The sequence below is a fragment of the Microcebus murinus genome, chromosome 22 (assembly GCF_040939455.1).
Source record: "Microcebus murinus isolate Inina chromosome 22, M.murinus_Inina_mat1.0, whole genome shotgun sequence".
In the NCBI taxonomy this organism is placed as follows: domain Eukaryota; kingdom Metazoa; phylum Chordata; class Mammalia; order Primates; family Cheirogaleidae; genus Microcebus; species Microcebus murinus.
The window spans coordinates 34,935,802-35,057,697 of record NC_134125.1 but is presented as its reverse complement, the minus strand read 5'-3'; the positions used below and the strand labels follow the sequence as shown (position 1 = coordinate 35,057,697).

General features: G+C 63.1%; 31 pseudogenes; all 31 read left to right on the top strand.

The window, feature by feature from the left end:
• Positions 1–362: 362 nt before the first annotated feature.
• LOC142863734 (uncharacterized) lies at positions 363–484 on the top strand (annotated as a pseudogene).
• A 3,408-nt stretch (positions 485–3,892) lies between these two features.
• Positions 3,893–4,010, top strand: LOC142863677 (uncharacterized; annotated as a pseudogene).
• Positions 4,011–7,539: 3,529 nt separating this feature from the next.
• LOC142863733 (uncharacterized) lies at positions 7,540–7,661 on the top strand (annotated as a pseudogene).
• A 3,408-nt stretch (positions 7,662–11,069) lies between these two features.
• Positions 11,070–11,187, top strand: LOC142863676 (uncharacterized; annotated as a pseudogene).
• A 3,527-nt stretch (positions 11,188–14,714) lies between these two features.
• Positions 14,715–14,836, top strand: LOC142863732 (uncharacterized; annotated as a pseudogene).
• Positions 14,837–18,239: 3,403 nt separating this feature from the next.
• Positions 18,240–18,357, top strand: LOC142863675 (uncharacterized; annotated as a pseudogene).
• Positions 18,358–21,893: 3,536 nt separating this feature from the next.
• Positions 21,894–22,015, top strand: LOC142863731 (uncharacterized; annotated as a pseudogene).
• Positions 22,016–25,421: 3,406 nt separating this feature from the next.
• On the top strand, positions 25,422–25,539 carry LOC142863673 (uncharacterized; annotated as a pseudogene).
• A 3,529-nt stretch (positions 25,540–29,068) lies between these two features.
• On the top strand, positions 29,069–29,190 carry LOC142863730 (uncharacterized; annotated as a pseudogene).
• A 3,404-nt stretch (positions 29,191–32,594) lies between these two features.
• LOC142863672 (uncharacterized) lies at positions 32,595–32,712 on the top strand (annotated as a pseudogene).
• A 3,518-nt stretch (positions 32,713–36,230) lies between these two features.
• On the top strand, positions 36,231–36,352 carry LOC142863728 (uncharacterized; annotated as a pseudogene).
• Positions 36,353–39,759: 3,407 nt separating this feature from the next.
• LOC142863671 (uncharacterized) lies at positions 39,760–39,877 on the top strand (annotated as a pseudogene).
• Positions 39,878–43,394: 3,517 nt separating this feature from the next.
• LOC142863727 (uncharacterized) lies at positions 43,395–43,516 on the top strand (annotated as a pseudogene).
• A 3,407-nt stretch (positions 43,517–46,923) lies between these two features.
• Positions 46,924–47,041, top strand: LOC142863670 (uncharacterized; annotated as a pseudogene).
• A 3,528-nt stretch (positions 47,042–50,569) lies between these two features.
• On the top strand, positions 50,570–50,691 carry LOC142863726 (uncharacterized; annotated as a pseudogene).
• A 3,405-nt stretch (positions 50,692–54,096) lies between these two features.
• Positions 54,097–54,214, top strand: LOC142863669 (uncharacterized; annotated as a pseudogene).
• A 3,530-nt stretch (positions 54,215–57,744) lies between these two features.
• LOC142863725 (uncharacterized) lies at positions 57,745–57,866 on the top strand (annotated as a pseudogene).
• Positions 57,867–61,272: 3,406 nt separating this feature from the next.
• On the top strand, positions 61,273–61,390 carry LOC142863712 (uncharacterized; annotated as a pseudogene).
• A 3,530-nt stretch (positions 61,391–64,920) lies between these two features.
• On the top strand, positions 64,921–65,042 carry LOC142863724 (uncharacterized; annotated as a pseudogene).
• Positions 65,043–68,449: 3,407 nt separating this feature from the next.
• On the top strand, positions 68,450–68,567 carry LOC142863668 (uncharacterized; annotated as a pseudogene).
• Positions 68,568–72,093: 3,526 nt separating this feature from the next.
• On the top strand, positions 72,094–72,215 carry LOC142863723 (uncharacterized; annotated as a pseudogene).
• A 3,404-nt stretch (positions 72,216–75,619) lies between these two features.
• LOC142863667 (uncharacterized) lies at positions 75,620–75,737 on the top strand (annotated as a pseudogene).
• A 3,528-nt stretch (positions 75,738–79,265) lies between these two features.
• On the top strand, positions 79,266–79,387 carry LOC142863722 (uncharacterized; annotated as a pseudogene).
• Positions 79,388–82,794: 3,407 nt separating this feature from the next.
• LOC142863666 (uncharacterized) lies at positions 82,795–82,912 on the top strand (annotated as a pseudogene).
• Positions 82,913–86,437: 3,525 nt separating this feature from the next.
• Positions 86,438–86,559, top strand: LOC142863721 (uncharacterized; annotated as a pseudogene).
• A 3,416-nt stretch (positions 86,560–89,975) lies between these two features.
• Positions 89,976–90,093, top strand: LOC142863665 (uncharacterized; annotated as a pseudogene).
• A 3,525-nt stretch (positions 90,094–93,618) lies between these two features.
• LOC142863720 (uncharacterized) lies at positions 93,619–93,740 on the top strand (annotated as a pseudogene).
• Positions 93,741–97,147: 3,407 nt separating this feature from the next.
• LOC142863664 (uncharacterized) lies at positions 97,148–97,265 on the top strand (annotated as a pseudogene).
• Positions 97,266–100,784: 3,519 nt separating this feature from the next.
• On the top strand, positions 100,785–100,906 carry LOC142863719 (uncharacterized; annotated as a pseudogene).
• A 3,406-nt stretch (positions 100,907–104,312) lies between these two features.
• On the top strand, positions 104,313–104,430 carry LOC142863715 (uncharacterized; annotated as a pseudogene).
• Positions 104,431–107,967: 3,537 nt separating this feature from the next.
• Positions 107,968–108,089, top strand: LOC142863717 (uncharacterized; annotated as a pseudogene).
• The last annotated feature ends 13,807 nt before the right edge of the window (positions 108,090–121,896 follow it).

Genomic DNA, 121,896 nt, shown 5'->3' with positions numbered 1-121,896 from the left:
GAGAGCCCCGCGCGTGCGCAGTCAGCAGTGGCGGCGGCGGGGACGCGCTGGGGGTTGGGCAGCTGGTAGGTGAAGTAGGCCAGGCGAGGAGAGGAGGGGGGCTGGAAGGTCTCCACCTTGGCGAGTCCAGCCGTGGAATCGCATCTTGTTGAGTGAGTGTGAGTGTGTGTGGGTGTGTATAGAGAGACAGCTCCCCACCCCGGCCCGCCCCGCCCCGCCCGTCACCCCTGTCCCTCGGAGCCCGCCGGACCCGGCCGGCGAACTCAACAGTCCCGGCCCGGCGCGGGGCCTGGGGCGGGAGGAGGCGGCGGGGAAGCGCAGAGAGGCTCGGCTTCTTGAGCGTGGCAGGGGCGCCTTCCACCGTCTAGGGCCACACCACCCTGAACGCGCCCGCCGGATCTCGTCTGTTCTCGGAAGCTAAGCAGGGTCGGGCCTGGTTAGTACTTGGATGGAGACCGCCTGGGAATACCGGGTGCGGTAGGCTGCTGCTGCTTTTTTTTTTTTGCCTCTTGTTCTGTCCCCTTTCTGGGAGCGCGGCGGCGGACCGGGGTGGGGGTCACCCCCACCCTCAGCGCCCGCCGCGGTGCCTGGCACCCCAGCCCGCACCGTGGGGCCTCCTCTTGTCCCAAGCCGCGACACCGCCGCCACGCGACAGCATGCGTGGCATCTGGACTGTCAGGTCTCAGACCAAAGGTCTGGTCTGTGGGAACCGACACGCTGGAGGAAACCTTGAGAGTCTGAGAGGGGAGGGAGTTCCAGAAGAAGGCCAGGATGTCATTTTGAGGGAGTACGTGACCAGAACTCGTCCCGTTGCTTTTGGGGTTCTATGGGCTCCACGTAGGAATCTTTGGTGGTGGCACCTGATGTTGGGGGATCCGGAGTCACACCCAGACCTGCTCCACAGGCCTCCTTTTACTTTTCTCTTCGGATTCATTATTTTTAAAACGTGTCTCTTACCTCTATTATTGCATTTTCTTTTCTCTCTCTTTTCAAGCAGTTGATGGGAGTCCAAGTATCCAGGTGACATGTGTTGCCCGTGCCCCCCTCCCCCCTGTGTTCTTATTCATTTACCTCTCATGTTGTTCCAGCGTATTGTGGGGGTACCAATGTTAAGGTCGGGTACGTTGTCCTCTCCCAGCCTCCCCCCTCCGGTCATTAGCTTCAAGTGCGCCCATCCCCCAGTCGGTGCGCACCCACCCCATTCCTAATGGATGTGTATGCCCATCCCCTCCCCCCGCCCGCCCGACGCCCACCCGATGAAGGTGATTCCTCTGTGTCCACTTAGGTGTCCATCCGTTCGTACCGATTTGGTGGTGAGCGCGCTCACGTGGCGCTCGTGTGTCCATTCTTGGGATACTTGGCTTACTGGAACGGGTTCCAGCTCTGGCCGGGAGAACACGAGAGGTGCCCTCTCACCGCTGCTCCTCAGGGCCGAATGGCACTCCGTGGTGTCCACGCGCCAGATTTTATTAATGCACTCCTGGATGGATGGGCACTCGGGTCGCTTCCACATCTTTGCGATTGTGAATTGTGCCCTAACTGTAACCCTAACCCTTACCCCGCCCGTCTCCTGTGCCCCTGCCTGACGCACTCCTCCCCGGCCAGGCCCGTCACCGTCCTCGGCCCCTGCCTGAACGGCTCCTTCCTACCCGGCCCGTCACCGTCACCGTCTTCGGCCCCTGCCTGACATGCTCCTCCTTGCCCGTCACCATCCTCGGCCCCTGCATGACCGGCTCCCCCGTCGCCTGGGCCTTCCAAGGGCTTGGTGTGGACGCTGCTTCCAGGAAGCCCTCCAGAAACCCGGCAGCAGGGTGGACGCAGCAGTCTCGAGCAGCCATCCCTAAGTCGCGTGTGGGGGACGTGCCCCCGCTGTGCCGTGGGGGCCCAGCCTGGTGTCTTCCCTGAGGCCCTGCGGCTGCCGCTCCCCGCGAGGGGAGAGCGGCGGAGGTGGGGACGGCCTCCTGATGGGGACGTACACGCAGCTCTCCACACGCAGCTCTCCACGTCGGATTCCGGGGCTCTCTGTCCTGCCAGAAGGCCCAGCTGGCCTGCGGGTCCTTAGAGTGGCAAAAACATCCAAAAACTGAGATTGAGGGTCCGGTGGGTGTCTGCACTTTTGTGCTGGGTACCCCAGGGAGGCCCGGGGGCTGGCTGGACAACGTGGTCTGCTGGGCGGGGGGTTTGGAGGAGCAACTGATGCCCTTTGCACTTTGGGTAGCAAGAGTCTGAGGTGTCTCTGAGCCCTGCGCCATGTCGGGCGGGGGCGCGGGGGGGGGGGGAGGAGGAGGAGGTGGGAAGGGCCGGGGCCTGCAGTGGTGTTCCCGGGGTGGCACGGCAAGTGGCTTCTTCCACAGGCTGCTTGGCCTGGGCTCCCTGCACCTGGGCCTTTGGAGGACTGGCCCTGTGCTTGCCAACACTTCCTGCAGGGACCCAGAGCTGGGAGGTTGCATCTCTCAGCCCTGGGTCGGGCAGAGCCCCAGCAGGCCATGCCCACAACCTCTCTCAGCACGGGTCCCCCAGAAGGCTCCTTTGGGACCAGGATTCTCTTGCGGTGACTCTTTAAGGTCTGGCCCCTGGATGGAGGGGCACCAGGAGTAGAGGAGCAGGAAGGGGAAGGGGGTGGCCAGGCGAGGGGACACGTTGAGGCCAAGTCCCAGCTTCAGCCTGATCCTCCTGGGAACCCCGGGGTGGACATCACACCTCCTGGTTGTCCCGCTCTGAGACAAGGAGCCGGGCTTCGCATTCCCACAGCAGCCGGTCGTGGGCTGAGGACACCTGGGGCGTTGGGAACTCCCTGGCTTCTCCTTGGTTTAACATCTGGAGCTGCTTGTGAATTGTGCCGCCACACACACCCGAGTGCAGGTGTCTTCCGCACAGACTGCGGGCCTCGCTCTTCTGAATGCCGCTAGCTCGCCAACCACCCACGGGTGAACCTGGTCAGGGTACTTTCTCTCAGGGACAGACTCTGATCCGGGCGGGCTACCGGTGTCTCTGTTTGCTCGTTTCTTTCTTCCATTTCGGGAAAGTCTTCCTTGCTGGGTGTGGAAATCTCCTATGCCTTCCCTCGCCTATTCTGTCAGCTTTAAAATTCTCTTTCAGTTGCCACCCTCACAGATGGTTTAGGAAACTCTTTCCGGTGCACTCATTAGTGAAATGACCTCCATGAAGCTGGAATCCAATATCTAATCGCCGATTTTTAGCGAGTCCACACGCCAGGGTGGTCGGGGTCCAATGCAGCCCCGGCCAGGCCCAGGCCCCTTGGACTGGGCCACAGGAGGACACAGAGGAGGGTCCCGGCCCCCACGGTAGCGGTGCGGGCAGTTCTCCAAGGGCTTGGGGGTTTTCCAGAGGGAGGAGATGGAGGGGATTGATTTCTTCAGAGCCCCCCAAAGCACCCCACCCCACCCCACCACACCCATGGGACACATCCCGAGAGACGCCCCTACACTCGCTCCCCTCCCCCATGCGCTGTGCCCCAGCCCTGGCCCTGGGGAATAGGCGGCAGCCCACGCACAGGGCGGGGGGCACAGCTGAAAGGGTTTGTGGGGGAGGGCGGCCCCTGGCTGGGGGCAAAGGTCGAGCGCCCCGTGCGTGTGCTCAGTCAGCAGGGGCGGCGCGCTGGGGGTGGGGGGCAGGTAGGTGAAGGAGGCGAGGAGAGGAGGGGGGCTGGAAGGTCTCCACCTTGGCGGGTCCAGCCGTGGAGGCCCATCTCGCGTGTGTGTGTGTGTGTGTGTGTGTGTGTGTGTGTGTGTCTGGACAGCCCCCCACGCCGCCCCGCCCCTCTCCCCAGTCCCGCGGAGCCCGCCGGACCCGGCCGGCGAACGCAACAGGCCCGGAGAGGGGAAGCGCAGAGAGGCTCGGCTTCTTGAGCGGGGCAGGGGCGCCCTCCGCCGTCTCCGGCCATGCCGGCCTGAACGCGCCCGGTCTCGTCTGGTCTCGGAAGCTAAGCAGGGTCGGGCCTGGTCAGTACTTGGATGGGAGACCGCCTGGGAATACTGGTGCCGTAGGCTTTTTTTTTTTTTTTTTTTTTTTTGCCTCTTGTTCTGTCCCCTTTCTGGGAGCGCGGCGGCGGTCAGGGGGATCACCCCCACCCTCAGCGCCCGTCGCGGTGCCTGGCGCCCCAGCCCGCACCGTGGGGCCTCCTCTTGTCCCGAGCTGTGACACCGCCGCCACGCGGCAGCACGCGTGGCATCTGGACTGTCAGGTGTCAGACCAAAGGTCTGGTCTGTGGGAACCGACACGCTGGAGGAAACCTTGAGAGGCTGAGAGGGGAGGGAGTTCCAGGAGAATTCCAGGACGTCATTTTGAGCGAGTATGTGACCAGAACTCATCCCGTTGCTTTTGGGGTTCTACGGGCTACACGTAGGAATCTTTGGTGGTGGCACTGGATGTTGGGGGATCCGGAGTCACACGCAGACCTGCTCCACAGGCCTCATTTTACTTTTCTTTTCGGATTCATTTTCTGAAAAGGTGTGTCTTATCTCTATGATTACATTTCCTTTTCTCTCTCTTTCTGAGCAGATCATGGGAGTCCACGTATTGAGGTGACATGTATTGCCCGTGCCCCCCTCCCCCCCGTTTTCTGATTCATTTATTTCTCATTTTCTCCCAGCGTATGGTGGGGGTACCAATGTTAAGGTCAGCTGCATCGCCCTGTCCCCGCCTCCCCCCTCGGGTCAGAGCTTCAAGTGCGCCCATGCCCCGGTTGGTGCGCACCCACCCCATTCCTAATGGATGTGCATGCCCATCCCCTGCCCACGCCCGCCCGACACCCACCCGATGAAGGCGATTCCTCTGTGTCCACTTAGGTGTCCATCGGTTCCTACCAATCTGCTGGCGAGCGCGCGCACGTGGCGCTCTTGTGTCCGTTCTTGGGACACTTGGCTTACTGGAACGGGTTCCAGCTCTGGCCAGGAGAACACGAGAGGTGCCCTCTCACCGCTGTTCCTCATAGCTGAACGGCACTCCGTGGTGTCCACGCGCCACATTTTATTAATGCACCCGTGGATCGATGGGCACTCGGGGCGCTTCCACATCTTTGCGATTGTGAATGGCGCCCTAACTGTAACCCTGACCCCTACCCAGCCCGTCTCCTCTGCCCCTGCCTGAGGCGCTCCTCCCCCGCCAGGCCCGTCACTGTCCTCGTCCCCTGCCTGACCGGCTCCTCCCCGCCCGGCCTGTCACCGTCCTCTGCCCCTGCGTGACACGCTCCTCCCCGCCCGGCCCATCACCTTGGCCCCTGCCTGACTCGCTCCTCCCCACCTCGGCCCCTGCCTGACGGGCTCCTCCGTCGCCTGGGCCTTCCGAGGGCTTGGTGTGGACGCTGCTTCCAGGAAGCCCTCCAGGAACCCGGCAGCCGGGCGGCCGCAGCAGTCTCGCGCAGCCCTCGCTAAGTCGCGGGCGGGGCACGTGCCCCCACTGTGCCGCGGGGGCCCAGCCCGGTGTCTTCTCTGAGGCCCTGCGGCTGCCGCTCCCCGCGAGGGGAGAGCCGTGGAGGTGGGGACCGCCTCCTGGTGGGGACGTACACCCAGCTCTCCGCGTCGGATTCCGGGGCTCTCTGTCCTGCCCGGAGGCCCAGCTGGCCTGCGGGTCCTTAGAGTGGCAGAAACGTCCTCAAGCTGATATTGCCAGTCAGGTGGGTGTCTGCACTTTTGTGCCGGGCACCCCAGGGAGGCCCAGGGGCTGGCTGGACAACGCGGCCTGCTGGGGGTCGGGGGTGCGCTTTGGAGGAGCAACTGATGCCCTTTGGACTTTGCTAGCAGCGTCTGAGGTGTCTCTGAGCCCTGCTCCATGTCGGGGAGAGGAGGAGGAGGAGGAGGTGGCAGGGGCCGTGACCTACAGTCGTGTTCCCGGGGTGGCACGGCATGTGGCTTCTTCCACAGGCTGCTCGGCCTGGGCTCCCTGCACCTGGGCCTTTGGAGGACTGGCCCTGTTCTTGCCGACACTTCCTGCAGGGACCCAGAGCTGGGAGGTTGCATCTCCCAGCCCTGGGTCGGGCAGAGCCCCAGCGGGCCATGCCCACAACCTCTCTCAGCACGGGTCCCCCAGAAGGCTTCTTTGGGACCAGGATTCTCTTGCGGGTGACTGTTTAAGGTCTGGCCCCTGGGTGGAGGGGCACCAGGAGTAGAGGAGCAGGAAGGGGAAGGGGGTGGCCAGGTGAGGGGACACTTTGAGGCCAAGTCCAAGCTTCAGCCTGATCCTCCTGGGAACCCCGGGCTGGACATCACACCTCCTGGTTGTCCTGCTCTGAGACCCGGACCCGGGCTTCGCATTTTCACAGCAGCCGGTCGTGGGCTGAGGACACCTGGGGCGTTGGGAACTCCCTGGCTTCTCCTTGGTTTAACATCTGAGCTGCTTGTGAATTGTGCCGCCACACACACCCGAGTGCAGGTGTCTTCCGCACAGACTGCGGGCCTCGCTCTTCTGAATGCCGCTAGCTCGCCACCCACCCACGGGTGAACCTGGTCAGGGTACTTTCTCTCAGGGGCAGACTCTGATCCGGGCGGGCTACCGGTGTCTCTGTTTGCTCGTTTCTTTCTTCCATTTCGGGAAAGGCTTCCTTACTGGGTGTGGAAATCTCCTATGCCTTTCCTCACCTATTCTGTCAGCTTTAAAATTCTCTTTCAGTTACCACCCTCACAGATGGAGTAGGAAACTCTTTCCGGTGCACTCATTAGTGAAATGACCTCAATGAAGCTGGAATCCAATATCTAATCGCCGATTTCTAGCGAGTCCACACGCCAGGGTGGTCGGGGTCCAATGCAGCCCCGGCCAGGCCCAGGCCCCTTGGACTGGGCCACAGGAGGACACAGAGGAGGGTCCCGGCCCCCACGGTAGCGGTGCGGGCAGTTCTCCAAGGGCTTGGGCGTTTTCCAGTGGTAGGAGATGGAGGGGACTGATTTCTTCAGCGCCACACAAACCACGCCACCCCACCCCACCCATGGGACACATCCCGAGAGAGAGAGAGAGAGAGAGAGAGAGAGAGAGAGAGAGAGAGAGAGAGAGAGTGAGAGAGAGTGAGAGAGAGAGAGACGCCCCATACACTCGCTCCCCTCCCTTTTGCGCTGTGCCCCGGCCCTGGTCTGGGGGAATAGGGGGCAGCCCACCCACAGGGCTGGGGGGGGCGCAGCTGAAAGAGGTTGTCGGGGAGGGCGGCCCCTGGCTGGGGTCAAAGGGCGAGAGCCCCGCGCGTGCGCAGTCAGCAGTGGCGGCGGCGGGGACGCGCTGGGGGTTGGGCAGCTGGTAGGTGAAGTAGGCCAGGCGAGGAGAGGAGGGGGGCTGGAAGGTCTCCACCTTGGCGAGTCCAGCCGTGGAATCGCATCTTGTTGAGTGAGTGTGAGTGTGTGTGGGTGTGTATAGAGAGACAGCTCCCCACCCCGGCCCGCCCCGCCCCGCCCGTCACCCCTGTCCCTCGGAGCCCGCCGGACCCGGCCGGCGAACTCAACAGTCCCGGCCCGGCGCGGGGCCTGGGGCGGGAGGAGGCGGCGGGGAAGCGCAGAGAGGCTCGGCTTCTTGAGCGTGGCAGGGGCGCCTTCCACCGTCTAGGGCCACACCACCCTGAACGCGCCCGCCGGATCTCGTCTGTTCTCGGAAGCTAAGCAGGGTCGGGCCTGGTTAGTACTTGGATGGAGACCGCCTGGGAATACCGGGTGCGGTAGGCTGCTGCTGCTTTTTTTTTTTTGCCTCTTGTTCTGTCCCCTTTCTGGGAGCGCGGCGGCGGACCGGGGTGGGGGTCACCCCCACCCTCAGCGCCCGCCGCGGTGCCTGGCACCCCAGCCCGCACCGTGGGGCCTCCTCTTGTCCCAAGCCGCGACACCGCCGCCACGCGACAGCATGCGTGGCATCTGGACTGTCAGGTCTCAGACCAAAGGTCTGGTCTGTGGGAACCGACACGCTGGAGGAAACCTTGAGAGTCTGAGAGGGGAGGGAGTTCCAGAAGAAGGCCAGGATGTCATTTTGAGGGAGTACGTGACCAGAACTCGTCCCGTTGCTTTTGGGGTTCTATGGGCTCCACGTAGGAATCTTTGGTGGTGGCACCTGATGTTGGGGGATCCGGAGTCACACCCAGACCTGCTCCACAGGCCTCCTTTTACTTTTCTCTTCGGATTCATTATTTTTAAAACGTGTCTCTTACCTCTATTATTGCATTTTCTTTTCTCTCTCTTTTCAAGCAGTTGATGGGAGTCCAAGTATCCAGGTGACATGTGTTGCCCGTGCCCCCCTCCCCCCTGTGTTCTTATTCATTTACCTCTCATGTTGTTCCAGCGTATTGTGGGGGTACCAATGTTAAGGTCGGGTACGTTGTCCTCTCCCAGCCTCCCCCCTCCGGTCATTAGCTTCAAGTGCGCCCATCCCCCAGTCGGTGCGCACCCACCCCATTCCTAATGGATGTGTATGCCCATCCCCTCCCCCCGCCCGCCCGACGCCCACCCGATGAAGGTGATTCCTCTGTGTCCACTTAGGTGTCCATCCGTTCGTACCGATTTGGTGGTGAGCGCGCTCACGTGGCGCTCGTGTGTCCATTCTTGGGATACTTGGCTTACTGGAACGGGTTCCAGCTCTGGCCGGGAGAACACGAGAGGTGCCCTCTCACCGCTGCTCCTCAGGGCCGAATGGCACTCCGTGGTGTCCACGCGCCAGATTTTATTAATGCACTCCTGGATGGATGGGCACTCGGGTCGCTTCCACATCTTTGCGATTGTGAATTGTGCCCTAACTGTAACCCTAACCCTTACCCCGCCCGTCTCCTGTGCCCCTGCCTGACGCACTCCTCCCCGGCCAGGCCCGTCACCGTCCTCGGCCCCTGCCTGAACGGCTCCTTCCTACCCGGCCCGTCACCGTCACCGTCTTCGGCCCCTGCCTGACATGCTCCTCCTTGCCCGTCACCATCCTCGGCCCCTGCATGACCGGCTCCCCCGTCGCCTGGGCCTTCCAAGGGCTTGGTGTGGACGCTGCTTCCAGGAAGCCCTCCAGAAACCCGGCAGCAGGGTGGACGCAGCAGTCTCGAGCAGCCATCCCTAAGTCGCGTGTGGGGGACGTGCCCCCGCTGTGCCGTGGGGGCCCAGCCTGGTGTCTTCCCTGAGGCCCTGCGGCTGCCGCTCCCCGCGAGGGGAGAGCGGCGGAGGTGGGGACGGCCTCCTGATGGGGACGTACACGCAGCTCTCCACACGCAGCTCTCCACGTCGGATTCCGGGGCTCTCTGTCCTGCCAGAAGGCCCAGCTGGCCTGCGGGTCCTTAGAGTGGCAAAAACATCCAAAAACTGAGATTGAGGGTCCGGTGGGTGTCTGCACTTTTGTGCTGGGTACCCCAGGGAGGCCCGGGGGCTGGCTGGACAACGTGGTCTGCTGGGCGGGGGGTTTGGAGGAGCAACTGATGCCCTTTGCACTTTGGGTAGCAAGAGTCTGAGGTGTCTCTGAGCCCTGCGCCATGTCGGGCGGGGGCGCGGGGGGGGGGGGAGGAGGAGGAGGTGGGAAGGGCCGGGGCCTGCAGTGGTGTTCCCGGGGTGGCACGGCAAGTGGCTTCTTCCACAGGCTGCTTGGCCTGGGCTCCCTGCACCTGGGCCTTTGGAGGACTGGCCCTGTGCTTGCCAACACTTCCTGCAGGGACCCAGAGCTGGGAGGTTGCATCTCTCAGCCCTGGGTCGGGCAGAGCCCCAGCAGGCCATGCCCACAACCTCTCTCAGCACGGGTCCCCCAGAAGGCTCCTTTGGGACCAGGATTCTCTTGCGGTGACTCTTTAAGGTCTGGCCCCTGGATGGAGGGGCACCAGGAGTAGAGGAGCAGGAAGGGGAAGGGGGTGGCCAGGCGAGGGGACACGTTGAGGCCAAGTCCCAGCTTCAGCCTGATCCTCCTGGGAACCCCGGGGTGGACATCACACCTCCTGGTTGTCCCGCTCTGAGACAAGGAGCCGGGCTTCGCATTCCCACAGCAGCCGGTCGTGGGCTGAGGACACCTGGGGCGTTGGGAACTCCCTGGCTTCTCCTTGGTTTAACATCTGGAGCTGCTTGTGAATTGTGCCGCCACACACACCCGAGTGCAGGTGTCTTCCGCACAGACTGCGGGCCTCGCTCTTCTGAATGCCGCTAGCTCGCCAACCACCCACGGGTGAACCTGGTCAGGGTACTTTCTCTCAGGGACAGACTCTGATCCGGGCGGGCTACCGGTGTCTCTGTTTGCTCGTTTCTTTCTTCCATTTCGGGAAAGTCTTCCTTGCTGGGTGTGGAAATCTCCTATGCCTTCCCTCGCCTATTCTGTCAGCTTTAAAATTCTCTTTCAGTTGCCACCCTCACAGATGGTTTAGGAAACTCTTTCCGGTGCACTCATTAGTGAAATGACCTCCATGAAGCTGGAATCCAATATCTAATCGCCGATTTTTAGCGAGTCCACACGCCAGGGTGGTCGGGGTCCAATGCAGCCCCGGCCAGGCCCAGGCCCCTTGGACTGGGCCACAGGAGGACACAGAGGAGGGTCCCGGCCCCCACGGTAGCGGTGCGGGCAGTTCTCCAAGGGCTTGGGGGTTTTCCAGAGGGAGGAGATGGAGGGGATTGATTTCTTCAGAGCCCCCCAAAGCACCCCACCCCACCCCACCACACCCATGGGACACATCCCGAGAGACGCCCCTACACTCGCTCCCCTCCCCCATGCGCTGTGCCCCAGCCCTGGCCCTGGGGAATAGGCGGCAGCCCACGCACAGGGCGGGGGGCACAGCTGAAAGGGTTTGTGGGGGAGGGCGGCCCCTGGCTGGGGGCAAAGGTCGAGCGCCCCGTGCGTGTGCTCAGTCAGCAGGGGCGGCGCGCTGGGGGTGGGGGGCAGGTAGGTGAAGGAGGCGAGGAGAGGAGGGGGGCTGGAAGGTCTCCACCTTGGCGGGTCCAGCCGTGGAGGCCCATCTCGCGCGTGTGTGTGTGTGTGTGTGTGTGTGTGTGTGTGTGTCTGGACAGCCCCCCACGCCGCCCCGCCCCTCTCCCCAGTCCCGCGGAGCCCGCCGGACCCGGCCGGCGAACGCAACAGGCCCGGAGAGGGGAAGCGCAGAGAGGCTCGGCTTCTTGAGCGGGGCAGGGGCGCCCTCCGCCGTCTCCGGCCATGCCGGCCTGAACGCGCCCGGTCTCGTCTGGTCTCGGAAGCTAAGCAGGGTCGGGCCTGGTCAGTACTTGGATGGGAGACCGCCTGGGAATACTGGTGCCGTAGGCTTTTTTTTTTTTTTTTTTTTTTTTGCCTCTTGTTCTGTCCCCTTTCTGGGAGCGCGGCGGCGGTCAGGGGGATCACCCCCACCCTCAGCGCCCGTCGCGGTGCCTGGCGCCCCAGCCCGCACCGTGGGGCCTCCTCTTGTCCCGAGCTGTGACACCGCCGCCACGCGGCAGCACGCGTGGCATCTGGACTGTCAGGTGTCAGACCAAAGGTCTGGTCTGTGGGAACCGACACGCTGGAGGAAACCTTGAGAGGCTGAGAGGGGAGGGAGTTCCAGGAGAATTCCAGGACGTCATTTTGAGCGAGTATGTGACCAGAACTCATCCCGTTGCTTTTGGGGTTCTACGGGCTACACGTAGGAATCTTTGGTGGTGGCACTGGATGTTGGGGGATCCGGAGTCACACGCAGACCTGCTCCACAGGCCTCATTTTACTTTTCTTTTCGGATTCATTTTCTGAAAAGGTGTGTCTTATCTCTATGATTACATTTCCTTTTCTCTCTCTTTCCGAGCAGATCATGGGAGTCCACGTATTGAGGTGACATGTATTGCCCGTGCCCCCCTCCCCCCCGTTTTCTGATTCATTTATTTCTCATTTTCTCCCAGCGTATGGTGGGGGTACCAATGTTAAGGTCAGCTGCATCGCCCTGTCCCCGCCTCCCCCCTCGGGTCAGAGCTTCAAGTGCGCCCATGCCCCGGTTGGTGCGCACCCACCCCATTCCTAATGGATGTGCATGCCCATCCCCTGCCCACGCCCGCCCGACACCCACCCGATGAAGGCGATTCCTCTGTGTCCACTTAGGTGTCCATCGGTTCCTACCAATCTGCTGGCGAGCGCGCGCACGTGGCGCTCTTGTGTCCGTTCTTGGGACACTTGGCTTACTGGAACGGGTTCCAGCTCTGGCCGGGAGAACACGAGAGGTGCCCTCTCACCGCTGTTCCTCATAGCTGAACGGCACTCCGTGGTGTCCACGCGCCACATTTTATTAATGCACCCGTGGATCGATGGGCACTCGGGGCGCTTCCACATCTTTGCGATTGTGAATGGCGCCCTAACTGTAACCCTGACCCCTACCCAGCCCGTCTCCTCTGCCCCTGCCTGAGGCGCTCCTCCCCCGCCAGGCCCGTCACTGTCCTCGTCCCCTGCCTGACCGGCTCCTCCCCGCCCGGCCTGTCACCATCCTCTGCCCCTGCGTGACACGCTCCTCCCCGCCCGGCCCATCACCTTGGCCCCTGCCTGACTCGCTCCTCCCCACCTCGGCCCCTGCCTGACGGGCTCCTCCGTCGCCTGGGCCTTCCGAGGGCTTGGTGTGGACGCTGCTTCCAGGAAGCCCTCCAGGAACCCGGCAGCCGGGCGGCCGCAGCAGTCTCGCGCAGCCCTCGCTAAGTCGCGGGCGGGGCACGTGCCCCCACTGTGCCGCGGGGGCCCAGCCCGGTGTCTTCTCTGAGGCCCTGCGGCTGCCGCTCCCCGCGAGGGGAGAGCCGTGGAGGTGGGGACCGCCTCCTGGTGGGGACGTACACCCAGCTCTCCGCGTCGGATTCCGGGGCTCTCTGTCCTGCCCGGAGGCCCAGCTGGCCTGCGGGTCCTTAGAGTGGCAGAAACGTCCTCAAGCTGATATTGCCAGTCAGGTGGGTGTCTGCACTTTTGTGCCGGGCACCCCAGGGAGGCCCAGGGGCTGGCTGGACAACGCGGCCTGCTGGGGGTCGGGGGTGCGCTTTGGAGGAGCAACTGATGCCCTTTGGACTTTGCTAGCAGCGTCTGAGGTGTCTCTGAGCCCTGCTCCATGTCGGGGAGAGGAGGAGGAGGAGGAGGTGGCAGGGGCCGTGACCTACAGTCGTGTTCCCGGGGTGGCACGGCATGTGGCTTCTTCCACAGGCTGCTCGGCCTGGGCTCCCTGCACCTGGGCCTTTGGAGGACTGGCCCTGTTCTTGCCGACACTTCCTGCAGGGACCCAGAGCTGGGAGGTTGCATCTCCCAGCCCTGGGTCGGGCAGAGCCCCAGCGGGCCATGCCCACAACCTCTCTCAGCACGGGTCCCCCAGAAGGCTTCTTTGGGACCAGGATTCTCTTGCGGGTGACTGTTTAAGGTCTGGCCCCTGGGTGGAGGGGCACCAGGAGTAGAGGAGCAGGAAGGGGAAGGGGGTGGCCAGGTGAGGGGACACTTTGAGGCCAAGTCCAAGCTTCAGCCTGATCCTCCTGGGAACCCCGGGGTGGACATCACACCTCCTGGTTGTCCTGCTCTGAGACCCGGACCCGGGCTTCGCATTTTCACAGCAGCCGGTCGTGGGCTGAGGACACCTGGGGCGTTGGGAACTCCCTGGCTTCTCCTTGGTTTAACATCTGAGCTGCTTGTGAATTGTGCCGCCACACACACCCGAGTGCAGGTGTCTTCCGCACAGACTGCGGGCCTCGCTCTTCTGAATGCCGCTAGCTCGCCACCCACCCACGGGTGAACCTGGTCAGGGTACTTTCTCTCAGGGGCAGACTCTGATCCGGGCGGGCTACCGGTGTCTCTGTTTGCTCGTTTCTTTCTTCCATTTCGGGAAAGGCTTCCTTACTGGGTGTGGAAATCTCCTATGCCTTTCCTCACCTATTCTGTCAGCTTTAAAATTCTCTTTCAGTTACCACCCTCACAGATGGAGTAGGAAACTCTTTCCGGTGCACTCATTAGTGAAATGACCTCAATGAAGCTGGAATCCAATATCTAATCGCCGATTTCTAGCGAGTCCACACGCCAGGGTGGTCGGGGTCCAATGCAGCCCCGGCCAGGCCCAGGCCCCTTGGACTGGGCCACAGGAGGACACAGAGGAGGGTCCCGGCCCCCACGGTAGCGGTGCGGGCAGTTCTCCAAGGGCTTGGGCGTTTTCCAGTGGTAGGAGATGGAGGGGACTGATTTCTTCAGCGCCACACAAACCACGCCACCCCACCCCACCCATGGGACACATCCCGAGAGAGAGAGAGAGAGAGAGAGAGAGAGAGAGAGAGAGAGAGAGAGAGAGTGAGAGAGAGTGAGAGAGAGAGAGACGCCCCATACACTCGCTCCCCTCCCTTTTGCGCTGTGCCCCGGCCCTGGTCTGGGGGAATAGGGGGCAGCCCACCCACAGGGCTGGGGGGGGCGCAGCTGAAAGAGGTTGTCGGGGAGGGCGGCCCCTGGCTGGGGTCAAAGGGCGAGAGCCCCGCGCGTGCGCAGTCAGCAGTGGCGGCGGCGGGGACGCGCTGGGGGTTGGGCAGCTGGTAGGTGAAGTAGGCCAGGCGAGGAGAGGAGGTGGGCTGGAAGGTCTCCACCTTGGCGAGTCCAGCCGTGGAATCGCATCTTGTTGAGTGAGTGTGAGTGTGTGTGGGTGTGTATAGAGAGACAGCTCCCCACCCCGGCCCGCCCCGCCCCGCCCGTCACCCCTGTCCCTCGGAGCCCGCCGGACCCGGCCGGCGAACTCAACAGTCCCGGCCCGGCGCGGGGCCTGGGGCGGGAGGAGGCGGCGGGGAAGCGCAGAGAGGCTCGGCTTCTTGAGCGTGGCAGGGGCGCCTTCCACCGTCTAGGGCCACACCACCCTGAACGCGCCCGCCGGATCTCGTCTGTTCTCGGAAGCTAAGCAGGGTCGGGCCTGGTTAGTACTTGGATGGAGACCGCCTGGGAATACCGGGTGCGGTAGGCTGCTGCTGCTTTTTTTTTTTTGCCTCTTGTTCTGTCCCCTTTCTGGGAGCGCGGCGGCGGACCGGGGTGGGGGTCACCCCCACCCTCAGCGCCCGCCGCGGTGCCTGGCACCCCAGCCCGCACCGTGGGGCCTCCTCTTGTCCCAAGCCGCGACACCGCCGCCACGCGACAGCATGCGTGGCATCTGGACTGTCAGGTCTCAGACCAAAGGTCTGGTCTGTGGGAACCGACACGCTGGAGGAAACCTTGAGAGTCTGAGAGGGGAGGGAGTTCCAGAAGAAGGCCAGGATGTCATTTTGAGGGAGTACGTGACCAGAACTCGTCCCGTTGCTTTTGGGGTTCTATGGGCTCCACGTAGGAATCTTTGGTGGTGGCACCTGATGTTGGGGGATCCGGAGTCACACCCAGACCTGCTCCACAGGCCTCCTTTTACTTTTCTCTTCGGATTCATTATTTTTAAAACGTGTCTCTTACCTCTATTATTGCATTTTCTTTTCTCTCTCTTTTCAAGCAGTTGATGGGAGTCCAAGTATCCAGGTGACATGTGTTGCCCGTGCCCCCCTCCCCCCTGTGTTCTTATTCATTTACCTCTCATGTTGTTCCAGCGTATTGTGGGGGTACCAATGTTAAGGTCGGGTACGTTGTCCTCTCCCAGCCTCCCCCCTCCGGTCATTAGCTTCAAGTGCGCCCATCCCCCAGTCGGTGCGCACCCACCCCATTCCTAATGGATGTGTATGCCCATCCCCTCCTCCCGCCCGCCCGACGCCCACCCGATGAAGGTGATTCCTCTGTGTCCACTTAGGTGTCCATCCGTTCGTACCGATTTGGTGGTGAGCGCGCTCACGTGGCGCTCGTGTGTCCATTCTTGGGATACTTGGCTTACTGGAACGGGTTCCAGCTCTGGCCGGGAGAACACGAGAGGTGCCCTCTCACCGCTGCTCCTCAGGGCCGAATGGCACTCCGTGGTGTCCACGCGCCAGATTTTATTAATGCACTCCTGGATGGATGGGCACTCGGGTCGCTTCCACATCTTTGCGATTGTGAATTGTGCCCTAACTGTAACCCTAACCCTTACCCCGCCCGTCTCCTGTGCCCCTGCCTGACGCACTCCTCCCCGGCCAGGCCCGTCACCGTCCTCGGCCCCTGCCTGAACGGCTCCTTCCTACCCGGCCCGTCACCGTCACCGTCTTCGGCCCCTGCCTGACATGCTCCTCCTTGCCCGTCACCATCCTCGGCCCCTGCATGACCGGCTCCCCCGTCGCCTGGGCCTTCCAAGGGCTTGGTGTGGACGCTGCTTCCAGGAAGCCCTCCAGAAACCCGGCAGCAGGGTGGACGCAGCAGTCTCGAGCAGCCATCCCTAAGTCGCGTGTGGGGGACGTGCCCCCGCTGTGCCGTGGGGGCCCAGCCTGGTGTCTTCCCTGAGGCCCTGCGGCTGCCGCTCCCCGCGAGGGGAGAGCGGCGGAGGTGGGGACGGCCTCCTGATGGGGACGTACACGCAGCTCTCCACACGCAGCTCTCCACGTCGGATTCCGGGGCTCTCTGTCCTGCCAGAAGGCCCAGCTGGCCTGCGGGTCCTTAGAGTGGCAAAAACATCCAAAAACTGAGATTGAGGGTCCGGTGGGTGTCTGCACTTTTGTGCTGGGTACCCCAGGGAGGCCCGGGGGCTGGCTGGACAACGTGGTCTGCTGGGCGGGGGGTTTGGAGGAGCAACTGATGCCCTTTGCACTTTGGGTAGCAAGAGTCTGAGGTGTCTCTGAGCCCTGCGCCATGTCGGGCGGGGGCGCGGGGGGGGGGGAGGAGGAGGAGGTGGGAAGGGCCGGGGCCTGCAGTGGTGTTCCCGGGGTGGCACGGCAAGTGGCTTCTTCCACAGGCTGCTTGGCCTGGGCTCCCTGCACCTGGGCCTTTGGAGGACTGGCCCTGTGCTTGCCAACACTTCCTGCAGGGACCCAGAGCTGGGAGGTTGCATCTCTCAGCCCTGGGTCGGGCAGAGCCCCAGCAGGCCATGCCCACAACCTCTCTCAGCACGGGTCCCCCAGAAGGCTCCTTTGGGACCAGGATTCTCTTGCGGTGACTCTTTAAGGTCTGGCCCCTGGATGGAGTGGCACCAGGAGTAGAGGAGCAGGAAGGGGAAGGGGGTGGCCAGGCGAGGGGACACGTTGAGGCCAAGTCCCAGCTTCAGCCTGATCCTCCTGGGAACCCCGGGGTGGACATCACACCTCCTGGTTGTCCCGCTCTGAGACAAGGAGCCGGGCTTCGCATTCCCACAGCAGCCGGTCGTGGGCTGAGGACACCTGGGGCGTTGGGAACTCCCTGGCTTCTCCTTGGTTTAACATCTGGAGCTGCTTGTGAATTGTGCCGCCACACACACCCGAGTGCAGGTGTCTTCCGCACAGACTGCGGGCCTCGCTCTTCTGAATGCCGCTAGCTCGCCAACCACCCACGGGTGAACCTGGTCAGGGTACTTTCTCTCAGGGACAGACTCTGATCCGGGCGGGCTACCGGTGTCTCTGTTTGCTCGTTTCTTTCTTCCATTTCGGGAAAGTCTTCCTTGCTGGGTGTGGAAATCTCCTATGCCTTCCCTCGCCTATTCTGTCAGCTTTAAAATTCTCTTTCAGTTGCCACCCTCACAGATGGTTTAGGAAACTCTTTCCGGTGCACTCATTAGTGAAATGACCTCCATGAAGCTGGAATCCAATATCTAATCGCCGATTTTTAGCGAGTCCACACGCCAGGGTGGTCGGGGTCCAATGCAGCCCCGGCCAGGCCCAGGCCCCTTGGACTGGGCCACAGGAGGACACAGAGGAGGGTCCCGGCCCCCACGGTAGCGGTGCGGGCAGTTCTCCAAGGGCTTGGGGGTTTTCCAGAGGGAGGAGATGGAGGGGATTGATTTCTTCAGAGCCCCCCAAAGCACCCCACCCCACCCCACCACACCCATGGGACACATCCCGAGAGACGCCCCTACACTCGCTCCCCTCCCCCATGCGCTGTGCCCCAGCCCTGGCCCTGGGGAATAGGCGGCAGCCCACGCACAGGGCGGGGGGCACAGCTGAAAGGGTTTGTGGGGGAGGGCGGCCCCTGGCTGGGGGCAAAGGTCGAGCGCCCCGTGCGTGTGCTCAGTCAGCAGGGGCGGCGCGCTGGGGGTGGGGGGCAGGTAGGTGAAGGAGGCGAGGAGAGGAGGGGGGCTGGAAGGTCTCCACCTTGGCGGGTCCAGCCGTGGAGGCCCATCTCGCGTGTGTGTGTGTGTGTGTGTGTGTGTGTGTGTGTCTGGACAGCCCCCCACGCCGCCCCGCCCCTCTCCCCAGTCCCGCGGAGCCCGCCGGACCCGGCCGGCGAACGCAACAGGCCCGGAGAGGGGAAGCGCAGAGAGGCTCGGCTTCTTGAGCGGGGCAGGGGCGCCCTCCGCCGTCTCCGGCCATGCCGGCCTGAACGCGCCCGGTCTCGTCTGGTCTCGGAAGCTAAGCAGGGTCGGGCCTGGTCAGTACTTGGATGGGAGACCGCCTGGGAATACTGGTGCCGTAGGCTTTTTTTTTTTTTTTTTTTTTTTTTTTGCCTCTTGTTCTGTCCCCTTTCTGGGAGCGCGGCGGCGGTCAGGGGGATCACCCCCACCCTCAGCGCCCGTCGCGGTGCCTGGCGCCCCAGCCCGCACCGTGAGGCCTCCTCTTGTCCCGAGCTGTGACACCGCCGCCACGCGGCAGCACGCGTGGCATCTGGACTGTCAGGTGTCAGACCAAAGGTCTGGTCTGTGGGAACCGACACGCTGGAGGAAACCTTGAGAGGCTGAGAGGGGAGGGAGTTCCAGGAGAATTCCAGGACGTCATTTTGAGCGAGTATGTGACCAGAACTCATCCCGTTGCTTTTGGGGTTCTACGGGCTACACGTAGGAATCTTTGGTGGTGGCACTGGATGTTGGGGGATCCGGAGTCACACGCAGACCTGCTCCACAGGCCTCATTTTACTTTTCTTTTCGGATTCATTTTCTGAAAAGGTGTGTCTTATCTCTATGATTACATTTCCTTTTCTCTCTCTTTCCGAGCAGATCATGGGAGTCCACGTATTGAGGTGACATGTATTGCCCGTGCCCCCCTCCCCCCCGTTTTCTGATTCATTTATTTCTCATTTTCTCCCAGCGTATGGTGGGGGTACCAATGTTAAGGTCAGCTGCATCGCCCTGTCCCCGCCTCCCCCCTCGGGTCAGAGCTTCAAGTGCGCCCATGCCCCGGTTGGTGCGCACCCACCCCATTCCTAATGGATGTGCACGCCCATCCCCTGCCCACGCCCGCCCGACACCCACCCGATGAAGGCGATTCCTCTGTGTCCACTTAGGTGTCCATCGGTTCCTACCAATCTGCTGGCGAGCGCGCGCACGTGGCGCTCTTGTGTCCGTTCTTGGGACACTTGGCTTACTGGAACGGGTTCCAGCTCTGGCCGGGAGAACACGAGAGGTGCCCTCTCACCGCTGTTCCTCATAGCTGAACGGCACTCCGTGGTGTCCACGCGCCACATTTTATTAATGCACCCGTGGATCGATGGGCACTCGGGGCGCTTCCACATCTTTGCGATTGTGAATGGCGCCCTAACTGTAACCCTGACCCCTACCCAGCCCGTCTCCTCTGCCCCTGCCTGAGGCGCTCCTCCCCCGCCAGGCCCGTCACTGTCCTCGTCCCCTGCCTGACCGGCTCCTCCCCGCCCGGCCTGTCACCGTCCTCTGCCCCTGCGTGACACGCTCCTCCCCGCCCGGCCCATCACCTTGGCCCCTGCCTGACTCGCTCCTCCCCACCTCGGCCCCTGCCTGACGGTCTCCTCCGTCGCCTGGGCCTTCCGAGGGCTTGGTGTGGACGCTGCTTCCAGGAAGCCCTCCAGGAACCCGGCAGCCGGGCGGCCGCAGCAGTCTCGCGCAGCCCTCGCTAAGTCGCGGGCGGGGCACGTGCCCCCACTGTGCCGCGGGGGCCCAGCCCGGTGTCTTCTCTGAGGCCCTGCGGCTGCCGCTCCCCGCGAGGGGAGAGCCGTGGAGGTGGGGACCGCCTCCTGGTGGGGACGTACACCCAGCTCTCCGCGTCGGATTCCGGGGCTCTCTGTCCTGCCCGGAGGCCCAGCTGGCCTGCGGGTCCTTAGAGTGGCAGAAACGTCCTCAAGCTGATATTGCCAGTCAGGTGGGTGTCTGCACTTTTGTGCCGGGCACCCCAGGGAGGCCCAGGGGCTGGCTGGACAACGCGGCCTGCTGGGGGTCGGGGGTGCGCTTTGGAGGAGCAACTGATGCCCTTTGGACTTTGCTAGCAGCGTCTGAGGTGTCTCTGAGCCCTGCTCCATGTCGGGGAGAGGAGGAGGAGGAGGAGGTGGCAGGGGCCGTGACCTACAGTCGTGTTCCCGGGGTGGCACGGCATGTGGCTTCTTCCACAGGCTGCTCGGCCTGGGCTCCCTGCACCTGGGCCTTTGGAGGACTGGCCCTGTTCTTGCCGACACTTCCTGCAGGGACCCAGAGCTGGGAGGTTGCATCTCCCAGCCCTGGGTCGGGCAGAGCCCCAGCGGGCCATGCCCACAACCTCTCTCAGCACGGGTCCCCCAGAAGGCTTCTTTGGGACCAGGATTCTCTTGCGGGTGACTGTTTAAGGTCTGGCCCCTGGGTGGAGGGGCACCAGGAGTAGAGGAGCAGGAAGGGGAAGGGGGTGGCCAGGTGAGGGGACACTTTGAGGCCAAGTCCAAGCTTCAGCCTGATCCTCCTGGGAACCCCGGGGTGGACATCACACCTCCTGGTTGTCCTGCTCTGAGACCCGGACCCGGGCTTCGCATTTTCACAGCAGCCGGTCGTGGGCTGAGGACACCTGGGGCGTTGGGAACTCCCTGGCTTCTCCTTGGTTTAACATCTGAGCTGCTTGTGAATTGTGCCGCCACACACACCCGAGTGCAGGTGTCTTCCGCACAGACTGCGGGCCTCGCTCTTCTGAATGCCGCTAGCTCGCCACCCACCCACGGGTGAACCTGGTCAGGGTACTTTCTCTCAGGGGCAGACTCTGATCCGGGCGGGCTACCGGTGTCTCTGTTTGCTCGTTTCTTTCTTCCATTTCGGGAAAGGCTTCCTTACTGGGTGTGGAAATCTCCTATGCCTTTCCTCACCTATTCTGTCAGCTTTAAAATTCTCTTTCAGTTACCACCCTCACAGATGGAGTAGGAAACTCTTTCCGGTGCACTCATTAGTGAAATGACCTCAATGAAGCTGGAATCCAATATCTAATCGCCGATTTCTAGCGAGTCCACACGCCAGGGTGGTCGGGGTCCAATGCAGCCCCGGCCAGGCCCAGGCCCCTTGGACTGGGCCACAGGAGGACACAGAGGAGGGTCCCGGCCCCCACGGTAGCGGTGCGGGCAGTTCTCCAAGGGCTTGGGCGTTTTCCAGTGGTAGGAGATGGAGGGGACTGATTTCTTCAGCGCCACACAAACCACGCCACCCCACCCCACCCATGGGACACATCCCGAGAGAGAGAGAGAGAGAGAGAGAGAGAGAGAGAGAGAGAGAGAGAGAGAGAGAGAGTGAGAGAGAGTGAGAGAGAGAGAGACGCCCCATACACTCGCTCCCCTCCCTTTTGCGCTGTGCCCCGGCCCTGGTCTGGGGGAATAGGGGGCAGCCCACCCACAGGGCTGGGGGGGGCGCAGCTGAAAGAGGTTGTCGGGGAGGGCGGCCCCTGGCTGGGGTCAAAGGGCGAGAGCCCCGCGCGTGCGCAGTCAGCAGTGGCGGCGGCGGGGACGCGCTGGGGGTTGGGCAGCTGGTAGGTGAAGTAGGCCAGGCGAGGAGAGGAGGGGGGCTGGAAGGTCTCCACCTTGGCGAGTCCAGCCGTGGAATCGCATCTTGTTGAGTGAGTGTGAGTGTGTGTGGGTGTGTATAGAGAGACAGCTCCCCACCCCGGCCCGCCCCGCCCCGCCCGTCACCCCTGTCCCTCGGAGCCCGCCGGACCCGGCCGGCGAACTCAACAGTCCCGGCCCGGCGCGGGGCCTGGGGCGGGAGGAGGCGGCGGGGAAGCACAGAGAGGCTCGGCTTCTTGAGCGTGGCAGGGGCGCCTTCCACCGTCTAGGGCCACACCACCCTGAACGCGCCCGCCGGATCTCGTCTGTTCTCGGAAGCTAAGCAGGGTCGGGCCTGGTTAGTACTTGGATGGAGACCGCCTGGGAATACCGGGTGCGGTAGGCTGCTGCTGCTTTTTTTTTTTTGCCTCTTGTTCTGTCCCCTTTCTGGGAGCGCGGCGGCGGACCGGGGTGGGGGTCACCCCCACCCTCAGCGCCCGCCGCGGTGCCTGGCACCCCAGCCCGCACCGTGGGGCCTCCTCTTGTCCCAAGCCGCGACACCGCCGCCACGCGACAGCATGCGTGGCATCTGGACTGTCAGGTCTCAGACCAAAGGTCTGGTCTGTGGGAACCGACACGCTGGAGGAAACCTTGAGAGTCTGAGAGGGGAGGGAGTTCCAGAAGAAGGCCAGGATGTCATTTTGAGGGAGTACGTGACCAGAACTCGTCCCGTTGCTTTTGGGGTTCTATGGGCTCCACGTAGGAATCTTTGGTGGTGGCACCTGATGTTGGGGGATCCGGAGTCACACCCAGACCTGCTCCACAGGCCTCCTTTTACTTTTCTCTTCGGATTCATTATTTTTAAAACGTGTCTCTTACCTCTATTATTGCATTTTCTTTTCTCTCTCTTTTCAAGCAGTTGATGGGAGTCCAAGTATCCAGGTGACATGTGTTGCCCGTGCCCCCCTCCCCCCTGTGTTCTTATTCATTTACCTCTCATGTTGTTCCAGCGTATTGTGGGGGTACCAATGTTAAGGTCGGGTACGTTGTCCTCTCCCAGCCTCCCCCCTCCGGTCATTAGCTTCAAGTGCGCCCATCCCCCAGTCGGTGCGCACCCACCCCATTCCTAATGGATGTGTATGCCCATCCCCTCCCCCCGCCCGCCCGACGCCCACCCGATGAAGGTGATTCCTCTGTGTCCACTTAGGTGTCCATCCGTTCGTACCGATTTGGTGGTGAGCGCGCTCACGTGGCGCTCGTGTGTCCATTCTTGGGATACTTGGCTTACTGGAACGGGTTCCAGCTCTGGCCGGGAGAACACGAGAGGTGCCCTCTCACCGCTGCTCCTCAGGGCCGAATGGCACTCCGTGGTGTCCACGCGCCAGATTTTATTAATGCACTCCTGGATGGATGGGCACTCGGGTCGCTTCCACATCTTTGCGATTGTGAATTGTGCCCTAACTGTAACCCTAACCCTTACCCCGCCCGTCTCCTGTGCCCCTGCCTGACGCACTCCTCCCCGGCCAGGCCCGTCACCGTCCTCGGCCCCTGCCTGAACGGCTCCTTCCTACCCGGCCCGTCACCGTCACCGTCTTCGGCCCCTGCCTGACATGCTCCTCCTTGCCCGTCACCATCCTCGGCCCCTGCATGACCGGCTCCCCCGTCGCCTGGGCCTTCCAAGGGCTTGGTGTGGACGCTGCTTCCAGGAAGCCCTCCAGAAACCCGGCAGCAGGGTGGACGCAGCAGTCTCGAGCAGCCATCCCTAAGTTGCGTGTGGGGGACGTGCCCCCGCTGTGCCGTGGGGGCCCAGCCTGGTGTCTTCCCTGAGGCCCTGCGGCTGCCGCTCCCCGCGAGGGGAGAGCGGCGGAGGTGGGGACGGCCTCCTGATGGGGACGTACACGCAGCTCTCCACACGCAGCTCTCCACGTCGGATTCCGGGGCTCTCTGTCCTGCCAGAAGGCCCAGCTGGCCTGCGGGTCCTTAGAGTGGCAAAAACATCCAAAAACTGAGATTGAGGGTCCGGTGGGTGTCTGCACTTTTGTGCTGGGTACCCCAGGGAGGCCCGGGGGCTGGCTGGACAACGTGGTCTGCTGGGCGGGGGGTTTGGAGGAGCAACTGATGCCCTTTGCACTTTGGGTAGCAAGAGTCTGAGGTGTCTCTGAGCCCTGCGCCATGTCGGGCGGGGGCGCGGGGGGGGGGGGAGGAGGAGGAGGTGGGAAGGGCCGGGGCCTGCAGTGGTGTTCCCGGGGTGGCACGGCAAGTGGCTTCTTCCACAGGCTGCTTGGCCTGGGCTCCCTGCACCTGGGCCTTTGGAGGACTGGCCCTGTGCTTGCCAACACTTCCTGCAGGGACCCAGAGCTGGGAGGTTGCATCTCTCAGCCCTGGGTCGGGCAGAGCCCCAGCAGGCCATGCCCACAACCTCTCTCAGCACGGGTCCCCCAGAAGGCTCCTTTGGGACCAGGATTCTCTTGCGGTGACTCTTTAAGGTCTGGCCCCTGGATGGAGGGGCACCAGGAGTAGAGGAGCAGGAAGGGGAAGGGGGTGGCCAGGCGAGGGGACACGTTGAGGCCAAGTCCCAGCTTCAGCCTGATCCTCCTGGGAACCCCGGGGTGGACATCACACCTCCTGGTTGTCCCGCTCTGAGACAAGGAGCCGGGCTTCGCATTCCCACAGCAGCCGGTCGTGGGCTGAGGACACCTGGGGCGTTGGGAACTCCCTGGCTTCTCCTTGGTTTAACATCTGGAGCTGCTTGTGAATTGTGCCGCCACACACACCCGAGTGCAGGTGTCTTCCGCACAGACTGCGGGCCTCGCTCTTCTGAATGCCGCTAGCTCGCCAACCACCCACGGGTGAACCTGGTCAGGGTACTTTCTCTCAGGGACAGACTCTGATCCGGGCGGGCTACCGGTGTCTCTGTTTGCTCGTTTCTTTCTTCCATTTCGGGAAAGTCTTCCTTGCTGGGTGTGGAAATCTCCTATGCCTTCCCTCGCCTATTCTGTCAGCTTTAAAATTCTCTTTCAGTTGCCACCCTCACAGATGGTTTAGGAAACTCTTTCCGGTGCACTCATTAGTGAAATGACCTCCATGAAGCTGGAATCCAATATCTAATCGCCGATTTTTAGCGAGTCCACACGCCAGGGTGGTCGGGGTCCAATGCAGCCCCGGCCAGGCCCAGGCCCCTTGGACTGGGCCACAGGAGGACACAGAGGAGGGTCCCGGCCCCCACGGTAGCGGTGCGGGCAGTTCTCCAAGGGCTTGGGGGTTTTCCAGAGGGAGGAGATGGAGGGGATTGATTTCTTCAGAGCCCCCCAAAGCACCCCACCCCACCCCACCACACCCATGGGACACATCCCGAGAGACGCCCCTACACTCGCTCCCCTCCCCCATGCGCTGTGCCCCAGCCCTGGCCCTGGGGAATAGGCGGCAGCCCACGCACAGGGCGGGGGGCACAGCTGAAAGGGTTTGTGGGGGAGGGCGGCCCCTGGCTGGGGGCAAAGGTCGAGCGCCCCGTGCGTGTGCTCAGTCAGCAGGGGCGGCGCGCTGGGGGTGGGGGGCAGGTAGGTGAAGGAGGCGAGGAGAGGAGGGGGGCTGGAAGGTCTCCACCTTGGCGGGTCCAGCCGTGGAGGCCCATCTCGCGTGTGTGTGTGTGTGTGTGTGTGTGTGTGTGTGTGTCTGGACAGCCCCCCACGCCGCCCCGCCCCTCTCCCCAGTCCCGCGGAGCCCGCCGGACCCGGCCGGCGAACGCAACAGGCCCGGAGAGGGGAAGCGCAGAGAGGCTCGGCTTCTTGAGCGGGGCAGGGGCGCCCTCCGCCGTCTCCGGCCATGCCGGCCTGAACGCGCCCGGTCTCGTCTGGTCTCGGAAGCTAAGCAGGGTCGGGCCTGGTCAGTACTTGGATGGGAGACCGCCTGGGAATACTGGTGCCGTAGGCTTTTTTTTTTTTTTTTTTTTTTTTTGCCTCTTGTTCTGTCCCCTTTCTGGGAGCGCGGCGGCGGTCAGGGGGATCACCCCCACCCTCAGCGCCCGTCGCGGTGCCTGGCGCCCCAGCCCGCACCGTGGGGCCTCCTCTTGTCCCGAGCTGTGACACCGCCGCCACGCGGCAGCACGCGTGGCATCTGGACTGTCAGGTGTCAGACCAAAGGTCTGGTCTGTGGGAACCGACACGCTGGAGGAAACCTTGAGAGGCTGAGAGGGGAGGGAGTTCCAGGAGAATTCCAGGACGTCATTTTGAGCGAGTATGTGACCAGAACTCATCCCGTTGCTTTTGGGGTTCTACGGGCTACACGTAGGAATCTTTGGTGGTGGCACTGGATGTTGGGGGATCCGGAGTCACACGCAGACCTGCTCCACAGGCCTCATTTTACTTTTCTTTTCGGATTCATTTTCTGAAAAGGTGTGTCTTATCTCTATGATTACATTTCCTTTTCTCTCTCTTTCCGAGCAGATCATGGGAGTCCACGTATTGAGGTGACATGTATTGCCCGTGCCCCCCTCCCCCCCGTTTTCTGATTCATTTATTTCTCATTTTCTCCCAGCGTATGGTGGGGGTACCAATGTTAAGGTCAGCTGCATCGCCCTGTCCCCGCCTCCCCCCTCGGGTCAGAGCTTCAAGTGCGCCCATGCCCCGGTTGGTGCGCACCCACCCCATTCCTAATGGATGTGCATGCCCATCCCCTGCCCACGCCCGCCCGACACCCACCCGATGAAGGCGATTCCTCTGTGTCCACTTAGGTGTCCATCGGTTCCTACCAATCTGCTGGCGAGCGCGCGCACGTGGCGCTCTTGTGTCCGTTCTTGGGACACTTGGCTTACTGGAACGGGTTCCAGCTCTGGCCAGGAGAACACGAGAGGTGCCCTCTCACCGCTGTTCCTCATAGCTGAACGGCACTCCGTGGTGTCCACGCGCCACATTTTATTAATGCACCCGTGGATCGATGGGCACTCGGGGCGCTTCCACATCTTTGCGATTGTGAATGGCGCCCTAACTGTAACCCTGACCCCTACCCAGCCCGTCTCCTCTGCCCCTGCCTGAGGCGCTCCTCCCCCGCCAGGCCCGTCACTGTCCTCGTCCCCTGCCTGACCGGCTCCTCCCCGCCCGGCCTGTCACCGTCCTCTGCCCCTGCGTGACACGCTCCTCCCCGCCCGGCCCATCACCTTGGCCCCTGCCTGACTCGCTCCTCCCCACCTCGGCCCCTGCCTGACGGGCTCCTCCGTCGCCTGGGCCTTCCGAGGGCTTGGTGTGGACGCTGCTTCCAGGAAGCCCTCCAGGAACCCGGCAGCCGGGCGGCCGCAGCAGTCTCGCGCAGCCCTCGCTAAGTCGCGGGCGGGGCACGTGCCCCCACTGTGCCGCGGGGGCCCAGCCCGGTGTCTTCTCTGAGGCCCTGCGGCTGCCGCTCCCCGCGAGGGGAGAGCCGTGGAGGTGGGGACCGCCTCCTGGTGGGGACGTACACCCAGCTCTCCGCGTCGGATTCCGGGGCTCTCTGTCCTGCCCGGAGGCCCAGCTGGCCTGCGGGTCCTTAGAGTGGCAGAAACGTCCTCAAGCTGATATTGCCAGTCAGGTGGGTGTCTGCACTTTTGTGCCGGGCACCCCAGGGAGGCCCAGGGGCTGGCTGGACAACGCGGCCTGCTGGGGGTCGGGGGTGCGCTTTGGAGGAGCAACTGATGCCCTTTGGACTTTGCTAGCAGCGTCTGAGGTGTCTCTGAGCCCTGCTCCATGTCGGGGAGAGGAGGAGGAGGAGGAGGTGGCAGGGGCCGTGACCTACAGTCGTGTTCCCGGGGTGGCACGGCATGTGGCTTCTTCCACAGGCTGCTCGGCCTGGGCTCCCTGCACCTGGGCCTTTGGAGGACTGGCCCTGTTCTTGCCGACACTTCCTGCAGGGACCCAGAGCTGGGAGGTTGCATCTCCCAGCCCTGGGTCGGGCAGAGCCCCAGCGGGCCATGCCCACAACCTCTCTCAGCACGGGTCCCCCAGAAGGCTTCTTTGGGACCAGGATTCTCTTGCGGGTGACTGTTTAAGGTCTGGCCCCTGGGTGGAGGGGCACCAGGAGTAGAGGAGCAGGAAGGGGAAGGGGGTGGCCAGGTGAGGGGACACTTTGAGGCCAAGTCCAAGCTTCAGCCTGATCCTCCTGGGAACCCCGGGCTGGACATCACACCTCCTGGTTGTCCTGCTCTGAGACCCGGACCCGGGCTTCGCATTTTCACAGCAGCCGGTCGTGGGCTGAGGACACCTGGGGCGTTGGGAACTCCCTGGCTTCTCCTTGGTTTAACATCTGAGCTGCTTGTGAATTGTGCCGCCACACACACCCGAGTGCAGGTGTCTTCCGCACAGACTGCGGGCCTCGCTCTTCTGAATGCCGCTAGCTCGCCACCCACCCACGGGTGAACCTGGTCAGGGTACTTTCTCTCAGGGGCAGACTCTGATCCGGGCGGGCTACCGGTGTCTCTGTTTGCTCGTTTCTTTCTTCCATTTCGGGAAAGGCTTCCTTACTGGGTGTGGAAATCTCCTATGCCTTTCCTCACCTATTCTGTCAGCTTTAAAATTCTCTTTCAGTTACCACCCTCACAGATGGAGTAGGAAACTCTTTCCGGTGCACTCATTAGTGAAATGACCTCAATGAAGCTGGAATCCAATATCTAATCGCCGATTTCTAGCGAGTCCACACGCCAGGGTGGTCGGGGTCCAATGCAGCCCCGGCCAGGCCCAGGCCCCTTGGACTGGGCCACAGGAGGACACAGAGGAGGGTCCCGGCCCCCACGGTAGCGGTGCGGGCAGTTCTCCAAGGGCTTGGGCGTTTTCCAGTGGTAGGAGATGGAGGGGACTGATTTCTTCAGCGCCACACAAACCACGCCACCCCACCCCACCCATGGGACACATCCCGAGAGAGAGAGAGAGAGAGAGAGAGAGAGAGAGAGAGAGAGAGAGAGAGAGTGAGAGAGAGTGAGAGAGAGAGAGACGCCCCATACACTCGCTCCCCTCCCTTTTGCGCTGTGCCCCGGCCCTGGTCTGGGGGAATAGGGGGCAGCCCACCCACAGGGCTGGGGGGGGGCGCAGCTGAAAGAGGTTGTCGGGGAGGGCGGCCCCTGGCTGGGGTCAAAGGGCGAGAGCCCCGCGCGTGCGCAGTCAGCAGTGGCGGCGGCGGGGACGCGCTGGGGGTTGGGCAGCTGGTAGGTGAAGTAGGCCAGGCGAGGAGAGGAGGTGGGCTGGAAGGTCTCCACCTTGGCGAGTCCAGCCGTGGAATCGCATCTTGTTGAGTGAGTGTGAGTGTGTGTGGGTGTGTATAGAGAGACAGCTCCCCACCCCGGCCCGCCCCGCCCCGCCCGTCACCCCTGTCCCTCGGAGCCCGCCGGACCCGGCCGGCGAACTCAACAGTCCCGGCCCGGCGCGGGGCCTGGGGCGGGAGGAGGCGGCGGGGAAGCGCAGAGAGGCTCGGCTTCTTGAGCGTGGCAGGGGCGCCTTCCACCGTCTAGGGCCACACCACCCTGAACGCGCCCGCCGGATCTCGTCTGTTCTCGGAAGCTAAGCAGGGTCGGGCCTGGTTAGTACTTGGATGGAGACCGCCTGGGAATACCGGGTGCGGTAGGCTGCTGCTGCTTTTTTTTTTTTGCCTCTTGTTCTGTCCCCTTTCTGGGAGCGCGGCGGCGGACCGGGGTGGGGGTCACCCCCACCCTCAGCGCCCGCCGCGGTGCCTGGCACCCCAGCCCGCACCGTGGGGCCTCCTCTTGTCCCAAGCCGCGACACCGCCGCCACGCGACAGCATGCGTGGCATCTGGACTGTCAGGTCTCAGACCAAAGGTCTGGTCTGTGGGAACCGACACGCTGGAGGAAACCTTGAGAGTCTGAGAGGGGAGGGAGTTCCAGAAGAAGGCCAGGATGTCATTTTGAGGGAGTACGTGACCAGAACTCGTCCCGTTGCTTTTGGGGTTCTATGGGCTCCACGTAGGAATCTTTGGTGGTGGCACCTGATGTTGGGGGATCCGGAGTCACACCCAGACCTGCTCCACAGGCCTCCTTTTACTTTTCTCTTCGGATTCATTATTTTTAAAACGTGTCTCTTACCTCTATTATTGCATTTTCTTTTCTCTCTCTTTTCAAGCAGTTGATGGGAGTCCAAGTATCCAGGTGACATGTGTTGCCCGTGCCCCCCTCCCCCCTGTGTTCTTATTCATTTACCTCTCATGTTGTTCCAGCGTATTGTGGGGGTACCAATGTTAAGGTCGGGTACGTTGTCCTCTCCCAGCCTCCCCCCTCCGGTCATTAGCTTCAAGTGCGCCCATCCCCCAGTCGGTGCGCACCCACCCCATTCCTAATGGATGTGTATGCCCATCCCCTCCCCCCGCCCGCCCGACGCCCACCCGATGAAGGTGATTCCTCTGTGTCCACTTAGGTGTCCATCCGTTCGTACCGATTTGGTGGTGAGCGCGCTCACGTGGCGCTCGTGTGTCCATTCTTGGGATACTTGGCTTACTGGAACGGGTTCCAGCTCTGGCCGGGAGAACACGAGAGGTGCCCTCTCACCGCTGCTCCTCAGGGCCGAATGGCACTCCGTGGTGTCCACGCGCCAGATTTTATTAATGCACTCCTGGATGGATGGGCACTCGGGTCGCTTCCACATCTTTGCGATTGTGAATTGTGCCCTAACTGTAACCCTAACCCTTACCCCGCCCGTCTCCTGTGCCCCTGCCTGACGCACTCCTCCCCGGCCAGGCCCGTCACCGTCCTCGGCCCCTGCCTGAACGGCTCCTTCCTACCCGGCCCGTCACCGTCACCGTCTTCGGCCCCTGCCTGACATGCTCCTCCTTGCCCGTCACCATCCTCGGCCCCTGCATGACCGGCTCCCCCGTCGCCTGGGCCTTCCAAGGGCTTGGTGTGGACGCTGCTTCCAGGAAGCCCTCCAGAAACCCGGCAGCAGGGTGGACGCAGCAGTCTCGAGCAGCCATCCCTAAGTCGCGTGTGGGGGACGTGCCCCCGCTGTGCCGTGGGGGCCCAGCCTGGTGTCTTCCCTGAGGCCCTGCGGCTGCCGCTCCCCGCGAGGGGAGAGCGGCGGAGGTGGGGACGGCCTCCTGATGGGGACGTACACGCAGCTCTCCACACGCAGCTCTCCACGTCGGATTCCGGGGCTCTCTGTCCTGCCAGAAGGCCCAGCTGGCCTGCGGGTCCTTAGAGTGGCAAAAACATCCAAAAACTGAGATTGAGGGTCCGGTGGGTGTCTGCACTTTTGTGCTGGGTACCCCAGGGAGGCCCGGGGGCTGGCTGGACAACGTGGTCTGCTGGGCGGGGGGTTTGGAGGAGCAACTGATGCCCTTTGCACTTTGGGTAGCAAGAGTCTGAGGTGTCTCTGAGCCCTGCGCCATGTCGGGCGGGGGCGCGGGGGGGGGGGAGGAGGAGGTGGGAAGGGCCGGGGCCTGCAGTGGTGTTCCCGGGGTGGCACGGCAAGTGGCTTCTTCCACAGGCTGCTTGGCCTGGGCTCCCTGCACCTGGGCCTTTGGAGGACTGGCCCTGTGCTTGCCAACACTTCCTGCAGGGACCCAGAGCTGGGAGGTTGCATCTCTCAGCCCTGGGTCGGGCAGAGCCCCAGCAGGCCATGCCCACAACCTCTCTCAGCACGGGTCCCCCAGAAGGCTCCTTTGGGACCAGGATTCTCTTGCGGTGACTCTTTAAGGTCTGGCCCCTGGATGGAGGGGCACCAGGAGTAGAGGAGCAGGAAGGGGAAGGGGGTGGCCAGGCGAGGGGACACGTTGAGGCCAAGTCCCAGCTTCAGCCTGATCCTCCTGGGAACCCCGGGGTGGACATCACACCTCCTGGTTGTCCCGCTCTGAGACAAGGAGCCGGGCTTCGCATTCCCACAGCAGCCGGTCGTGGGCTGAGGACACCTGGGGCGTTGGGAACTCCCTGGCTTCTCCTTGGTTTAACATCTGGAGCTGCTTGTGAATTGTGCCGCCACACACACCCGAGTGCAGGTGTCTTCCGCACAGACTGCGGGCCTCGCTCTTCTGAATGCCGCTAGCTCGCCAACCACCCACGGGTGAACCTGGTCAGGGTACTTTCTCTCAGGGACAGACTCTGATCCGGGCGGGCTACCGGTGTCTCTGTTTGCTCGTTTCTTTCTTCCATTTCGGGAAAGTCTTCCTTGCTGGGTGTGGAAATCTCCTATGCCTTCCCTCGCCTATTCTGTCAGCTTTAAAATTCTCTTTCAGTTGCCACCCTCACAGATGGTTTAGGAAACTCTTTCCGGTGCACTCATTAGTGAAATGACCTCCATGAAGCTGGAATCCAATATCTAATCGCCGATTTTTAGCGAGTCCACACGCCAGGGTGGTCGGGGTCCAATGCAGCCCCGGCCAGGCCCAGGCCCCTTGGACTGGGCCACAGGAGGACACAGAGGAGGGTCCCGGCCCCCACGGTAGCGGTGCGGGCAGTTCTCCAAGGGCTTGGGGGTTTTCCAGAGGGAGGAGATGGAGGGGATTGATTTCTTCAGAGCCCCCCAAAGCACCCCACCCCACCCCACCACACCCATGGGACACATCCCGAGAGACGCCCCTACACTCGCTCCCCTCCCCCATGCGCTGTGCCCCAGCCCTGGCCCTGGGGAATAGGCGGCAGCCCACGCACAGGGCGGGGGGCACAGCTGAAAGGGTTTGTGGGGGAGGGCGGCCCCTGGCTGGGGGCAAAGGTCGAGCGCCCCGTGCGTGTGCTCAGTCAGCAGGGGCGGCGCGCTGGGGGTGGGGGGCAGGTAGGTGAAGGAGGCGAGGAGAGGAGGGGGGCTGGAAGGTCTCCACCTTGGCGGGTCCAGCCGTGGAGGCCCATCTCGCGTGTGTGTGTGTGTGTGTGTGTGTGTGTGTGTGTGTGTCTGGACAGCCCCCCACGCCGCCCCGCCCCTCTCCCCAGTCCCGCGGAGCCCGCCGGACCCGGCCGGCGAACGCAACAGGCCCGGAGAGGGGAAGCGCAGAGAGGCTCGGCTTCTTGAGCGGGGCAGGGGCGCCCTCCGCCGTCTCCGGCCATGCCGGCCTGAACGCGCCCGGTCTCGTCTGGTCTCGGAAGCTAAGCAGGGTCGGGCCTGGTCAGTACTTGGATGGGAGACCGCCTGGGAATACTGGTGCCGTAGGCTTTTTTTTTTTTTTTTTTTTTTTGCCTCTTGTTCTGTCCCCTTTCTGGGAGCGCGGCGGCGGTCAGGGGGATCACCCCCACCCTCAGCGCCCGTCGCGGTGCCTGGCGCCCCAGCCCGCACCGTGGGGCCTCCTCTTGTCCCGAGCTGTGACACCGCCGCCACGCGGCAGCACGCGTGGCATCTGGACTGTCAGGTGTCAGACCAAAGGTCTGGTCTGTGGGAACCGACACGCTGGAGGAAACCTTGAGAGGCTGAGAGGGGAGGGAGTTCCAGGAGAATTCCAGGACGTCATTTTGAGCGAGTATGTGACCAGAACTCATCCCGTTGCTTTTGGGGTTCTACGGGCTACACGTAGGAATCTTTGGTGGTGGCACTGGATGTTGGGGGATCCGGAGTCACACGCAGACCTGCTCCACAGGCCTCATTTTACTTTTCTTTTCGGATTCATTTTCTGAAAAGGTGTGTCTTATCTCTATGATTACATTTCCTTTTCTCTCTCTTTCCGAGCAGATCATGGGAGTCCACGTATTGAGGTGACATGTATTGCCCGTGCCCCCCTCCCCCCCGTTTTCTGATTCATTTATTTCTCATTTTCTCCCAGCGTATGGTGGGGGTACCAATGTTAAGGTCAGCTGCATCGCCCTGTCCCCGCCTCCCCCCTCGGGTCAGAGCTTCAAGTGCGCCCATGCCCCGGTTGGTGCGCACCCACCCCATTCCTAATGGATGTGCATGCCCATCCCCTGCCCACGCCCGCCCGACACCCACCCGATGAAGGCGATTCCTCTGTGTCCACTTAGGTGTCCATCGGTTCCTACCAATCTGCTGGCGAGCGCGCGCACGTGGCGCTCTTGTGTCCGTTCTTGGGACACTTGGCTTACTGGAACGGGTTCCAGCTCTGGCCGGGAGAACACGAGAGGTGCCCTCTCACCGCTGTTCCTCATAGCTGAACGGCACTCCGTGGTGTCCACGCGCCACATTTTATTAATGCACCCGTGGATCGATGGGCACTCGGGGCGCTTCCACATCTTTGCGATTGTGAATGGCGCCCTAACTGTAACCCTGACCCCTACCCAGCCCGTCTCCTCTGCCCCTGCCTGAGGCGCTCCTCCCCCGCCAGGCCCGTCACTGTCCTCGTCCCCTGCCTGACCGGCTCCTCCCCGCCCGGCCTGTCACCATCCTCTGCCCCTGCGTGACACGCTCCTCCCCGCCCGGCCCATCACCTTGGCCCCTGCCTGACTCGCTCCTCCCCACCTCGGCCCCTGCCTGACGGGCTCCTCCGTCGCCTGGGCCTTCCGAGGGCTTGGTGTGGACGCTGCTTCCAGGAAGCCCTCCAGGAACCCGGCAGCCGGGCGGCCGCAGCAGTCTCGCGCAGCCCTCGCTAAGTCGCGGGCGGGGCACGTGCCCCCACTGTGCCGCGGGGGCCCAGCCCGGTGTCTTCTCTGAGGCCCTGCGGCTGCCGCTCCCCGCGAGGGGAGAGCCGTGGAGGTGGGGACCGCCTCCTGGTGGGGACGTACACCCAGCTCTCCGCGTCGGATTCCGGGGCTCTCTGTCCTGCCCGGAGGCCCAGCTGGCCTGCGGGTCCTTAGAGTGGCAGAAACGTCCTCAAGCTGATATTGCCAGTCAGGTGGGTGTCTGCACTTTTGTGCCGGGCACCCCAGGGAGGCCCAGGGGCTGGCTGGACAACGCGGCCTGCTGGGGGTCGGGGGTGCGCTTTGGAGGAGCAACTGATGCCCTTTGGACTTTGCTAGCAGCGTCTGAGGTGTCTCTGAGCCCTGCTCCATGTCGGGGAGAGGAGGAGGAGGAGGAGGTGGCAGGGGCCGTGACCTACAGTCGTGTTCCCGGGGTGGCACGGCATGTGGCTTCTTCCACAGGCTGCTCGGCCTGGGCTCCCTGCACCTGGGCCTTTGGAGGACTGGCCCTGTTCTTGCCGACACTTCCTGCAGGGACCCAGAGCTGGGAGGTTGCATCTCCCAGCCCTGGGTCGGGCAGAGCCCCAGCGGGCCATGCCCACAACCTCTCTCAGCACGGGTCCCCCAGAAGGCTTCTTTGGGACCAGGATTCTCTTGCGGGTGACTGTTTAAGGTCTGGCCCCTGGGTGGAGGGGCACCAGGAGTAGAGGAGCAGGAAGGGGAAGGGGGTGGCCAGGTGAGGGGACACTTTGAGGCCAAGTCCAAGCTTCAGCCTGATCCTCCTGGGAACCCCGGGGTGGACATCACACCTCCTGGTTGTCCTGCTCTGAGACCCGGACCCGGGCTTCGCATTTTCACAGCAGCCGGTCGTGGGCTGAGGACACCTGGGGCGTTGGGAACTCCCTGGCTTCTCCTTGGTTTAACATCTGAGCTGCTTGTGAATTGTGCCGCCACACACACCCGAGTGCAGGTGTCTTCCGCACAGACTGCGGGCCTCGCTCTTCTGAATGCCGCTAGCTCGCCACCCACCCACGGGTGAACCTGGTCAGGGTACTTTCTCTCAGGGGCAGACTCTGATCCGGGCGGGCTACCGGTGTCTCTGTTTGCTCGTTTCTTTCTTCCATTTCGGGAAAGGCTTCCTTACTGGGTGTGGAAATCTCCTATGCCTTTCCTCACCTATTCTGTCAGCTTTAAAATTCTCTTTCAGTTACCACCCTCACAGATGGAGTAGGAAACTCTTTCCGGTGCACTCATTAGTGAAATGACCTCAATGAAGCTGGAATCCAATATCTAATCGCCGATTTCTAGCGAGTCCACACGCCAGGGTGGTCGGGGTCCAATGCAGCCCCGGCCAGGCCCAGGCCCCTTGGACTGGGCCACAGGAGGACACAGAGGAGGGTCCCGGCCCCCACGGTAGCGGTGCGGGCAGTTCTCCAAGGGCTTGGGCGTTTTCCAGTGGTAGGAGATGGAGGGGACTGATTTCTTCAGCGCCACACAAACCACGCCACCCCACCCCACCCATGGGACACATCCCGAGAGAGAGAGAGAGAGAGAGAGAGAGAGAGAGAGAGAGAGAGTGAGAGAGAGTGAGAGAGAGAGAGACGCCCCATACACTCGCTCCCCTCCCTTTTGCGCTGTGCCCCGGCCCTGGTCTGGGGGAATAGGGGGCAGCCCACCCACAGGGCTGGGGGGGGCGCAGCTGAAAGAGGTTGTCGGGGAGGGCGGCCCCTGGCTGGGGTCAAAGGGCGAGAGCCCCGCGCGTGCGCAGTCAGCAGTGGCGGCGGCGGGGACGCGCTGGGGGTTGGGCAGCTGGTAGGTGAAGTAGGCCAGGCGAGGAGAGGAGGTGGGCTGGAAGGTCTCCACCTTGGCGAGTCCAGCCGTGGAATCGCATCTTGTTGAGTGAGTGTGAGTGTGTGTGGGTGTGTATAGAGAGACAGCTCCCCACCCCGGCCCGCCCCGCCCCGCCCGTCACCCCTGTCCCTCGGAGCCCGCCGGACCCGGCCGGCGAACTCAACAGTCCCGGCCCGGCGCGGGGCCTGGGGCGGGAGGAGGCGGCGGGGAAGCGCAGAGAGGCTCGGCTTCTTGAGCGTGGCAGGGGCGCCTTCCACCGTCTAGGGCCACACCACCCTGAACGCGCCCGCCGGATCTCGTCTGTTCTCGGAAGCTAAGCAGGGTCGGGCCTGGTTAGTACTTGGATGGAGACCGCCTGGGAATACCGGGTGCGGTAGGCTGCTGCTGCTTTTTTTTTTTTGCCTCTTGTTCTGTCCCCTTTCTGGGAGCGCGGCGGCGGACCGGGGTGGGGGTCACCCCCACCCTCAGCGCCCGCCGCGGTGCCTGGCACCCCAGCCCGCACCGTGGGGCCTCCTCTTGTCCCAAGCCGCGACACCGCCGCCACGCGACAGCATGCGTGGCATCTGGACTGTCAGGTCTCAGACCAAAGGTCTGGTCTGTGGGAACCGACACGCTGGAGGAAACCTTGAGAGTCTGAGAGGGGAGGGAGTTCCAGAAGAAGGCCAGGATGTCATTTTGAGGGAGTACGTGACCAGAACTCGTCCCGTTGCTTTTGGGGTTCTATGGGCTCCACGTAGGAATCTTTGGTGGTGGCACCTGATGTTGGGGGATCCGGAGTCACACCCAGACCTGCTCCACAGGCCTCCTTTTACTTTTCTCTTCGGATTCATTATTTTTAAAACGTGTCTCTTACCTCTATTATTGCATTTTCTTTTCTCTCTCTTTTCAAGCAGTTGATGGGAGTCCAAGTATCCAGGTGACATGTGTTGCCCGTGCCCCCCTCCCCCCTGTGTTCTTATTCATTTACCTCTCATGTTGTTCCAGCGTATTGTGGGGGTACCAATGTTAAGGTCGGGTACGTTGTCCTCTCCCAGCCTCCCCCCTCCGGTCATTAGCTTCAAGTGCGCCCATCCCCCAGTCGGTGCGCACCCACCCCATTCCTAATGGATGTGTATGCCCATCCCCTCCTCCCGCCCGCCCGACGCCCACCCGATGAAGGTGATTCCTCTGTGTCCACTTAGGTGTCCATCCGTTCGTACCGATTTGGTGGTGAGCGCGCTCACGTGGCGCTCGTGTGTCCATTCTTGGGATACTTGGCTTACTGGAACGGGTTCCAGCTCTGGCCGGGAGAACACGAGAGGTGCCCTCTCACCGCTGCTCCTCAGGGCCGAATGGCACTCCGTGGTGTCCACGCGCCAGATTTTATTAATGCACTCCTGGATGGATGGGCACTCGGGTCGCTTCCACATCTTTGCGATTGTGAATTGTGCCCTAACTGTAACCCTAACCCTTACCCCGCCCGTCTCCTGTGCCCCTGCCTGACGCACTCCTCCCCGGCCAGGCCCGTCACCGTCCTCGGCCCCTGCCTGAACGGCTCCTTCCTACCCGGCCCGTCACCGTCACCGTCTTCGGCCCCTGCCTGACATGCTCCTCCTTGCCCGTCACCATCCTCGGCCCCTGCATGACCGGCTCCCCCGTCGCCTGGGCCTTCCAAGGGCTTGGTGTGGACGCTGCTTCCAGGAAGCCCTCCAGAAACCCGGCAGCAGGGTGGACGCAGCAGTCTCGAGCAGCCATCCCTAAGTCGCGTGTGGGGGACGTGCCCCCGCTGTGCCGTGGGGGCCCAGCCTGGTGTCTTCCCTGAGGCCCTGCGGCTGCCGCTCCCCGCGAGGGGAGAGCGGCGGAGGTGGGGACGGCCTCCTGATGGGGACGTACACGCAGCTCTCCACACGCAGCTCTCCACGTCGGATTCCGGGGCTCTCTGTCCTGCCAGAAGGCCCAGCTGGCCTGCGGGTCCTTAGAGTGGCAAAAACATCCAAAAACTGAGATTGAGGGTCCGGTGGGTGTCTGCACTTTTGTGCTGGGTACCCCAGGGAGGCCCGGGGGCTGGCTGGACAACGTGGTCTGCTGGGCGGGGGGTTTGGAGGAGCAACTGATGCCCTTTGCACTTTGGGTAGCAAGAGTCTGAGGTGTCTCTGAGCCCTGCGCCATGTCGGGCGGGGGCGCGGGGGGGGGGGAGGAGGAGGAGGTGGGAAGGGCCGGGGCCTGCAGTGGTGTTCCCGGGGTGGCACGGCAAGTGGCTTCTTCCACAGGCTGCTTGGCCTGGGCTCCCTGCACCTGGGCCTTTGGAGGACTGGCCCTGTGCTTGCCAACACTTCCTGCAGGGACCCAGAGCTGGGAGGTTGCATCTCTCAGCCCTGGGTCGGGCAGAGCCCCAGCAGGCCATGCCCACAACCTCTCTCAGCACGGGTCCCCCAGAAGGCTCCTTTGGGACCAGGATTCTCTTGCGGTGACTCTTTAAGGTCTGGCCCCTGGATGGAGGGGCACCAGGAGTAGAGGAGCAGGAAGGGGAAGGGGGTGGCCAGGCGAGGGGACACGTTGAGGCCAAGTCCCAGCTTCAGCCTGATCCTCCTGGGAACCCCGGGGTGGACATCACACCTCCTGGTTGTCCCGCTCTGAGACAAGGAGCCGGGCTTCGCATTCCCACAGCAGCCGGTCGTGGGCTGAGGACACCTGGGGCGTTGGGAACTCCCTGGCTTCTCCTTGGTTTAACATCTGGAGCTGCTTGTGAATTGTGCCGCCACACACACCCGAGTGCAGGTGTCTTCCGCACAGACTGCGGGCCTCGCTCTTCTGAATGCCGCTAGCTCGCCAACCACCCACGGGTGAACCTGGTCAGGGTACTTTCTCTCAGGGACAGACTCTGATCCGGGCGGGCTACCGGTGTCTCTGTTTGCTCGTTTCTTTCTTCCATTTCGGGAAAGTCTTCCTTGCTGGGTGTGGAAATCTCCTATGCCTTCCCTCGCCTATTCTGTCAGCTTTAAAATTCTCTTTCAGTTGCCACCCTCACAGATGGTTTAGGAAACTCTTTCCGGTGCACTCATTAGTGAAATGACCTCCATGAAGCTGGAATCCAATATCTAATCGCCGATTTTTAGCGAGTCCACACGCCAGGGTGGTCGGGGTCCAATGCAGCCCCGGCCAGGCCCAGGCCCCTTGGACTGGGCCACAGGAGGACACAGAGGAGGGTCCCGGCCCCCACGGTAGCGGTGCGGGCAGTTCTCCAAGGGCTTGGGGGTTTTCCAGAGGGAGGAGATGGAGGGGATTGATTTCTTCAGAGCCCCCCAAAGCACCCCACCCCACCCCACCACACCCATGGGACACATCCCGAGAGACGCCCCTACACTCGCTCCCCTCCCCCATGCGCTGTGCCCCAGCCCTGGCCCTGGGGAATAGGCGGCAGCCCACGCACAGGGCGGGGGGCACAGCTGAAAGGGTTTGTGGGGGAGGGCGGCCCCTGGCTGGGGGCAAAGGTCGAGCGCCCCGTGCGTGTGCTCAGTCAGCAGGGGCGGCGCGCTGGGGGTGGGGGGCAGGTAGGTGAAGGAGGCGAGGAGAGGAGGGGGGCTGGAAGGTCTCCACCTTGGCGGGTCCAGCCGTGGAGGCCCATCTCGCGTGTGTGTGTGTGTGTGTGTGTGTGTGTGTGTGTGTGTCTGGACAGCCCCCCACGCCGCCCCGCCCCTCTCCCCAGTCCCGCGGAGCCCGCCGGACCCGGCCGGCGAACGCAACAGGCCCGGAGAGGGGAAGCGCAGAGAGGCTCGGCTTCTTGAGCGGGGCAGGGGCGCCCTCCGCCGTCTCCGGCCATGCCGGCCTGAACGCGCCCGGTCTCGTCTGGTCTCGGAAGCTAAGCAGGGTCGGGCCTGGTCAGTACTTGGATGGGAGACCGCCTGGGAATACTGGTGCCGTAGGCTTTTTTTTTTTTTTGCCTCTTGTTCTGTCCCCTTTCTGGGAGCGCGGCGGCGGTCAGGGGGATCACCCCCACCCTCAGCGCCCGTCGCGGTGCCTGGCGCCCCAGCCCGCACCGTGGGGCCTCCTCTTGTCCCGAGCTGTGACACCGCCGCCACGCGGCAGCACGCGTGGCATCTGGACTGTCAGGTGTCAGACCAAAGGTCTGGTCTGTGGGAACCGACACGCTGGAGGAAACCTTGAGAGGCTGAGAGGGGAGGGAGTTCCAGGAGAATTCCAGGACGTCATTTTGAGCGAGTATGTGACCAGAACTCATCCCGTTGCTTTTGGGGTTCTACGGGCTACACGTAGGAATCTTTGGTGGTGGCACTGGATGTTGGGGGATCCGGAGTCACACGCAGACCTGCTCCACAGGCCTCATTTTACTTTTCTTTTCGGATTCATTTTCTGAAAAGGTGTGTCTTATCTCTATGATTACATTTCCTTTTCTCTCTCTTTCCGAGCAGATCATGGGAGTCCACGTATTGAGGTGACATGTATTGCCCGTGCCCCCCTCCCCCCCGTTTTCTGATTCATTTATTTCTCATTTTCTCCCAGCGTATGGTGGGGGTACCAATGTTAAGGTCAGCTGCATCGCCCTGTCCCCGCCTCCCCCCTCGGGTCAGAGCTTCAAGTGCGCCCATGCCCCGGTTGGTGCGCACCCACCCCATTCCTAATGGATGTGCATGCCCATCCCCTGCCCACGCCCGCCCGACACCCACCCGATGAAGGCGATTCCTCTGTGTCCACTTAGGTGTCCATCGGTTCCTACCAATCTGCTGGCGAGCGCGCGCACGTGGCGCTCTTGTGTCCGTTCTTGGGACACTTGGCTTACTGGAACGGGTTCCAGCTCTGGCCGGGAGAACACGAGAGGTGCCCTCTCACCGCTGTTCCTCATAGCTGAACGGCACTCCGTGGTGTCCACGCGCCACATTTTATTAATGCACCCGTGGATCGATGGGCACTCGGGGCGCTTCCACATCTTTGCGATTGTGAATGGCGCCCTAACTGTAACCCTGACCCCTACCCAGCCCGTCTCCTCTGCCCCTGCCTGAGGCGCTCCTCCCCCGCCAGGCCCGTCACTGTCCTCGTCCCCTGCCTGACCGGCTCCTCCCCGCCCGGCCTGTCACCATCCTCTGCCCCTGCGTGACACGCTCCTCCCCGCCCGGCCCATCACCTTGGCCCCTGCCTGACTCGCTCCTCCCCACCTCGGCCCCTGCCTGACGGTCTCCTCCGTCGCCTGGGCCTTCCGAGGGCTTGGTGTGGACGCTGCTTCCAGGAAGCCCTCCAGGAACCCGGCAGCCGGGCGGCCGCAGCAGTCTCGCGCAGCCCTCGCTAAGTCGCGGGCGGGGCACGTGCCCCCACTGTGCCGCGGGGGCCCAGCCCGGTGTCTTCTCTGAGGCCCTGCGGCTGCCGCTCCCCGCGAGGGGAGAGCCGTGGAGGTGGGGACCGCCTCCTGGTGGGGACGTACACCCAGCTCTCCGCGTCGGATTCCGGGGCTCTCTGTCCTGCCCGGAGGCCCAGCTGGCCTGCGGGTCCTTAGAGTGGCAGAAACGTCCTCAAGCTGATATTGCCAGTCAGGTGGGTGTCTGCACTTTTGTGCCGGGCACCCCAGGGAGGCCCAGGGGCTGGCTGGACAACGCGGCCTGCTGGGGGTCGGGGGTGCGCTTTGGAGGAGCAACTGATGCCCTTTGGACTTTGCTAGCAGCGTCTGAGGTGTCTCTGAGCCCTGCTCCATGTCGGGGAGAGGAGGAGGAGGAGGAGGTGGCAGGGGCCGTGACCTACAGTCGTGTTCCCGGGGTGGCACGGCATGTGGCTTCTTCCACAGGCTGCTCGGCCTGGGCTCCCTGCACCTGGGCCTTTGGAGGACTGGCCCTGTTCTTGCCGACACTTCCTGCAGGGACCCAGAGCTGGGAGGTTGCATCTCCCAGCCCTGGGTCGGGCAGAGCCCCAGCGGGCCATGCCCACAACCTCTCTCAGCACGGGTCCCCCAGAAGGCTTCTTTGGGACCAGGATTCTCTTGCGGGTGACTGTTTAAGGTCTGGCCCCTGGGTGGAGGGGCACCAGGAGTAGAGGAGCAGGAAGGGGAAGGGGGTGGCCAGGTGAGGGGACACTTTGAGGCCAAGTCCAAGCTTCAGCCTGATCCTCCTGGGAACCCCGGGGTGGACATCACACCTCCTGGTTGTCCTGCTCTGAGACCCGGACCCGGGCTTCGCATTTTCACAGCAGCCGGTCGTGGGCTGAGGACACCTGGGGCGTTGGGAACTCCCTGGCTTCTCCTTGGTTTAACATCTGAGCTGCTTGTGAATTGTGCCGCCACACACACCCGAGTGCAGGTGTCTTCCGCACAGACTGCGGGCCTCGCTCTTCTGAATGCCGCTAGCTCGCCACCCACCCACGGGTGAACCTGGTCAGGGTACTTTCTCTCAGGGGCAGACTCTGATCCGGGCGGGCTACCGGTGTCTCTGTTTGCTCGTTTCTTTCTTCCATTTCGGGAAAGGCTTCCTTACTGGGTGTGGAAATCTCCTATGCCTTTCCTCACCTATTCTGTCAGCTTTAAAATTCTCTTTCAGTTACCACCCTCACAGATGGAGTAGGAAACTCTTTCCGGTGCACTCATTAGTGAAATGACCTCAATGAAGCTGGAATCCAATATCTAATCGCCGATTTCTAGCGAGTCCACACGCCAGGGTGGTCGGGGTCCAATGCAGCCCCGGCCAGGCCCAGGCCCCTTGGACTGGGCCACAGGAGGACACAGAGGAGGGTCCCGGCCCCCACGGTAGCGGTGCGGGCAGTTCTCCAAGGGCTTGGGCGTTTTCCAGTGGTAGGAGATGGAGGGGACTGATTTCTTCAGCGCCACACAAACCACGCCACCCCACCCCACCCATGGGACACATCCCGAGAGAGAGAGAGAGAGAGAGAGAGAGAGAGAGAGAGAGAGAGAGAGAGAGTGAGAGAGAGTGAGAGAGAGAGAGACGCCCCATACACTCGCTCCCCTCCCTTTTGCGCTGTGCCCCGGCCCTGGTCTGGGGGAATAGGGGGCAGCCCACCCACAGGGCTGGGGGGGGCGCAGCTGAAAGAGGTTGTCGGGGAGGGCGGCCCCTGGCTGGGGTCAAAGGGCGAGAGCCCTGCGCGTGCGCAGTCAGCAGTGGCGGCGGCGGGGACGCGCTGGGGGTTGGGCAGCTGGTAGGTGAAGTAGGCCAGGCGAGGAGAGGAGGTGGGCTGGAAGGTCTCCACCTTGGCGAGTCCAGCCGTGGAATCGCATCTTGTTGAGTGAGTGTGAGTGTGTGTGGGTGTGTATAGAGAGACAGCTCCCCACCCCGGCCCGCCCCGCCCCGCCCGTCACCCCTGTCCCTCGGAGCCCGCCGGACCCGGCCGGCGAACTCAACAGTCCCGGCCCGGCGCGGGGCCTGGGGCGGGAGGAGGCGGCGGGGAAGCGCAGAGAGGCTCGGCTTCTTGAGCGTGGCAGGGGCGCCTTCCACCGTCTAGGGCCACACCACCCTGAACGCGCCCGCCGGATCTCGTCTGTTCTCGGAAGCTAAGCAGGGTCGGGCCTGGTTAGTACTTGGATGGAGACCGCCTGGGAATACCGGGTGCGGTAGGCTGCTGCTGCTTTTTTTTTTTTGCCTCTTGTTCTGTCCCCTTTCTGGGAGCGCGGCGGCGGACCGGGGTGGGGGTCACCCCCACCCTCAGCGCCCGCCGCGGTGCCTGGCACCCCAGCCCGCACCGTGGGGCCTCCTCTTGTCCCAAGCCGCGACACCGCCGCCACGCGACAGCATGCGTGGCATCTGGACTGTCAGGTCTCAGACCAAAGGTCTGGTCTGTGGGAACCGACACGCTGGAGGAAACCTTGAGAGTCTGAGAGGGGAGGGAGTTCCAGAAGAAGGCCAGGATGTCATTTTGAGGGAGTACGTGACCAGAACTCGTCCCGTTGCTTTTGGGGTTCTATGGGCTCCACGTAGGAATCTTTGGTGGTGGCACCTGATGTTGGGGGATCCGGAGTCACACCCAGACCTGCTCCACAGGCCTCCTTTTACTTTTCTCTTCGGATTCATTATTTTTAAAACGTGTCTCTTACCTCTATTATTGCATTTTCTTTTCTCTCTCTTTTCAAGCAGTTGATGGGAGTCCAAGTATCCAGGTGACATGTGTTGCCCGTGCCCCCCTCCCCCCTGTGTTCTTATTCATTTACCTCTCATGTTGTTCCAGCGTATTGTGGGGGTACCAATGTTAAGGTCGGGTACGTTGTCCTCTCCCAGCCTCCCCCCTCCGGTCATTAGCTTCAAGTGCGCCCATCCCCCAGTCGGTGCGCACCCACCCCATTCCTAATGGATGTGTATGCCCATCCCCTCCTCCCGCCCGCCCGACGCCCACCCGATGAAGGTGATTCCTCTGTGTCCACTTAGGTGTCCATCCGTTCGTACCGATTTGGTGGTGAGCGCGCTCACGTGGCGCTCGTGTGTCCATTCTTGGGATACTTGGCTTACTGGAACGGGTTCCAGCTCTGGCCGGGAGAACACGAGAGGTGCCCTCTCACCGCTGCTCCTCAGGGCCGAATGGCACTCCGTGGTGTCCACGCGCCAGATTTTATTAATGCACTCCTGGATGGATGGGCACTCGGGTCGCTTCCACATCTTTGCGATTGTGAATTGTGCCCTAACTGTAACCCTAACCCTTACCCCGCCCGTCTCCTGTGCCCCTGCCTGACGCACTCCTCCCCGGCCAGGCCCGTCACCGTCCTCGGCCCCTGCCTGAACGGCTCCTTCCTACCCGGCCCGTCACCGTCACCGTCTTCGGCCCCTGCCTGACATGCTCCTCCTTGCCCGTCACCATCCTCGGCCCCTGCATGACCGGCTCCCCCGTCGCCTGGGCCTTCCAAGGGCTTGGTGTGGACGCTGCTTCCAGGAAGCCCTCCAGAAACCCGGCAGCAGGGTGGACGCAGCAGTCTCGAGCAGCCATCCCTAAGTCGCGTGTGGGGGACGTGCCCCCGCTGTGCCGTGGGGGCCCAGCCTGGTGTCTTCCCTGAGGCCCTGCGGCTGCCGCTCCCCGCGAGGGGAGAGCGGCGGAGGTGGGGACGGCCTCCTGATGGGGACGTACACGCAGCTCTCCACACGCAGCTCTCCACGTCGGATTCCGGGGCTCTCTGTCCTGCCAGAAGGCCCAGCTGGCCTGCGGGTCCTTAGAGTGGCAAAAACATCCAAAAACTGAGATTGAGGGTCCGGTGGGTGTCTGCACTTTTGTGCTGGGTACCCCAGGGAGGCCCGGGGGCTGGCTGGACAACGTGGTCTGCTGGGCGGGGGGTTTGGAGGAGCAACTGATGCCCTTTGCACTTTGGGTAGCAAGAGTCTGAGGTGTCTCTGAGCCCTGCGCCATGTCGGGCGGGGGCGCGGGGGGGGGGGAGGAGGAGGAGGTGGGAAGGGCCGGGGCCTGCAGTGGTGTTCCCGGGGTGGCACGGCAAGTGGCTTCTTCCACAGGCTGCTTGGCCTGGGCTCCCTGCACCTGGGCCTTTGGAGGACTGGCCCTGTGCTTGCCAACACTTCCTGCAGGGACCCAGAGCTGGGAGGTTGCATCTCTCAGCCCTGGGTCGGGCAGAGCCCCAGCAGGCCATGCCCACAACCTCTCTCAGCACGGGTCCCCCAGAAGGCTCCTTTGGGACCAGGATTCTCTTGCGGTGACTCTTTAAGGTCTGGCCCCTGGATGGAGGGGCACCAGGAGTAGAGGAGCAGGAAGGGGAAGGGGGTGGCCAGGCGAGGGGACACGTTGAGGCCAAGTCCCAGCTTCAGCCTGATCCTCCTGGGAACCCCGGGGTGGACATCACACCTCCTGGTTGTCCCGCTCTGAGACAAGGAGCCGGGCTTCGCATTCCCACAGCAGCCGGTCGTGGGCTGAGGACACCTGGGGCGTTGGGAACTCCCTGGCTTCTCCTTGGTTTAACATCTGGAGCTGCTTGTGAATTGTGCCGCCACACACACCCGAGTGCAGGTGTCTTCCGCACAGACTGCGGGCCTCGCTCTTCTGAATGCCGCTAGCTCGCCAACCACCCACGGGTGAACCTGGTCAGGGTACTTTCTCTCAGGGACAGACTCTGATCCGGGCGGGCTACCGGTGTCTCTGTTTGCTCGTTTCTTTCTTCCATTTCGGGAAAGTCTTCCTTGCTGGGTGTGGAAATCTCCTATGCCTTCCCTCGCCTATTCTGTCAGCTTTAAAATTCTCTTTCAGTTGCCACCCTCACAGATGGTTTAGGAAACTCTTTCCGGTGCACTCATTAGTGAAATGACCTCCATGAAGCTGGAATCCAATATCTAATCGCCGATTTTTAGCGAGTCCACACGCCAGGGTGGTCGGGGTCCAATGCAGCCCCGGCCAGGCCCAGGCCCCTTGGACTGGGCCACAGGAGGACACAGAGGAGGGTCCCGGCCCCCACGGTAGCGGTGCGGGCAGTTCTCCAAGGGCTTGGGGGTTTTCCAGAGGGAGGAGATGGAGGGGATTGATTTCTTCAGAGCCCCCCAAAGCACCCCACCCCACCCCACCACACCCATGGGACACATCCCGAGAGACGCCCCTACACTCGCTCCCCTCCCCCATGCGCTGTGCCCCAGCCCTGGCCCTGGGGAATAGGCGGCAGCCCACGCACAGGGCGGGGGGCACAGCTGAAAGGGTTTGTGGGGGAGGGCGGCCCCTGGCTGGGGGCAAAGGTCGAGCGCCCCGTGCGTGTGCTCAGTCAGCAGGGGCGGCGCGCTGGGGGTGGGGGGCAGGTAGGTGAAGGAGGCGAGGAGAGGAGGGGGGCTGGAAGGTCTCCACCTTGGCGGGTCCAGCCGTGGAGGCCCATCTCGCGTGTGTGTGTGTGTGTGTGTGTGTGTGTGTGTGTGTGTCTGGACAGCCCCCCACGCCGCCCCGCCCCTCTCCCCAGTCCCGCGGAGCCCGCCGGACCCGGCCGGCGAACGCAACAGGCCCGGAGAGGGGAAGCGCAGAGAGGCTCGGCTTCTTGAGCGGGGCAGGGGCGCCCTCCGCCGTCTCCGGCCATGCCGGCCTGAACGCGCCCGGTCTCGTCTGGTCTCGGAAGCTAAGCAGGGTCGGGCCTGGTCAGTACTTGGATGGGAGACCGCCTGGGAATACTGGTGCCGTAGGCTTTTTTTTTTTTTTTTTTTTTTTGCCTCTTGTTCTGTCCCCTTTCTGGGAGCGCGGCGGCGGTCAGGGGGATCACCCCCACCCTCAGCGCCCGTCGCGGTGCCTGGCGCCCCAGCCCGCACCGTGGGGCCTCCTCTTGTCCCGAGCTGTGACACCGCCGCCACGCGGCAGCACGCGTGGCATCTGGACTGTCAGGTGTCAGACCAAAGGTCTGGTCTGTGGGAACCGACACGCTGGAGGAAACCTTGAGAGGCTGAGAGGGGAGGGAGTTCCAGGAGAATTCCAGGACGTCATTTTGAGCGAGTATGTGACCAGAACTCATCCCGTTGCTTTTGGGGTTCTACGGGCTACACGTAGGAATCTTTGGTGGTGGCACTGGATGTTGGGGGATCCGGAGTCACACGCAGACCTGCTCCACAGGCCTCATTTTACTTTTCTTTTCGGATTCATTTTCTGAAAAGGTGTGTCTTATCTCTATGATTACATTTCCTTTTCTCTCTCTTTCCGAGCAGATCATGGGAGTCCACGTATTGAGGTGACATGTATTGCCCGTGCCCCCCTCCCCCCCGTTTTCTGATTCATTTATTTCTCATTTTCTCCCAGCGTATGGTGGGGGTACCAATGTTAAGGTCAGCTGCATCGCCCTGTCCCCGCCTCCCCCCTCGGGTCAGAGCTTCAAGTGCGCCCATGCCCCGGTTGGTGCGCACCCACCCCATTCCTAATGGATGTGCATGCCCATCCCCTGCCCACGCCCGCCCGACACCCACCCGATGAAGGCGATTCCTCTGTGTCCACTTAGGTGTCCATCGGTTCCTACCAATCTGCTGGCGAGCGCGCGCACGTGGCGCTCTTGTGTCCGTTCTTGGGACACTTGGCTTACTGGAACGGGTTCCAGCTCTGGCCGGGAGAACACGAGAGGTGCCCTCTCACCGCTGTTCCTCATAGCTGAACGGCACTCCGTGGTGTCCACGCGCCACATTTTATTAATGCACCCGTGGATCGATGGGCACTCGGGGCGCTTCCACATCTTTGCGATTGTGAATGGCGCCCTAACTGTAACCCTGACCCCTACCCAGCCCGTCTCCTCTGCCCCTGCCTGAGGCGCTCCTCCCCCGCCAGGCCCGTCACTGTCCTCGTCCCCTGCCTGACCGGCTCCTCCCCGCCCGGCCTGTCACCATCCTCTGCCCCTGCGTGACACGCTCCTCCCCGCCCGGCCCATCACCTTGGCCCCTGCCTGACTCGCTCCTCCCCACCTCGGCCCCTGCCTGACGGGCTCCTCCGTCGCCTGGGCCTTCCGAGGGCTTGGTGTGGACGCTGCTTCCAGGAAGCCCTCCAGGAACCCGGCAGCCGGGCGGCCGCAGCAGTCTCGCGCAGCCCTCGCTAAGTCGCGGGCGGGGCACGTGCCCCCACTGTGCCGCGGGGGCCCAGCCCGGTGTCTTCTCTGAGGCCCTGCGGCTGCCGCTCCCCGCGAGGGGAGAGCCGTGGAGGTGGGGACCGCCTCCTGGTGGGGACGTACACCCAGCTCTCCGCGTCGGATTCCGGGGCTCTCTGTCCTGCCCGGAGGCCCAGCTGGCCTGCGGGTCCTTAGAGTGGCAGAAACGTCCTCAAGCTGATATTGCCAGTCAGGTGGGTGTCTGCACTTTTGTGCCGGGCACCCCAGGGAGGCCCAGGGGCTGGCTGGACAACGCGGCCTGCTGGGGGTCGGGGGTGCGCTTTGGAGGAGCAACTGATGCCCTTTGGACTTTGCTAGCAGCGTCTGAGGTGTCTCTGAGCCCTGCTCCATGTCGGGGAGAGGAGGAGGAGGAGGAGGTGGCAGGGGCCGTGACCTACAGTCGTGTTCCCGGGGTGGCACGGCATGTGGCTTCTTCCACAGGCTGCTCGGCCTGGGCTCCCTGCACCTGGGCCTTTGGAGGACTGGCCCTGTTCTTGCCGACACTTCCTGCAGGGACCCAGAGCTGGGAGGTTGCATCTCCCAGCCCTGGGTCGGGCAGAGCCCCAGCGGGCCATGCCCACAACCTCTCTCAGCACGGGTCCCCCAGAAGGCTTCTTTGGGACCAGGATTCTCTTGCGGGTGACTGTTTAAGGTCTGGCCCCTGGGTGGAGGGGCACCAGGAGTAGAGGAGCAGGAAGGGGAAGGGGGTGGCCAGGTGAGGGGACACTTTGAGGCCAAGTCCAAGCTTCAGCCTGATCCTCCTGGGAACCCCGGGGTGGACATCACACCTCCTGGTTGTCCTGCTCTGAGACCCGGACCCGGGCTTCGCATTTTCACAGCAGCCGGTCGTGGGCTGAGGACACCTGGGGCGTTGGGAACTCCCTGGCTTCTCCTTGGTTTAACATCTGAGCTGCTTGTGAATTGTGCCGCCACACACACCCGAGTGCAGGTGTCTTCCGCACAGACTGCGGGCCTCGCTCTTCTGAATGCCGCTAGCTCGCCACCCACCCACGGGTGAACCTGGTCAGGGTACTTTCTCTCAGGGGCAGACTCTGATCCGGGCGGGCTACCGGTGTCTCTGTTTGCTCGTTTCTTTCTTCCATTTCGGGAAAGGCTTCCTTACTGGGTGTGGAAATCTCCTATGCCTTTCCTCACCTATTCTGTCAGCTTTAAAATTCTCTTTCAGTTACCACCCTCACAGATGGAGTAGGAAACTCTTTCCGGTGCACTCATTAGTGAAATGACCTCAATGAAGCTGGAATCCAATATCTAATCGCCGATTTCTAGCGAGTCCACACGCCAGGGTGGTCGGGGTCCAATGCAGCCCCGGCCAGGCCCAGGCCCCTTGGACTGGGCCACAGGAGGACACAGAGGAGGGTCCCGGCCCCCACGGTAGCGGTGCGGGCAGTTCTCCAAGGGCTTGGGCGTTTTCCAGTGGTAGGAGATGGAGGGGACTGATTTCTTCAGCGCCACACAAACCACGCCACCCCACCCCACCCATGGGACACATCCCGAGAGAGAGAGAGAGAGAGAGAGAGAGAGAGAGAGAGAGAGAGAGAGAGAGAGTGAGAGAGAGTGAGAGAGAGAGAGACGCCCCATACACTCGCTCCCCTCCCTTTTGCGCTGTGCCCCGGCCCTGGTCTGGGGGAATAGGGGGCAGCCCACCCACAGGGCTGGGGGGGGCGCAGCTGAAAGAGGTTGTCGGGGAGGGCGGCCCCTGGCTGGGGTCAAAGGGCGAGAGCCCCGCGCGTGCGCAGTCAGCAGTGGCGGCGGCGGGGACGCGCTGGGGGTTGGGCAGCTGGTAGGTGAAGTAGGCCAGGCGAGGAGAGGAGGGGGGCTGGAAGGTCTCCACCTTGGCGAGTCCAGCCGTGGAATCGCATCTTGTTGAGTGAGTGTGAGTGTGTGTGGGTGTGTATAGAGAGACAGCTCCCCACCCCGGCCCGCCCCGCCCCGCCCGTCACCCCTGTCCCTCGGAGCCCGCCGGACCCGGCCGGCGAACTCAACAGTCCCGGCCCGGCGCGGGGCCTGGGGCGGGAGGAGGCGGCGGGGAAGCGCAGAGAGGCTCGGCTTCTTGAGCGTGGCAGGGGCGCCTTCCACCGTCTAGGGCCACACCACCCTGAACGCGCCCGCCGGATCTCGTCTGTTCTCGGAAGCTAAGCAGGGTCGGGCCTGGTTAGTACTTGGATGGAGACCGCCTGGGAATACCGGGTGCGGTAGGCTGCTGCTGCTTTTTTTTTTTTGCCTCTTGTTCTGTCCCCTTTCTGGGAGCGCGGCGGCGGACCGGGGTGGGGGTCACCCCCACCCTCAGCGCCCGCCGCGGTGCCTGGCACCCCAGCCCGCACCGTGGGGCCTCCTCTTGTCCCAAGCCGCGACACCGCCGCCACGCGACAGCATGCGTGGCATCTGGACTGTCAGGTCTCAGACCAAAGGTCTGGTCTGTGGGAACCGACACGCTGGAGGAAACCTTGAGAGTCTGAGAGGGGAGGGAGTTCCAGAAGAAGGCCAGGATGTCATTTTGAGGGAGTACGTGACCAGAACTCGTCCCGTTGCTTTTGGGGTTCTATGGGCTCCACGTAGGAATCTTTGGTGGTGGCACCTGATGTTGGGGGATCCGGAGTCACACCCAGACCTGCTCCACAGGCCTCCTTTTACTTTTCTCTTCGGATTCATTATTTTTAAAACGTGTCTCTTACCTCTATTATTGCATTTTCTTTTCTCTCTCTTTTCAAGCAGTTGATGGGAGTCCAAGTATCCAGGTGACATGTGTTGCCCGTGCCCCCCTCCCCCCTGTGTTCTTATTCATTTACCTCTCATGTTGTTCCAGCGTATTGTGGGGGTACCAATGTTAAGGTCGGGTACGTTGTCCTCTCCCAGCCTCCCCCCTCCGGTCATTAGCTTCAAGTGCGCCCATCCCCCAGTCGGTGCGCACCCACCCCATTCCTAATGGATGTGTATGCCCATCCCCTCCTCCCGCCCGCCCGACGCCCACCCGATGAAGGTGATTCCTCTGTGTCCACTTAGGTGTCCATCCGTTCGTACCGATTTGGTGGTGAGCGCGCTCACGTGGCGCTCGTGTGTCCATTCTTGGGATACTTGGCTTACTGGAACGGGTTCCAGCTCTGGCCGGGAGAACACGAGAGGTGCCCTCTCACCGCTGCTCCTCAGGGCCGAATGGCACTCCGTGGTGTCCACGCGCCAGATTTTATTAATGCACTCCTGGATGGATGGGCACTCGGGTCGCTTCCACATCTTTGCGATTGTGAATTGTGCCCTAACTGTAACCCTAACCCTTACCCCGCCCGTCTCCTGTGCCCCTGCCTGACGCACTCCTCCCCGGCCAGGCCCGTCACCGTCCTCGGCCCCTGCCTGAACGGCTCCTTCCTACCCGGCCCGTCACCGTCACCGTCTTCGGCCCCTGCCTGACATGCTCCTCCTTGCCCGTCACCATCCTCGGCCCCTGCATGACCGGCTCCCCCGTCGCCTGGGCCTTCCAAGGGCTTGGTGTGGACGCTGCTTCCAGGAAGCCCTCCAGAAACCCGGCAGCAGGGTGGACGCAGCAGTCTCGAGCAGCCATCCCTAAGTCGCGTGTGGGGGACGTGCCCCCGCTGTGCCGTGGGGGCCCAGCCTGGTGTCTTCCCTGAGGCCCTGCGGCTGCCGCTCCCCGCGAGGGGAGAGCGGCGGAGGTGGGGACGGCCTCCTGATGGGGACGTACACGCAGCTCTCCACACGCAGCTCTCCACGTCGGATTCCGGGGCTCTCTGTCCTGCCAGAAGGCCCAGCTGGCCTGCGGGTCCTTAGAGTGGCAAAAACATCCAAAAACTGAGATTGAGGGTCCGGTGGGTGTCTGCACTTTTGTGCTGGGTACCCCAGGGAGGCCCGGGGGCTGGCTGGACAACGTGGTCTGCTGGGCGGGGGGTTTGGAGGAGCAACTGATGCCCTTTGCACTTTGGGTAGCAAGAGTCTGAGGTGTCTCTGAGCCCTGCGCCATGTCGGGCGGGGGCGCGGGGGGGGGGGAGGAGGAGGAGGTGGGAAGGGCCGGGGCCTGCAGTGGTGTTCCCGGGGTGGCACGGCAAGTGGCTTCTTCCACAGGCTGCTTGGCCTGGGCTCCCTGCACCTGGGCCTTTGGAGGACTGGCCCTGTGCTTGCCAACACTTCCTGCAGGGACCCAGAGCTGGGAGGTTGCATCTCTCAGCCCTGGGTCGGGCAGAGCCCCAGTAGGCCATGCCCACAACCTCTCTCAGCACGGGTCCCCCAGAAGGCTCCTTTGGGACCAGGATTCTCTTGCGGTGACTCTTTAAGGTCTGGCCCCTGGATGGAGGGGCACCAGGAGTAGAGGAGCAGGAAGGGGAAGGGGGTGGCCAGGCGAGGGGACACGTTGAGGCCAAGTCCCAGCTTCAGCCTGATCCTCCTGGGAACCCCGGGGTGGACATCACACCTCCTGGTTGTCCCGCTCTGAGACAAGGAGCCGGGCTTCGCATTCCCACAGCAGCCGGTCGTGGGCTGAGGACACCTGGGGCGTTGGGAACTCCCTGGCTTCTCCTTGGTTTAACATCTGGAGCTGCTTGTGAATTGTGCCGCCACACACACCCGAGTGCAGGTGTCTTCCGCACAGACTGCGGGCCTCGCTCTTCTGAATGCCGCTAGCTCGCCAACCACCCACGGGTGAACCTGGTCAGGGTACTTTCTCTCAGGGACAGACTCTGATCCGGGCGGGCTACCGGTGTCTCTGTTTGCTCGTTTCTTTCTTCCATTTCGGGAAAGTCTTCCTTGCTGGGTGTGGAAATCTCCTATGCCTTCCCTCGCCTATTCTGTCAGCTTTAAAATTCTCTTTCAGTTGCCACCCTCACAGATGGTTTAGGAAACTCTTTCCGGTGCACTCATTAGTGAAATGACCTCCATGAAGCTGGAATCCAATATCTAATCGCCGATTTTTAGCGAGTCCACACGCCAGGGTGGTCGGGGTCCAATGCAGCCCCGGCCAGGCCCAGGCCCCTTGGACTGGGCCACAGGAGGACACAGAGGAGGGTCCCGGCCCCCACGGTAGCGGTGCGGGCAGTTCTCCAAGGGCTTGGGGGTTTTCCAGAGGGAGGAGATGGAGGGGATTGATTTCTTCAGAGCCCCCCAAAGCACCCCACCCCACCCCACCACACCCATGGGACACATCCCGAGAGACGCCCCTACACTCGCTCCCCTCCCCCATGCGCTGTGCCCCAGCCCTGGCCCTGGGGAATAGGCGGCAGCCCACGCACAGGGCGGGGGGCACAGCTGAAAGGGTTTGTGGGGGAGGGCGGCCCCTGGCTGGGGGCAAAGGTCGAGCGCCCCGTGCGTGTGCTCAGTCAGCAGGGGCGGCGCGCTGGGGGTGGGGGGCAGGTAGGTGAAGGAGGCGAGGAGAGGAGGGGGGCTGGAAGGTCTCCACCTTGGCGGGTCCAGCCGTGGAGGCCCATCTCGCGTGTGTGTGTGTGTGTGTGTGTGTGTGTGTGTGTGTCTGGACAGCCCCCCACGCCGCCCCGCCCCTCTCCCCAGTCCCGCGGAGCCCGCCGGACCCGGCCGGCGAACGCAACAGGCCCGGAGAGGGGAAGCGCAGAGAGGCTCGGCTTCTTGAGCGGGGCAGGGGCGCCCTCCGCCGTCTCCGGCCATGCCGGCCTGAACGCGCCCGGTCTCGTCTGGTCTCGGAAGCTAAGCAGGGTCGGGCCTGGTCAGTACTTGGATGGGAGACCGCCTGGGAATACTGGTGCCGTAGGCTTTTTTTTTTTTTTTTTTTTTTTTGCCTCTTGTTCTGTCCCCTTTCTGGGAGCGCGGCGGCGGTCAGGGGGATCACCCCCACCCTCAGCGCCCGTCGCGGTGCCTGGCGCCCCAGCCCGCACCGTGGGGCCTCCTCTTGTCCCGAGCTGTGACACCGCCGCCACGCGGCAGCACGCGTGGCATCTGGACTGTCAGGTGTCAGACCAAAGGTCTGGTCTGTGGGAACCGACACGCTGGAGGAAACCTTGAGAGGCTGAGAGGGGAGGGAGTTCCAGGAGAATTCCAGGACGTCATTTTGAGCGAGTATGTGACCAGAACTCATCCCGTTGCTTTTGGGGTTCTACGGGCTACACGTAGGAATCTTTGGTGGTGGCACTGGATGTTGGGGGATCCGGAGTCACACGCAGACCTGCTCCACAGGCCTCATTTTACTTTTCTTTTCGGATTCATTTTCTGAAAAGGTGTGTCTTATCTCTATGATTACATTTCCTTTTCTCTCTCTTTCCGAGCAGATCATGGGAGTCCACGTATTGAGGTGACATGTATTGCCCGTGCCCCCCTCCCCCCCGTTTTCTGATTCATTTATTTCTCATTTTCTCCCAGCGTATGGTGGGGGTACCAATGTTAAGGTCAGCTGCATCGCCCTGTCCCCGCCTCCCCCCTCGGGTCAGAGCTTCAAGTGCGCCCATGCCCCGGTTGGTGCGCACCCACCCCATTCCTAATGGATGTGCATGCCCATCCCCTGCCCACGCCCGCCCGACACCCACCCGATGAAGGCGATTCCTCTGTGTCCACTTAGGTGTCCATCGGTTCCTACCAATCTGCTGGCGAGCGCGCGCACGTGGCGCTCTTGTGTCCGTTCTTGGGACACTTGGCTTACTGGAACGGGTTCCAGCTCTGGCCGGGAGAACACGAGAGGTGCCCTCTCACCGCTGTTCCTCATAGCTGAACGGCACTCCGTGGTGTCCACGCGCCACATTTTATTAATGCACCCGTGGATCGATGGGCACTCGGGGCGCTTCCACATCTTTGCGATTGTGAATGGCGCCCTAACTGTAACCCTGACCCCTACCCAGCCCGTCTCCTCTGCCCCTGCCTGAGGCGCTCCTCCCCCGCCAGGCCCGTCACTGTCCTCGTCCCCTGCCTGACCGGCTCCTCCCCGCCCGGCCTGTCACCATCCTCTGCCCCTGCGTGACACGCTCCTCCCCGCCCGGCCCATCACCTTGGCCCCTGCCTGACTCGCTCCTCCCCACCTCGGCCCCTGCCTGACGGGCTCCTCCGTCGCCTGGGCCTTCCGAGGGCTTGGTGTGGACGCTGCTTCCAGGAAGCCCTCCAGGAACCCGGCAGCCGGGCGGCCGCAGCAGTCTCGTGCAGCCCTCGCTAAGTCGCGGGCGGGGCACGTGCCCCCACTGTGCCGCGGGGGCCCAGCCCGGTGTCTTCTCTGAGGCCCTGCGGCTGCCGCTCCCCGCGAGGGGAGAGCCGTGGAGGTGGGGACCGCCTCCTGGTGGGGACGTACACCCAGCTCTCCGCGTCGGATTCCGGGGCTCTCTGTCCTGCCCGGAGGCCCAGCTGGCCTGCGGGTCCTTAGAGTGGCAGAAACGTCCTCAAGCTGATATTGCCAGTCAGGTGGGTGTCTGCACTTTTGTGCCGGGCACCCCAGGGAGGCCCAGGGGCTGGCTGGACAACGCGGCCTGCTGGGGGTCGGGGGTGCGCTTTGGAGGAGCAACTGATGCCCTTTGGACTTTGCTAGCAGCGTCTGAGGTGTCTCTGAGCCCTGCTCCATGTCGGGGAGAGGAGGAGGAGGAGGAGGTGGCAGGGGCCGTGACCTACAGTCGTGTTCCCGGGGTGGCACGGCATGTGGCTTCTTCCACAGGCTGCTCGGCCTGGGCTCCCTGCACCTGGGCCTTTGGAGGACTGGCCCTGTTCTTGCCGACACTTCCTGCAGGGACCCAGAGCTGGGAGGTTGCATCTCCCAGCCCTGGGTCGGGCAGAGCCCCAGCGGGCCATGCCCACAACCTCTCTCAGCACGGGTCCCCCAGAAGGCTTCTTTGGGACCAGGATTCTCTTGCGGGTGACTGTTTAAGGTCTGGCCCCTGGGTGGAGGGGCACCAGGAGTAGAGGAGCAGGAAGGGGAAGGGGGTGGCCAGGTGAGGGGACACTTTGAGGCCAAGTCCAAGCTTCAGCCTGATCCTCCTGGGAACCCCGGGGTGGACATCACACCTCCTGGTTGTCCTGCTCTGAGACCCGGACCCGGGCTTCGCATTTTCACAGCAGCCGGTCGTGGGCTGAGGACACCTGGGGCGTTGGGAACTCCCTGGCTTCTCCTTGGTTTAACATCTGAGCTGCTTGTGAATTGTGCCGCCACACACACCCGAGTGCAGGTGTCTTCCGCACAGACTGCGGGCCTCGCTCTTCTGAATGCCGCTAGCTCGCCACCCACCCACGGGTGAACCTGGTCAGGGTACTTTCTCTCAGGGGCAGACTCTGATCCGGGCGGGCTACCGGTGTCTCTGTTTGCTCGTTTCTTTCTTCCATTTCGGGAAAGGCTTCCTTACTGGGTGTGGAAATCTCCTATGCCTTTCCTCACCTATTCTGTCAGCTTTAAAATTCTCTTTCAGTTACCACCCTCACAGATGGAGTAGGAAACTCTTTCCGGTGCACTCATTAGTGAAATGACCTCAATGAAGCTGGAATCCAATATCTAATCGCCGATTTCTAGCGAGTCCACACGCCAGGGTGGTCGGGGTCCAATGCAGCCCCGGCCAGGCCCAGGCCCCTTGGACTGGGCCACAGGAGGACACAGAGGAGGGTCCCGGCCCCCACGGTAGCGGTGCGGGCAGTTCTCCAAGGGCTTGGGCGTTTTCCAGTGGTAGGAGATGGAGGGGACTGATTTCTTCAGCGCCACACAAACCACGCCACCCCACCCCACCCATGGGACACATCCCGAGAGAGAGAGAGAGAGAGAGAGAGAGAGAGAGAGAGAGAGAGAGAGAGAGAGTGAGAGAGAGTGAGAGAGAGAGAGACGCCCCATACACTCGCTCCCCTCCCTTTTGCGCTGTGCCCCGGCCCTGGTCTGGGGGAATAGGGGGCAGCCCACCCACAGGGCTGGGGGGGGGCGCAGCTGAAAGAGGTTGTCGGGGAGGGCGGCCCCTGGCTGGGGTCAAAGGGCGAGAGCCCCGCGCGTGCGCAGTCAGCAGTGGCGGCGGCGGGGACGCGCTGGGGGTTGGGCAGCTGGTAGGTGAAGTAGGCCAGGCGAGGAGAGGAGGGGGGCTGGAAGGTCTCCACCTTGGCGAGTCCAGCCGTGGAATCGCATCTTGTTGAGTGAGTGTGAGTGTGTGTGGGTGTGTATAGAGAGACAGCTCCCCACCCCGGCCCGCCCCGCCCCGCCCGTCACCCCTGTCCCTCGGAGCCCGCCGGACCCGGCCGGCGAACTCAACAGTCCCGGCCCGGCGCGGGGCCTGGGGCGGGAGGAGGCGGCGGGGAAGCGCAGAGAGGCTCGGCTTCTTGAGCGTGGCAGGGGCGCCTTCCACCGTCTAGGGCCACACCACCCTGAACGCGCCCGCCGGATCTCGTCTGTTCTCGGAAGCTAAGCAGGGTCGGGCCTGGTTAGTACTTGGATGGAGACCGCCTGGGAATACCGGGTGCGGTAGGCTGCTGCTGCTTTTTTTTTTTTGCCTCTTGTTCTGTCCCCTTTCTGGGAGCGCGGCGGCGGACCGGGGTGGGGGTCACCCCCACCCTCAGCGCCCGCCGCGGTGCCTGGCACCCCAGCCCGCACCGTGGGGCCTCCTCTTGTCCCAAGCCGCGACACCGCCGCCACGCGACAGCATGCGTGGCATCTGGACTGTCAGGTCTCAGACCAAAGGTCTGGTCTGTGGGAACCGACACGCTGGAGGAAACCTTGAGAGTCTGAGAGGGGAGGGAGTTCCAGAAGAAGGCCAGGATGTCATTTTGAGGGAGTACGTGACCAGAACTCGTCCCGTTGCTTTTGGGGTTCTATGGGCTCCACGTAGGAATCTTTGGTGGTGGCACCTGATGTTGGGGGATCCGGAGTCACACCCAGACCTGCTCCACAGGCCTCCTTTTACTTTTCTCTTCGGATTCATTATTTTTAAAACGTGTCTCTTACCTCTATTATTGCATTTTCTTTTCTCTCTCTTTTCAAGCAGTTGATGGGAGTCCAAGTATCCAGGTGACATGTGTTGCCCGTGCCCCCCTCCCCCCTGTGTTCTTATTCATTTACCTCTCATGTTGTTCCAGCGTATTGTGGGGGTACCAATGTTAAGGTCGGGTACGTTGTCCTCTCCCAGCCTCCCCCCTCCGGTCATTAGCTTCAAGTGCGCCCATCCCCCAGTCGGTGCGCACCCACCCCATTCCTAATGGATGTGTATGCCCATCCCCTCCTCCCGCCCGCCCGACGCCCACCCGATGAAGGTGATTCCTCTGTGTCCACTTAGGTGTCCATCCGTTCGTACCGATTTGGTGGTGAGCGCGCTCACGTGGCGCTCGTGTGTCCATTCTTGGGATACTTGGCTTACTGGAACGGGTTCCAGCTCTGGCCGGGAGAACACGAGAGGTGCCCTCTCACCGCTGCTCCTCAGGGCCGAATGGCACTCCGTGGTGTCCACGCGCCAGATTTTATTAATGCACTCCTGGATGGATGGGCACTCGGGTCGCTTCCACATCTTTGCGATTGTGAATTGTGCCCTAACTGTAACCCTAACCCTTACCCCGCCCGTCTCCTGTGCCCCTGCCTGACGCACTCCTCCCCGGCCAGGCCCGTCACCGTCCTCGGCCCCTGCCTGAACGGCTCCTTCCTACCCGGCCCGTCACCGTCACCGTCTTCGGCCCCTGCCTGACATGCTCCTCCTTGCCCGTCACCATCCTCGGCCCCTGCATGACCGGCTCCCCCGTCGCCTGGGCCTTCCAAGGGCTTGGTGTGGACGCTGCTTCCAGGAAGCCCTCCAGAAACCCGGCAGCAGGGTGGACGCAGCAGTCTCGAGCAGCCATCCCTAAGTCGCGTGTGGGGGACGTGCCCCCGCTGTGCCGTGGGGGCCCAGCCTGGTGTCTTCCCTGAGGCCCTGCGGCTGCCGCTCCCCGCGAGGGGAGAGCGGCGGAGGTGGGGACGGCCTCCTGATGGGGACGTACACGCAGCTCTCCACACGCAGCTCTCCACGTCGGATTCCGGGGCTCTCTGTCCTGCCAGAAGGCCCAGCTGGCCTGCGGGTCCTTAGAGTGGCAAAAACATCCAAAAACTGAGATTGAGGGTCCGGTGGGTGTCTGCACTTTTGTGCTGGGTACCCCAGGGAGGCCCGGGGGCTGGCTGGACAACGTGGTCTGCTGGGCGGGGGGTTTGGAGGAGCAACTGATGCCCTTTGCACTTTGGGTAGCAAGAGTCTGAGGTGTCTCTGAGCCCTGCGCCATGTCGGGCGGGGGCGCGGGGGGGGGGGGAGGAGGAGGAGGTGGGAAGGGCCGGGGCCTGCAGTGGTGTTCCCGGGGTGGCACGGCAAGTGGCTTCTTCCACAGGCTGCTTGGCCTGGGCTCCCTGCACCTGGGCCTTTGGAGGACTGGCCCTGTGCTTGCCAACACTTCCTGCAGGGACCCAGAGCTGGGAGGTTGCATCTCTCAGCCCTGGGTCGGGCAGAGCCCCAGCAGGCCATGCCCACAACCTCTCTCAGCACGGGTCCCCCAGAAGGCTCCTTTGGGACCAGGATTCTCTTGCGGTGACTCTTTAAGGTCTGGCCCCTGGATGGAGTGGCACCAGGAGTAGAGGAGCAGGAAGGGGAAGGGGGTGGCCAGGCGAGGGGACACGTTGAGGCCAAGTCCCAGCTTCAGCCTGATCCTCCTGGGAACCCCGGGGTGGACATCACACCTCCTGGTTGTCCCGCTCTGAGACAAGGAGCCGGGCTTCGCATTCCCACAGCAGCCGGTCGTGGGCTGAGGACACCTGGGGCGTTGGGAACTCCCTGGCTTCTCCTTGGTTTAACATCTGGAGCTGCTTGTGAATTGTGCCGCCACACACACCCGAGTGCAGGTGTCTTCCGCACAGACTGCGGGCCTCGCTCTTCTGAATGCCGCTAGCTCGCCAACCACCCACGGGTGAACCTGGTCAGGGTACTTTCTCTCAGGGACAGACTCTGATCCGGGCGGGCTACCGGTGTCTCTGTTTGCTCGTTTCTTTCTTCCATTTCGGGAAAGTCTTCCTTGCTGGGTGTGGAAATCTCCTATGCCTTCCCTCGCCTATTCTGTCAGCTTTAAAATTCTCTTTCAGTTGCCACCCTCACAGATGGTTTAGGAAACTCTTTCCGGTGCACTCATTAGTGAAATGACCTCCATGAAGCTGGAATCCAATATCTAATCGCCGATTTTTAGGGAGTCCACACGCCAGGGTGGTCGGGGTCCAATGCAGCCCCGGCCAGGCCCAGGCCCCTTGGACTGGGCCACAGGAGGACACAGAGGAGGGTCCCGGCCCCCACGGTAGCGGTGCGGGCAGTTCTCCAAGGGCTTGGGGGTTTTCCAGAGGGAGGAGATGGAGGGGATTGATTTCTTCAGAGCCCCCCAAAGCACCCCACCCCACCCCACCACACCCATGGGACACATCCCGAGAGACGCCCCTACACTCGCTCCCCTCCCCCATGCGCTGTGCCCCAGCCCTGGCCCTGGGGAATAGGCGGCAGCCCACGCACAGGGCGGGGGGCACAGCTGAAAGGGTTTGTGGGGGAGGGCGGCCCCTGGCTGGGGGCAAAGGTCGAGCGCCCCGTGCGTGTGCTCAGTCAGCAGGGGCGGCGCGCTGGGGGTGGGGGGCAGGTAGGTGAAGGAGGCGAGGAGAGGAGGGGGGCTGGAAGGTCTCCACCTTGGCGGGTCCAGCCGTGGAGGCCCATCTCGCGTGTGTGTGTGTGTGTGTGTGTGTGTGTGTGTGTGTCTGGACAGCCCCCCACGCCGCCCCGCCCCTCTCCCCAGTCCCGCGGAGCCCGCCGGACCCGGCCGGCGAACGCAACAGGCCCGGAGAGGGGAAGCGCAGAGAGGCTCGGCTTCTTGAGCGGGGCAGGGGCGCCCTCCGCCGTCTCCGGCCATGCCGGCCTGAACGCGCCCGGTCTCGTCTGGTCTCGGAAGCTAAGCAGGGTCGGGCCTGGTCAGTACTTGGATGGGAGACCGCCTGGGAATACTGGTGCCCTAGGCTTTTTTTTTTTTTTTTTTTTTTTTTGCCTCTTGTTCTGTCCCCTTTCTGGGAGCGCGGCGGCGGTCAGGGGGATCACCCCCACCCTCAGCGCCCGTCGCGGTGCCTGGCGCCCCAGCCCGCACCGTGGGGCCTCCTCTTGTCCCGAGCTGTGACACCGCCGCCACGCGGCAGCACGCGTGGCATCTGGACTGTCAGGTGTCAGACCAAAGGTCTGGTCTGTGGGAACCGACACGCTGGAGGAAACCTTGAGAGGCTGAGAGGGGAGGGAGTTCCAGGAGAATTCCAGGACGTCATTTTGAGCGAGTATGTGACCAGAACTCATCCCGTTGCTTTTGGGGTTCTACGGGCTACACGTAGGAATCTTTGGTGGTGGCACTGGATGTTGGGGGATCCGGAGTCACACGCAGACCTGCTCCACAGGCCTCATTTTACTTTTCTTTTCGGATTCATTTTCTGAAAAGGTGTGTCTTATCTCTATGATTACATTTCCTTTTCTCTCTCTTTCCGAGCAGATCATGGGAGTCCACGTATTGAGGTGACATGTATTGCCCGTGCCCCCCTCCCCCCCGTTTTCTGATTCATTTATTTCTCATTTTCTCCCAGCGTATGGTGGGGGTACCAATGTTAAGGTCAGCTGCATCGCCCTGTCCCCGCCTCCCCCCTCGGGTCAGAGCTTCAAGTGCGCCCATGCCCCGGTTGGTGCGCACCCACCCCATTCCTAATGGATGTGCACGCCCATCCCCTGCCCACGCCCGCCCGACACCCACCCGATGAAGGCGATTCCTCTGTGTCCACTTAGGTGTCCATCGGTTCCTACCAATCTGCTGGCGAGCGCGCGCACGTGGCGCTCTTGTGTCCGTTCTTGGGACACTTGGCTTACTGGAACGGGTTCCAGCTCTGGCCGGGAGAACACGAGAGGTGCCCTCTCACCGCTGTTCCTCATAGCTGAACGGCACTCCGTGGTGTCCACGCGCCACATTTTATTAATGCACCCGTGGATCGATGGGCACTCGGGGCGCTTCCACATCTTTGCGATTGTGAATGGCGCCCTAACTGTAACCCTGACCCCTACCCAGCCCGTCTCCTCTGCCCCTGCCTGAGGCGCTCCTCCCCCGCCAGGCCCGTCACTGTCCTCGTCCCCTGCCTGACCGGCTCCTCCCCGCCCGGCCTGTCACCGTCCTCTGCCCCTGCGTGACACGCTCCTCCCCGCCCGGCCCATCACCTTGGCCCCTGCCTGACTCGCTCCTCCCCACCTCGGCCCCTGCCTGACGGTCTCCTCCGTCGCCTGGGCCTTCCGAGGGCTTGGTGTGGACGCTGCTTCCAGGAAGCCCTCCAGGAACCCGGCAGCCGGGCGGCCGCAGCAGTCTCGCGCAGCCCTCGCTAAGTCGCGGGCGGGGCACGTGCCCCCACTGTGCCGCGGGGGCCCAGCCCGGTGTCTTCTCTGAGGCCCTGCGGCTGCCGCTCCCCGCGAGGGGAGAGCCGTGGAGGTGGGGACCGCCTCCTGGTGGGGACGTACACCCAGCTCTCCGCGTCGGATTCCGGGGCTCTCTGTCCTGCCCGGAGGCCCAGCTGGCCTGCGGGTCCTTAGAGTGGCAGAAACGTCCTCAAGCTGATATTGCCAGTCAGGTGGGTGTCTGCACTTTTGTGCCGGGCACCCCAGGGAGGCCCAGGGGCTGGCTGGACAACGCGGCCTGCTGGGGGTCGGGGGTGCGCTTTGGAGGAGCAACTGATGCCCTTTGGACTTTGCTAGCAGCGTCTGAGGTGTCTCTGAGCCCTGCTCCATGTCGGGGAGAGGAGGAGGAGGAGGAGGTGGCAGGGGCCGTGACCTACAGTCGTGTTCCCGGGGTGGCACGGCATGTGGCTTCTTCCACAGGCTGCTCGGCCTGGGCTCCCTGCACCTGGGCCTTTGGAGGACTGGCCCTGTTCTTGCCGACACTTCCTGCAGGGACCCAGAGCTGGGAGGTTGCATCTCCCAGCCCTGGGTCGGGCAGAGCCCCAGCGGGCCATGCCCACAACCTCTCTCAGCACGGGTCCCCCAGAAGGCTTCTTTGGGACCAGGATTCTCTTGCGGGTGACTGTTTAAGGTCTGGCCCCTGGGTGGAGGGGCACCAGGAGTAGAGGAGCAGGAAGGGGAAGGGGGTGGCCAGGTGAGGGGACACTTTGAGGCCAAGTCCAAGCTTCAGCCTGATCCTCCTGGGAACCCCGGGGTGGACATCACACCTCCTGGTTGTCCTGCTCTGAGACCCGGACCCGGGCTTCGCATTTTCACAGCAGCCGGTCGTGGGCTGAGGACACCTGGGGCGTTGGGAACTCCCTGGCTTCTCCTTGGTTTAACATCTGAGCTGCTTGTGAATTGTGCCGCCACACACACCCGAGTGCAGGTGTCTTCCGCACAGACTGCGGGCCTCGCTCTTCTGAATGCCGCTAGCTCGCCACCCACCCACGGGTGAACCTGGTCAGGGTACTTTCTCTCAGGGGCAGACTCTGATCCGGGCGGGCTACCGGTGTCTCTGTTTGCTCGTTTCTTTCTTCCATTTCGGGAAAGGCTTCCTTACTGGGTGTGGAAATCTCCTATGCCTTTCCTCACCTATTCTGTCAGCTTTAAAATTCTCTTTCAGTTACCACCCTCACAGATGGAGTAGGAAACTCTTTCCGGTGCACTCATTAGTGAAATGACCTCAATGAAGCTGGAATCCAATATCTAATCGCCGATTTCTAGCGAGTCCACACGCCAGGGTGGTCGGGGTCCAATGCAGCCCCGGCCAGGCCCAGGCCCCTTGGACTGGGCCACAGGAGGACACAGAGGAGGGTCCCGGCCCCCACGGTAGCGGTGCGGGCAGTTCTCCAAGGGCTTGGGCGTTTTCCAGTGGTAGGAGATGGAGGGGACTGATTTCTTCAGCGCCACACAAACCACGCCACCCCACCCCACCCATGGGACACATCCCGAGAGAGAGAGAGAGAGAGAGAGAGAGAGAGAGAGAGAGAGAGAGAGAGAGAGTGAGAGAGAGTGAGAGAGAGAGAGACGCCCCATACACTCGCTCCCCTCCCTTTTGCGCTGTGCCCCGGCCCTGGTCTGGGGGAATAGGGGGCAGCCCACCCACAGGGCTGGGGGGGGCGCAGCTGAAAGAGGTTGTCGGGGAGGGCGGCCCCTGGCTGGGGTCAAAGGGCGAGAGCCCCGCGCGTGCGCAGTCAGCAGTGGCGGCGGCGGGGACGCGCTGGGGGTTGGGCAGCTGGTAGGTGAAGTAGGCCAGGCGAGGAGAGGAGGGGGGCTGGAAGGTCTCCACCTTGGCGAGTCCAGCCGTGGAATCGCATCTTGTTGAGTGAGTGTGAGTGTGTGTGGGTGTGTATAGAGAGACAGCTCCCCACCCCGGCCCGCCCCGCCCCGCCCGTCACCCCTGTCCCTCGGAGCCCGCCGGACCCGGCCGGCGAACTCAACAGTCCCGGCCCGGCGCGGGGCCTGGGGCGGGAGGAGGCGGCGGGGAAGCGCAGAGAGGCTCGGCTTCTTGAGCGTGGCAGGGGCGCCTTCCACCGTCTAGGGCCACACCACCCTGAACGCGCCCGCCGGATCTCGTCTGTTCTCGGAAGCTAAGCAGGGTCGGGCCTGGTTAGTACTTGGATGGAGACCGCCTGGGAATACCGGGTGCGGTAGGCTGCTGCTGCTTTTTTTTTTTTGCCTCTTGTTCTGTCCCCTTTCTGGGAGCGCGGCGGCGGACCGGGGTGGGGGTCACCCCCACCCTCAGCGCCCGCCGCGGTGCCTGGCACCCCAGCCCGCACCGTGGGGCCTCCTCTTGTCCCAAGCCGCGACACCGCCGCCACGCGACAGCATGCGTGGCATCTGGACTGTCAGGTCTCAGACCAAAGGTCTGGTCTGTGGGAACCGACACGCTGGAGGAAACCTTGAGAGTCTGAGAGGGGAGGGAGTTCCAGAAGAAGGCCAGGATGTCATTTTGAGGGAGTACGTGACCAGAACTCGTCCCGTTGCTTTTGGGGTTCTATGGGCTCCACGTAGGAATCTTTGGTGGTGGCACCTGATGTTGGGGGATCCGGAGTCACACCCAGACCTGCTCCACAGGCCTCCTTTTACTTTTCTCTTCGGATTCATTATTTTTAAAACGTGTCTCTTACCTCTATTATTGCATTTTCTTTTCTCTCTCTTTTCAAGCAGTTGATGGGAGTCCAAGTATCCAGGTGACATGTGTTGCCCGTGCCCCCCTCCCCCCTGTGTTCTTATTCATTTACCTCTCATGTTGTTCCAGCGTATTGTGGGGGTACCAATGTTAAGGTCGGGTACGTTGTCCTCTCCCAGCCTCCCCCCTCCGGTCATTAGCTTCAAGTGCGCCCATCCCCCAGTCGGTGCGCACCCACCCCATTCCTAATGGATGTGTATGCCCATCCCCTCCCCCCGCCCGCCCGACGCCCACCCGATGAAGGTGATTCCTCTGTGTCCACTTAGGTGTCCATCCGTTCGTACCGATTTGGTGGTGAGCGCGCTCACGTGGCGCTCGTGTGTCCATTCTTGGGATACTTGGCTTACTGGAACGGGTTCCAGCTCTGGCCGGGAGAACACGAGAGGTGCCCTCTCACCGCTGCTCCTCAGGGCCGAATGGCACTCCGTGGTGTCCACGCGCCAGATTTTATTAATGCACTCCTGGATGGATGGGCACTCGGGTCGCTTCCACATCTTTGCGATTGTGAATTGTGCCCTAACTGTAACCCTAACCCTTACCCCGCCCGTCTCCTGTGCCCCTGCCTGACGCACTCCTCCCCGGCCAGGCCCGTCACCGTCCTCGGCCCCTGCCTGAACGGCTCCTTCCTACCCGGCCCGTCACCGTCACCGTCTTCGGCCCCTGCCTGACATGCTCCTCCTTGCCCGTCACCATCCTCGGCCCCTGCATGACCGGCTCCCCCGTCGCCTGGGCCTTCCAAGGGCTTGGTGTGGACGCTGCTTCCAGGAAGCCCTCCAGAAACCCGGCAGCAGGGTGGACGCAGCAGTCTCGAGCAGCCATCCCTAAGTCGCGTGTGGGGGACGTGCCCCCGCTGTGCCGTGGGGGCCCAGCCTGGTGTCTTCCCTGAGGCCCTGCGGCTGCCGCTCCCCGCGAGGGGAGAGCGGCGGAGGTGGGGACGGCCTCCTGATGGGGACGTACACGCAGCTCTCCACACGCAGCTCTCCACGTCGGATTCCGGGGCTCTCTGTCCTGCCAGAAGGCCCAGCTGGCCTGCGGGTCCTTAGAGTGGCAAAAACATCCAAAAACTGAGATTGAGGGTCCGGTGGGTGTCTGCACTTTTGTGCTGGGTACCCCAGGGAGGCCCGGGGGCTGGCTGGACAACGTGGTCTGCTGGGCGGGGGGTTTGGAGGAGCAACTGATGCCCTTTGCACTTTGGGTAGCAAGAGTCTGAGGTGTCTCTGAGCCCTGCGCCATGTCGGGCGGGGGCGCGGGGGGGGGGGAGGAGGAGGAGGTGGGAAGGGCCGGGGCCTGCAGTGGTGTTCCCGGGGTGGCACGGCAAGTGGCTTCTTCCACAGGCTGCTTGGCCTGGGCTCCCTGCACCTGGGCCTTTGGAGGACTGGCCCTGTGCTTGCCAACACTTCCTGCAGGGACCCAGAGCTGGGAGGTTGCATCTCTCAGCCCTGGGTCGGGCAGAGCCCCAGCAGGCCATGCCCACAACCTCTCTCAGCACGGGTCCCCCAGAAGGCTCCTTTGGGACCAGGATTCTCTTGCGGTGACTCTTTAAGGTCTGGCCCCTGGATGGAGGGGCACCAGGAGTAGAGGAGCAGGAAGGGGAAGGGGGTGGCCAGGCGAGGGGACACGTTGAGGCCAAGTCCCAGCTTCAGCCTGATCCTCCTGGGAACCCCGGGGTGGACATCACACCTCCTGGTTGTCCCGCTCTGAGACAAGGAGCCGGGCTTCGCATTCCCACAGCAGCCGGTCGTGGGCTGAGGACACCTGGGGCGTTGGGAACTCCCTGGCTTCTCCTTGGTTTAACATCTGGAGCTGCTTGTGAATTGTGCCGCCACACACACCCGAGTGCAGGTGTCTTCCGCACAGACTGCGGGCCTCGCTCTTCTGAATGCCGCTAGCTCGCCAACCACCCACGGGTGAACCTGGTCAGGGTACTTTCTCTCAGGGACAGACTCTGATCCGGGCGGGCTACCGGTGTCTCTGTTTGCTCGTTTCTTTCTTCCATTTCGGGAAAGTCTTCCTTGCTGGGTGTGGAAATCTCCTATGCCTTCCCTCGCCTATTCTGTCAGCTTTAAAATTCTCTTTCAGTTGCCACCCTCACAGATGGTTTAGGAAACTCTTTCCGGTGCACTCATTAGTGAAATGACCTCCATGAAGCTGGAATCCAATATCTAATCGCCGATTTTTAGCGAGTCCACACGCCAGGGTGGTCGGGGTCCAATGCAGCCCCGGCCAGGCCCAGGCCCCTTGGACTGGGCCACAGGAGGACACAGAGGAGGGTCCCGGCCCCCACGGTAGCGGTGCGGGCAGTTCTCCAAGGGCTTGGGGGTTTTCCAGAGGGAGGAGATGGAGGGGATTGATTTCTTCAGAGCCCCCCAAAGCACCCCACCCCACCCCACCACACCCATGGGACACATCCCGAGAGACGCCCCTACACTCGCTCCCCTCCCCCATGCGCTGTGCCCCAGCCCTGGCCCTGGGGAATAGGCGGCAGCCCACGCACAGGGCGGGGGGCACAGCTGAAAGGGTTTGTGGGGGAGGGCGGCCCCTGGCTGGGGGCAAAGGTCGAGCGCCCCGTGCGTGTGCTCAGTCAGCAGGGGCGGCGCGCTGGGGGTGGGGGGCAGGTAGGTGAAGGAGGCGAGGAGAGGAGGGGGGCTGGAAGGTCTCCACCTTGGCGGGTCCAGCCGTGGAGGCCCATCTCGCGTGTGTGTGTGTGTGTGTGTGTGTGTGTGTGTGTGTGTCTGGACAGCCCCCCACGCCGCCCCGCCCCTCTCCCCAGTCCCGCGGAGCCCGCCGGACCCGGCCGGCGAACGCAACAGGCCCGGAGAGGGGAAGCGCAGAGAGGCTCGGCTTCTTGAGCGGGGCAGGGGCGCCCTCCGCCGTCTCCGGCCATGCCGGCCTGAACGCGCCCGGTCTCGTCTGGTCTCGGAAGCTAAGCAGGGTCGGGCCTGGTCAGTACTTGGATGGGAGACCGCCTGGGAATACTGGTGCCGTAGGCTTTTTTTTTTTTTTTTTTTTTTTTTGCCTCTTGTTCTGTCCCCTTTCTGGGAGCGCGGCGGCGGTCAGGGGGATCACCCCCACCCTCAGCGCCCGTCGCGGTGCCTGGCGCCCCAGCCCGCACCGTGGGGCCTCCTCTTGTCCCGAGCTGTGACACCGCCGCCACGCGGCAGCACGCGTGGCATCTGGACTGTCAGGTGTCAGACCAAAGGTCTGGTCTGTGGGAACCGACACGCTGGAGGAAACCTTGAGAGGCTGAGAGGGGAGGGAGTTCCAGGAGAATTCCAGGACGTCATTTTGAGCGAGTATGTGACCAGAACTCATCCCGTTGCTTTTGGGGTTCTACGGGCTACACGTAGGAATCTTTGGTGGTGGCACTGGATGTTGGGGGATCCGGAGTCACACGCAGACCTGCTCCACAGGCCTCATTTTACTTTTCTTTTCGGATTCATTTTCTGAAAAGGTGTGTCTTATCTCTATGATTACATTTCCTTTTCTCTCTCTTTCTGAGCAGATCATGGGAGTCCACGTATTGAGGTGACATGTATTGCCCGTGCCCCCCTCCCCCCCGTTTTCTGATTCATTTATTTCTCATTTTCTCCCAGCGTATGGTGGGGGTACCAATGTTAAGGTCAGCTGCATCGCCCTGTCCCCGCCTCCCCCCTCGGGTCAGAGCTTCAAGTGCGCCCATGCCCCGGTTGGTGCGCACCCACCCCATTCCTAATGGATGTGCATGCCCATCCCCTGCCCACGCCCGCCCGACACCCACCCGATGAAGGCGATTCCTCTGTGTCCACTTAGGTGTCCATCGGTTCCTACCAATCTGCTGGCGAGCGCGCGCACGTGGCGCTCTTGTGTCCGTTCTTGGGACACTTGGCTTACTGGAACGGGTTCCAGCTCTGGCCAGGAGAACACGAGAGGTGCCCTCTCACCGCTGTTCCTCATAGCTGAACGGCACTCCGTGGTGTCCACGCGCCACATTTTATTAATGCACCCGTGGATCGATGGGCACTCGGGGCGCTTCCACATCTTTGCGATTGTGAATGGCGCCCTAACTGTAACCCTGACCCCTACCCAGCCCGTCTCCTCTGCCCCTGCCTGAGGCGCTCCTCCCCCGCCAGGCCCGTCACTGTCCTCGTCCCCTGCCTGACCGGCTCCTCCCCGCCCGGCCTGTCACCGTCCTCTGCCCCTGCGTGACACGCTCCTCCCCGCCCGGCCCATCACCTTGGCCCCTGCCTGACTCGCTCCTCCCCACCTCGGCCCCTGCCTGACGGGCTCCTCCGTCGCCTGGGCCTTCCGAGGGCTTGGTGTGGACGCTGCTTCCAGGAAGCCCTCCAGGAACCCGGCAGCCGGGCGGCCGCAGCAGTCTCGCGCAGCCCTCGCTAAGTCGCGGGCGGGGCACGTGCCCCCACTGTGCCGCGGGGGCCCAGCCCGGTGTCTTCTCTGAGGCCCTGCGGCTGCCGCTCCCCGCGAGGGGAGAGCCGTGGAGGTGGGGACCGCCTCCTGGTGGGGACGTACACCCAGCTCTCCGCGTCGGATTCCGGGGCTCTCTGTCCTGCCCGGAGGCCCAGCTGGCCTGCGGGTCCTTAGAGTGGCAGAAACGTCCTCAAGCTGATATTGCCAGTCAGGTGGGTGTCTGCACTTTTGTGCCGGGCACCCCAGGGAGGCCCAGGGGCTGGCTGGACAACGCGGCCTGCTGGGGGTCGGGGGTGCGCTTTGGAGGAGCAACTGATGCCCTTTGGACTTTGCTAGCAGCGTCTGAGGTGTCTCTGAGCCCTGCTCCATGTCGGGGAGAGGAGGAGGAGGAGGAGGTGGCAGGGGCCGTGACCTACAGTCGTGTTCCCGGGGTGGCACGGCATGTGGCTTCTTCCACAGGCTGCTCGGCCTGGGCTCCCTGCACCTGGGCCTTTGGAGGACTGGCCCTGTTCTTGCCGACACTTCCTGCAGGGACCCAGAGCTGGGAGGTTGCATCTCCCAGCCCTGGGTCGGGCAGAGCCCCAGCGGGCCATGCCCACAACCTCTCTCAGCACGGGTCCCCCAGAAGGCTTCTTTGGGACCAGGATTCTCTTGCGGGTGACTGTTTAAGGTCTGGCCCCTGGGTGGAGGGGCACCAGGAGTAGAGGAGCAGGAAGGGGAAGGGGGTGGCCAGGTGAGGGGACACTTTGAGGCCAAGTCCAAGCTTCAGCCTGATCCTCCTGGGAACCCCGGGCTGGACATCACACCTCCTGGTTGTCCTGCTCTGAGACCCGGACCCGGGCTTCGCATTTTCACAGCAGCCGGTCGTGGGCTGAGGACACCTGGGGCGTTGGGAACTCCCTGGCTTCTCCTTGGTTTAACATCTGAGCTGCTTGTGAATTGTGCCGCCACACACACCCGAGTGCAGGTGTCTTCCGCACAGACTGCGGGCCTCGCTCTTCTGAATGCCGCTAGCTCGCCACCCACCCACGGGTGAACCTGGTCAGGGTACTTTCTCTCAGGGGCAGACTCTGATCCGGGCGGGCTACCGGTGTCTCTGTTTGCTCGTTTCTTTCTTCCATTTCGGGAAAGGCTTCCTTACTGGGTGTGGAAATCTCCTATGCCTTTCCTCACCTATTCTGTCAGCTTTAAAATTCTCTTTCAGTTACCACCCTCACAGATGGAGTAGGAAACTCTTTCCGGTGCACTCATTAGTGAAATGACCTCAATGAAGCTGGAATCCAATATCTAATCGCCGATTTCTAGCGAGTCCACACGCCAGGGTGGTCGGGGTCCAATGCAGCCCCGGCCAGGCCCAGGCCCCTTGGACTGGGCCACAGGAGGACACAGAGGAGGGTCCCGGCCCCCACGGTAGCGGTGCGGGCAGTTCTCCAAGGGCTTGGGCGTTTTCCAGTGGTAGGAGATGGAGGGGACTGATTTCTTCAGCGCCACACAAACCACGCCACCCCACCCCACCCATGGGACACATCCCGAGAGAGAGAGAGAGAGAGAGAGAGAGAGAGAGAGAGAGAGAGAGAGAGTGAGAGAGAGTGAGAGAGAGAGAGACGCCCCATACACTCGCTCCCCTCCCTTTTGCGCTGTGCCCCGGCCCTGGTCTGGGGGAATAGGGGGCAGCCCACCCACAGGGCTGGGGGGGGCGCAGCTGAAAGAGGTTGTCGGGGAGGGCGGCCCCTGGCTGGGGTCAAAGGGCGAGAGCCCCGCGCGTGCGCAGTCAGCAGTGGCGGCGGCGGGGACGCGCTGGGGGTTGGGCAGCTGGTAGGTGAAGTAGGCCAGGCGAGGAGAGGAGGGGGGCTGGAAGGTCTCCACCTTGGCGAGTCCAGCCGTGGAATCGCATCTTGTTGAGTGAGTGTGAGTGTGTGTGGGTGTGTATAGAGAGACAGCTCCCCACCCCGGCCCGCCCCGCCCCGCCCGTCACCCCTGTCCCTCGGAGCCCGCCGGACCCGGCCGGCGAACTCAACAGTCCCGGCCCGGCGCGGGGCCTGGGGCGGGAGGAGGCGGCGGGGAAGCGCAGAGAGGCTCGGCTTCTTGAGCGTGGCAGGGGCGCCTTCCACCGTCTAGGGCCACACCACCCTGAACGCGCCCGCCGGATCTCGTCTGTTCTCGGAAGCTAAGCAGGGTCGGGCCTGGTTAGTACTTGGATGGAGACCGCCTGGGAATACCGGGTGCGGTAGGCTGCTGCTGCTTTTTTTTTTTTGCCTCTTGTTCTGTCCCCTTTCTGGGAGCGCGGCGGCGGACCGGGGTGGGGGTCACCCCCACCCTCAGCGCCCGCCGCGGTGCCTGGCACCCCAGCCCGCACCGTGGGGCCTCCTCTTGTCCCAAGCCGCGACACCGCCGCCACGCGACAGCATGCGTGGCATCTGGACTGTCAGGTCTCAGACCAAAGGTCTGGTCTGTGGGAACCGACACGCTGGAGGAAACCTTGAGAGTCTGAGAGGGGAGGGAGTTCCAGAAGAAGGCCAGGATGTCATTTTGAGGGAGTACGTGACCAGAACTCGTCCCGTTGCTTTTGGGGTTCTATGGGCTCCACGTAGGAATCTTTGGTGGTGGCACCTGATGTTGGGGGATCCGGAGTCACACCCAGACCTGCTCCACAGGCCTCCTTTTACTTTTGTCTTCGGATTCATTATTTTTAAAACGTGTCTCTTACCTCTATTATTGCATTTTCTTTTCTCTCTCTTTTCAAGCAGTTGATGGGAGTCCAAGTATCCAGGTGACATGTGTTGCCCGTGCCCCCCTCCCCCCTGTGTTCTTATTCATTTACCTCTCATGTTGTTCCAGCGTATTGTGGGGGTACCAATGTTAAGGTCGGGTACGTTGTCCTCTCCCAGCCTCCCCCCTCCGGTCATTAGCTTCAAGTGCGCCCATCCCCCAGTCGGTGCGCACCCACCCCATTCCTAATGGATGTGTATGCCCATCCCCTCCCCCCGCCCGCCCGACGCCCACCCGATGAAGGTGATTCCTCTGTGTCCACTTAGGTGTCCATCCGTTCGTACCGATTTGGTGGTGAGCGCGCTCACGTGGCGCTCGTGTGTCCATTCTTGGGATACTTGGCTTACTGGAACGGGTTCCAGCTCTGGCCGGGAGAACACGAGAGGTGCCCTCTCACCGCTGCTCCTCAGGGCCGAATGGCACTCCGTGGTGTCCACGCGCCAGATTTTATTAATGCACTCCTGGATGGATGGGCACTCGGGTCGCTTCCACATCTTTGCGATTGTGAATTGTGCCCTAACTGTAACCCTAACCCTTACCCCGCCCGTCTCCTGTGCCCCTGCCTGACGCACTCCTCCCCGGCCAGGCCCGTCACCGTCCTCGGCCCCTGCCTGAACGGCTCCTTCCTACCCGGCCCGTCACCGTCACCGTCTTCGGCCCCTGCCTGACATGCTCCTCCTTGCCCGTCACCATCCTCGGCCCCTGCATGACCGGCTCCCCCGTCGCCTGGGCCTTCCAAGGGCTTGGTGTGGACGCTGCTTCCAGGAAGCCCTCCAGAAACCCGGCAGCAGGGTGGACGCAGCAGTCTCGAGCAGCCATCCCTAAGTCGCGTGTGGGGGACGTGCCCCCGCTGTGCCGTGGGGGCCCAGCCTGGTGTCTTCCCTGAGGCCCTGCGGCTGCCGCTCCCCGCGAGGGGAGAGCGGCGGAGGTGGGGACGGCCTCCTGATGGGGACGTACACGCAGCTCTCCACACGCAGCTCTCCACGTCGGATTCCGGGGCTCTCTGTCCTGCCAGAAGGCCCAGCTGGCCTGCGGGTCCTTAGAGTGGCAAAAACATCCAAAAACTGAGATTGAGGGTCCGGTGGGTGTCTGCACTTTTGTGCTGGGTACCCCAGGGAGGCCCGGGGGCTGGCTGGACAACGTGGTCTGCTGGGCGGGGGGTTTGGAGGAGCAACTGATGCCCTTTGCACTTTGGGTAGCAAGAGTCTGAGGTGTCTCTGAGCCCTGCGCCATGTCGGGCGGGGGCGCGGGGGGGGGGGGAGGAGGAGGAGGTGGGAAGGGCCGGGGCCTGCAGTGGTGTTCCCGGGGTGGCACGGCAAGTGGCTTCTTCCACAGGCTGCTTGGCCTGGGCTCCCTGCACCTGGGCCTTTGGAGGACTGGCCCTGTGCTTGCCAACACTTCCTGCAGGGACCCAGAGCTGGGAGGTTGCATCTCTCAGCCCTGGGTCGGGCAGAGCCCCAGCAGGCCATGCCCACAACCTCTCTCAGCACGGGTCCCCCAGAAGGCTCCTTTGGGACCAGGATTCTCTTGCGGTGACTCTTTAAGGTCTGGCCCCTGGATGGAGGGGCACCAGGAGTAGAGGAGCAGGAAGGGGAAGGGGGTGGCCAGGCGAGGGGACACGTTGAGGCCAAGTCCCAGCTTCAGCCTGATCCTCCTGGGAACCCCGGGGTGGACATCACACCTCCTGGTTGTCCCGCTCTGAGACAAGGAGCCGGGCTTCGCATTCCCACAGCAGCCGGTCGTGGGCTGAGGACACCTGGGGCGTTGGGAACTCCCTGGCTTCTCCTTGGTTTAACATCTGGAGCTGCTTGTGAATTGTGCCGCCACACACACCCGAGTGCAGGTGTCTTCCGCACAGACTGCGGGCCTCGCTCTTCTGAATGCCGCTAGCTCGCCAACCACCCACGGGTGAACCTGGTCAGGGTACTTTCTCTCAGGGACAGACTCTGATCCGGGCGGGCTACCGGTGTCTCTGTTTGCTCGTTTCTTTCTTCCATTTTGGGAAAGTCTTCCTTGCTGGGTGTGGAAATCTCCTATGCCTTCCCTCGCCTATTCTGTCAGCTTTAAAATTCTCTTTCAGTTGCCACCCTCACAGATGGTTTAGGAAACTCTTTCCGGTGCACTCATTAGTGAAATGACCTCCATGAAGCTGGAATCCAATATCTAATCGCCGATTTTTAGCGAGTCCACACGCCAGGGTGGTCGGGGTCCAATGCAGCCCCGGCCAGGCCCAGGCCCCTTGGACTGGGCCACAGGAGGACACAGAGGAGGGTCCCGGCCCCCACGGTAGCGGTGCGGGCAGTTCTCCAAGGGCTTGGGGGTTTTCCAGAGGGAGGAGATGGAGGGGATTGATTTCTTCAGAGCCCCCCAAAGCACCCCACCCCACCCCACCACACCCATGGGACACATCCCGAGAGACGCCCCTACACTCGCTCCCCTCCCCCATGCGCTGTGCCCCAGCCCTGGCCCTGGGGAATAGGCGGCAGCCCACGCACAGGGCGGGGGGCACAGCTGAAAGGGTTTGTGGGGGAGGGCGGCCCCTGGCTGGGGGCAAAGGTCGAGCGCCCCGTGCGTGTGCTCAGTCAGCAGGGGCGGCGCGCTGGGGGTGGGGGGCAGGTAGGTGAAGGAGGCGAGGAGAGGAGGGGGGCTGGAAGGTCTCCACCTTGGCGGGTCCAGCCGTGGAGGCCCATCTCGCGTGTGTGTGTGTGTGTGTGTGTGTGTGTGTGTGTCTGGACAGCCCCCCACGCCGCCCCGCCCCTCTCCCCAGTCCCGCGGAGCCCGCCGGACCCGGCCGGCGAACGCAACAGGCCCGGAGAGGGGAAGCGCAGAGAGGCTCGGCTTCTTGAGCGGGGCAGGGGCGCCCTCCGCCGTCTCCGGCCATGCCGGCCTGAACGCGCCCGGTCTCGTCTGGTCTCGGAAGCTAAGCAGGGTCGGGCCTGGTCAGTACTTGGATGGGAGACCGCCTGGGAATACTGGTGCCGTAGGCTTTTTTTTTTTTTTTTTTTTTTTTTGCCTCTTGTTCTGTCCCCTTTCTGGGAGCGCGGCGGCGGTCAGGGGGATCACCCCCACCCTCAGCGCCCGTCGCGGTGCCTGGCGCCCCAGCCCGCACCGTGGGGCCTCCTCTTGTCCCGAGCTGTGACACCGCCGCCACGCGGCAGCACGCGTGGCATCTGGACTGTCAGGTGTCAGACCAAAGGTCTGGTCTGTGGGAACCGACACGCTGGAGGAAACCTTGAGAGGCTGAGAGGGGAGGGAGTTCCAGGAGAATTCCAGGACGTCATTTTGAGCGAGTATGTGACCAGAACTCATCCCGTTGCTTTTGGGGTTCTACGGGCTACACGTAGGAATCTTTGGTGGTGGCACTGGATGTTGGGGGATCCGGAGTCACACGCAGACCTGCTCCACAGGCCTCATTTTACTTTTCTTTTCGGATTCATTTTCTGAAAAGGTGTGTCTTATCTCTATGATTACATTTCCTTTTCTCTCTCTTTCCGAGCAGATCATGGGAGTCCACGTATTGAGGTGACATGTATTGCCCGTGCCCCCCTCCCCCCCGTTTTCTGATTCATTTATTTCTCATTTTCTCCCAGCGTATGGTGGGGGTACCAATGTTAAGGTCAGCTGCATCGCCCTGTCCCCGCCTCCCCCCTCGGGTCAGAGCTTCAAGTGCGCCCATGCCCCGGTTGGTGCGCACCCACCCCATTCCTAATGGATGTGCACGACCATCCCCTGCCCACGCCCGCCCGACACCCACCCGATGAAGGCGATTCCTCTGTGTCCACTTAGGTGTCCATCGGTTCCTACCAATCTGCTGGCGAGCGCGCGCACGTGGCGCTCTTGTGTCCGTTCTTGGGACACTTGGCTTACTGGAACGGGTTCCAGCTCTGGCCGGGAGAACACGAGAGGTGCCCTCTCACCGCTGTTCCTCATAGCTGAACGGCACTCCGTGGTGTCCACGCGCCACATTTTATTAATGCACCCGTGGATCGATGGGCACTCGGGGCGCTTCCACATCTTTGCGATTGTGAATGGCGCCCTAACTGTAACCCTGACCCCTACCCAGCCCGTCTCCTCTGCCCCTGCCTGAGGCGCTCCTCCCCCGCCAGGCCCGTCACTGTCCTCGTCCCCTGCCTGACCGGCTCCTCCCCGCCCGGCCTGTCACCGTCCTCTGCCCCTGCGTGACACGCTCCTCCCCGCCCGGCCCATCACCTTGGCCCCTGCCTGACTCGCTCCTCCCCACCTCGGCCCCTGCCTGACGGGCTCCTCCGTCGCCTGGGCCTTCCGAGGGCTTGGTGTGGACGCTGCTTCCAGGAAGCCCTCCAGGAACCCGGCAGCCGGGCGGCCGCAGCAGTCTCGCGCAGCCCTCGCTAAGTCGCGGGCGGGGCACGTGCCCCCACTGTGCCGCGGGGGCCCAGCCCGGTGTCTTCTCTGAGGCCCTGCGGCTGCCGCTCCCCGCGAGGGGAGAGCCGTGGAGGTGGGGACCGCCTCCTGGTGGGGACGTACACCCAGCTCTCCGCGTCGGATTCCGGGGCTCTCTGTCCTGCCCGGAGGCCCAGCTGGCCTGCGGGTCCTTAGAGTGGCAGAAACGTCCTCAAGCTGATATTGCCAGTCAGGTGGGTGTCTGCACTTTTGTGCCGGGCACCCCAGGGAGGCCCAGGGGCTGGCTGGACAACGCGGCCTGCTGGGGGTCGGGGGTGCGCTTTGGAGGAGCAACTGATGCCCTTTGGACTTTGCTAGCAGCGTCTGAGGTGTCTCTGAGCCCTGCTCCATGTCGGGGAGAGGAGGAGGAGGAGGAGGTGGCAGGGGCCGTGACCTACAGTCGTGTTCCCGGGGTGGCACGGCATGTGGCTTCTTCCACAGGCTGCTCGGCCTGGGCTCCCTGCACCTGGGCCTTTGGAGGACTGGCCCTGTTCTTGCCGACACTTCCTGCAGGGACCCAGAGCTGGGAGGTTGCATCTCCCAGCCCTGGGTCGGGCAGAGCCCCAGCGGGCCATGCCCACAACCTCTCTCAGCACGGGTCCCCCAGAAGGCTTCTTTGGGACCAGGATTCTCTTGCGGGTGACTGTTTAAGGTCTGGCCCCTGGGTGGAGGGGCACCAGGAGTAGAGGAGCAGGAAGGGGAAGGGGGTGGCCAGGTGAGGGGACACTTTGAGGCCAAGTCCAAGCTTCAGCCTGATCCTCCTGGGAACCCCGGGGTGGACATCACACCTCCTGGTTGTCCTGCTCTGAGACCCGGACCCGGGCTTCGCATTTTCACAGCAGCCGGTCGTGGGCTGAGGACACCTGGGGCGTTGGGAACTCCCTGGCTTCTCCTTGGTTTAACATCTGAGCTGCTTGTGAATTGTGCCGCCACACACACCCGAGTGCAGGTGTCTTCCGCACAGACTGCGGGCCTCGCTCTTCTGAATGCCGCTAGCTCGCCACCCACCCACGGGTGAACCTGGTCAGGGTACTTTCTCTCAGGGGCAGACTCTGATCCGGGCGGGCTACCGGTGTCTCTGTTTGCTCGTTTCTTTCTTCCATTTCGGGAAAGGCTTCCTTACTGGGTGTGGAAATCTCCTATGCCTTTCCTCACCTATTCTGTCAGCTTTAAAATTCTCTTTCAGTTACCACCCTCACAGATGGAGTAGGAAACTCTTTCCGGTGCACTCATTAGTGAAATGACCTCAATGAAGCTGGAATCCAATATCTAATCGCCGATTTCTAGCGAGTCCACACGCCAGGGTGGTCGGGGTCCAATGCAGCCCCGGCCAGGCCCAGGCCCCTTGGACTGGGCCACAGGAGGACACAGAGGAGGGTCCCGGCCCCCACGGTAGCGGTGCGGGCAGTTCTCCAAGGGCTTGGGCGTTTTCCAGTGGTAGGAGATGGAGGGGACTGATTTCTTCAGCGCCACACAAACCACGCCACCCCACCCCACCCATGGGACACATCCCGAGAGAGAGAGAGAGAGAGAGAGAGAGAGAGAGAGAGAGAGAGAGAGAGAGTGAGAGAGAGTGAGAGAGAGAGAGACGCCCCATACACTCGCTCCCCTCCCTTTTGCGCTGTGCCCCGGCCCTGGTCTGGGGGAATAGGGGGCAGCCCACCCACAGGGCTGGGGGGGGCGCAGCTGAAAGAGGTTGTCGGGGAGGGCGGCCCCTGGCTGGGGTCAAAGGGCGAGAGCCCCGCGCGTGCGCAGTCAGCAGTGGCGGCGGCGGGGACGCGCTGGGGGTTGGGCAGCTGGTAGGTGAAGTAGGCCAGGCGAGGAGAGGAGGTGGGCTGGAAGGTCTCCACCTTGGCGAGTCCAGCCGTGGAATCGCATCTTGTTGAGTGAGTGTGAGTGTGTGTGGGTGTGTATAGAGAGACAGCTCCCCACCCCGGCCCGCCCCGCCCCGCCCGTCACCCCTGTCCCTCGGAGCCCGCCGGACCCGGCCGGCGAACTCAACAGTCCCGGCCCGGCGCGGGGCCTGGGGCGGGAGGAGGCGGCGGGGAAGCGCAGAGAGGCTCGGCTTCTTGAGCGTGGCAGGGGCGCCTTCCACCGTCTAGGGCCACACCACCCTGAACGCGCCCGCCGGATCTCGTCTGTTCTCGGAAGCTAAGCAGGGTCGGGCCTGGTTAGTACTTGGATGGAGACCGCCTGGGAATACCGGGTGCGGTAGGCTGCTGCTGCTTTTTTTTTTTTGCCTCTTGTTCTGTCCCCTTTCTGGGAGCGCGGCGGCGGACCGGGGTGGGGGTCACCCCCACCCTCAGCGCCCGCCGCGGTGCCTGGCACCCCAGCCCGCACCGTGGGGCCTCCTCTTGTCCCAAGCCGCGACACCGCCGCCACGCGACAGCATGCGTGGCATCTGGACTGTCAGGTCTCAGACCAAAGGTCTGGTCTGTGGGAACCGACACGCTGGAGGAAACCTTGAGAGTCTGAGAGGGGAGGGAGTTCCAGAAGAAGGCCAGGATGTCATTTTGAGGGAGTACGTGACCAGAACTCGTCCCGTTGCTTTTGGGGTTCTATGGGCTCCACGTAGGAATCTTTGGTGGTGGCACCTGATGTTGGGGGATCCGGAGTCACACCCAGACCTGCTCCACAGGCCTCCTTTTACTTTTCTCTTCGGATTCATTATTTTTAAAACGTGTCTCTTACCTCTATTATTGCATTTTCTTTTCTCTCTCTTTTCAAGCAGTTGATGGGAGTCCAAGTATCCAGGTGACATGTGTTGCCCGTGCCCCCCTCCCCCCTGTGTTCTTATTCATTTACCTCTCATGTTGTTCCAGCGTATTGTGGGGGTACCAATGTTAAGGTCGGGTACGTTGTCCTCTCCCAGCCTCCCCCCTCCGGTCATTAGCTTCAAGTGCGCCCATCCCCCAGTCGGTGCGCACCCACCCCATTCCTAATGGATGTGTATGCCCATCCCCTCCTCCCGCCCGCCCGACGCCCACCCGATGAAGGTGATTCCTCTGTGTCCACTTAGGTGTCCATCCGTTCGTACCGATTTGGTGGTGAGCGCGCTCACGTGGCGCTCGTGTGTCCATTCTTGGGATACTTGGCTTACTGGAACGGGTTCCAGCTCTGGCCGGGAGAACACGAGAGGTGCCCTCTCACCGCTGCTCCTCAGGGCCGAATGGCACTCCGTGGTGTCCACGCGCCAGATTTTATTAATGCACTCCTGGATGGATGGGCACTCGGGTCGCTTCCACATCTTTGCGATTGTGAATTGTGCCCTAACTGTAACCCTAACCCTTACCCCGCCCGTCTCCTGTGCCCCTGCCTGACGCACTCCTCCCCGGCCAGGCCCGTCACCGTCCTCGGCCCCTGCCTGAACGGCTCCTTCCTACCCGGCCCGTCACCGTCACCGTCTTCGGCCCCTGCCTGACATGCTCCTCCTTGCCCGTCACCATCCTCGGCCCCTGCATGACCGGCTCCCCCGTCGCCTGGGCCTTCCAAGGGCTTGGTGTGGACGCTGCTTCCAGGAAGCCCTCCAGAAACCCGGCAGCAGGGTGGACGCAGCAGTCTCGAGCAGCCATCCCTAAGTCGCGTGTGGGGGACGTGCCCCCGCTGTGCCGTGGGGGCCCAGCCTGGTGTCTTCCCTGAGGCCCTGCGGCTGCCGCTCCCCGCGAGGGGAGAGCGGCGGAGGTGGGGACGGCCTCCTGATGGGGACGTACACGCAGCTCTCCACACGCAGCTCTCCACGTCGGATTCCGGGGCTCTCTGTCCTGCCAGAAGGCCCAGCTGGCCTGCGGGTCCTTAGAGTGGCAAAAACATCCAAAAACTGAGATTGAGGGTCCGGTGGGTGTCTGCACTTTTGTGCTGGGTACCCCAGGGAGGCCCGGGGGCTGGCTGGACAACGTGGTCTGCTGGGCGGGGGGTTTGGAGGAGCAACTGATGCCCTTTGCACTTTGGGTAGCAAGAGTCTGAGGTGTCTCTGAGCCCTGCGCCATGTCGGGCGGGGGCGCGGGGGGGGGGGAGGAGGAGGAGGTGGGAAGGGCCGGGGCCTGCAGTGGTGTTCCCGGGGTGGCACGGCAAGTGGCTTCTTCCACAGGCTGCTTGGCCTGGGCTCCCTGCACCTGGGCCTTTGGAGGACTGGCCCTGTGCTTGCCAACACTTCCTGCAGGGACCCAGAGCTGGGAGGTTGCATCTCTCAGCCCTGGGTCGGGCAGAGCCCCAGCGGGCCATGCCCACAACCTCTCTCAGCACGGGTCCCCCAGAAGGCTCCTTTGGGACCAGGATTCTCTTGCGGTGACTCTTTAAGGTCTGGCCCCTGGATGGAGGGGCACCAGGAGTAGAGGAGCAGGAAGGGGAAGGGGGTGGCCAGGCGAGGGGACACGTTGAGGCCAAGTCCCAGCTTCAGCCTGATCCTCCTGGGAACCCCGGGGTGGACATCACACCTCCTGGTTGTCCCGCTCTGAGACAAGGAGCCGGGCTTCGCATTCCCACAGCAGCCGGTCGTGGGCTGAGGACACCTGGGGCGTTGGGAACTCCCTGGCTTCTCCTTGGTTTAACATCTGGAGCTGCTTGTGAATTGTGCCGCCACACACACCCGAGTGCAGGTGTCTTCCGCACAGACTGCGGGCCTCGCTCTTCTGAATGCCGCTAGCTCGCCAACCACCCACGGGTGAACCTGGTCAGGGTACTTTCTCTCAGGGACAGACTCTGATCCGGGCGGGCTACCGGTGTCTCTGTTTGCTCGTTTCTTTCTTCCATTTCGGGAAAGTCTTCCTTGCTGGGTGTGGAAATCTCCTATGCCTTCCCTCGCCTATTCTGTCAGCTTTAAAATTCTCTTTCAGTTGCCACCCTCACAGATGGTTTAGGAAACTCTTTCCGGTGCACTCATTAGTGAAATGACCTCCATGAAGCTGGAATCCAATATCTAATCGCCGATTTTTAGCGAGTCCACACGCCAGGGTGGTCGGGGTCCAATGCAGCCCCGGCCAGGCCCAGGCCCCTTGGACTGGGCCACAGGAGGACACAGAGGAGGGTCCCGGCCCCCACGGTAGCGGTGCGGGCAGTTCTCCAAGGGCTTGGGGGTTTTCCAGAGGGAGGAGATGGAGGGGATTGATTTCTTCAGAGCCCCCCAAAGCACCCCACCCCACCCCACCACACCCATGGGACACATCCCGAGAGACGCCCCTACACTCGCTCCCCTCCCCCATGCGCTGTGCCCCAGCCCTGGCCCTGGGGAATAGGCGGCAGCCCACGCACAGGGCGGGGGGCACAGCTGAAAGGGTTTGTGGGGGAGGGCGGCCCCTGGCTGGGGGCAAAGGTCGAGCGCCCCGTGCGTGTGCTCAGTCAGCAGGGGCGGCGCGCTGGGGGTGGGGGGCAGGTAGGTGAAGGAGGCGAGGAGAGGAGGGGGGCTGGAAGGTCTCCACCTTGGCGGGTCCAGCCGTGGAGGCCCATCTCGCGTGTGTGTGTGTGTGTGTGTGTGTGTGTGTGTGTGTGTCTGGACAGCCCCCCACGCCGCCCCGCCCCTCTCCCCAGTCCCGCGGAGCCCGCCGGACCCGGCCGGCGAACGCAACAGGCCCGGAGAGGGGAAGCGCAGAGAGGCTCGGCTTCTTGAGCGGGGCAGGGGCGCCCTCCGCCGTCTCCGGCCATGCCGGCCTGAACGCGCCCGGTCTCGTCTGGTCTCGGAAGCTAAGCAGGGTCGGGCCTGGTCAGTACTTGGATGGGAGACCGCCTGGGAATACTGGTGCCGTAGGCTTTTTTTTTTTTTTTTTTTTTTTTGCCTCTTGTTCTGTCCCCTTTCTGGGAGCGCGGCGGCGGTCAGGGGGATCACCCCCACCCTCAGCGCCCGTCGCGGTGCCTGGCGCCCCAGCCCGCACCGTGGGGCCTCCTCTTGTCCCGAGCTGTGACACCGCCGCCACGCGGCAGCACGCGTGGCATCTGGACTGTCAGGTGTCAGACCAAAGGTCTGGTCTGTGGGAACCGACACGCTGGAGGAAACCTTGAGAGGCTGAGAGGGGAGGGAGTTCCAGGAGAATTCCAGGACGTCATTTTGAGCGAGTATGTGACCAGAACTCATCCCGTTGCTTTTGGGGTTCTACGGGCTACACGTAGGAATCTTTGGTGGTGGCACTGGATGTTGGGGGATCCGGAGTCACACGCAGACCTGCTCCACAGGCCTCATTTTACTTTTCTTTTCGGATTCATTTTCTGAAAAGGTGTGTCTTATCTCTATGATTACATTTCCTTTTCTCTCTCTTTCTGAGCAGATCATGGGAGTCCACGTATTGAGGTGACATGTATTGCCCGTGCCCCCCTCCCCCCCGTTTTCTGATTCATTTATTTCTCATTTTCTCCCAGCGTATGGTGGGGGTACCAATGTTAAGGTCAGCTGCATCGCCCTGTCCCCGCCTCCCCCCTCGGGTCAGAGCTTCAAGTGCGCCCATGCCCCGGTTGGTGCGCACCCACCCCATTCCTAATGGATGTGCATGCCCATCCCCTGCCCACGCCCGCCCGACACCCACCCGATGAAGGCGATTCCTCTGTGTCCACTTAGGTGTCCATCGGTTCCTACCAATCTGCTGGCGAGCGCGCGCACGTGGCGCTCTTGTGTCCGTTCTTGGGACACTTGGCTTACTGGAACGGGTTCCAGCTCTGGCCAGGAGAACACGAGAGGTGCCCTCTCACCGCTGTTCCTCATAGCTGAACGGCACTCCGTGGTGTCCACGCGCCACATTTTATTAATGCACCCGTGGATCGATGGGCACTCGGGGCGCTTCCACATCTTTGCGATTGTGAATGGCGCCCTAACTGTAACCCTGACCCCTACCCAGCCCGTCTCCTCTGCCCCTGCCTGAGGCGCTCCTCCCCCGCCAGGCCCGTCACTGTCCTCGTCCCCTGCCTGACCGGCTCCTCCCCGCCCGGCCTGTCACCGTCCTCTGCCCCTGCGTGACACGCTCCTCCCCGCCCGGCCCATCACCTTGGCCCCTGCCTGACTCGCTCCTCCCCACCTCGGCCCCTGCCTGACGGGCTCCTCCGTCGCCTGGGCCTTCCGAGGGCTTGGTGTGGACGCTGCTTCCAGGAAGCCCTCCAGGAACCCGGCAGCCGGGCGGCCGCAGCAGTCTCGCGCAGCCCTCGCTAAGTCGCGGGCGGGGCACGTGCCCCCACTGTGCCGCGGGGGCCCAGCCCGGTGTCTTCTCTGAGGCCCTGCGGCTGCCGCTCCCCGCGAGGGGAGAGCCGTGGAGGTGGGGACCGCCTCCTGGTGGGGACGTACACCCAGCTCTCCGCGTCGGATTCCGGGGCTCTCTGTCCTGCCCGGAGGCCCAGCTGGCCTGCGGGTCCTTAGAGTGGCAGAAACGTCCTCAAGCTGATATTGCCAGTCAGGTGGGTGTCTGCACTTTTGTGCCGGGCACCCCAGGGAGGCCCAGGGGCTGGCTGGACAACGCGGCCTGCTGGGGGTCGGGGGTGCGCTTTGGAGGAGCAACTGATGCCCTTTGGACTTTGCTAGCAGCGTCTGAGGTGTCTCTGAGCCCTGCTCCATGTCGGGGAGAGGAGGAGGAGGAGGAGGTGGCAGGGGCCGTGACCTACAGTCGTGTTCCCGGGGTGGCACGGCATGTGGCTTCTTCCACAGGCTGCTCGGCCTGGGCTCCCTGCACCTGGGCCTTTGGAGGACTGGCCCTGTTCTTGCCGACACTTCCTGCAGGGACCCAGAGCTGGGAGGTTGCATCTCCCAGCCCTGGGTCGGGCAGAGCCCCAGCGGGCCATGCCCACAACCTCTCTCAGCACGGGTCCCCCAGAAGGCTTCTTTGGGACCAGGATTCTCTTGCGGGTGACTGTTTAAGGTCTGGCCCCTGGGTGGAGGGGCACCAGGAGTAGAGGAGCAGGAAGGGGAAGGGGGTGGCCAGGTGAGGGGACACTTTGAGGCCAAGTCCAAGCTTCAGCCTGATCCTCCTGGGAACCCCGGGCTGGACATCACACCTCCTGGTTGTCCTGCTCTGAGACCCGGACCCGGGCTTCGCATTTTCACAGCAGCCGGTCGTGGGCTGAGGACACCTGGGGCGTTGGGAACTCCCTGGCTTCTCCTTGGTTTAACATCTGAGCTGCTTGTGAATTGTGCCGCCACACACACCCGAGTGCAGGTGTCTTCCGCACAGACTGCGGGCCTCGCTCTTCTGAATGCCGCTAGCTCGCCACCCACCCACGGGTGAACCTGGTCAGGGTACTTTCTCTCAGGGGCAGACTCTGATCCGGGCGGGCTACCGGTGTCTCTGTTTGCTCGTTTCTTTCTTCCATTTCGGGAAAGGCTTCCTTACTGGGTGTGGAAATCTCCTATGCCTTTCCTCACCTATTCTGTCAGCTTTAAAATTCTCTTTCAGTTACCACCCTCACAGATGGAGTAGGAAACTCTTTCCGGTGCACTCATTAGTGAAATGACCTCAATGAAGCTGGAATCCAATATCTAATCGCCGATTTCTAGCGAGTCCACACGCCAGGGTGGTCGGGGTCCAATGCAGCCCCGGCCAGGCCCAGGCCCCTTGGACTGGGCCACAGGAGGACACAGAGGAGGGTCCCGGCCCCCACGGTAGCGGTGCGGGCAGTTCTCCAAGGGCTTGGGCGTTTTCCAGTGGTAGGAGATGGAGGGGACTGATTTCTTCAGCGCCACACAAACCACGCCACCCCACCCCACCCATGGGACACATCCCGAGAGAGAGAGAGAGAGAGAGAGAGAGAGAGAGAGAGAGAGAGAGAGAGTGAGAGAGAGTGAGAGAGAGAGAGACGCCCCATACACTCGCTCCCCTCCCTTTTGCGCTGTGCCCCGGCCCTGGTCTGGGGGAATAGGGGGCAGCCCACCCACAGGGCTGGGGGGGGCGCAGCTGAAAGAGGTTGTCGGGGAGGGCGGCCCCTGGCTGGGGTCAAAGGGCGAGAGCCCCGCGCGTGCGCAGTCAGCAGTGGCGGCGGCGGGGACGCGCTGGGGGTTGGGCAGCTGGTAGGTGAAGTAGGCCAGGCGAGGAGAGGAGGGGGGCTGGAAGGTCTCCACCTTGGCGAGTCCAGCCGTGGAATCGCATCTTGTTGAGTGAGTGTGAGTGTGTGTGGGTGTGTATAGAGAGACAGCTCCCCACCCCGGCCCGCCCCGCCCCGCCCGTCACCCCTGTCCCTCGGAGCCCGCCGGACCCGGCCGGCGAACTCAACAGTCCCGGCCCGGCGCGGGGCCTGGGGCGGGAGGAGGCGGCGGGGAAGCGCAGAGAGGCTCGGCTTCTTGAGCGTGGCAGGGGCGCCTTCCACCGTCTAGGGCCACACCACCCTGAACGCGCCCGCCGGATCTCGTCTGTTCTCGGAAGCTAAGCAGGGTCGGGCCTGGTTAGTACTTGGATGGAGACCGCCTGGGAATACCGGGTGCGGTAGGCTGCTGCTGCTTTTTTTTTTTTGCCTCTTGTTCTGTCCCCTTTCTGGGAGCGCGGCGGCGGACCGGGGTGGGGGTCACCCCCACCCTCAGCGCCCGCCGCGGTGCCTGGCACCCCAGCCCGCACCGTGGGGCCTCCTCTTGTCCCAAGCCGCGACACCGCCGCCACGCGACAGCATGCGTGGCATCTGGACTGTCAGGTCTCAGACCAAAGGTCTGGTCTGTGGGAACCGACACGCTGGAGGAAACCTTGAGAGTCTGAGAGGGGAGGGAGTTCCAGAAGAAGGCCAGGATGTCATTTTGAGGGAGTACGTGACCAGAACTCGTCCCGTTGCTTTTGGGGTTCTATGGGCTCCACGTAGGAATCTTTGGTGGTGGCACCTGATGTTGGGGGATCCGGAGTCACACCCAGACCTGCTCCACAGGCCTCCTTTTACTTTTGTCTTCGGATTCATTATTTTTAAAACGTGTCTCTTACCTCTATTATTGCATTTTCTTTTCTCTCTCTTTTCAAGCAGTTGATGGGAGTCCAAGTATCCAGGTGACATGTGTTGCCCGTGCCCCCCTCCCCCCTGTGTTCTTATTCATTTACCTCTCATGTTGTTCCAGCGTATTGTGGGGGTACCAATGTTAAGGTCGGGTACGTTGTCCTCTCCCAGCCTCCCCCCTCCGGTCATTAGCTTCAAGTGCGCCCATCCCCCAGTCGGTGCGCACCCACCCCATTCCTAATGGATGTGTATGCCCATCCCCTCCCCCCGCCCGCCCGACGCCCACCCGATGAAGGTGATTCCTCTGTGTCCACTTAGGTGTCCATCCGTTCGTACCGATTTGGTGGTGAGCGCGCTCACGTGGCGCTCGTGTGTCCATTCTTGGGATACTTGGCTTACTGGAACGGGTTCCAGCTCTGGCCGGGAGAACACGAGAGGTGCCCTCTCACCGCTGCTCCTCAGGGCCGAATGGCACTCCGTGGTGTCCACGCGCCAGATTTTATTAATGCACTCCTGGATGGATGGGCACTCGGGTCGCTTCCACATCTTTGCGATTGTGAATTGTGCCCTAACTGTAACCCTAACCCTTACCCCGCCCGTCTCCTGTGCCCCTGCCTGACGCACTCCTCCCCGGCCAGGCCCGTCACCGTCCTCGGCCCCTGCCTGAACGGCTCCTTCCTACCCGGCCCGTCACCGTCACCGTCTTCGGCCCCTGCCTGACATGCTCCTCCTTGCCCGTCACCATCCTCGGCCCCTGCATGACCGGCTCCCCCGTCGCCTGGGCCTTCCAAGGGCTTGGTGTGGACGCTGCTTCCAGGAAGCCCTCCAGAAACCCGGCAGCAGGGTGGACGCAGCAGTCTCGAGCAGCCATCCCTAAGTCGCGTGTGGGGGACGTGCCCCCGCTGTGCCGTGGGGGCCCAGCCTGGTGTCTTCCCTGAGGCCCTGCGGCTGCCGCTCCCCGCGAGGGGAGAGCGGCGGAGGTGGGGACGGCCTCCTGATGGGGACGTACACGCAGCTCTCCACACGCAGCTCTCCACGTCGGATTCCGGGGCTCTCTGTCCTGCCAGAAGGCCCAGCTGGCCTGCGGGTCCTTAGAGTGGCAAAAACATCCAAAAACTGAGATTGAGGGTCCGGTGGGTGTCTGCACTTTTGTGCTGGGTACCCCAGGGAGGCCCGGGGGCTGGCTGGACAACGTGGTCTGCTGGGCGGGGGGTTTGGAGGAGCAACTGATGCCCTTTGCACTTTGGGTAGCAAGAGTCTGAGGTGTCTCTGAGCCCTGCGCCATGTCGGGCGGGGGCGCGGGGGGGGGGGGAGGAGGAGGAGGTGGGAAGGGCCGGGGCCTGCAGTGGTGTTCCCGGGGTGGCACGGCAAGTGGCTTCTTCCACAGGCTGCTTGGCCTGGGCTCCCTGCACCTGGGCCTTTGGAGGACTGGCCCTGTGCTTGCCAACACTTCCTGCAGGGACCCAGAGCTGGGAGGTTGCATCTCTCAGCCCTGGGTCGGGCAGAGCCCCAGCAGGCCATGCCCACAACCTCTCTCAGCACGGGTCCCCCAGAAGGCTCCTTTGGGACCAGGATTCTCTTGCGGTGACTCTTTAAGGTCTGGCCCCTGGATGGAGGGGCACCAGGAGTAGAGGAGCAGGAAGGGGAAGGGGGTGGCCAGGCGAGGGGACACGTTGAGGCCAAGTCCCAGCTTCAGCCTGATCCTCCTGGGAACCCCGGGGTGGACATCACACCTCCTGGTTGTCCCGCTCTGAGACAAGGAGCCGGGCTTCGCATTCCCACAGCAGCCGGTCGTGGGCTGAGGACACCTGGGGCGTTGGGAACTCCCTGGCTTCTCCTTGGTTTAACATCTGGAGCTGCTTGTGAATTGTGCCGCCACACACACCCGAGTGCAGGTGTCTTCCGCACAGACTGCGGGCCTCGCTCTTCTGAATGCCGCTAGCTCGCCAACCACCCACGGGTGAACCTGGTCAGGGTACTTTCTCTCAGGGACAGACTCTGATCCGGGCGGGCTACCGGTGTCTCTGTTTGCTCGTTTCTTTCTTCCATTTCGGGAAAGTCTTCCTTGCTGGGTGTGGAAATCTCCTATGCCTTCCCTCGCCTATTCTGTCAGCTTTAAAATTCTCTTTCAGTTGCCACCCTCACAGATGGTTTAGGAAACTCTTTCCGGTGCACTCATTAGTGAAATGACCTCCATGAAGCTGGAATCCAATATCTAATCGCCGATTTTTAGCGAGTCCACACGCCAGGGTGGTCGGGGTCCAATGCAGCCCCGGCCAGGCCCAGGCCCCTTGGACTGGGCCACAGGAGGACACAGAGGAGGGTCCCGGCCCCCACGGTAGCGGTGCGGGCAGTTCTCCAAGGGCTTGGGGGTTTTCCAGAGGGAGGAGATGGAGGGGATTGATTTCTTCAGAGCCCCCCAAAGCACCCCACCCCACCCCACCACACCCATGGGACACATCCCGAGAGACGCCCCTACACTCGCTCCCCTCCCCCATGCGCTGTGCCCCAGCCCTGGCCCTGGGGAATAGGCGGCAGCCCACGCACAGGGCGGGGGGCACAGCTGAAAGGGTTTGTGGGGGAGGGCGGCCCCTGGCTGGGGGCAAAGGTCGAGCGCCCCGTGCGTGTGCTCAGTCAGCAGGGGCGGCGCGCTGGGGGTGGGGGGCAGGTAGGTGAAGGAGGCGAGGAGAGGAGGGGGGCTGGAAGGTCTCCACCTTGGCGGGTCCAGCCGTGGAGGCCCATCTCGCGTGTGTGTGTGTGTGTGTGTGTGTGTGTGTGTGTGTGTGTGTGTGTCTGGACAGCCCCCCACGCCGCCCCGCCCCTCTCCCCAGTCCCGCGGAGCCCGCCGGACCCGGCCGGCGAACGCAACAGGCCCGGAGAGGGGAAGCGCAGAGAGGCTCGGCTTCTTGAGCGGGGCAGGGGCGCCCTCCGCCGTCTCCGGCCATGCCGGCCTGAACGCGCCCGGTCTCGTCTGGTCTCGGAAGCTAAGCAGGGTCGGGCCTGGTCAGTACTTGGATGGGAGACCGCCTGGGAATACTGGTGCCGTAGGCTTTTTTTTTTTTTTTTTTTTTTTTGCCTCTTGTTCTGTCCCCTTTCTGGGAGCGCGGCGGCGGTCAGGGGGATCACCCCCACCCTCAGCGCCCGTCGCGGTGCCTGGCGCCCCAGCCCGCACCGTGGGGCCTCCTCTTGTCCCGAGCTGTGACACCGCCGCCACGCGGCAGCACGCGTGGCATCTGGACTGTCAGGTGTCAGACCAAAGGTCTGGTCTGTGGGAACCGACACGCTGGAGGAAACCTTGAGAGGCTGAGAGGGGAGGGAGTTCCAGGAGAATTCCAGGACGTCATTTTGAGCGAGTATGTGACCAGAACTCATCCCGTTGCTTTTGGGGTTCTACGGGCTACACGTAGGAATCTTTGGTGGTGGCACTGGATGTTGGGGGATCCGGAGTCACACGCAGACCTGCTCCACAGGCCTCATTTTACTTTTCTTTTCGGATTCATTTTCTGAAAAGGTGTGTCTTATCTCTATGATTACATTTCCTTTTCTCTCTCTTTCCGAGCAGATCATGGGAGTCCACGTATTGAGGTGACATGTATTGCCCGTGCCCCCCTCCCCCCCGTTTTCTGATTCATTTATTTCTCATTTTCTCCCAGCGTATGGTGGGGGTACCAATGTTAAGGTCAGCTGCATCGCCCTGTCCCCGCCTCCCCCCTCGGGTCAGAGCTTCAAGTGCGCCCATGCCCCGGTTGGTGCGCACCCACCCCATTCCTAATGGATGTGCATGCCCATCCCCTGCCCACGCCCGCCCGACACCCACCCGATGAAGGCGATTCCTCTGTGTCCACTTAGGTGTCCATCGGTTCCTACCAATCTGCTGGCGAGCGCGCGCACGTGGCGCTCTTGTGTCCGTTCTTGGGACACTTGGCTTACTGGAACGGGTTCCAGCTCTGGCCGGGAGAACACGAGAGGTGCCCTCTCACCGCTGTTCCTCATAGCTGAACGGCACTCCGTGGTGTCCACGCGCCACATTTTATTAATGCACCCGTGGATCGATGGGCACTCGGGGCGCTTCCACATCTTTGCGATTGTGAATGGCGCCCTAACTGTAACCCTGACCCCTACCCAGCCCGTCTCCTCTGCCCCTGCCTGAGGCGCTCCTCCCCCGCCAGGCCCGTCACTGTCCTCGTCCCCTGCCTGACCGGCTCCTCCCCGCCCGGCCTGTCACCATCCTCTGCCCCTGCGTGACACGCTCCTCCCCGCCCGGCCCATCACCTTGGCCCCTGCCTGACTCGCTCCTCCCCACCTCGGCCCCTGCCTGACGGGCTCCTCCGTCGCCTGGGCCTTCCGAGGGCTTGGTGTGGACGCTGCTTCCAGGAAGCCCTCCAGGAACCCGGCAGCCGGGCGGCCGCAGCAGTCTCGCGCAGCCCTCGCTAAGTCGCGGGCGGGGCACGTGCCCCCACTGTGCCGCGGGGGCCCAGCCCGGTGTCTTCTCTGAGGCCCTGCGGCTGCCGCTCCCCGCGAGGGGAGAGCCGTGGAGGTGGGGACCGCCTCCTGGTGGGGACGTACACCCAGCTCTCCGCGTCGGATTCCGGGGCTCTCTGTCCTGCCCGGAGGCCCAGCTGGCCTGCGGGTCCTTAGAGTGGCAGAAACGTCCTCAAGCTGATATTGCCAGTCAGGTGGGTGTCTGCACTTTTGTGCCGGGCACCCCAGGGAGGCCCAGGGGCTGGCTGGACAACGCGGCCTGCTGGGGGTCGGGGGTGCGCTTTGGAGGAGCAACTGATGCCCTTTGGACTTTGCTAGCAGCGTCTGAGGTGTCTCTGAGCCCTGCTCCATGTCGGGGAGAGGAGGAGGAGGAGGAGGTGGCAGGGGCCGTGACCTACAGTCGTGTTCCCGGGGTGGCACGGCATGTGGCTTCTTCCACAGGCTGCTCGGCCTGGGCTCCCTGCACCTGGGCCTTTGGAGGACTGGCCCTGTTCTTGCCGACACTTCCTGCAGGGACCCAGAGCTGGGAGGTTGCATCTCCCAGCCCTGGGTCGGGCAGAGCCCCAGCGGGCCATGCCCACAACCTCTCTCAGCACGGGTCCCCCAGAAGGCTTCTTTGGGACCAGGATTCTCTTGCGGGTGACTGTTTAAGGTCTGGCCCCTGGGTGGAGGGGCACCAGGAGTAGAGGAGCAGGAAGGGGAAGGGGGTGGCCAGGTGAGGGGACACTTTGAGGCCAAGTCCAAGCTTCAGCCTGATCCTCCTGGGAACCCCGGGGTGGACATCACACCTCCTGGTTGTCCTGCTCTGAGACCCGGACCCGGGCTTCGCATTTTCACAGCAGCCGGTCGTGGGCTGAGGACACCTGGGGCGTTGGGAACTCCCTGGCTTCTCCTTGGTTTAACATCTGAGCTGCTTGTGAATTGTGCCGCCACACACACCCGAGTGCAGGTGTCTTCCGCACAGACTGCGGGCCTCGCTCTTCTGAATGCCGCTAGCTCGCCACCCACCCACGGGTGAACCTGGTCAGGGTACTTTCTCTCAGGGGCAGACTCTGATCCGGGCGGGCTACCGGTGTCTCTGTTTGCTCGTTTCTTTCTTCCATTTCGGGAAAGGCTTCCTTACTGGGTGTGGAAATCTCCTATGCCTTTCCTCACCTATTCTGTCAGCTTTAAAATTCTCTTTCAGTTACCACCCTCACAGATGGAGTAGGAAACTCTTTCCGGTGCACTCATTAGTGAAATGACCTCAATGAAGCTGGAATCCAATATCTAATCGCCGATTTCTAGCGAGTCCACACGCCAGGGTGGTCGGGGTCCAATGCAGCCCCGGCCAGGCCCAGGCCCCTTGGACTGGGCCACAGGAGGACACAGAGGAGGGTCCCGGCCCCCACGGTAGCGGTGCGGGCAGTTCTCCAAGGGCTTGGGCGTTTTCCAGTGGTAGGAGATGGAGGGGACTGATTTCTTCAGCGCCACACAAACCACGCCACCCCACCCCACCCATGGGACACATCCCGAGAGAGAGAGAGAGAGAGAGAGAGAGAGAGAGAGAGAGAGAGAGAGAGTGAGAGAGAGTGAGAGAGAGAGAGACGCCCCATACACTCGCTCCCCTCCCTTTTGCGCTGTGCCCCGGCCCTGGTCTGGGGGAATAGGGGGCAGCCCACCCACAGGGCTGGGGGGGGCGCAGCTGAAAGAGGTTGTCGGGGAGGGCGGCCCCTGGCTGGGGTCAAAGGGCGAGAGCCCTGCGCGTGCGCAGTCAGCAGTGGCGGCGGCGGGGACGCGCTGGGGGTTGGGCAGCTGGTAGGTGAAGTAGGCCAGGCGAGGAGAGGAGGTGGGCTGGAAGGTCTCCACCTTGGCGAGTCCAGCCGTGGAATCGCATCTTGTTGAGTGAGTGTGAGTGTGTGTGGGTGTGTATAGAGAGACAGCTCCCCACCCCGGCCCGCCCCGCCCCGCCCGTCACCCCTGTCCCTCGGAGCCCGCCGGACCCGGCCGGCGAACTCAACAGTCCCGGCCCGGCGCGGGGCCTGGGGCGGGAGGAGGCGGCGGGGAAGCGCAGAGAGGCTCGGCTTCTTGAGCGTGGCAGGGGCGCCTTCCACCGTCTAGGGCCACACCACCCTGAACGCGCCCGCCGGATCTCGTCTGTTCTCGGAAGCTAAGCAGGGTCGGGCCTGGTTAGTACTTGGATGGAGACCGCCTGGGAATACCGGGTGCGGTAGGCTGCTGCTGCTTTTTTTTTTTTGCCTCTTGTTCTGTCCCCTTTCTGGGAGCGCGGCGGCGGACCGGGGTGGGGGTCACCCCCACCCTCAGCGCCCGCCGCGGTGCCTGGCACCCCAGCCCGCACCGTGGGGCCTCCTCTTGTCCCAAGCCGCGACACCGCCGCCACGCGACAGCATGCGTGGCATCTGGACTGTCAGGTCTCAGACCAAAGGTCTGGTCTGTGGGAACCGACACGCTGGAGGAAACCTTGAGAGTCTGAGAGGGGAGGGAGTTCCAGAAGAAGGCCAGGATGTCATTTTGAGGGAGTACGTGACCAGAACTCGTCCCGTTGCTTTTGGGGTTCTATGGGCTCCACGTAGGAATCTTTGGTGGTGGCACCTGATGTTGGGGGATCCGGAGTCACACCCAGACCTGCTCCACAGGCCTCCTTTTACTTTTCTCTTCGGATTCATTATTTTTAAAACGTGTCTCTTACCTCTATTATTGCATTTTCTTTTCTCTCTCTTTTCAAGCAGTTGATGGGAGTCCAAGTATCCAGGTGACATGTGTTGCCCGTGCCCCCCTCCCCCCTGTGTTCTTATTCATTTACCTCTCATGTTGTTCCAGCGTATTGTGGGGGTACCAATGTTAAGGTCGGGTACGTTGTCCTCTCCCAGCCTCCCCCCTCCGGTCATTAGCTTCAAGTGCGCCCATCCCCCAGTCGGTGCGCACCCACCCCATTCCTAATGGATGTGTATGCCCATCCCCTCCTCCCGCCCGCCCGACGCCCACCCGATGAAGGTGATTCCTCTGTGTCCACTTAGGTGTCCATCCGTTCGTACCGATTTGGTGGTGAGCGCGCTCACGTGGCGCTCGTGTGTCCATTCTTGGGATACTTGGCTTACTGGAACGGGTTCCAGCTCTGGCCGGGAGAACACGAGAGGTGCCCTCTCACCGCTGCTCCTCAGGGCCGAATGGCACTCCGTGGTGTCCACGCGCCAGATTTTATTAATGCACTCCTGGATGGATGGGCACTCGGGTCGCTTCCACATCTTTGCGATTGTGAATTGTGCCCTAACTGTAACCCTAACCCTTACCCCGCCCGTCTCCTGTGCCCCTGCCTGACGCACTCCTCCCCGGCCAGGCCCGTCACCGTCCTCGGCCCCTGCCTGAACGGCTCCTTCCTACCCGGCCCGTCACCGTCACCGTCTTCGGCCCCTGCCTGACATGCTCCTCCTTGCCCGTCACCATCCTCGGCCCCTGCATGACCGGCTCCCCCGTCGCCTGGGCCTTCCAAGGGCTTGGTGTGGACGCTGCTTCCAGGAAGCCCTCCAGAAACCCGGCAGCAGGGTGGACGCAGCAGTCTCGAGCAGCCATCCCTAAGTCGCGTGTGGGGGACGTGCCCCCGCTGTGCCGTGGGGGCCCAGCCTGGTGTCTTCCCTGAGGCCCTGCGGCTGCCGCTCCCCGCGAGGGGAGAGCGGCGGAGGTGGGGACGGCCTCCTGATGGGGACGTACACGCAGCTCTCCACACGCAGCTCTCCACGTCGGATTCCGGGGCTCTCTGTCCTGCCAGAAGGCCCAGCTGGCCTGCGGGTCCTTAGAGTGGCAAAAACATCCAAAAACTGAGATTGAGGGTCCGGTGGGTGTCTGCACTTTTGTGCTGGGTACCCCAGGGAGGCCCGGGGGCTGGCTGGACAACGTGGTCTGCTGGGCGGGGGGTTTGGAGGAGCAACTGATGCCCTTTGCACTTTGGGTAGCAAGAGTCTGAGGTGTCTCTGAGCCCTGCGCCATGTCGGGCGGGGGCGCGGGGGGGGGGGAGGAGGAGGAGGTGGGAAGGGCCGGGGCCTGCAGTGGTGTTCCCGGGGTGGCACGGCAAGTGGCTTCTTCCACAGGCTGCTTGGCCTGGGCTCCCTGCACCTGGGCCTTTGGAGGACTGGCCCTGTGCTTGCCAACACTTCCTGCAGGGACCCAGAGCTGGGAGGTTGCATCTCTCAGCCCTGGGTCGGGCAGAGCCCCAGCGGGCCATGCCCACAACCTCTCTCAGCACGGGTCCCCCAGAAGGCTCCTTTGGGACCAGGATTCTCTTGCGGTGACTCTTTAAGGTCTGGCCCCTGGATGGAGGGGCACCAGGAGTAGAGGAGCAGGAAGGGGAAGGGGGTGGCCAGGCGAGGGGACACGTTGAGGCCAAGTCCCAGCTTCAGCCTGATCCTCCTGGGAACCCCGGGGTGGACATCACACCTCCTGGTTGTCCCGCTCTGAGACAAGGAGCCGGGCTTCGCATTCCCACAGCAGCCGGTCGTGGGCTGAGGACACCTGGGGCGTTGGGAACTCCCTGGCTTCTCCTTGGTTTAACATCTGGAGCTGCTTGTGAATTGTGCCGCCACACACACCCGAGTGCAGGTGTCTTCCGCACAGACTGCGGGCCTCGCTCTTCTGAATGCCGCTAGCTCGCCAACCACCCACGGGTGAACCTGGTCAGGGTACTTTCTCTCAGGGACAGACTCTGATCCGGGCGGGCTACCGGTGTCTCTGTTTGCTCGTTTCTTTCTTCCATTTCGGGAAAGTCTTCCTTGCTGGGTGTGGAAATCTCCTATGCCTTCCCTCGCCTATTCTGTCAGCTTTAAAATTCTCTTTCAGTTGCCACCCTCACAGATGGTTTAGGAAACTCTTTCCGGTGCACTCATTAGTGAAATGACCTCCATGAAGCTGGAATCCAATATCTAATCGCCGATTTTTAGCGAGTCCACACGCCAGGGTGGTCGGGGTCCAATGCAGCCCCGGCCAGGCCCAGGCCCCTTGGACTGGGCCACAGGAGGACACAGAGGAGGGTCCCGGCCCCCACGGTAGCGGTGCGGGCAGTTCTCCAAGGGCTTGGGGGTTTTCCAGAGGGAGGAGATGGAGGGGATTGATTTCTTCAGAGCCCCCCAAAGCACCCCACCCCACCCCACCACACCCATGGGACACATCCCGAGAGACGCCCCTACACTCGCTCCCCTCCCCCATGCGCTGTGCCCCAGCCCTGGCCCTGGGGAATAGGCGGCAGCCCACGCACAGGGCGGGGGGCACAGCTGAAAGGGTTTGTGGGGGAGGGCGGCCCCTGGCTGGGGGCAAAGGTCGAGCGCCCCGTGCGTGTGCTCAGTCAGCAGGGGCGGCGCGCTGGGGGTGGGGGGCAGGTAGGTGAAGGAGGCGAGGAGAGGAGGGGGGCTGGAAGGTCTCCACCTTGGCGGGTCCAGCCGTGGAGGCCCATCTCGCGTGTGTGTGTGTGTGTGTGTGTGTGTGTGTGTGTGTGTCTGGACAGCCCCCCACGCCGCCCCGCCCCTCTCCCCAGTCCCGCGGAGCCCGCCGGACCCGGCCGGCGAACGCAACAGGCCCGGAGAGGGGAAGCGCAGAGAGGCTCGGCTTCTTGAGCGGGGCAGGGGCGCCCTCCGCCGTCTCCGGCCATGCCGGCCTGAACGCGCCCGGTCTCGTCTGGTCTCGGAAGCTAAGCAGGGTCGGGCCTGGTCAGTACTTGGATGGGAGACCGCCTGGGAATACTGGTGCCGTAGGCTTTTTTTTTTTTTTGCCTCTTGTTCTGTCCCCTTTCTGGGAGCGCGGCGGCGGTCAGGGGGATCACCCCCACCCTCAGCGCCCGTCGCGGTGCCTGGCGCCCCAGCCCGCACCGTGGGGCCTCCTCTTGTCCCGAGCTGTGACACCGCCGCCACGCGGCAGCACGCGTGGCATCTGGACTGTCAGGTGTCAGACCAAAGGTCTGGTCTGTGGGAACCGACACGCTGGAGGAAACCTTGAGAGGCTGAGAGGGGAGGGAGTTCCAGGAGAATTCCAGGACGTCATTTTGAGCGAGTATGTGACCAGAACTCATCCCGTTGCTTTTGGGGTTCTACGGGCTACACGTAGGAATCTTTGGTGGTGGCACTGGATGTTGGGGGATCCGGAGTCACACGCAGACCTGCTCCACAGGCCTCATTTTACTTTTCTTTTCGGATTCATTTTCTGAAAAGGTGTGTCTTATCTCTATGATTACATTTCCTTTTCTCTCTCTTTCCGAGCAGATCATGGGAGTCCACGTATTGAGGTGACATGTATTGCCCGTGCCCCCCTCCCCCCCGTTTTCTGATTCATTTATTTCTCATTTTCTCCCAGCGTATGGTGGGGGTACCAATGTTAAGGTCAGCTGCATCGCCCTGTCCCCGCCTCCCCCCTCGGGTCAGAGCTTCAAGTGCGCCCATGCCCCGGTTGGTGCGCACCCACCCCATTCCTAATGGATGTGCATGCCCATCCCCTGCCCACGCCCGCCCGACACCCACCCGATGAAGGCGATTCCTCTGTGTCCACTTAGGTGTCCATCGGTTCCTACCAATCTGCTGGCGAGCGCGCGCACGTGGCGCTCTTGTGTCCGTTCTTGGGACACTTGGCTTACTGGAACGGGTTCCAGCTCTGGCCGGGAGAACACGAGAGGTGCCCTCTCACCGCTGTTCCTCATAGCTGAACGGCACTCCGTGGTGTCCACGCGCCACATTTTATTAATGCACCCGTGGATCGATGGGCACTCGGGGCGCTTCCACATCTTTGCGATTGTGAATGGCGCCCTAACTGTAACCCTGACCCCTACCCAGCCCGTCTCCTCTGCCCCTGCCTGAGGCGCTCCTCCCCCGCCAGGCCCGTCACTGTCCTCGTCCCCTGCCTGACCGGCTCCTCCCCGCCCGGCCTGTCACCATCCTCTGCCCCTGCGTGACACGCTCCTCCCCGCCCGGCCCATCACCTTGGCCCCTGCCTGACTCGCTCCTCCCCACCTCGGCCCCTGCCTGACGGGCTCCTCCGTCGCCTGGGCCTTCCGAGGGCTTGGTGTGGACGCTGCTTCCAGGAAGCCCTCCAGGAACCCGGCAGCCGGGCGGCCGCAGCAGTCTCGCGCAGCCCTCGCTAAGTCGCGGGCGGGGCACGTGCCCCCACTGTGCCGCGGGGGCCCAGCCCGGTGTCTTCTCTGAGGCCCTGCGGCTGCCGCTCCCCGCGAGGGGAGAGCCGTGGAGGTGGGGACCGCCTCCTGGTGGGGACGTACACCCAGCTCTCCGCGTCGGATTCCGGGGCTCTCTGTCCTGCCCGGAGGCCCAGCTGGCCTGCGGGTCCTTAGAGTGGCAGAAACGTCCTCAAGCTGATATTGCCAGTCAGGTGGGTGTCTGCACTTTTGTGCCGGGCACCCCAGGGAGGCCCAGGGGCTGGCTGGACAACGCGGCCTGCTGGGGGTCGGGGGTGCGCTTTGGAGGAGCAACTGATGCCCTTTGGACTTTGCTAGCAGCGTCTGAGGTGTCTCTGAGCCCTGCTCCATGTCGGGGAGAGGAGGAGGAGGAGGAGGTGGCAGGGGCCGTGACCTACAGTCGTGTTCCCGGGGTGGCACGGCATGTGGCTTCTTCCACAGGCTGCTCGGCCTGGGCTCCCTGCACCTGGGCCTTTGGAGGACTGGCCCTGTTCTTGCCGACACTTCCTGCAGGGACCCAGAGCTGGGAGGTTGCATCTCCCAGCCCTGGGTCGGGCAGAGCCCCAGCGGGCCATGCCCACAACCTCTCTCAGCACGGGTCCCCCAGAAGGCTTCTTTGGGACCAGGATTCTCTTGCGGGTGACTGTTTAAGGTCTGGCCCCTGGGTGGAGGGGCACCAGGAGTAGAGGAGCAGGAAGGGGAAGGGGGTGGCCAGGTGAGGGGACACTTTGAGGCCAAGTCCAAGCTTCAGCCTGATCCTCCTGGGAACCCCGGGGTGGACATCACACCTCCTGGTTGTCCTGCTCTGAGACCCGGACCCGGGCTTCGCATTTTCACAGCAGCCGGTCGTGGGCTGAGGACACCTGGGGCGTTGGGAACTCCCTGGCTTCTCCTTGGTTTAACATCTGAGCTGCTTGTGAATTGTGCCGCCACACACACCCGAGTGCAGGTGTCTTCCGCACAGACTGCGGGCCTCGCTCTTCTGAATGCCGCTAGCTCGCCACCCACCCACGGGTGAACCTGGTCAGGGTACTTTCTCTCAGGGGCAGACTCTGATCCGGGCGGGCTACCGGTGTCTCTGTTTGCTCGTTTCTTTCTTCCATTTCGGGAAAGGCTTCCTTACTGGGTGTGGAAATCTCCTATGCCTTTCCTCACCTATTCTGTCAGCTTTAAAATTCTCTTTCAGTTACCACCCTCACAGATGGAGTAGGAAACTCTTTCCGGTGCACTCATTAGTGAAATGACCTCAATGAAGCTGGAATCCAATATCTAATCGCCGATTTCTAGCGAGTCCACACGCCAGGGTGGTCGGGGTCCAATGCAGCCCCGGCCAGGCCCAGGCCCCTTGGACTGGGCCACAGGAGGACACAGAGGAGGGTCCCGGCCCCCACGGTAGCGGTGCGGGCAGTTCTCCAAGGGCTTGGGCGTTTTCCAGTGGTAGGAGATGGAGGGGACTGATTTCTTCAGCGCCACACAAACCACGCCACCCCACCCCACCCATGGGACACATCCCGAGAGAGAGAGAGAGAGAGAGAGAGAGAGAGAGAGAGAGAGAGAGAGAGAGAGTGAGAGAGAGTGAGAGAGAGAGAGACGCCCCATACACTCGCTCCCCTCCCTTTTGCGCTGTGCCCCGGCCCTGGTCTGGGGGAATAGGGGGCAGCCCACCCACAGGGCTGGGGGGGGCGCAGCTGAAAGAGGTTGTCGGGGAGGGCGGCCCCTGGCTGGGGTCAAAGGGCGAGAGCCCCGCGCGTGCGCAGTCAGCAGTGGCGGCGGCGGGGACGCGCTGGGGGTTGGGCAGCTGGTAGGTGAAGTAGGCCAGGCGAGGAGAGGAGGGGGGCTGGAAGGTCTCCACCTTGGCGAGTCCAGCCGTGGAATCGCATCTTGTTGAGTGAGTGTGAGTGTGTGTGGGTGTGTATAGAGAGACAGCTCCCCACCCCGGCCCGCCCCGCCCCGCCCGTCACCCCTGTCCCTCGGAGCCCGCCGGACCCGGCCGGCGAACTCAACAGTCCCGGCCCGGCGCGGGGCCTGGGGCGGGAGGAGGCGGCGGGGAAGCGCAGAGAGGCTCGGCTTCTTGAGCGTGGCAGGGGCGCCTTCCACCGTCTAGGGCCACACCACCCTGAACGCGCCCGCCGGATCTCGTCTGTTCTCGGAAGCTAAGCAGGGTCGGGCCTGGTTAGTACTTGGATGGAGACCGCCTGGGAATACCGGGTGCGGTAGGCTGCTGCTGCTTTTTTTTTTTTGCCTCTTGTTCTGTCCCCTTTCTGGGAGCGCGGCGGCGGACCGGGGTGGGGGTCACCCCCACCCTCAGCGCCCGCCGCGGTGCCTGGCACCCCAGCCCGCACCGTGGGGCCTCCTCTTGTCCCAAGCCGCGACACCGCCGCCACGCGACAGCATGCGTGGCATCTGGACTGTCAGGTCTCAGACCAAAGGTCTGGTCTGTGGGAACCGACACGCTGGAGGAAACCTTGAGAGTCTGAGAGGGGAGGGAGTTCCAGAAGAAGGCCAGGATGTCATTTTGAGGGAGTACGTGACCAGAACTCGTCCCGTTGCTTTTGGGGTTCTATGGGCTCCACGTAGGAATCTTTGGTGGTGGCACCTGATGTTGGGGGATCCGGAGTCACACCCAGACCTGCTCCACAGGCCTCCTTTTACTTTTCTCTTCGGATTCATTATTTTTAAAACGTGTCTCTTACCTCTATTATTGCATTTTCTTTTCTCTCTCTTTTCAAGCAGTTGATGGGAGTCCAAGTATCCAGGTGACATGTGTTGCCCGTGCCCCCTCCCCCCTGTGTTCTTATTCATTTACCTCTCATGTTGTTCCAGCGTATTGTGGGGGTACCAATGTTAAGGTCGGGTACGTTGCCCTCTCCCAGCCTCCCCCCTCCGGTCATTAGCTTCAAGTGCGCCCATCCCCCAGTCGGTGCGCACCCACCCCATTCCTAATGGATGTGTATGCCCATCCCCTCCCCCCGCCCGCCCGACGCCCACCCGATGAAGGTGATTCCTCTGTGTCCACTTAGGTGTCCATCCGTTCGTACCGATTTGGTGGTGAGCGCGCTCACGTGGCGCTCGTGTGTCCATTCTTGGGATACTTGGCTTACTGGAACGGGTTCCAGCTCTGGCCGGGAGAACACGAGAGGTGCCCTCTCACCGCTGCTCCTCAGGGCCGAATGGCACTCCGTGGTGTCCACGCGCCAGATTTTATTAATGCACTCCTGGATGGATGGGCACTCGGGTCGCTTCCACATCTTTGCGATTGTGAATTGTGCCCTAACTGTAACCCTAACCCTTACCCCGCCCGTCTCCTGTGCCCCTGCCTGACGCACTCCTCCCCGGCCAGGCCCGTCACCGTCCTCGGCCCCTGCCTGAACGGCTCCTTCCTACCCGGCCCGTCACCGTCACCGTCTTCGGCCCCTGCCTGACATGCTCCTCCTTGCCCGTCACCATCCTCGGCCCCTGCATGACCGGCTCCCCCGTCGCCTGGGCCTTCCAAGGGCTTGGTGTGGACGCTGCTTCCAGGAAGCCCTCCAGAAACCCGGCAGCAGGGTGGACGCAGCAGTCTCGAGCAGCCATCCCTAAGTCGCGTGTGGGGGACGTGCCACCGCTGTGCCGTGGGGGTCCAGCCTGGTGTCTTCCCTGAGGCCCTGCGGCTGCCGCTCCCCGCGAGGGGAGAGCGGCGGAGGTGGGGACGGCCTCCTGATGGGGACGTACACGCAGCTCTCCACACGCAGCTCTCCACGTCGGATTCCGGGGCTCTCTGTCCTGCCAGAAGGCCCAGCTGGCCTGCGGGTCCTTAGAGTGGCAAAAACATCCAAAAACTGAGATTGAGGGTCCGGTGGGTGTCTGCACTTTTGTGCTGGGTACCCCAGGGAGGCCCGGGGGCTGGCTGGACAACGTGGTCTGCTGGGCGGGGGGTTTGGAGGAGCAACTGATGCCCTTTGCACTTTGGGTAGCAAGAGTCTGAGGTGTCTCTGAGCCCTGCGCCATGTCGGGCGGGGGCGCGGGGGGGGGGGGAGGAGGAGGAGGTGGGAAGGGCCGGGGCCTGCAGTGGTGTTCCCGGGGTGGCACGGCAAGTGGCTTCTTCCACAGGCTGCTTGGCCTGGGCTCCCTGCACCTGGGCCTTTGGAGGACTGGCCCTGTGCTTGCCAACATTTCCTGCAGGGACCCAGAGCTGGGAGGTTGCATCTCTCAGCCCTGGGTCGGGCAGAGCCCCAGCAGGCCATGCCCACAACCTCTCTCAGCACGGGTCCCCCAGAAGGCTCCTTTGGGACCAGGATTCTCTTGCGGTGACTCTTTAAGGTCTGGCCCCTGGATGGAGGGGCACCAGGAGTAGAGGAGCAGGAAGGGGAAGGGGGTGGCCAGGCGAGGGGACACGTTGAGGCCAAGTCCCAGCTTCAGCCTGATCCTCCTGGGAACCCCGGGGTGGACATCACACCTCCTGGTTGTCCCGCTCTGAGACAAGGAGCCGGGCTTCGCATTCCCACAGCAGCCGGTCGTGGGCTGAGGACACCTGGGGCGTTGGGAACTCCCTGGCTTCTCCTTGGTTTAACATCTGGAGCTGCTTGTCAATTGTGCCGCCACACACACCCGAGTGCAGGTGTCTTCCGCACAGACTGCGGGCCTCGCTCTTCTGAATGCCGCTAGCTCGCCAAGCACCCACGGGTGAACCTGGTCAGGGTACTTTCTCTCAGGGGCAGACTCTGATCCGGGCGGGCTACCGGTGTCTCTGTTTGCTCGTTTCTTTCTTCCATTTCGGGAAAGTCTTCCTTGCTGGGTGTGGAAATCTCCTATGCCTTCCCTCGCCTATTCTGTCAGCTTTAAAATTCTCTTTCAGTTGCCACCCTCACAGATGGTTTAGGAAACTCTTTCCGGTGCACTCATTAGTGAAATGACCTCCATGAAGCTGGAATCCAATATCTAATCGCCGATTTCTAGCGAGTCCACACGCCAGGGTGGTCGGGGTCCAATGCAGCCCCGGCCAGGCCCAGGCCCCTTGGACTGGGCCACAGGAGGACACAGAGGAGGGTCCCGGCCCCCACGGTAGCGGTGCGGGCAGTTCTCCAAGGGCTTGGGGGTTTTCCAGAGGGAGGAGATGGAGGGGATTGATTTCTTCAGAGCCCCCCAAACCACCCCACCCCACCCCACCACACCCGTGGGACACATCCCGAGAGACGCCCCTACACTCGCTCCCCTCCCCCATGCGCTGTGCCCCAGCCCTGGCCATGGGGAATAGGCAGCAGCCCACGCACAGGGCGGGGGGCACAGCTGAAAGGGTTTGTGGGGGAGGGCGGCCCCTGGCTGGGGGCAAAGGTCGAGCGCCCCGTGCGTGTGCGCAGTCAGCAGGGGCGGCGCGCTGGGGGTGGGGGGCAGGTAGGTGAAGGAGGCGAGGAGAGGAGGGGGGCTGGAAGGTCTCCACCTTGGCGGGTCCAGCCGTGGAGGCCCATCTCTGTGTGTGTGTGCGTGTGTGTGTGTGTGTGTGTGTGTGTCTGGACAGCCCCCCACGCCGCCCCGACCCTCTCCCCAGTCCCGCGGAGCCCGCCGGACCCGGCCGGCGAACGCAACAGGCCCGGCGAGGGGAAGCGCAGAGAGGCTCGGCTTCTTGAGCGGGGCAGGGGCGCCCTCCGCCGTCTCCGGCCACGCCGGCCTGAACGCGCCCGGTCTCCTCTGATCTCAGAAGCTAAGCAGGGTCGGGCCTGGTCAGTACTTGGATGGGAGACCGCCTGGGAATACCGGTGCCGTAGGCTTTTTTTTTTTTTTTTTTTTTTTGCCTCTTGTTCTGTCCCCTTTCTGGGAGCGCGGCGGCGGTCAGGGGGATCGCGCCCACCCTCAGCGCCCGTCGCGGTGCCTGGCGCCCCAGCCCGCACCGTGGGGCCTCCTCTTGGCCCGAGCCGTGACACCGCCGCCACGCGGCAGCACGCGTGGCATCTGGACTGTCAGGTCTCAGACCAAAGGTCTGGTCTGTGGGAACCGACACGCTGGAGGAAACCTTGAGAGGCTGAGAGGGGAGGGAGTTCCAGGAGAATTCCAGGACGTCATTTTGAGCGAGTATGTGACCAGAACTCGTCCCGTTGCTTTTGGGGTTCTACGGGCTACACGTAGGAATCTTTGGTGGTGGCACTGGATGTTGGGGGATCCGGAGTCACACGCAGACCTGCTCCACAGGCCTCATTTTACTTTTCTTTTCGGATTCATTTTCTGAAAAGGTGTGTCTTATCTCTATGATTACATTTCCTTTTCTCTCTCTTTCCGAGCAGATCATGGGAGTCCACGTATTGAGGTGACATGTATTGCCCGTGCCCCCCTGCCCCCCGTTTTCTGATTCATTTATTTCTCATTTTCTCCCAGCGTATGGTGGGGGTACCAATGTTAAGGTCAGCTGCATCGCCCTGTCCCCGCCTCCCCCCTCGGGTCAGAGCTTCAAGTGCGCCCATGCCCCGGTTGGTGCGCACCCACCCCATTCCTAATGGATGTGCATGCCCATCCCCTGCCCACGCCCGCCCGACACCCACCCGATGAAGGCGATTCCTCTGTGTCCACTTAGGTGTCCATCGGTTCCTACCAATCTGCTGGCGAGCGCGCGCACGTGGCGCTCTTGTGTCCGTTCTTGGGACACTTGGCTTACTGGAACGGGTTCCAGCTCTGGCCGGGAGAACACGAGAGGTGCCCTCTCACCGCTGTTCCTCATAGCTGAACGGCACTCCGTGGTGTCCACGCGCCACATTTTATTAATGCACCCGTGGATCGATGGGCACTCGGGGCGCTTCCACATCTTTGCGATTGTGAATGGCGCCCTAACTGTAACCCTGACCCCTACCCAGCCCGTCTCCTCTGCCCCTGCCTGAGGCGCTCCTCCCCCGCCAGGCCCGTCACTGTCCTCGTCCCCTGCCTGACCGGCTCCTCCCCGCCCGGCCTGTCACCGTCCTCTGCCCCTGCGTGACACGCTCCTCCCCGCCCGGCCCATCACCTTGGCCCCTGCCTGACTCGCTCCTCCCCACCTCGGCCCCTGCCTGACGGGCTCCTCCATCGCCTGGGCCTTCCGAGGGCTTGGTGTGGACGCTGCTTCCAGGAAGCCCTCCAGGAACCCGGCAGCCGGGCGGCCGCAGCAGTCTCGCGCAGCCCTCGCTAAGTCGCGGGCGGGGCACGTGCCCCCACTGTGCCGCGGGGGCCCAGCCCGGTGTCTTCTCTGAGGCCCTGCGGCTGCCGCTCCCCGCGAGGGGAGAGCCGTGGAGGTGGGGACCGCCTCCTGGTGGGGACGTACACCCAGCTCTCCGCGTCGGATTCCGGGGCTCTCTGTCCTGCCCGGAGGCCCAGCTGGCCTGCGGGTCCTTAGAGTGGCAGAAACGTCCTCAAGCTGATATTGCCAGTCAGGTGGGTGTCTGCACTTTTGTGCCGGGCACCCCAGGGAGGCCCAGGGGCTGGCTGGACAACGCGGCCTGCTGGGGGTCGGGGGTGCGCTTTGGAGGAGCAACTGATGCCCTTTGGACTTTGCTAGCAGCGTCTGAGGTGTCTCTGAGCCCTGCTCCATGTCGGGGAGAGGAGGAGGAGGAGGAGGTGGCAAGGGCCGTGACCTACAGTCGTGTTCCCGGGGTGGCACGGCATGTGGCTTCTTCCACAGGCTGCTCGGCCTGGGCTCCCTGCACCTGGGCCTTTGGAGGACTGGCCCTGTTCTTGCCGACACTTCCTGCAGGGACCCAGAGCTGGGAGGTTGCATCTCCCAGCCCTGGGTCGGGCAGAGCCCCAGCGGGCCATGCCCACAACCTCTCTCAGCACGGGTCCCCCAGAAGGCTTCTTTGGGACCAGGATTCTCTTGCGGGTGACTGTTTAAGGTCTGGCCCCTGGGTGGAGGGGCACCAGGAGTAGAGGAGCAGGAAGGGGAAGGGGGTGGCCAGGTGAGGGGACACTTTGAGGCCAAGTCCAAGCTTCAGCCTGATCCTCCTGGGAACCCCGGGGTGGACATCACACCTCCTGGTTGTCCTGCTCTGAGACCCGGACCCGGGCTTCGCATTTTCACAGCAGCCGGTCGTGGGCTGAGGACACCTGGGGCGTTGGGAACTCCCTGGCTTCTCCTTGGTTTAACATCTGAGCTGCTTGTGAATTGTGCCGCCACACACACCCGAGTGCAGGTGTCTTCCGCACAGACTGCGGGCCTCGCTCTTCTGAATGCCGCTAGCTCGCCACCCACCCACGGGTGAACCTGGTCAGGGTACTTTCTCTCAGGGGCAGACTCTGATCCGGGCGGGCTACCGGTGTCTCTGTTTGCTCGTTTCTTTCTTCCATTTCGGGAAAGGCTTCCTTACTGGGTGTGGAAATCTCCTATGCCTTTCCTCACCTATTCTGTCAGCTTTAAAATTCTCTTTCAGTTACCACCCTCACAGATGGAGTAGGAAACTCTTTCCGGTGCACTCATTAGTGAAATGACCTCAATGAAGCTGGAATCCAATATCTAATCGCCGATTTCTAGCGAGTCCACACGCCAGGGTGGTCGGGGTCCAATGCAGCCCCGGCCAGGCCCAGGCCCCTTGGACTGGGCCACAGGAGGACACAGAGGAGGGTCCCGGCCCCCACGGTAGCGGTGCGGGCAGTTCTCCAAGGGCTTGGGCGTTTTCCAGTGGTAGGAGATGGAGGGGACTGATTTCTTCAGCGCCACACAAACCACGCCACCCCACCCCACCCATGGGACACATCCCGAGAGAGAGAGAGAAAGAGAGAGAGAGAGAGAGAGAGAGAGAGAGAGAGAGAGTGAGAGAGAGTGAGAGAGAGAGAGACGCCCCATACACTCGCTCCCCTCCCTTTTGCGCTGTGCCCCGGCCCTGGTCTGGGGGAATAGGGGGCAGCCCACCCACAGGGCTGGGGGGGGCGCAGCTGAAAGAGGTTGTCGGGGAGGGCGGCCCCTGGCTGGGGTCAAAGGGCGAGAGCCCCGCGCGTGCGCAGTCAGCAGTGGCGGCGGCGGGGACGCGCTGGGGGTTGGGCAGCTGGTAGGTGAAGTAGGCCAGGCGAGGAGAGGAGGGGGGCTGGAAGGTCTCCACCTTGGCGAGTCCAGCCGTGGAATCGCATCTTGTTGAGTGAGTGTGAGTGTGTGTGGGTGTGTATAGAGGGACAGCTCCCCACCCCGGCCCGCCCCGCCCCGCCCGTCACCCCTGTCCCTCGGAGCCCGCCGGACCCGGCCGGCCGGCGAACTCAACAGTCCCGGCCCGGACCGGCGCGGGGCCTGGGGCGGGAGGAGGCGGCGGGGAAGCGCAGAGAGGCTCGGCTTCTTGAGCGTGGCAGGGGCGCCTTCCACCGTCTAGGGCCACACCACCCTGAACGCGCCCGCCGGATCTCGTCTGTTCTCGGAAGCTAAGCAGGGTCGGGCCTGGTTAGTACTTGGATGGAGACCGCCTGGGAATACCGGGTGCGGTAGGCTGCTGCTGCTTTTTTTTTTTTGCCTCTTGTTCTGTCCCCTTTCTGGGAGCGCGGCGGCGGACCGGGGTGGGGGTCACCCCCACCCTCAGCGCCCGCCGCGGTGCCTGGCACCCCAGCCCGCACCGTGGGGCCTCCTCTTGTCCCAAGCCGCGACACCGCCGCCACGCGACAGCATGCGTGGCATCTGGACTGTCAGGTCTCAGACCAAAGGTCTGGTCTGTGGGAACCGACACGCTGGAGGAAACCTTGAGAGTCTGAGAGGGGAGGGAGTTCCAGAAGAAGGCCAGGATGTCATTTTGAGGGAGTACGTGACCAGAACTCGTCCCGTTGCTTTTGGGGTTCTATGGGCTCCACGTAGGAATCTTTGGTGGTGGCACCTGATGTTGGGGGATCCGGAGTCACACCCAGACCTGCTCCACAGGCCTCCTTTTACTTTTCTCTTCGGATTCATTATTTTTAAAACGTGTCTCTTACCTCTATTATTGCATTTTCTTTTCTCTCTCTTTTCAAGCAGTTGATGGGAGTCCAAGTATCCAGGTGACATGTGTTGCCCGTGCCCCCCTCCCCCCTGTGTTCTTATTCATTTACCTCTCATGTTGTTCCAGCGTATTGTGGGGGTACCAATGTTAAGGTCGGGTACGTTGTCCTCTCCCAGCCTCCCCCCTCCGGTCATTAGCTTCAAGTGCGCCCATCCCCCAGTCGGTGCGCACCCACCCCATTCCTAATGGATGTGTATGCCCATCCCCTCCCCCCGCCCGCCCGACGCCCACCCGATGAAGGTGATTCCTCTGTGTCCACTTAGGTGTCCATCCGTTCGTACCGATTTGGTGGTGAGCGCGCTCACGTGGCGCTCGTGTGTCCATTCTTGGGATACTTGGCTTACTGGAACGGGTTCCAGCTCTGGCCGGGAGAACACGAGAGGTGCCCTCTCACCGCTGCTCCTCAGGGCCGAATGGCACTCCGTGGTGTCCACGCGCCAGATTTTATTAATGCACTCCTGGATGGATGGGCACTCGGGTCGCTTCCACATCTTTGCGATTGTGAATTGTGCCCTAACTGTAACCCTAACCCTTACCCCGCCCGTCTCCTGTGCCCCTGCCTGACGCACTCCTCCCCGGCCAGGCCCGTCACCGTCCTCGGCCCCTGCCTGAACGGCTCCTTCCTACCCGGCCCGTCACCGTCACCGTCTTCGGCCCCTGCCTGACATGCTCCTCCTTGCCCGTCACCATCCTCGGCCCCTGCATGACCGGCTCCCCCGTCGCCTGGGCCTTCCAAGGGCTTGGTGTGGACGCTGCTTCCAGGAAGCCCTCCAGAAACCCGGCAGCAGGGTGGACGCAGCAGTCTCGAGCAGCCATCCCTAAGTCGCGTGTGGGGGACGTGCCCCCGCTGTGCCGTGGGGGCCCAGCCTGGTGTCTTCCCTGAGGCCCTGCGGCTGCCGCTCCCCGCGAGGGGAGAGCGGCGGAGGTGGGGACGGCCTCCTGATGGGGACGTACACGCAGCTCTCCACACGCAGCTCTCCACGTCGGATTCCGGGGCTCTCTGTCCTGCCAGAAGGCCCAGCTGGCCTGCGGGTCCTTAGAGTGGCAAAAACATCCAAAAACTGAGATTGAGGGTCCGGTGGGTGTCTGCACTTTTGTGCTGGGTACCCCAGGGAGGCCCGGGGGCTGGCTGGACAACGTGGTCTGCTGGGCGGGGGGTTTGGAGGAGCAACTGATGCCCTTTGCACTTTGGGTAGCAAGAGTCTGAGGTGTCTCTGAGCCCTGCGCCATGTCGGGCGGGGGCGCGGGGGGGGGGGGAGGAGGAGGAGGTGGGAAGGGCCGGGGCCTGCAGTGGTGTTCCCGGGGTGGCACGGCAAGTGGCTTCTTCCACAGGCTGCTTGGCCTGGGCTCCCTGCACCTGGGCCTTTGGAGGACTGGCCCTGTGCTTGCCAACACTTCCTGCAGGGACCCAGAGCTGGGAGGTTGCATCTCTCAGCCCTGGGTCGGGCAGAGCCCCAGCAGGCCATGCCCACAACCTCTCTCAGCACGGGTCCCCCAGAAGGCTCCTTTGGGACCAGGATTCTCTTGCGGTGACTCTTTAAGGTCTGGCCCCTGGATGGAGGGGCACCAGGAGTAGAGGAGCAGGAAGGGGAAGGGGGTGGCCAGGCGAGGGGACACGTTGAGGCCAAGTCCCAGCTTCAGCCTGATCCTCCTGGGAACCCCGGGGTGGACATCACACCTCCTGGTTGTCCCGCTCTGAGACAAGGAGCCGGGCTTCGCATTCCCACAGCAGCCGGTCGTGGGCTGAGGACACCTGGGGCGTTGGGAACTCCCTGGCTTCTCCTTGGTTTAACATCTGGAGCTGCTTGTCAATTGTGCCGCCACACACACCCGAGTGCAGGTGTCTTCCGCACAGACTGCGGGCCTCGCTCTTCTGAATGCCGCTAGCTCGCCAAGCACCCACGGGTGAACCTGGTCAGGGTACTTTCTCTCAGGGGCAGACTCTGATCCGGGCGGGCTACCGGTGTCTCTGTTTGCTCGTTTCTTTCTTCCATTTCGGGAAAGTCTTCCTTGCTGGGTGTGGAAATCTCCTATGCCTTCCCTCGCCTATTCTGTCAGCTTTAAAATTCTCTTTCAGTTGCCACCCTCACAGATGGTTTAGGAAACTCTTTCCGGTGCACTCATTACTGAAATGACCTCCATGAAGCTGGAATCCAATATCTAATCGCCGATTTCTAGCGAGTCCACACGCCAGGGTGGTCGGGGTCCAATGCAGCCCCGGCCAGGCCCAGGCCCCTTGGACTGGGCCACAGGAGGACACAGAGGAGGGTCCCGGCCCCCACGGTAGCGGTGCGGGCAGTTCTCCAAGGGCTTGGGGGTTTTCCAGAGGGAGGAGATGGAGGGGATTGATTTCTTCAGAGCCCCCCAAACCACCCCACCCCACCCCACCACACCCGTGGGACACATCCCGAGAGACGCCCCTACACTCGCTCCCCTCCCCCATGCGCTGTGCCCCAGCCCTGGCCATGGGGAATAGGCAGCAGCCCACGCACAGGGCGGGGGGCACAGCTGAAAGGGTTTGTGGGGGAGGGCGGCCCCTGGCTGGGGGCAAAGGTCGAGCGCCCCGTGCGTGTGCGCAGTCAGCAGGGGCGGCGCGCTGGGGGTGGGGGGCAGGTAGGTGAAGGAGGCGAGGAGAGGAGGGGGGCTGGAAGGTCTCCACCTTGGCGGGTCCAGCCGTGGAGGCCCATCTCTGTGTGTGTGTGTGTGTGTGTGTGTGTGTGTGTGTGTCTGGACAGCCCCCCACGCCGCCCCGACCCTCTCCCCAGTCCCGCGGAGCCCGCCGGACCCGGCCGGCGAACGCAACAGGCCCGGCGAGGGGAAGCGCAGAGAGGCTCCGCTTCTTGAGCGGGGCAGGGGCGCCCTCCACCCTCTCCGGCCACGCTGGCCTGAACGCGCCCGGTCTCGGCTAATCTCCGAAGCTAAGCAGGGTCGGGTCTGGTTAGTACTTGGATGGGAGAGCGCCTGGGAATACCGGTGCCGTAGGCTTTGGTTTTTTTTTTTTTTTTTTTTTTGCCTCTTGTTCTGTCCCCTTTCTGGGAGCGCGGCGGCAGTCAGGGGGGTCACCCCCACCCTCAGCGCCCGTCGCGGTGCCAGGCGCCCCAGCCCGCACCGTGGGGCCTCCTCTTGTCCCGAGCCGTGACACCGCCGCCACGCGGCAGCATGCGTGGCATCTGGACTGTCAGGTGTCAGACCAAAGGTCTGGCACCCAGTCTGACCGTCCCCCATGGGTGTGTGGACACGGCAAGATCCACACTGCACCCTGCCAGCAAATCTCCCGTGGGTAAGTGGACACAGCCAGATCCCCACAGCACCCTGCCTACCCGTCTCTCGTGGGTTAGTGGACACAGCCATATCCATACTGCGCCCTGCCTGCCCGTCTGCCGTCGGTGATTGGACACAGCCAGATCCACACTGCGCCTTCCCTACCCGTCTTCCGTGGGTGAGGGGACACAACCAGATCCGCACTGCGCCCTGGCTGCCCGTCTGCCGTGGGTGAGTGGACATAGCCAGATCCACACAGGACCCTCTCTGCCCGTCTCCCGTGGGTGAGTGGACACAGCCAGATCCACACTGCGCCTTGCCTACCTGTCTCCCGTGGGTGAGTGTACACAGCCAATTCCGCACTGCGCCCTGCCTGACCGTCTGCCGTGGGTGAGGGGACACAGCCAGATCCGCACTGCGCCCTACATGCCCGTCTGCCGTGGGTCAGTGGACATAGCCAGATCCACACGGCACCCTCTCTGCCCGTCTCCCGTGGGTGAGTGGACACAGCCAGATCCACACTGCGCCTTGCCTACCCGTCTCCCGTGGGTTAGTGGACACTGCCAATACCGCACTGCGCCCTGCCTGACCGTCTGCCGTGGGTGAGGGGACACAGCCAGATCCGCATTGCGCCCTGCATGCCCATCTGCCGTGGGTCAGTGGACATAGCCAGATCCACACGGCACCCTCTCTGCCCGTGTCCCGTGGGTGAGTGGACACAGCAAGATCCACACTGCGCATTGCCTACCCGTCTTCCGTGGGTGAGTGGACACAGCCAGATCCGCACTGCGCCCGTCTGCCCGTCTGCCGTGGGTGAGTTAACACAGCCAGATCCGCACTGCGCCCTGCCTGCCCGTCTGCCGAGGGTCAGTGGACATAGCTAGATCCACACAGCACTCTCTCTGCCCGTCTCCCGTGGGTGAGTGGTCACAGCCAGATCCAGAGTGCGCCTTCCCTGCCCGTCTCCCGTGGGTGAGTGGACACAGCCAGATCCGCACTGCGCCCTTCCTGACCGTCTGCTGTGGGTGATTGGACACAGCCAGATACGCACTGCGCCCTGCCTGCCCGTCTGCCGTGGGTCGGTGGACATAGCCAGATCCACACAGGTCCCTCTCTGCCCGTCTCCCGTGGGTGAGTGAACACATCCAGATCCACACTGCACCTTGCCTGCCCGTCTCCCGTGGGTGAGTGGACACAGCCAGATCCGCACTGCGCCCTGCCTACCCGTCTGCCGTGGGTCAATGGACATAGCCAGATCCACACAGGACCCTCTCTGCCCGTCTCCCGTGGGTGAGTGGACACAGCCAGATCCACACTGCGCCTTGCCTACCCGTCTCCCGTGGGAGAGTGGACACAGCCAGATCCGCACTGCGCCCTGACTGACCGTCTGCCGTGGGTGAGTGGACACAGCCAGATCCGCACTGCGCTCTGCCTGCCCGTCTGCCTTGGGTGATTGGACACAGCCAGATCCGCACTGTGCTCTGCCTTCCCGTCTGCCGTGGGTCAATGGACATAGCCAGATCCACACAGCGCCCTTCTGCCCGTCTCCCGTGGGTGAGTGGACACAGCCAGATCCACACTGCGCCTTGCCTGCCCGTCTCCCGTGGGTGAGTGGACACAGCCAGATCCGCACTGCGCCCTGCCTGCCCGAATGCCGTGGGTGAGTGGACACAGCCAGATCCGCACTTCGCCCTGCCTGCCCGTCGGCCGTGGGTGAGTGGACACTGCGAGATCCACACTGCACCCTCCCTGCCCGCTACCGTGGGTCAGTGGACATAGCCAGATCCACACAGCAACCTCTCTGCCCGTCTCCCGTGTGTGAGTGGACACAGCCAGATCCACACTGCGCCTTGCCTGCCTGTCTCCCAAGGGTGAGTGTACACAGCCAGATGCAAACTGCGCCCTGCCTGCCTGTCTCCCGTGGGAGAGTGGACACAGCCAGATCCGCACTGCGCCCTGCATGCCCGTCTCCCGTGGGTGAGTGGACACCGCCAGATCAGCACTGTGCCCTGCCTGACCGTCTGCCGTGGGTGAGTGGACACAGCCATATCCGCACTGCGCCCTGCCTGCCCATCTGCCGTGGGTCAGTGTACATAGCCAGATTCACACAGCACCCTCTCTGCCCGTCTCCCGTGGGTGAGTGGACACAGCCAGATCCACACTGCGCTTTGCCTGCCCGTCTCCCGTGGGTGAGTGGACACAGCCAGTTCCGCACTGCGCCCTGCATGCCCGTCTGCCGTGGGTGAGTGGACACAGCCAGATCCGCACTTCGCCCTGCCTGCCCGTCTGCCGTGGGTCAGTGGACATAGCCAGATCCACACAGCACCCTCTCTGCCCGTCTCCCGTGGGTGAGTGGACACAGCCAGATCCACATTGCGCCTTGCCTGCCCGTCTCCCGTGTGTGAGTGGATGCAGCCAGATCCGCACTGCACCCTGCCTGCCCGTCTGTCGTGGGTGAGTGGACAAAGCCAGATCCGCACTGCGCCCTGCCTGGCCGTCTGCCGTGGGTCAGTGGACATAGCCTGATCCACACAGCACCCTCTCTGCCCGTCTCCTATGGGTGAGTTGACACAGCCAGATCCACACTGCGCCCTGCCTACCCGTCTCCCGTGGGTGAGTGGACACAGACAGATCCGCACTGCGCCCTGCCTGCCCGTTTGCCGTGGGTGTGTGGACACTGCCAGATCCGCACTGCGGCCTGCCTGCCCGTCTCCCGTGGGTGAGTGGACATAGCCAGGTCCACACTGCGCCTTGCCTACCTGTCTCCGGTGGGTGAGTGGACACAGCAAGATCAGCACTGCACCATGCCTGACCGTCTGCCGTGGTGAGTGGACACAGCCAGATCCGCATAGCGCCCTGCCTGCCCGTTTGCCGAGGGTCAGTGGACATAGCCAGATCCACACAACCCCCTTTCTTTCCGTCTGCCGTTGGTGAGTGGACACAGCCAGATCCACACTGCGCCTTGCCTGCCCGTCTCCAGTTGGTGAGTGGACACAGCCAGATCCGCACTGCGCCCTGCCTGCCCGTCTGCCATGGGTGAGTGGACACAGCCAGATCCGCACTGCGCCCTGCCTGACCGTCTGTGGTGGGTGAGTAGACACAGCCAGATCCGCACTGCTCCCTGCCTGCCCGTCTGCCGTGGGTCAGTGGACATATCCAGATCCACACAGCACCCTCTCTGCCCGTCTCCCGTGGGTCAGTGGACACAGCCAGATCGGCACTGCGCCCTTCCTGCCCGTCTCCCGTGGGTGACTGGACACAGCCATATCCGCACTGCGACCTGCCTGCCCGTCTCCCGTGGGTGAGTGGACACAGCCAGATCCGCACTGCGACCTGCCTGACCGTCTGCCGTGGGTGTGTGGACACAGCCAGATCCGCACTGCGCCCTGCCTGCCCGTCTGCCGTGGGTGATTGGACACAGCCAGATCCGCACTGCGCCCTGCCTGCCCGTCTCCCGTGGGTGATTGGACACAGCCAGATCCGCACTGCGCCCTGCTTGCCCGTCTGCCGTGGGTTAGTGGATACAGCCAGATTCTCACTGCGCCCTGCGTGCCCGTCTGCGGTGGGTCAGTGGACATAGCCAGATCCACACAGCACCCTCTCTGCCTGTCTCCCGTGGGTGAGTGGACACAGCCAGATCCACACTGCGCCTTGCCTACCCGTCTCCCGTTGGTGAGTGGACACAGCCAGATCCGCACTGCGCCCTGCCTGCCCGTCTGCCGTGGGTGATTGGACACAGCCAGATCCGCACTGCGCCCTGCCTTACCTTCTGCCGTGGGTCAGTGGACATAAGCAGATCCACACAGCGCCCTTTCTGCCCGTCTCCCATGGGTGAGTGGACACAGCCAGATCCACACTGCGCCTTGCCTGCCCGTCTCCCGTGGGTGAGTGGACACAGCCAGATCCGCACTGCGCCCTGGCTGCCCGTCTGCCGTGGGTGAGTGGACACAGCGAGATCCGCACTGCGCCCTGCCTGCCCGTCTCACGTGGGTGAATGGACACAGCCAGATCCGCACTGCGCCCTTCCTGACCTTCTGCCGTGGGTGAGTGGACACAGCCAAATCCGCACACCGCCCTGCCTGCCCGTCTGCCGTGGGTCAGTGTACATAGCCAGATCCACAAGGCACCCTCTCTGCCCGACTCCCGTGGGTGAGTGGACACAGCCAGATCCACACTGCGCCTTGCCTGCCCGTCTCCCGTGGGTGAGTGGACACAGCCAGATCCACACTGCCCCTGCCTGCGTGTCTGCCGTGGGTGATTGGACACAGCCAGATCCGCACTGCGCCCTGCCATAGCGTCTGCCGTGGGTCAGTGGACATAGCCAGATCCACACAGCGCCCTTTCTGCCCGTCTCCCGTGGGTGAGTGGACACAGCGAGATCCACACTGTGCCTTGCCTGCCCGTCTCCCGTGGGTGAGTGGACACAGCAAGATCCGCACTGTGCCCTCCCTGCCGGTCTCCCGTGGGTGAGTGGACACAGCCAGATCCGCACTGCGCCCTGCCTGTCCTTCTGCCATGGGTAAGTGGACACACCCAGATCTGCACTGCGCCCTGCCTGCCCGTCTCCCGTGGGTAAGTGGACACAGCCAGATCCACCCAGCACCCTCTCTGCCCGTCTCCCGTGGGTGAGTGGACACAGCCAGATCCACACTGCGCCCTGCCTGCCCTTCTGCCATGGGTGAGTGGACACACCCAGATCTGCACTGCGCCCTGCCGGCCCGTCTCCCTTGGGTAAGTGGACACAGCCAGATCCACCCAGCACCCTCTCTGCCCGTCTCCCGTGGGTGAGTGGACATAGCCAGATCCACACTGGGACCTGCCTGCCGTTCTCCCGTGGGTGAGTGTACACAGTCAGATCCGCACTGCGCCCTGCCTGCCCGTGTCCCGTGGGTGAGTTGACACAGCCATATCCGCACTGCGCCCTGCCTGCCCGTCTGCCGTGGGTCAGTGGACATAGCCAGATCCACAAGGCACCCTCTCAGCCCGTCTCCCGTGGGTGAGTGGACACAACCAGATCCACACTGCGCCTTGCCTGCCCGTCTCCCGTGGGTGAGTGGACACAGCAAGATCCGCACTGCGCCCTGCCTGCCCGTCTCCCGTGGGTGAGTGGACACAGCCAGATCCGTACTGCGCCCTGCCTGTCCTTCTGCCATGGGTGAGTGGACACACCCAGATCTGCACTGCGCCCTGCCTGCCCGTCTCCCGTGAGTAAGTGGACACAGCCGGATCCACCCAGCACCCTCTCTGCCCCTCTCCCGTGGGTGAGTGGACACAGCCAGATCCACACTGCGCCCTGCCTGCCCTTCTGCCATGGGTGTGTGGACACACCCAGATCTGCACTGCGCCCTGCCGGCCCGTCTCCCGTGGGTAAGTGGACACAGCCAGATCCACCCAGCACCCTCTCTGCCCGTCTCCCGTGGGTGAGTGGACATAGCCAGATCCACACTGCGACCTGTCTGCCGTTCTCCCGTGGGTGAGTGTACACAGTCAGATCCGCACTGCGCCCTGCCTGCCCGTGTCCCGTGGGTGAGTGGACACAGCCATATCCGCACTGCGCCCTGCCTGCCCGTCTCCCGTGGGTGAGTGGACACAGCCAGATCCGCACTGCGCCCTGCCTGCCCGTCTGCCGTGGGTCAGTGGAAACAGCCAGATCCACACTGCGCCTTGCCTACCCGTCTCCCGTTGGTGAGTGGACACAGCCATATCGGCACTGCGCCCTGCCTGACCGTCTGCCGTGGGTGTGTGGACACAGCCAGATCCGCACTGCGCCCTGCTTGCCTGTCTGCCGTGGGTGAGTGGACACAGCCAGATCCGCACTGCGCCCTGCGTGCCCGTCTGCGGTGGGTCAGTGCACATAGCCAGATCCACACAGCACCCTCTCTGCCTGTCTCCCATGGGTGAGTGGACACAGCCAGATCCACACTGCGCCTTGCCTACCCGTCTGCCGTGGGTGAGTGGACATAGCCAGATCCGCACTGCGCCCTTCCTGCCTGTCTGCCGTGGGTGATTGGACACAGCCAGATCCGCACTGCTACCTGCCTTACCGTCTACCGTAGGTGAGTGGACATAGCCAGATCCACACAGCGCCCTTTCTGCCCATCTCCCGTGGGTGAGTGGACACAGCCAGATCCGCACTGCACCCTGCCTGACCGTCTGCCATGGGTGAGTGGACACAGCCAGAACCGCACTGCGCCCTGCCTGCCCGTCTGCCGTGGGTGATTGGACACAGCCAGATCCGCCCTGCGACCTGCCTGCCCGTCTCCCGTGGGTGAGTGGACACAGCCAGATCCGCACTGCGCCCTGGCTGCCCGTCTGCCGTGGGTGAGTGGACACAGCCAGATCCGAACTGCGCCCTGCCTGCCCGTCTGCCGTGGGTGATTGGACACAGCCAGATCCGCACTGCGCCCTGCCTGCCCATCTGCCGTGTGTCAGTGGACATAGCCAGATCCACACTGCGCCCTGTCTGCCTGTCCTCCGTGGGTGAGAGGACCCAGCCAGATCCGCAATGCGTCCTGCCTGCCCGTCTCCTGTGGGTGAGTGGACACAGCCAGACCACACTGCGCCTTGCCTACCCATCTCCCGTGGGTGAGTGGACACAGCCAGACCACACTGCGCCTTGCCTACCCATCTCCCGTGGGTGAGTAGACACAGCCAGATCCGCACTGCACCCTGCCTGCCCGTCTGCCCTGGGTTATTGGACATAGTCAGATCCACACAGCACCCTCTCGGCCCGTCTCCGTGGGTGAGTGGACACAGCCAGATCCACACTGCGCCCTGTCTGCCTGTCCTCTGTGGGTGAGTGGACACAGCCAGACCACACTGCGCCTTGCCTACCCGTCTCCCGTGGGTGAGTGGACACTGCCAGATCCGCACTGCGCCCTGCTTGACCATCTGCCGTGGGTGAATGGACACAGCCAGATCCGCACTACGCTCTGCCTGACCGTATCCCGTGGGTGAGTGGACACAGCCAGATCGGCACTCGCACTGCCTGCCCGTCTGCCGTGGGTCAGTGGATATAGCCAGATCCACAGAGCACACTCTCTACCTGTCTCCCATGGGTGAGTGGGCACAGCCAGATCCACGATGCGCCTTGCCTGCCCGTCTCCCGTGGGTGAGTGGCCAAGCCAGATCCGCAGTGCGCTCTGTCTGCCCGTCTGCCGTGGGTGAGTGGACACAGCCAGATCCGCACTGCGCCTTCCCTACCCGTCTGCCGTGGGTCAGTGGACATAGGCAGATCCATACAACACCCTCTCTGCCCGTCTCTCGTCGGTGAGTGGACATAGGCAGATCCACACAACACCCTCTCTGCCCGTCTGCCGTGGGTCAGTGGACACAGCCAGATCCACACTGCGCCGTGCCTACCCGTCTCCCGTGGGTGAGTGGACACAGCCATATCCGTACTGCGCCCTGCCTGACCGTCTGCCGTGGGTGAGTGGACACAGCCAGATCCGCACTGCGCCTTGCCTGCCCATCTGCCGTGGGTCAGTGGACATAACCAGATCCACACGGCACCCTCTCTGCCCGTCTCCAGAGGGTGAGTGGACACAGCCAGATACACACTGCACCTTGCCTGCCCGTCTCCCGTGGGTGAGTGGATACAGCAAGATCCGCACTGCGCCCTGCCTGCCCGTCTGCCGTTGGTCAGTGGACATAGCCAGATCCACACAGCACTCTCTCTGCCCGTCTCCCGTGGGTGAGTGGACACAGCCAGATCCACACTGCGCCTTGCCTGCCCGTCTATTGTGGGTGAGTGGACACAGCCAGATCCGCACTGCGCCCTGTCTGACCGTCTGCCGTGGGTGAGTGGACACAGCCAGATCCGCACTGCGCCCTGCCTGCCCGTCTGCCGTGGGTCAGTGGACATAGCCAGATCCACACAGCACCATCTCTGCCCGTCTCCCGGGGGTGAGTGGACACAGCCATATCCACACTGCGCCTTGCCTGCCCGTCTCCAGTGGGTGAGTGGCCAAACCCGATTGGCACTGCGCTCTGCCTGCCCGTCTGCTGTGGGTGAGTGGACACAGCCAGATCAGCACTGCGCCTTGCCACCCGTCTGCCGCTGGTCAGTGGACATAGCCAGATCCACACAGCACACTCTCTACCCGTCTCCCGTGTTTGAGTGTACACAGCCAGATCCACAGTGCGCCTTGCCTGCCCGTCTCCCGTGGGTGAGTGACCAAAGCAGATCCGCACGGCGCTCTCCCTGACCATCTGCTATGGGTGTGTGGACACAGCCAGATCCGCACTGCGCCTTGTCTACCCGTCTGCCGTGGGTCAGTGGACATAGCTAGATCCACACAGCACCCTCTATGCCCGTCTCCTGTGGGTGAGTGGACATAGCCAGATCCACACTGCGCCTTGCCTGCCCGTCTCCTGTGGGTGAGTGGACACAGGCAGATCCCCACTGCACCCTGCCTGCCCGTCTCCCGTGGGTGAGTGGACACAGCGAGATCCGCACTGCGCCCGGCCTGCCCGTCTGCTGTGGGTCAGTGGACATAGCCAGATCCACACAACACGCTCTCTGCCCGTCTCCCGTGGCTGAGTGGACACAGCCAGATATGCACTGCGCCCTGCCTGCCCGTCTGCCGTGGGTGAGTGGACACAGCCACATCCGCACTGTGCCCTGCCTGCCCGTCTGCCGTGGGTGAGTGGATACAGCCAGATCCGCATTGCGCCCTGCCTGCCCATCTCCCGTCTGTCAGTGGACATAGCCAGTTCCACACAGAACCCTCTTTGCCCGTCTCCCGTGGGTGAGTGGACAAAGCCAGATCCACACTGCGCCTTGCCTGCCCGTCTCCCTTGGGTGAGTGGACACAGCCAGATCGCCACTACGCCCTGCCTGCCAGTCTGCCGTGGGTGAGTAGACACAGCCAGATCCACACTGCGCCATTCCTGCCCGTCTCCCGTGGGTGAGTGGCCAAGCCAGATCCGCACTGCGCTCTGCCTGCACGTCTCCTGTGGGTGAGTGGACACAGCCAGATCCGCACTGCGCCTTGCCTACCCGTCTGCCGTGGGTCAGGGGACATAGCCAGATACACACAGCACCCTCTCTACCCGTCTCCCGTGAGTGAGTGGACACAGCCAGATCCACACTGCGCATGGCTGCCCGTATCCCGTTGGGTGAGTGGAAAAACCAGATCCGCACTGCGCTCTGCCTTCCCGTCTGCTGTGAGTGAGTGGACACAGCCAGATCCATACTGCGCCTTGCCTACCCGTCACCGTGGGTCAGTGGACATAGCCAGATCCACACAGCACCCTCTCTGCCCGTCTCCCGTGGGTAAGTGGACACAGCCAGATCCACCCAGCACCCTCTCTACCCGTCTCCCGTGGGTGAGTGGACATAGCCAGATCCACACTGCGCCCTGCCTGCCGTTCTCCCGTGGGTGAGTGGACACAGCCAGATCCGCACTGCGCCCTGCCTGTCCGTCTCCCGTGGGTGAGTGGACACAGCCATATCCGCACTGCGCCCTGCCTGCCCATCTCCCGTGGGTGAGTGGACACAGCCAGATCCGCACTGCGCCCTGCCTGACTGTCTGCTGTGGGTGAGTGGACACAGCCAGATCCGCACTGCGCCCTGCCTGCCCGTCTGCCGTGGGTCAGTGGACACAGCCAGATCCACACTGCGCCTTGCCTACCCGTCTCCCGTGGGTGAGTGGACACAGCCATATCCGTACTGCGCCCTGCCTGACCATCTGCCGTGGGTGAGTGGACACAGCCAGATCCGCACTGCGCCTTGCCTGCCCATCTGCCGTGGGTCAGTGGACATAACCTGATCCACACGGCACCCTCTCTGCCCGTCTCCAGAGGGTGAGTGGACACAGCAAGATACACACTGCACCTTGCCTCCCAGTCTCCCGTTGGTGAGTGGATACAGCAAGATCCGCACTGTGCCCTGCCTGCCCGTCTGCCGTGGGAGAGTGGACACAGCCAGATCCGCACTGCGCCCTGCCTGCCCGTCTGCGGTGGGTCAGTGGACATTGCCAGATCCACACAGCACCCTCTCTGCCC